This window comes from Cupressus sempervirens, chromosome 7 (genome assembly GCF_028749045.1).
Source record: "Cupressus sempervirens isolate cs-2001-9-10 chromosome 7, ASM2874904v1, whole genome shotgun sequence".
NCBI classification, from domain to species: Eukaryota; Viridiplantae; Streptophyta; class Pinopsida; order Cupressales; family Cupressaceae; genus Cupressus; species Cupressus sempervirens.
In genome coordinates, this window is record NC_143124.1 from 417,905,751 (window position 1) to 418,049,929 (window position 144,179).

The 144,179-nt window shown below is 34.1% G+C and overlaps 1 protein-coding gene across 2 annotated transcripts; it reads right to left on the bottom strand.

Moving 5' to 3' along the window:
* Positions 1 to 5,719: 5,719 nt before the first annotated feature.
* LOC149547322 (B3 domain-containing transcription repressor VAL2-like) lies at positions 5,720 to 90,154 on the bottom strand. Of its 2 annotated transcripts, XM_089791599.1 has the most exons (14): positions 89,910 to 90,152; positions 89,373 to 89,582; positions 85,087 to 85,168; positions 84,732 to 84,833; positions 81,686 to 82,578; positions 81,468 to 81,564; positions 53,889 to 54,063; positions 46,690 to 46,766; positions 45,903 to 46,328; positions 45,479 to 45,528; positions 14,383 to 14,496; positions 7,745 to 7,812; positions 6,642 to 7,513; positions 5,720 to 6,553 (listed from the first exon to the last, which is right to left on the bottom strand). In XM_089791599.1, the coding sequence occupies exons 1-13, from the start codon at positions 89,924 to 89,926 to the stop codon at positions 6,642 to 6,644; spliced, it is 3,183 nt and encodes a 1,060-aa protein (XP_089647725.1). In that variant the 5' UTR covers positions 89,927 to 90,152; the 3' UTR covers positions 5,720 to 6,553. The 2 variants fall into 2 exon arrangements, with proteins under 2 accessions (XP_089647725.1, XP_089647727.1); XM_089791601.1 differs by lacking the exon at positions 14,383 to 14,496 and having other exon boundaries at positions 89,910 to 90,154.
* Between the last annotated feature and the right edge of the window lie 54,025 nt (positions 90,155 to 144,179).

Genomic DNA, 144,179 nt, shown 5'->3' on the forward strand with positions numbered 1-144,179 from the left:
GGGTGAATAGAGAATCAGAATGAAACTAAGGATATTATAAAATCTTACAAATAATTTGATTTCTCTAAGTTTTCTTTTCTTAATAACATATTGTGTTGCTATCAATGCCAAAGAGGGAGATTGTTGATAACAATTATTTAATTGTATATTGTCATTGATGTTATACTCTAACCAAGCACTGCTAGTTGGAACTAAGTTCAGAAGATTATAGTATTCGCAGGGAAAAAGTTCAAAAGAAGAGAAGTTCAGGAATTCTTATGTAAACCGAGATAGGTTGGTTACCAAAGGAGTTCAAGTATAAACCGAGTTAGGTTGATTACCAAGGAACTCAGTGGTAACCAAGTGACCTAGTTTTAGCCAACCTTCAGCAGATTAGTTTTATCTATTAGTTAGTTTGTGCAAGCTGACTCAATGGATGTTATTTGTTTATTTGAAAGGATATTCAAGCTTACATGACATTGTGTTTCATATATATGAAAGGTCAAGTTGTGAATTATGAAAGGGCAAGAAGTGAAGAAGATAATATGTGAAAAGAGAAAGATATTTGATTATAACTAGTTGCATTGGTGGTTTACCCAAATTGGGTTTCCATGTTAGGTCTTGGTGTCTCATGTGTTCATGTTATTTTCTTACTGCTTTATCTTTCTGCAACTAAGTAACTAAAGGTTAATACACATTAATATATCAGATTGCTTTGTTAACCGAGTTACAGTATATATCTAGTTCTAACTGAACTATGCGTTTCAAGGAAGTTTATATTGACATCTATGAGATTTGGAATTGTTTTATGGTAACTAATTCAACCCTCCCATCTCAGTTACTCCTCTTATATTTCCAACATGTATGACCATAAGATATGATCTACTTGGTGAAAGGTATGTCATGTTAAATGCTTGAAAGACTATTAGGTCTTGCCTTGTTAGAGGGCTTGGCACTTACAATAAAGTAAGAACTCTATTAGGAGATTTACATAGGCCTGTGAGGACCACTTTATTAAGAGATGTCTCAATTACAAAATAATTGATTCAGTACCTGACCCTCAATATGCTCTGCAAGCTGATCTTGGGTCTCCTCTTTCCTCTATCTCTGATCTGATTCTCCTAATCTGTTCAGTCCTTCACTGCTCTGATTTCTCTCTGTTTGATCTATCACTTTAACTCCTTCACATGCGTGTATCCTTTCCACATCTTTGATCTGATTCTCCTAATTTGTTCAGTCCTTCATTGCTCTAATTTCTCTCTGTTCGATTTGTCACTTTAACTCCTTCACATGCGTGTATCCTTTCATTTCCTCTCTCTCTAATTGTAGGATTAGAATCCTCCTTAAATAGACTTCATGTGAAGCTTTTAAATCTTGATCAATGGTTAAAAATTCATCATCTTTTGTCATTTATATCCCTTTTTCTAATTGGTTGAATTATTTGCCTAAGGATCATCACCTTCCACCAATGACACATAATCAGAATCTGATTTGGCTCTATAGATATTAAATCTCATAGAAATGATGGCCAAAACGATTCACATGTGTTTTTATGCCATTACAAACTCACATATCAAAATTGCATTGCTTGGCTCTTGAGTGCTATGATGCTTGGTCATGTATGTTGTTGATAAGCTTCTATAAGTCTATGTGCTCAGCACTTGATAACTTCTCAATATGCTCGATCGTCATTATATTACTCAGCTCATACTATATTCTTCGGCTCACATATCTACTCGGTCTCTACTGAATGCTCGACAATCGTTGTTCTACTCAATCTAAGTGTTACTCAGCCTTTCCTAGAAACTCGGTCGTAGTGATGACCTTGTAATCTTGCATAATAAATGACTTGCTACTAACTAAGTGTTTGGTCACTAATCGACAACATAGGCTTAGAGATCAAAAGTATGCATACATACATAGACATAGACATGTGTGTGTGTATTTCATTACATATGAAAATACATACTACAATCAATATAATTTGCACTTGTAATTGTATTTCCTTCTCTTGATTTTTCTTTGTATGCCTATGTCAAATGAATTCTTCTTTTTCATATTTCCCACTGCGATGGAGAGGTTAGGCCTCTACATTATCTCTATCTTTTTCAAAAAGTTACAAATATTGACCCTTAATTATACTCTAATTATCTTCTATTCTAAGAAATTATAGTTTTTTTTTCCTTTTAATTTAATTATTAGTATTTCCTTAATTTACTAATAAATCACTTTCTTATTTAAATTCTTGTTATCTGTATAAGTCATCTATACATAATAGTTTAAATTTTGCAATCCAATGCAATTTTGTTGCTTCAACTTCTCATTTGGTGGAGACATGATAATCAACCCTTTCCGAAATTGCTTGTTCTCAAACAATGAAAGGAGATGATACTTTCTTTCTTTTAATTTAATGATTAGTATTTTACTTAATTTAATTATAACGACTTTCTTATTTAAATTGTTGTTATTTGTATAAGCCATCTATACACAATAGTTTAAAGGTTACAACGTAGTTCAATTAATATTGTTACAACTTCCCATTTGGGGGAGACATGATAATATGTGCTTTCCAATATTGCTTTCTCTTAAGCAATGGATGAAGATAGTGTTTAAAAGCATTCCCAACATTCCCAAAAATAGCTTTCAACACTCCCCGATTTTGAAATTTTATCTTAGAATTCAACTACCAATTTGCTAATTTGATATTCAATTGCATGTGTAACAACAATATGTTTTTCCTTACTTCAAAGGTATGGTAGGAAGAGGAACCTTCTATATTATGATGACAATAAGAAGCATGACACAAGTCTATTAGCTAAATTATGTTTCTTTCTATTGATGCATGTCTTCCTTCCGATTCACCCAAGATGCAAAACATAGGAACATTATGCTAATGCATTATAGTGATACCATCCACCTTAAAAATAATACTATTTTTTCCTAAAGAAAACTTTATTCTATAATGGAGTTGCTCATACTTAGGATGTAGGTATCCAATAAACTAATTTCCTTCTTTTATATGAACTTATATATATATATATCCCTTAAATGAAGATGAATTTGAACCTAGATCCCAATGTTTTCTATTATGGCATTATTGTGAATCTTCTTATTGTATATAATGATCCATGAGGATTAACATGATAACATGACAATAGATTGTATCCCTTCAAATTGATAGATTTTATTTCTTCATAAGATGTGATGTTTGGTGATTTTTGGTGATTGATGCTTTTTCAATATGATCATTGTTCATATTTCTTATATTGATCATTGTCATATGACATATTAATTATTGACAAAAACATAATTGTTTCCTTTATGATCTCTCTGTTTCGTTTTGACTTTCTAGATAAATGAGAGATAAGTTGGCCAGTATTTGTATTTTAAATCTATAAATTCAAAGATTTACGTGATCAAAGTATGAAAAAGCCGGTATCCTTATGCTACCTTAATATAAATTTACCTGGTCAAACAAGAAACTATAAACTTTCATCCTTGGATCAAGGTAAGTCGGCGTAATAATTAAATTTTTAATTCAACTTCGATATGATCACCTATACTCTTCATCGCTCATAGTACAGCAAGTTTCGACAGAGATCGGTTTCTTTTGTATTCAAGTTTTTATAACTAGTTGTAGAAAGTGGTCAACCTTATCATCTTTTGCATTCTAATCCTCTGTATTCTGTATTTTCTTACAGAATTTGCTTTTAATTTAGAAACTTTCGAGGTTTCCATTTTTATAAGCGAAAATAACTTAAAATGACAACAGAAAGAAGGGCTTACGCATTTTCTTTATAATGATTAAACCCTAGTGCAGAGATCCTGAATAAATTTGTAGCTTCGTACATGGCATCAATGCTGCTAAGGGCTTGCAAGGCATTCTCAAACCCAATCTCGATCCCAATGGAACATTATAGTGTATGATCAATTTTATTAAATCTTTGTTTTACCAAATCATGCCCCAATGCAGAGAGCCTGAATAAATTTGTAGCTTTGTACATGACATTAATGTTGCCAAGGGCTTGCAAGACATTCTTAAATCCAATCTCAACCCTAAGGGAATCATTGAAATGAATGATTCATCTAATTACATCTTTGTTTAACTAATTCATGTAATATAGTTAACAGACCGATTCATGTATAAGCCATTTCGGAGACTCGAGGTCCCACCAAATCTGGGCTAACCACAGCTGATGGAATTCAACATGACCACACAAAAATTTGGCAAACTTCACTAGTAATACCTAGCCTCGAAAAAACTATGAAAGGAGACAATAATCTTAAAGTTATCAGTGCAGATAAAATCATCTACTTTTTTATTCACGAAAATGTTTTAATTCATTTTCATGATCCAATGTAGACTCAAATGATGAGCTTTCAAACAACTGGCTTGGGCGCTCATCATTCCTTAATGTCTGATACTATTTTTTAGGACCTCAAACACACGAACCAACCAGCTCATCATTCCTTCATGTCTGATACTATTCTAGAGGTCCCCAAACACACAAACCAACCATCTCAAAATTGGTATGCAATTGTATAAAAAATCTAATTTATTTGTATTATTAAAAAAATCCACTTCAGTTGCCATAAATCTTGTGCTAACGTGTTAATTTATTATACAGTTTATTATAATAAATTAACTGAATTCTTATACTGAACACCTTAATATTAGCAGAATCAGATGTTCCTATAGCAAAATTCTCATGTTAGCTACCCAAGTTTTTGAGTTTCTACTCTTTAAGAAAAGGGTCTTTCCTGCTCAATGACAATAGTACCTGGCTCATGGAAACCTAAGATTCCAAATTCACCAACTTGAACTCATTCTAATGACAGTAGTACCTGGTTCATGGATAGCTAAAACTATTTGATTCCAGAGAGATCAATTGAAATTATCTTTATGCCTACCATAGATTAATGCATTTTTTCTAACTCCATAAGCTCAGATACGTCTTTCAATTTAGAGAATGCCAATATAGATTAGACGACTCAATTTAAGTTAATGAAGCTTTTAAATCAAACAGACTGAGTCTCTAGGTGTTCATGAACCAAAGTCAAACACCTTTGTCATGATACATATATACTGTTTGGCAGTTTGCCCAAACAATACCTGAATCCACCGATATGAGGTAGTTAATATGACAATCTGCTCATACTAACAAGAGGTGGTTATTAAACAAATTGCCAAACTGTTTTCTGGCATGGAGATAACAAAGTTAGCATTTTCAAAAGAATTAACATGAAGAAAAATCGAACGTTTTCATAATTCAGATAGATTGGCTTCAGTGAAACGTGATGACATAAAATGCAACTGTTTGATAGCTTACCATTCCAGAACTTCAAAATAGGAATCTTTGCTCCTAAATTTGTTTCAAGAAAAATGAACATTAACGTGGCCAATGTGAAGGAGTTTACTAATAGTCAAATCAAAACAGACAAAATTTGAAACCATCGGTGGATTTGTATTTTTTTTTCTTTTACATCAAATCCATGAAGCACTTACAACCATGTAATATAGTTTATTTTTTAAACAGTTATTAGTAGAAATTTTTTAGATACTCCGAGGAGATACTGTCATAGCCATCAAAGGGGTTGCCGATCAAACCTCTATTATTACATTTAGCTGTCGATACATGAGAACATTTTTGTCAGGTTGCTTTTATTTATTGTAGCTATATCAAATCACCATAATCCCTCTAAGCGAATCTTGCATATGTTTCCCAATGCAGGCCACGAATAGTAACTATCAGGTTAAAAAGGTCTTATTAACTTTTCAAAGTTAACAATAAAATAAAAAGAGGGTAACAAGGCATCAATGACTTTTAGGCTGTAATATGAGAGTAGATTACTTAAAAGAATCATTGCAACTGTATCTTCCTTGCTCCTCTCATAAGTGGCCAAGAATACAGGTTCCTAAATTCTGAAATCAAGAAACCAAATCTTGTATTACAAATAAACCATCTTTTTTCAGTCTATACACACATTTTTTCCTCCAAAATTTATGTGGGATGTTGTAAGCAACTTGGGACTGGTGATGAATAAAATAACTAATGCCAGCAACAGAAGAATTCTTTTCAGTGTGCTGGTGACCCATTTTCCCATGTAGAGTCATGTGGATTACGATGTCACAAAATGCAGCAATTTGAAGAGATCCTGACAAATGCTTCATGCCTGGAATCAAGAGGGATCTAAAGCAAACAATGGCATATAATCCCAAAAATTACCTGAATACATTTTTTAAATTACATCACAACAAAAGAATTACTTATTATACATTAGATTTTTATCAAATGGATGATTGCCACTGATCCATAGCTATTTCCTTCATCAACAATTTGATAACCAGTCAAAGGTTGACAAACGCAAACTTACTTCAGCTCTTCAGACTATGTGTTGATAAACCTCTGACGGGTAAAGATGAAGAAACTTTTGCAATCCAGTTTACTATGTAAACCTTGCTACAGGATCCAAATATCATCCACTGGAGCAATTTATCTCTGCCCTCGAGCATAGACAAATCTAAGCCATGATTGAAATTTGTTCTGGTAGAACTTTCTTTGAAGCATCAGCTCTGATTACAAACATAAGTCAAAAACAATCTTATCTGACTTGCATATATATAAAAAAAAGAAACAAAAGAGACCATATGTTCAACTCACTTAGGTAGAAGCTGATGTAACATCATTTTTCACACTGTTTGGAGTTAATAACTGCTCTTCCTGAACTTGATCCTGATTTTGGACAGTAGATGGAGTACAATTTTGCTCAACTCTTTGTTCACTTGCACTCATTTCAAACCCCATAGGAGACATGGCTACCTGCTGAGGACTTATTAAGCTAGTAAGTCCCTGTTGCTTCAGATACATATCAAGAGGTAAACTAGCATCTTGAAGAAGCCTCATCATACTAATGCGCCCAACTGCTCGTGACAGTTCCTCATCACGTGCTGGATGACTATTTAAATCAATCTGACCTTTACCCAATGTACTATTTTCTATGTTTATTCTAGGCCTTTTTTCATAACCTGGTAAATTTGGTTCTGAGGATGATTTCACCTCGTCTCCAGGAAAGTTATTGACCCTTGGCAACCCTTCCCTGAATGCTAATGTCGATTGCTCTAATCTTGAAAAGTTTTCAGGAAGTGAGCATAAATCAGATTGCCAGTTAGATCCACTGTTGACCTCTCCCTCTTCCTTTGTCCATGTGCGCTTTTTCTTTGCATTCTCTGCTTCTCTCTCTGATTGGCGCTTCTTTCTACGCATCATAAGTGTCTTAAATCTGCGCTTGACTGTCATACAGACATTGCAGGTACAAGTTGGCTTATGTTTAGGCCCCTTACCACTAGGAGGTTGAATACAAACAATACATGTACATCCTGGCCTATGTCTAGGGTGTTTTGTAGTTGCGGCAGCTAAGGGAGGAACAACCACAGCCCCACCTTCTCCCAGAGCTGCTACATTAGCTAGGGTATCCAGTCCTGATGAAACCTCAATGGTCTTCTGTCCCTCCGGAGGTTCCACTTTTCTCGTTTCTGCATCAAAATTAAATAATTCTCAATAACACCAAAATGATCATAGTCTAGATCAAATGCCAATTGGAAATTTTTATTTAGATTAATTTATCCAATAGAGATTACATCAATTCCCAACAAAAGTTCTGCAAATATGCCTTCAAATTCCTAACCTCAAACAGGTCACACATATAACATTATAGTCAATGCAAGCAACCAAGTCAAAAACTTGCATGTTTTAGTGAAACAGACCTGTTGTCAACTGAAGAAGATTTCCAAGTTCCTCTGAGCTTATTTCCTGAGGTGTTGAACAAAAAGACCTACAAAGTAGCATATAAATAAATTCACCATTACTGAGAAACTACAAAATTTCTCACCTTCAGGAAGCAAGTCAAAAGAGACACAGAAAAAAAATGCAAAATGTTTGTCAGAACAACTACCAATAAGAAACTAAGAATCATACATGAAATCCTACTCACCTACCGTTCATATTTTGGGACATGGCTTCAAGTCAAGGAAAAATTAGTTTCTTCTGTAAACACTTTTTTTATATTTTCTTAATTGTAAAATTATAATTTAAATGAAATCAAACAGTGCTATGCACTGGCTGTATACCATTTTCATTGTTTCCTCTTTTATGTGGCCAATCTGTTACAATAAACAGAGAAGCAGAATGGTCATTCTTTTCTGAAACAAATGGAAAATCAAATGTCAAACACTTGACAGATTAAAACTATCATATCCCAAAGACACAACGCCAGTCCTGGCTTAGATGAATTTTTAGCTGTTTTGGATGCATGTTTCAAATAATTTTTCTTAAAGTCGATTTACAGACTGCAAGGAAAGCAAAATAAAGCTGATACCTCAAAAAAATTCAAATAGGACAAGCTCGTGTAACAAAGCATTAGGGCTTTCATAATGGAGAGCCGTGTTTAAATCTCAAAAAGATATGCTACAAGCTTAAATATGCACAACTGTTAAAAGTTGAATTCGGTAAACTACCACATCCAGTTCTGAGAGTCAAGTACCCCAACAGACAAAGCCACATGCAAGTCCTGGATGAATTGGACACAAAATATGTTAATGTTTTAGTCCAGATACTAGATAAACAGAAACAAGGAAGAGTAAAAATAATACACAAAAGACTCAACAAATTTATCCTAGGAAAACCCTTCCACTTGAAAGGAAAAACCCAGCCACACCAGAAAAAATATCTTTTATTGATCATAAAATATACAAGTACATGGATTTCCACTTGATCCCCTTTACAATACACTGAGCAATCATATAAATAGATTGCATAAGACTCTTCATCTTACACACGAAGGTCTTTTGAGTCCCAAAAATAAGACCCTTCATATTTCCACATATACAACACTTCACATTTCCATACATTTGCCTCTTCACTTGACGTGTGACACATGTCCTTTTACATAACATAATCATAAATATCTCTTTCAGCTGAAGATGACCATAACGGTCATAACAAACAACTCTCTCGCTCATAAAATTAGAGATAGAGATCTCTATCACAGCTACAATCTTCAACACTCCCTCTTAGCAAGAGATAGATCTTTAGTAAGGCAAGCACACATAGCTTCAATCAAAGATGATAAATTCACATCACATAACACATGTTTTCTCAACATAACATAATTTACCATAGTTACTTCATAAGCACATAAAATTATAGTCATAAAGTCACACACGACTTGCAAAAGGTGATCCACCATACCTACTTGTGGAGGGTGGAACGAGGGTTTTCACCTCAAACATCTCCCTAAGAAGATTACATTTGCACCATACCTACTTGTAGAGGGTGGTCCACCATACCTACTTGCAAAAGGTGATCCACCATACCTACTTGCAGAGGGTGGAACAAGGGCTTTCACCTCAAACTTCTAGAGAAGAATGCATTAATAACTAAGATTTTCTCTTAATAGAGACTCCCTCTTGATAGGGACAGCTTTGGACACTATTAAAAGAAGTTGATTCCAAGTGTTTTATTGTCACACAAGTTTTGAGAAAGGTTGGACATCTCCCTCTGTCACATTACCTCCCTCTGAAGCTGAATATACTCTTTCTAAACATGATCTGCCTCTTTTATGAAGATAATGTGTCATCAATTTAGAATCAAGATTGCAAACAAAGTTTGCAAAATCTTTCATTGTCTCATTGCACCATGCAACCAAGAGTTTATAACAACTCATAAGATCCACTTATCATAGAGATCAAATCAAAGGTATTCTCTCTTTGCAGTTAGATACAAAAATCACAAAATTCTAATCTCTTTGAAGATTGATCTCAACACACATGCATAAAAATGCAGCCCAGCATCTTGCAATCGATATCATACAACATTGTTTGTCATAAGACAGTTGTCTAAATACTGTACTTGATCCCCTTAAATAATCGGACTCTTAGAAGCCTATATGAGTGAGCATGAATCTCACAACCATAACTCATACACTTGACACTCGGAGCACACAACAGATGATAAATCACACGTGAGAATATACATGACATACAGAAGGTGAGAGAGTATCATCGGCTAAATGTAGTTCCTTTCTCTTAGAAAGTATACAATCTAATGGAGTTAATGACTACAAGAAAAGGGAAGAACAATACCTCTTACTCCTTCAAAATGAATGCATAATTTACAGATATTGCTTGAATATTTGCTTCAGAATTTTGAACCCTCTGAATTTCTCCCCTGTACCAATCGAGCTCAGCTTTGATATTGTGATCCACCCAAATGAAAGATGAAGAATCTATTGTTGCCTTGATACATCAAGATGTTTGCAGACTTGTACTACTCCTAATACTTCAAGCTCCTCTTGCACTCCGAGAAAGATATTCCTTAAAATTTGCATATTACCGTGCAACATGCCTGATTGCAAATCAATGCTATGACTGGTTCTTTCATGAGAAGGCATTAGATTAGTGTTCCGAAAAACATTCGACTTGGACAATCCAAATCATTCTTGCTCTAGGCTAGTACCCGAGATAATGGACCTCTGCAAAAATCATCTATCTCAACTGAACTCTAATAAAATGGCATATGAACTCAGCAAGATTTTGTAATCTGTATCAAAATACAATAAACCCGACACCATGTGCTTTGAGAGAGGAAGACTACCTGACGAAAATTCTCATAACATGTGAATGCAAAAAGTTCCTCCATCTCTTTACTGCCACAAATGATCACCGCAAACACAGGATAACTGGTAATTCCATTTTGACGTTTCATAAGAAGCGACTACACCATATTACTAATGCGGAGAGGCAACTCCAATGCTCTAATGAATCCAAATCTTTTTTTAATCTCTAATAAAGGAACCACGCGTATAGGCGACTTCTCTCCAAGAAGACTCAGTGACCAAGAAATTGAAACGAAGGAGGTACAACTGATTGAAATGCAACCAAACAAGAATCAGGAAGGCCGATAGTAATAATAAAGAAATATCCGTCAAGAATAAATGGATAATGATATAAGCCACTTCCAACAACAGAAGAATAAGACACGGTATAAAACAATAACTCCACATAATGAAAATGAAAGAATAAACGAAGTCTCTTCAGGTATATCTACTATAGACATGAGAGAGAACTAGGAAGCACAAGTTGGAAGGAGAGTTCACAGAGACCATAACCGATACTGAGAAATATCGAGAGCAATAGTAGACGTAAGCTGGAGACATGCAGAACAAAATAAACTTCCCATGAACATAGCTTCTATACAATGACCCAATAAAAGAATAAGAGAACAGAATAATACACAGCTTGGAGATCTCGAAGCAGCATGAGATATCTTTAATTTCATAAGAAAAATTGCTTGGAGTGGCACACTAATCAAAAGATAAACAATTGAAATAACATCTTGCTATCTTCCGACTGAGAATAAGACAACATTACTAGATTATTTAATCACCTAAATTAATGAGCATAGCACAACTATGATCATGAATGAGATCACCCGATTTTCCCTGCCTTTTTCTCTGACATGCAATTCATGACAATAATCAAGTAAAACTGACACCACTTCCTAAGATTGCTATAATCTAACTAGGCTCTGATACCATGTTAATGTTTTAGTCCAGATACTAGATAAACAACAAGGAAGAGTAAAAATAATACACAAAAGACTCAACAAATTTATTCTAGGAAAACACTTCCACTCTAAGGGAAAAACCCAGCCACACCAACAAAAATATCTTTAATTGATCATAAAATATACAAGTACATGGATTTCCACTTGAACCCTTTTACAATATGCTAAGCAATCATATAAATAGATTGCATAAGACTTCATCTTACACAAGAAGGTCTTTTGAGTCCCAAAAATAAGAACCTTTATATTTCCACATATACAACACTTCACATTTCCATACATATGACTCTTTGCATGACGTGTGACACATGTCCTTTTACATAATGTAATCACAAACATCTCTTTCAGCTGAAGATGACCATAATGGTCATAACAAACAACTTTCTCACTCATAAAATTAGAAATAGAGATCTCTATCGCAGCTACAGTCTTCAACAAGATATAGCCCAGCAATGGCATCTAAGCCAAGGTCAGTCCACAAAAGGATACTAAATAATTGAACCCATCATAAGAAAAAAACTGGTATCTAAAAATTTGATTTTAATACTACAAGAATGAAAATGTGAAGTAATTGCACACGAAGTTGTGCAAAGCTTATTATTTCTAACTTCAAAAAAGCATTCTCATGGTTCTTATTTCCTTGGTGAATCAGACCCTTCAATGTTCAATACCATAGTTCAAAAAGATATCGGCAAATATTGGAGATTAGTCGGGAAACTCTCAGGAACTTTAAAAATTGCTTAAATTTAATTAGAGATGCATTCTTTTTGCAAAATTCAATAAGGAGATACATCTAATGAGTCAGTAAATGAGTAAAATTAACAAACCAAAAAAGTTGATCTAGATATATATATATGCAAATTGGATACAAACTCGCATCCTCATGTGAAATGTTGATGGCTCGTAGCCAGTCTACTAGACTAAACTCTGAAGCAACTTAAAAATAGCAAATTGTCTTTGTAAACCTGTATGCAAATACAAGTGTCAAGTACAATATCAATATAGTGTACATCTTCCTCTTCCCCTTCTGAGTGAGCTGAACAGATGACGTCTTTTCTAATATAATACTCTACAATATCAAAATAGTTCAAATTATAGCAGATATATCATCACTCTAGAAGGCTGCAAATGACCACCTTTCTCCTTCAAACCCTTTCTCTCCTCTCCAAATCTGCTCTTCCAAACAAAAAAATGACTTTTTCCCTTTTGCTGGGCCATCACAGTCAAATACCTGGGCGTGGGCGATATGATTTTTATTCATCACAATACATTCATGATTTATCATCAATAAATTAGACTTTCTCTGCGATCAGTTGATGTGTTTTACAGCCAAGCAGGGCATATTGCTATAAGCTCACTTTTTGCAGATATATCTGTAATAATTTGAATTATGTTCAACACCATTCCCTAAACTCAAAAGATTATTGATACGTCATTTTCCATACCATTATAATTTCCCTTTACTTCCTGTTTCTACCAATCAGAATATCTAAAAAACGAAAACAAAAACTATGACAGAAAACTGACATTCGGGACAAAATCAAAAAGAGGGTTACCAGATCTAGTTGTGTATGCTACAAGAACTTGGTGATGTGTTTTTTGTTTCAATCATTGCTTTCACAAAACAAAAAGTACAGTAGAACTCAGAATAGATAGGGTTCATTACAGGGCCCTAGTATATAGGTGAATTTTAGATATATGATCTGAATTTTCAAGACCACCTCTTTAGCAGTCTAAGCAGCTATTTTTGTTAATGTGAAGTTTCTAGTTGACGTAAAAGAATATATTACATTAACTAGACTATTATTTCAATGAACGAAATTCAATTTCCATGTCAATTTAAAAATAAACATTTTGGCTTGCAAAGTTTCCCAACATTATTTTTCCAATAGGAGATAATAATGAAATTCCAGTAATGCAGAATATGCAGCAGAAGAGAGTCAAATTTTTATTATCTCTCTATCCTCCAAGACTGATCTTAAAGATTGTAAAGCAATCATCCCACATTGATTTCTGCAGATCAAACATTGGTCTACCTTGCATTTTCTGCAGACAGATCCACACCTAATCACCAGCACTTGCTGAGCCCATTTTTTGGCTGATACTTGCCAATTTAGATGATTCCATGAACAATTGGTTATTGGCTTTAGCCTTTTAACTCTGATTCAATTCAAGAGCTCAAACAGAAGTTTCGAGAGGATGGTTTTTCCATTTGGCAAGTTCTCAAAAATAGTGCTCCACTTCTTCCTATTATTATTCATAATTGATAAAAACTTTGGCTTGAATAGCCATACTGCAAAATCAAGCATTATTGTCTTGATTCAATGACAGAAATCTGACTGCACAAGCTAAAATTCCAAGTACTACCTTTTTAATTTTTTTTAATTGCCTCCTATAACATTGTGTTTATGGACTCAGATGAATTAATTGACATCGGCGATTTGATATCATTCATGGATTGTGGGAGTTCATTTGCAGACATGATTATTCTCCACGGTACATATAAATTATTTTTTGGTTTCCGTGAGTAAAGCAGATGTTTATGTGACAATGCATGCAAAGCCTGTAATTGACGATTTCCTCAAATTTTGTGACAATTTCTGTTTAAGGTTTAAAAGTCTTATGTAACTACTTACAAACAAAAGTTCTTAACTGATATTCATATATAAAAGTAAAAAATAGTAGAGTTTGAATTTCATTACCAATAACAAATTCCAATATTTGACACTTCTCTTCAACTAAAAAAAAATGAAATGAGATAAAAAGAAGCAGAGTTCACCTCTTAGGATCCCATGCATTGTCAGCACAGGTCCACCTTGGAGGCAAAAAGGCATCCACAGGCAATCTACGCCAACTGGAGCACTCATCACACTGAGCCCACTGGTCCTTTTCTCTGGTAGATAAAATAACTTTAGATCAGTGAAAGACACAAGTCTGCTTGCACATCAACAATGGAATTCACTAGTTATATTCTCTTAAGTGTTTCAAAATGGAGTTCATATAAACCCATTTACTAAATAAAAAGATTGCAAAAATAAAAGTTGTTGCCTTTTATAAATTCTTTTGTTAAAATGTATTAAGTATAAATTATTTAGCAGTATAAGGTTCATGTCCATTAGGAATTAATCCCAGTTCATCATAATTCCATCCAAAGGCAAACCAGAGACTGGAAAGCCTTCAAGTTCAGGCACAGTAGGCTGCTATTATAGTACCATTTTTCTTACAGTGTGAACAGACAAGGACAATCAATCATGCATTGAAGTAGTTATAATTTTATAGGTATCAATATACTATTGCAACTGCTGTTTTTATCATATAGGACTACAGGATGAACTGAGAGAAGGCGTAGAACTGGATCCCAGTGTCTTCCTGCCAGAAACAGTTGTAGGGTAGCATTTATTTTGTTGCCAACGACAGACCAATGAAATTTTGAATTGAGGTTTCTACCAAATCTAATGTGTATTCTTGTGACAGTCAGTCAGGTGGTAATTACTATTCAGGGTTTGGGTGGTAGACAGGGCTGCTCATCATTTCAATTGATGTTGGCAACTCTGCATGCATGCATGGATGGTTTTATACTTATTATTTTGGCATGTGAAGACAAGTTCCTGTACCTGGAAAGTAGGATCAGTTGCAATTGCACATGCTCAGACCTAGAGCTTAGCCCCCCTCCCACCCCTTCAATATGATGTTTCTGACAATGTCAATTTGGTATTCCTGTTGCTGCATTTGGGCCCCTTTTTGATAGGCTACAATATGGTATGGTAACATTGCTATCAGTAGACTGCAAGGTTCAGAAGTTTTCTGTGAAGAGTTGGATGAGATGCTTTGGGGTCAATATAGGTGAGCTTCCAGCATTAGAGCTAATAGTCGGAGTGTCTAGCAGATGGAGAAGGCCTCACATGTAAAAATTTCTGGAACCAATTTTTGAAACCAACAAGCTGCTAGCTAGATAGTGTTTGAGAGCTGATGCCTGTCTTGTTGGAATAAGGTAGAGAGGAATTAGGAATGAATGGTATTTTACCATTTGGTGGTTAATATTTCGCAATCACCTACTCAATCTTGAAAGGCCCTTTACAATTGGCCAAGTTTTTGTTAATTTTCTGTGATTGTTAATTGGCCAAGTTTTTGTTAATTTTCTGAGATTGTTAATTGGCCAAGTTTTTGTTAATTTTCAATTAAAGTTTCTACCAAATCTAATGTGTATTCTTGTGACAGTCAGTCAGGTGGTAATTACTATTCAGGATTTGGATGGTAGACAGGGCTGCTCCTCATTTCAATTGATGTCAGTAACTCTGCATGCATGGATGGATGGTTTTATATTTATTATTTTGGCATGTGAAGGCAAGTTCCTGTACCTGGAAAGTAGGATCAGTTGCAATTGCACATGCTCAGACCTAGATCTTAGCCCCCCGGCGCCCCCCCCCCCCCCCTTCAATATAATGTTTCTGACAATGTCACTTTGGTATTCCTGTTGCTGCATTTGGGCCCCTTTTTTATTGGCTACAATATGTTATGGTAACCACTGCTATCAGTAGACTGCAAGGTGATATTTGTTGAAAGATACTCCATGTCAGGCTCAGAGGTTTTCTACGAAGAGTTGGATAAGATGCTTTGGGGTCAACATAGGTTGAGCTTCCAGCATTAGAGCTAATAGTCGATGTGTCTAGCAGATGGAGAAAGCCTCACATGTTAAAATTTCTGGACCAATTTTTGAAACCAACAAGCTGCTAGCTAGATAGTGTTTGAGAGCTGTGCCTGTCTTGTTGGAATAAGGTTGAGAGGAATTATGAATGAATAGTATGTTAACCGTTTGGTGGTTAATATTTTGCAATCAACTACTCAATCTTGAAAGGCCCTTTACAATTGGCCAATATTTTGCTAATTTACCAGGATCACTCCAAATGTACTGAGCACTGCCGTTATATTTGGTATGTGTGTTCCAAATGGTAGCAACCTCTTATTTATAATGAGAAAAGAATAAGAAGAGAGATGTACCATGAAGGGACATGTCTATTCGTTAATTTGATAATTAGTATAATAAATATTTAATCATTTTTATGTGTGTGTGTGTGGAGAGAGAGAGAGAGAGAGAGAGAGAGAGAGAGAGAGAGAGAGAGATTTTATTCTCTCAAATATAATTATATACATAAGTTTATCCGACATTACCTACCAAACAACATCGCTCCCTCTTAGCTAGGGAGGATAAACACACACATTACCTCAAAGTAATATCAAGTTAGCAAGATTACGGACATCTTTGATCAGAAGATATCCATCATTTTGATATCATATTTGATCTTAAGAGTATTGGTCTCCCAAAATGTCAACATATGATATACACCAAATACTCAGAGTAATGACCTGCAAAATATCAATATATGATATTCACCATGTACTCAATAAGGTTTGATATCACATCTGATATTATGAGTATTGGTCTCCTAGAATATCAACATATGATATTCACCGAGTACTCAAAAGGTTTGATATCACATCTGATATCATGAGTATTGGTCTCCCAGAATACATGATATTCACCAATTACTTAAAAGTGTTTGATATCATGAGTAATGGGCTCCCAAAAAATCAATGATTTTCACCAAATACTCTTTGAGTAATGGCCTTCTAGATTGTTGAAATGCAAGATATTCACCAATAACTGTGAGTAATGGCCTTCCAGAACATCAAGTCGCGTGCTATTCACCAAGTACTCTGTGAGTGATGGCCTTCCAGAACATCAAGACACATGATATTCACCAAGTACTCTATGTAATGGCCTTCCTAAATATCAATATGCATGACATTCACCATATACATAGGGTATGTGCACACGCATTCTCACAATGCTTACCATATAAACATCCACCATGCAAAGTATAATCTATTATGATCTGCATAGACATCGTAAGATGTCCATAAAAAAATTAAGTTATTGTAAGATCGTCATCTTTCAATAACTTCTGCAAATACGAGTAAAATTATTTGGAAGTAGTCAGTTCCTCATGATGTGCACAGGGGGATAGGCCCATTAAAATCACATAGATATGAGGTATATTCATCAATCATAGTCCTCTTGACTGCTACAATTTATTTATCATAGGAGAATTCATCTCAACATGGTTTACTCCCTTTGGGTCAATATGATTGAGATCACCAAAGATTGACTGAACTATATCCTCTATCTGCTCCCTCTCTTTCAAGGCTGCCTCTAATGAAATGTTAGGCTCCCTCTTCTTAGAAAAACATGGATCAATTTCTGCAAATGTAATTACACTGTCATTGTTATAGGTGTGTTCCAAATGTAGATCCCAATCTCTTATAAATATGAGTAGGAGACATGTCTCATGAAGAGACATGTCTCTATGATTAATTATTATTAGTTAACATATTTACAATATAAATCGCAATATAAAATATGTATTATATATATTATATATGTATAATATAATATATTATATCAACATTGTATGTTAAGATTAAATCAATCTAACTGTAGCTATAATCTTAACACTCCCTTTTAGTTACGGAGGATTGACATAGAACACATTATGCTCTTAAGTATATGAAGCGATATCATCTCAGTATGATATTCCTGGAAAAGTATATTTAATGATATCAACATAAATCCATCAACACACACGTGTATGTGTGTGTGTGTGTCTATTCTATGTCAATCCTCCGTAATTAAGAGGGAGTGTTAAGATTATAGCTACAATCGGATTGATTTAATCTTAACATACAATGTTGATATAATATATTATATTATACATATATACTATATATAATACATATGTTATATTGCTATTTATATTGTAAATATATTAACAAATAATAAAATAATAGCTACAGTCGGATTGATCTAAATTTCTCAACACTCCCTCTTTAGTAAAGAGAGAATTAAAGCAATTATAATACAAGATTTGAACACCACCTTAAGTGTGGTCTATGATAGATTTAAGTTATGGTGCCCGGCAAGATCTAGCCCGAAGAACTATAACAAATTGATTTTCATAGTGTCCAGCAAAATCCGGCCCAAAGAACCATGATGAATTGGTTATCAAGGTGTTCGAAAAAATCCGGCCCGAAGAACCATGATAACACCTTCTCCAACATATTTTGGTGTTAGGAGATAGATCAAATATTGATAAGGTCGTCACCTTAGAATAATTACATTCTAATTGGTACGTTCATTATCATGACTTCCAGCACTCTAGGACAACTTAATGAAGTCTGTCGTGATAACAGTGCTACCATTTATAAGATCATCACTTACAATGGGATACTTTCTGTTTATATATGTGAATGAAAGATTGTCACCTTTCATTACATATCATATGTGAAATAGTAACCACCATGAACCCAGTCAAAGGGTGGTATAGAGGCTTTCACCTTAATTTTCTCTCACAGAGAAAAATGCATTACAAGGAGTTCTACTTAGAACTTCTCCTCATAGAGAAGATATCATTCACAACAGATTGCACCTCAAAATTCTCCCTCTGAACAATGATCTTGGGAGGTCCAGTAGTTACTCCCTTAGATTTTCTAGTGATAAGTCAATACTTCCTCATGATGCACTCAAGAGTAGGCCCATCAAAATCATGCAGTCACACACATGTATTTCTAGACTCTCTTTGAGTATCAATCTTCTAGGCTCCTCCAATGCCTTCAAAGAACTGTCATACTCCCTCTTAATGTAGACGGATACTCATAATCTCAATCATCAAAGATATTCGCTTCTTGAGCCTCACTTTAACTAGCCAGATCATGAGATGACTTAATAAGATCACAACTTCTTTCAAGTTACTACCATAAGATTGAGTCTGCACAATATTTGATAACATGTGTAAAGTACCAACCTGCACATCAACATTTTTATAGAGTTTTCAATCAATATCAAGTCTAATGAGAGGAAATCATCTATGAATGATATCAACCTCTTTCTCTGACTTCTTCTTTCTAGTTTGGTCTTTTAGTCCAATGAAGATCCAAACATTCATTAAGCTTATTAATAGAGGCAAATGAGTATTGGAATTGCTTCCAACTCAACACCCACCCAAGAAAACCAAGATGGATCATTTATTTTGAATAGTTCTCTATATTCTAGCCATAACATAACCAATAGTAATTTCCAGAACAAACTCTATCTAGAGAATCTTGCAAGGGATTTTTGGAATTAAATCACACGATGATATGCACGACACCAAAATTTTACATGAAGTCAACACTCTCTAATTCTGCTCCTTCAAATGCATGTGTCAAACTCCCTCTAGAAATCACTCTTCCAAAATTATTGAAGGTTGACTAAATCACATCCTCTGCTCCCTCTCTTTCAAGACTTCCTCTAATGGAGTGTCAAACTCCCCCTGAATTTGAATCTCCCTCTTCCTACACTAACAATCTCAGAGGAAAAGATCAAGGCACATAGCTCTTATAGTACGTATAAAAATAAAAATAAGAGATTAACTATATAAGTAAAAGAAGGTAGTTCTCAAGATATAATAATCAGAAGATGCTTCTCTTGTGGTCAAAGGATAGTGCTCTCCACAAGACTTCCTTATTCATTACTAATTTTATTTCTCATTTCAATTTATTCAATAGCATATTATGTTAATTTATCATATCAATCATTTTTATAGATGTCATTCTTATTGAATTATTGTAAATTCATATATCTGCACACTTTACCATAATGGGGCCCATGTCTTGCCTAGTGCCTTTGACACCTTATAACCTTCCACTTTTATATTAACCAATGTGCTATTCAATAATTTGAGCATTGATATGAATTCCACACCATATAGGAGATTCCATGTAGCGTTGTCTCCTGTGACAAGATAGACAATAAGGAGCGTCGGTCCCATAGTTTTCCAAACTCATTTGGTGTGAATGGTAAACAAATATTGATCTATAGTTCCTCTCATGTTATAGTCAGCATGTTCCCGTATATTCATTTTCGTCCATGTCCCTTTTTGTGCTATGTGTGAAGATTATCCTCTCTTGCTGCAACTTGGCCTAACTTTATGCTTCTGCAATTATCAACACCTTTTGTTATGTCCCAAATTTTGCCTTAAAATTTTAAGTTGTTTATAGCCGTTGTTATATCATGTTAGTTCTAGTCGTTATTTAGTTTTCATGTTCATGTGAAATTGAATCAGTTAATTTTAGCCGTTACATCAATTTGATCGTGTTCATGTGAAATTGAATTATTAATTATAGCCGTTGCATCGATTTGATTATTAAATGAAACTAGTCAGTTAAATCTATACGTTGTGTTCATGTGAAATGGAATTAGTTAATTTTAGCCATTATTTAACGAGATTTCCTAACGATCATTTGATGATTTTGCTTAACAAATTATGAATCTTGAATTGATATTTTGGCAAGAATATTGTTTGAAAATGTTTACAGGATGAAGACTGGAGAAAGAGGGGAAGCATTACGAAACGAGGTCATCTGGAAATGGGATAATCATATGATCCATTTATTAGGAATAACAGGTTTGATCTAAAAAGTCACCATGGCAAGATTGTTAGGGCTTGACAATAAATTTCTAAGTGGAAAATCGCATGAGCTAAAAATTAAAAATTAAAAACAATATAATTATTAAAATAAAACAAAATTCTTACCTTTACTGTTTTTATTAAATAATAATATCATTTAATATTATATTACTCTCTTGATTAAAATCACAAATAAATATATGCAAAGTGGCACTATTATATTAGGATTAATAATACAATAATGTCACCTTGTAAATACTTAATTATATAATAGTATAACATTAAATAATATTAATAAAACTTTTCATCTTCACCTTCGTTCCAATGTTTCTTTCTTTCCAACCGATGGAATACAAAACGTATATGAGTCTTGTAATGGCAAGAAGCCGTAAAGCCATTTCAATATCTTTAAATATGATTTCCTTGTCATATTCAGGACACACCAAGAGATATCCGTCTATTTGTTACTCTGCCATAGTCTCAGAACTCTTACGACTATGCAACCCGAATTCATATGTCAGAGAGTTTATCCGCCTTGTTACCTAAGCAATACTTCCCTGTCTCATAAATCACTATTCCCGTGGAAGCAGGAAGAGGCGTTGAGCCCAGTATTAGTAACTTATCCGCAGGGCAGAAAGTCGCGTAAGAAGATGTTGTTTTCTTTTAAAAATTTGCTTATTTTCTTTCTATCTTGTGATCTTGTTAAGACTGAGTTGAATTTCCTTAAATTTATCCATGATTTACTAGTTGTCTTCTGTTTGAAATGGAACGCAAGTAATCTTGTCCACGTCCACATAATTCTGTAAGCATTGAGTCACATAAGGAAACATTTATAACATTTTCCTTATTTTAATACGCTGAGTCGGAAGTTAATCAATATATTCTCCAATCATTAACAAAACAAGTTGATATATATATACTTGTATCTGTATTTATGTCCAACTCATAAATTGTAAGTCATAAGAAACAACCGACTGTGAATGATGTACTGGTTTAATATAAACTTATCAGGATTAACTGATTGCCATAATTTAGAATCTCTTGAAAATAAGATTATTCCATCACCATTCCATACATATTAAAAACTCTGTAGATTTTCCTAAAAAGTATTCTTCTGATTTATATGTTTAACAATATGGATTAATGATTCAAATATGAGATAAGTACAAATCCCAAATATAAAGGAAACCCATAGGTTGTAAAACCAGAATCTTGTGAGTACGTGCATGTTGAAATTAATGGTTCAGGCACCAAAGATACACCGGCCTGATGGCCTATTAATGGTGAGGAAGTGTAGATGAACCTATTAAAAGAAAACAAGAATAAAAAGAATCAGTAACCATGCAATTTCAAATAAATCTAATAACTTTAGCTCATGCAAAATCCACTTTCAAAGTTAGTTGTCAAGTTTGAGTGGTGGAGATCGGGTTAAAAACCCACATCTTGAAATCCTTGGCCAAGCTGATAGAATGGCATACTTGCCATAGCAAATTGATCGTGTTGTTGTCCTGATGCTTTAGTTATTCTTTTGAATAGCTGTTGAGACCTCAACCCACTTGAATACTCCGATGGTTGGATCAATGAACGTCTCGTGTCTGATCTCGGGGTAGGGAGGGTCGTTCTATTAACTTAGAACTTGTGGGGATAAGTAAAAAGGTCCGCGGTTGGGAGGTTAAGCCTATGATAATGCTTCTCCTCTCACCAAAGTCAAAGCTTGGACAACCAATTAGAAAGATTTTCAACTAAAAACGTATGTTTCTTCTTACCTAAAAATATAGTAATTTTCATATCAAAATTGTAAGTTTATTTTACTTAAAGGATAAATATTATCTGAAAATCTAGTTGGATGTTTATTTTCATTTTCAATTATTTATAATTAATTTAGATTTATTTTCAGTTAATTATATTAATTAAATTGATATAGTTAAACTTGTTAGAATAAAAGAGCAATGTAGATTTAACTTTCAGATTTTCAAATAGTTTTTCTTGATTTCCATGTCTTGAGAATATGAAGTTTAAATCAGATAGATAACTGATGAAATTAGTTAGTAGAAAAACCTGTTGTTACACCTTCCCACTAAAAAAAATTCTCATTCATGTCCTTATTGTTACAAAATATCATCCAAACTAAGGTGGTGTTATATGTAAACTTAAGCTAATATTCTTCACTGATGGGATTGGGAACTTGAAGTCACCCCTAGATATGTCTTGGCGCTAAAGTGGCTTGTCTTAACTGTAGTATACAAACAAAGAGGTCACTCTTTTTTTTTTTTGTTGTATACTTCCTATTTCCCTTGTACCTTTCAATGCAACGGAGAGGTCACTCTTTTTTATTGTGAATCGAGTCTTCGCCTGTCACCTCTGATGCAACCTGTTGACTGGTAAATGTCTTGGTTGGCAAAGGGAATTATTTTAACGCTTCTAGTGTCCTTGCAATTATGTGAGCATGTAGTTAATATTCTTTTTAGACTCCAATCCTCCTCTACATTTAATGGTTACTACTTTTTAATATTTCTCCTCGTTCGTGGAAATCGCACACAAATAAGGTGCAAACATGGGACATGAAGTAGAAATATTCATGCAATAAGGCACATAAAGAGCAAGTAAGAAATTGAGGGCCAATGGAAAACTATGATCCCAACTCCTTGGAAACTCTCCTACTGAGCACAATGATGAGCAGGCTTCAAAATTGACCCTCATATCTGGACACTTACTCTATCATCTCTAACGCCTACGATCGCATCATTTCTAATGATACTAAAACCCCACTTCAGAGAGAAGAGGCCAAGTTAGAGAAAGCCATTCTGCAAATTATTCTCGGTGAAGAAGCCCCCCTAGAAACTCATCCCTAATATAGGTCAAGATGTCTCAATAGCCGACCACCAAGTCTGCGTAGGGTCGGGAGTCAATCCCTCAAATGCCCAAATTGTGAAGATTCAATCATGGCTTGATAAAGTTTTTAAGAACCACAATACCTGTTCTAATTTGCTTCAAGATTGGGGTAGTATAGTAATAGTTTTGCTACAGGAAAGATCTCATGATTTGTCCAACTCCATAACCAATGCTACGAACTTGCTCAATATCTCCTTTCTGGAAACCAACTAGGAAACCAATACATTTCCTGTGGTTACAATTCAAAGTTTGTAGATTTATTGTTTGTCCTTTTGATTTGAACCATCTTCTCCACACAGGTTGTTGACTCTGATTTCCTTTTATTCTTTAATTTATTCTATCTTTTTCTTATTTACTTATATATTTGCAATTCGGCTCTAATACCATGTTAGAAAAACATGGATCGGTTTCTACAAATATAATTACACTACCATTGTTATAGGTGTGTTCCAAATACAAATCCCAATCTCTTATAAATATAAGAGACAAGTTTCTTCATGGGACATGTCTCTATGATTAATCATTATTAGTTAATATATGAACAATATAAATCACAATATAACATATGTATTATATATAGTATATATGTATAATATAATATATATAGTATAATTATAATATTATATATATATAATATATTATATCAACATTGTATGTTAAGATTAAATCAATCCGACTATATCTCCCTCTTTATCCTGCAAGTACATTCTCGAAAAAGATCAAGGCAAATAGCTCTTATAGTATGTATTGAACAGATAATTATAACATAACATCACTCCCACTTATCTTACTTTAAGAATGATTCCCATTATTCCAATATAGATAGATATCTAGCTTAAATATATGTACATTGAACATAGATGCATATAGACATTCTATATTTTGAACATAATATTACCACTTATAAAACTCTAAAGTGACTAATTTCTAATTGATTTCATTATATATATATATATATATATATATATATATATATATATATATATATATATATATATATCACATTATATATAACACAAATAGAGTTTATATCTATATTCATTGTCTCATTAGCATAAAGAAAATTTAGATGAATGTTTATTACCTTATCTTATTGGTAGGGACTGATGTCACTTAATACTCATCACAACTCCTTTTAATATTAGTTGCCGGCTTCATTGTCGAAGTCTAATTATCAAATCCTTTGTTGCATATGTAGTAATCAAATTTGCGGTCCCATATAAGGAATTCTCCCAAAAAAGATTATTAAAACCTCATCTTTTCAGTCCCTATGACTTTTCTTGTAGTTTGCTATTATAATGTTCTATTCGTCCCACGTGCGGTCCACATTAGATTTGGAAGACTAGCAAATGTTTTAATGGTCTTGTATTTATGTGGTTGGTCCTATCTTCCTTACATGGAATAGAGGAGTTCTTTTATTGGCCATGCAATTAGTTACTTGATATATAAGTGCCCACCACCTTTGTCATGCATTCCATAAGTTATATTGATTTTGATCTTGTTACCATGTTGCTCACGTGGTCTAGAGTATGACGACAACCTGCTATGTGCTTTACATTGAGCTCGATCAGATTATAGAAAAGCACTAATTAACAACATGAAAATCCATTTCATGTTTTTTCTTCGATACATAAGGTGCCTTGAAATGTCAGAGCTCTGTAGATATCACTCGTCGAGTCAACAATGATTCGACATCATAATTAGGCAATTACTTGGCTACATCTAGCCCATATGCAGTGTTGTAGAGATTTTTGAGTCAGCAATTAGAATTTCCTCACACAGCTCGCTAATTCCAAAGACAACATAGGTCTACAATCCAAGATCATTTGTACCCTTCGATACCTTTGTAACCTTGCTCTAATACCATGTTGATTTTCCGGGATCGCTGCAAATGTACTGAGCATTGCCATTATATTTGGTATGTGTGTTCAAAATGGCATTGACCTCTTATTATAATGAGAAAAGAATAAGAAAAGACATGTCCCTTGTCTATTCATTAATTTGATAATTAATATAATAAATATTTAATCATTGATATATGTGTGTATATATATTAATTTCTCTCATAATAAGAATAAACTTATATATATAAATTATCTCATATATAATTATATGTAGGTCTATCCAACAGAAGCTACCAAACATCAACAATATTTGATAAGAGGTTTTCCCTTTTTATTTGGTGTACTATAGTCCAGAGCTCTTCCCTTGGGAGAGATTTTATATTGAGGATGCTATCTTCCTCCTGTTAGAGGTAGGGCTCCATATATGCTACATCTCACTGTTCTGGTCCATTTGTGTCTATTTTAAACTTATTAATGAGCTTGTCCAATTACACAGGGCTCTTCAATAATGATATATAGAATTACTTTAAGAATTAATCTATCACTTCTAATTGGTAATTAAATGTGACTTCTCGCTAGTTCTTTTCTAATTTTCCAGCTAAGAAAAGGTTCTCCTAATAGAGATAAACATCTGCATAAATTGAGATAAAATCAATGGAAATAACACACCTTGTTTTTCTTAAAACAAAAAGATTAGTACAATCTAGACGAATATTAAATCCAAGAGCATGAATTTACAAGTAGATGATCTATCCCATCTAGTCTCAAAATTCAAAAATGGAGGAAAAGGATGATATCTGATTACTAAATCAAGTTTTATGGCTCGAAGTCTTATCAGTGACCAACTAAACACACAACTACATAAATAGTTGATCCATAAATTTGGGATTGAAATATCCAATTCACTTCCAACAATATGTGAACTATAAATTTAGAGCCCTATACAAGTAGATGCACATGCATAAGCTTATGGCTTTTCAAATATTGTATTTAAGGTAAAAAACCCTATTTCAGGTTTCTAGTAAAACAATTGTCTAAGTAAAGGTATTTCCCATTAAGCAAATAAGCTTTTGGTTTGGAATAGCGTAGCAATAATAATCTAAGTTGCCAGTTCGGATGCGAGTTCGAAACTTGCTCAAAAATAATTTGGGTTCGGTTCAGGTTTGTTTTGGATTTGTCTGTACAAGAATTTTTTTTTAACATATATGTAAAAATAATGCAGCAAATAAGTTCATACACCACTATGCTTTTATAAAGCAGTTTGGCAAAATACACTACCACATATATTAACAATTTTGTTCGAATAGCATGACAAAATGTCAAAATACACCACCATATGAATGTTTCGGTTCAAAAACTTTAGAACAGCAATGTCAACATACTAATCAATAATCAGTAATTAGTCATAGACTCATATGTGATCAAATATCAATGTATCATCAAAAATCATCAAAGAATTCAACATCAGTAGGCACTTGCTGATTACAAGCACAATTAGTGCCACTACCATCAGCAGTCTCAATTGTAGTCTCAGTCGTAGCCTCATGACCAGTTCCATCATTACCATGTATCTCACAATCACCATCTTCAATCGCAAGTGCATCAAAGTGGACTTCCAACTCTGCAGCCTCTTGTTCAACATCCCATTGTTTTGCCTCCCCCATTTTGAAGGTATTATCTTTGTGAGTTGTGAGCCTCAAGTTTGAATGCACAAACACCAAGTTATCTGCCTTCTTGGAGTTTAGTTGGTTGCATTTTATCGAGTGGATGGAGTATGTGCTCCAATTCCTCTCACATGATGATGAACTAGCAACCTATCAAGATTTGCAAATTTAACAAGAAGAAACTAGAAATTAGAGTTTTGAATATTTTCCAACAAGAAACTAGAAATTAGAATCTTAAGATTGAAGAACTTACCTGTGATAAAATTTTGATGGAAATGGGTTGCAAGTGTTGGTATCTTTGTCCATGGAAGCACCACCATTTATAAGCATCAACATTGTTCTTGTCTTCAACAGCGTCAAGACCACAATCATCAATGCTTGCAAAACTCATAAATTCAGACCTCACTGCAGGTCGTAGGTACTCAAGAAAGAGTCTTCAAAGGGCTGCCTTGTACCCTTGAGCAACTTCAAGATCTCTGTATGGGGCAACTCTAGTGGTACTCCCTTTGAGGACCGATTGGCTATAGAACTTGGGGCTCAATGCAAAGGCAAGTAGATGCAAAGGGGTAGTTATTTTGTTCCATCTCTCTACCATGATTAGTTGTAGCTCCTTAAAGAACATTTCATCAAGATCTTGCTCTTCCTCATTTATGATATTTCTAATGTCTTCAATCATGAAGTCAATGCCATCATATACCTCACACAAGCAAGGCCTATCCATGTTAGTGTATCGGACTATGCTCAATTTAAGGCTCGGTGATCTTCAAAAGGTACTCAACACAATCCCACCAAGATTCATCTAGTATCAATCCCCTTATGGCAGCTGCCTTGGCACTATTAGATTGCCTCCATATGCTTTGATTAGCATTGGTTGCCATTCTATACAATGTGTCTTTAACCTTGACAAAATGTCTCAAAACAATAGTTTTGGATGCTGCAAAACGGGTCTCAGCAACCTATTTTAAAATCAAAACAATAATAGATTTAAAATTTGAAAACATAGAAACTTTACTAAAGTGGCTAGATTTCTAAAACATGTTAAAGTTTTAAACAATTCAACTTACCTTCAAGATCTTGAATTTTGAGAATTGTGTGAATATGGCTCGAGTCATATTGTGGTTTGTGACAAACATTTGGATCTCTTGTGCCACTTCATACCAAAAAAATTATCCACTCAACCTTACTGCCAATTTTTGCAAAATAAGGTTGAGTGAGTGCACAACACAAGGTGTCCAAAAAATGTGTTCATACCACTCCTCAACCAAATAAGCTAGCAGCCGTACAATTCTTCGCATTGTCAGTTATTACTTGAACAACATTTTGAGGGCCAACTTGCTTGATAGCTTGGATGAGAATATTTGCAATGAAAGGACCATCCTTTAGCTCTCCTTCACAATCCACAACTTTCAAAAACATTGCACCTCTTGTAGACAGTGCAATAACATTCACCAAAGGATGGTTCCTTGCATCTTTCCATCCATCTGATACTACTGTCACACTTGCTTCGACGCATAAATCCTTGGGAAACATGGCATTCTCTACACAGGCCACCTCATCATCCAATAAGGTGGTGAGCATCTTCTCATAACTAGGGCCCTTGAACCTGTTTGGAGTCTCATTAACTACCCTCACCATGTATTGCCAATATGGTGAGCGAACAACATTAAATGACAATCCATTTGCATAGACGCATCTCGTATGGCTTGATCAGCAACGTATCTAGCTTCATTTTGGAATGATGATTCCAAGGGTCCCATTGCTCTCTTACAATCTATTGTTGATGAGGACAAAAGAATGGATGGCCCTCTGCAAGTGGTTCACTAGGAGTGGTAGTTGAAGACATAGATGATGTTTTTCCTTTCTTTAAAGGCCTACCACTTTCCAACGGATGTGAAGAATTTGCCCTCCCAGTAGCTTCCTCTACTTGCTTTTGTTCTTGAATGTATTTGTTTACGATGTGATTTGGAAGGAAGGTTTAGGTAGCACTCTGTTTACTCTTGGCTTCCTGGTAAAAAATTTGATACCTTTTTGAGGAATAAAGCACAAACGTGCTTTTACTCTACTATACGAGCTACTAAATTCCTCTTTGCAATGGCTACAACACATAACCTCCTCCACCTAGCATTGGTCAAATCATTTGCACATGTTTCCAAAGTGGGGAACATCAGTCGATTTTGGAGTGGGGGTTATTGACAACAGAAGCACTTGCAGCCATGATAGAATCTACTAACAAACAAAACAAGTTACAACAATGAGAAAAGATAACAGCAAGCACTTCAAATAGATAATAGTGAACACTAATAGTTCAAAGACTAATACAGTAATACCTATACACAACAGTAATGGTCTAATAAATAGATAACATTGAACACTAATAGTTCATTGAGGTTTTAGCTATGAAATTCACGTCTTGCTTATTGTTTGTAGAGTGATTGCTTTCTAATTCTATATGTATCAAAAACATGATTATAATAAAATTTAAAAACAATTAAAAAACTAGCAAACTATTAAAATACCTATAGAGGCTCGCAACTTAGCGAATGACTTTTAATACATAAGAAATATGGTTTGGAAGAAGGTTCCACTGATTTGATATATGCTACACCAGCAATTGGACTCCCACAAATTGATCTCTTCTGTGGCAACTAATGCTAGTCGCAAAACATGATAAACTGAAAACCTTGCCTCCACCGAAGAAAAGAAAACTAAACACGCATCCAAACAATTACTAACACTTGAACTATACCATTCATAGCACTTTGATTCTGATAAGCATATCGGTGAAGAAAACGTCCACTGCAAAAAATACCAAATGTAGGATGTAATACGTATTGACAGCGTATTATTAGGTATTTCGCTGCATAAAAGGCCAAAACGGGGATATTTTAGGTTTGTCGCTGCTCAAAAGGCACTTTATTCCAAAGTTGAGAAGTCAACAAAATAATGTGTTTCCCAAATTTGCTATAAATTTAGTTCAAATTCTGTTCGGGCTCTACTAATGTCTAACAAAGTCACTACAAAACCCCCCAAAATCGACTAGGGTCCAAAATAGCGAATTCGCAAGGAATTTTGAAGGCATCAAGTGAATTTGAGCGGACTTCAAAACGACAACAAATCTCAAGGAATCGAATGTCGAATTTGAGGATCTTGGAGCAAATACGACAACTTAATGAAATATGTCGATGTAATTATTTTAATCGAGAAATGGCTTTTGCTAATATTCAATAGCATACACATTATTGCAAAAGAAAATACATCCCACCATTCCTTCATCACTATTGTAGAAACCCTTTCTGTAGGAACACCAAGAAAGAGGCCCAAATATCAACACTAATAATAAACAAAAAGCAAAATCCCTAGGTACCACTCCTTGATCCAAAATCATTGCGATTAAGTGGGTCATTTTCCCTCTATTTTGGGTAGTCCATACATCTGGCTTACAAAAATTTAGGCCTCTTAAACCAGCTATTGGTTGGATTGGAGGAGTAAGCCGTGAAAAGTAAGAAAGGACGAGGAGAGATTGGTCACTTATTCTGGATGAAACATTTTGACCGACCATGTTTTCTTGATGATGTGCATCGTATACCTACATTCATATCACGTAATAACCTAGAAAACACTACTGTTAGAGACAACTCATTTTGAATGGACTCTTTACTTTATAGATCCCATTGCTTCTCCTTTCCCATCGATGCCAATAGTTCCAACAATATGGGTTAAAAGGAGTACCTACTTCCAAGTACATAAACTTCCCTACATGCTTTAAGCCATCAACCATCAAGCTGTGGGAATAGGGACCATCTGGCAGATTCTCTCTCTTAATATTTTATTTTCCAAACGTACCTTGTCTATTCCATTTTGTTTCTTTCAGCCTGGATGGCTTTACCGTTCTTTAGGAATAATTTAAATTCAGCTGATTTGCTTCAAGCTTTGTCCTTCTCTAGGTTCCTCATCTTAAATTTTCTTTATGCCCTACAAATGTCTAGTACATGGCTCAGGATTGAATTTGAACAAAGCTTTATTATTGATGTAAATGGTTTTAAGTTTTCAAGATGAACACTCAGTTTCTCCAAGGGCCAACAATCTGATGGACATCTTATAAACTATAGATTTGACATCTATTCTGTCAAACTCTCATTTAACAAAGCTCCATAAATTGTGTGAACACAAAATGAAGAGGACATCCTCGAATAAACAGGCGTATTCTGCCACATGTTGATGTTTGATAGCTTCTATTGGACAAACATATGTATAATTATATAATTGAGATATAAATACATGAGAGAAATATATATATATATTATTACATTAATTATCTAATTAAGGAATAGACATGTCCCATGAAGGGTCATGTCTATTCATGGCTTCTACTCAATATAAATGTAAGTGATTGTTGTATTTGGAAAACACAGATTGTTGTATTTGGAAAACACATACCACATACAATAGCAGTGCTTAGTACATTTGCAGCGATCCTCAGAAGACGAAACATGGTATCAAAGCACCAAGCTGCAAATGTGAAAAATAGAGAGCAGATAAAACATTACAAACTCATGTCACACCTGCACGGCCATGAGAGGAACTGTTCCACCAAAATTTGCACATGGAATGTGTTGTGAGTTTTTCACACCATCGCCCCAAATTTTTTGGGGACACCCTTTTTCGGTTACCTTGGCAAGTTTTTCGGAGTTCTCCAAAGGTTTTCGATTTGAAATTGTTACACTTGGGACGCCTTCGGGCTAGGAGGGATGTGGTTGGATTTATTTTTCACCCGGTGCGAAACTTGATTTTCCGGAGCATGTAATTTTATCCTTAGGCCAAACAAATTTCAAAAGCAACATTTTTTTTTATGGTTACAACAATATTTGGCAGGATAAAATTGCAAATTTTGGACTTAGATGGATTTTTTTTAAAAATTTGAAATAATTGTATAAGCTTGAGCATTTTCAAAAAATGAATTTGTTCGATTTAGTCATTTTGGAAAATTTTGAATTTTTTGGTGAAAAGAGAATTTTTTTGATAGTGAAATTAAAATTGGAAAATCGATTTTGAAATGCCAGAAAAATGATTTATTTTGGTTAAAATATTAAAATTGCATTGCAAAATTGAAAGTGGATTAAATTGCAAAATCTCATTGAATTGGTTGAAATATTGCCTAGAAGATTTTAAAAATGTTGGAGGAAATTGGTAAATTAGAATTGAAAATTGATTTTGGCTTGCTAAATTCAATTTTAATAATATTTTAATTGCTAAAACATTTTTAAATGAAAATTTTGGCATCTACTAGGCTTTCCTTGTTTTATTTTGCAATCTTTGATCACAACCGGCAATTAAATGGGTTAATTTCACTTTGAGCTAAGTAATTTTAGCATGGCATTTAAATTTGGGCCATTAATAAAGATGCTAATTTAATTTTGTTCTCCTCCAGGGCAAGTCAGCCAGCTTGAAGAGATGGAAAAATTTGGTATAAGAGGGGCTCCCCCCTCTCTCATTCCCTCATTCCACCTTCCTCCTCATGTGTTGGGCGATTTTTTCTTGAAGAGGTGATTTCTAGCCTAGGCGATTTTCTTGTTGGAGTAGATGGAGTAGATTTTCCTTGCTTGGCATTTTTTTTCTTCTTCCAACGTGGCCGAATTTCTGCCCTGGACGATTTTTGGGGCAAATCTGAATTTTCTTGCTCAGGGCGATTTTTGTTAAGACAGATTTCTTCCATTTTCTTGGTAGCAAATTTCAAAATTGGGTGATTTTATTTGGTGAAGAGGCTATGTGATCCAAAGTCTGATATTTTTGGCAAATGTGGGCAATTTGAAGGAAGGCCAAACTCTGATTTTTGCTAGGCATCATTATTTGCAAGGAGGATTGAATTTTCAAAAATCTGATCCAAACTTGAAAAAGGGCCCGATTATTGGTAAAGACAAAATTAAGGTAAAGTTCTGTTCATTTTAGAGGTGAAAATTGGTTTATAGGTGGATTATATTTTCTGTTCTTGCTTGTTTCATTTCCCTTATATTCTTCTTGCATTCATCATCCACCACTTCATCATTCCATTGATAGGCTGAAGTTTGGAGAGATAAGTGTAGATTCTTGGCAAGGCAAAAATAAGCTAGACCACCCTAGGATTGAAGTTGGGAGATATAAGTGTAGTCCATCCTAAGGTAACAAAGAGGCAAAAATAAGTGGTAGTCCCACCCCTAGGTTGGAGATTGATAAGTGTAGAGATAGGACTTGGCGAGGCAAAAATAAGCTAGATTTCATCGATAGAAAGAATGTTGGAGATTATTAAGTGTAGTCCATATCATTTAGAACGAAGGGGCAGAAATAAGTGTTTAGGATGGTAAATGTTAGTGCAAGCAAGAACTCAAAAGGAACGATTACCAAAAAAGACAAGGAAGACATGATGCCTAAGACCACCTTCTTCTTGAAAGTGAGGTGAATAAGTGATACCAATATCAGTACAATGAACATGATGCAGTTAAAGGACAGATTGAAGGAAGGGCAATCCCCCATGACAAAGAAAATCTACAAAAGCGAAATTGTACACGCGGGGGCCTTCCCCCCTACCTTGCCTTGTCCAGAATTGGTAATGGAGTGTGCATCCCGGTTTGATATTGTTACCAAGTCCATCATTTTTTATGAAGGGAAGACAGTGTTAGCCAACATCGGCGAACAAGTGGTCGAAGAAACATTTAATATCCCCCAATACAAAGGCATGACAGTGGTAATGATGGATCAAGCAACCAAGTCATTTCAGGATAATCAGGAGGCTTTCTTCATTCACCTAAAGCAAAATTGGTTACATGAAGGCAAGAAGGGAATCACCAAGTCATCAAAGCTCACTAAGATTTCAAACCAGAGTACGGCAATCTTATTGTGCTTCTCAACCGAATCATGGGCATAGCTCAAGGTATGCAATTCGAGAACTAGATGTACTTCTTTATTGATGAAATTGAAAATGGAAAGAGATGTGATTGGGCTAGGATTATAAGCGAGAATTTAGAATTGCAACTTAGGACCATGCAAAATCAAAAGCAATTCTATATGGGATCCTATCTTTTCTATCCAATTGCGAGATTGTATGAAAATCCTGGACTTAAGGCCTTGGGAGTAATTGGCAATGGGCCGGGGCAATGTTTGGTGCATGAGTGCTATCCACAGCTTCATTTGCACAACACCAAGGATTATAAGATGTTTTATGACGCCTTTTCCATGAAGACGGTAAAGATATTGCAAGGGACACTTACTAAGAGGCTCTCAAAGGAAGCAAAAGCAAAAGTTAAGAAGTATGCAAGTTGGTTCATCCAATTTCCGCAATTTACTTATATTATAGTAGCAGGAAGCACAGTTTGTCCCAAGAGACTTCCAAGGTACCCACTCGACAAGGTAGTTTTGATGGAATTGGCTAGGCAACTTGAGCATTATGACAAAATGATGAAACTTAAAGGTGAGATAGGGATTATCTTCTTATTTGGAATTGGCAATGATAGTTGCCCCAATCCTATCGCCTTTGCAGCTGCGGAGAAAGAATTAGAATGGTATCATCTAGGATGGTATACAGCAAGGCAAGGATTTGATCCTAATGGTCTTATCAAGGCATCTCATAGAAATACATTTAAACATGTTCCTACTATAGAAGATTTTTGGGCCAATGCCCAGGATGACTTTCATGTGAAAAAGCTAGCTTTCTCAAGATTGTCAGTGAACATGATGAGAGCAATCAGATGGAGAGGCCTTGATGTTCCCGATCAACTAGAAGATGATGAAAATGCGCTAAGAGAAGATTATGAAACAGTGGATGGAACGGAGTTGAATCTAGTGGATTGGGATAATCATTAGGATCCTTCCTTAGAGGGAGTTACAAGGACAGTGGATTTGCACACCGAGTCGTGGTACAATGAAAAGTTAAGGAAATTACAAAGCCAGAGGGTACACCTTACTTATGAGAAGATGAAACCAAAGGAAGGTCCAGCAGAATCAGTCGGACAGAAAGGTGAGGGCAATAGCCAACAGCAAAGAACAGTTAAGAACAAGAAGAGAAGTTTGGAGGTTGAGAAAAGTAAAAAACATCAGGAACCTCCAGCAAAGAAACAGAATGTAGCACTGTCAAGAGAGAGCATAATTAAGGCTAGAAGAAAAGAAGATAATACAAGTGGACAAAGGGCCACGGTAGAGGTGAGCTCTAATTCAGAATTAAGTGGTTATAGTGACAGCACCGAGTACTCTCCTCTCTCAGAGAATCAACATGGAGATGACATGGCAGTTACTAGTGAACAAGAGGATAGCCAATTGATATTGAAAAAACGAGCCAGGCACCCGAGGCCGTTGGCGATGCTTTGCTAATCGAACCAAATCCAGATTTGGGGAGATGCACTGCACCACTATGGTTAAGGCAAATGCTTATGCCAAGAGGCGAGGTAGTGACTGCCCAAACAATTGAAGATAGCCAAGGATTACTGGAAAAGGGTGATAGCGAGAACCAAAAACAAATTGCAAAAACCATAGCAAAGGTAATCAAGAGTGACAATGGTCACCAAAAAGTTCAGATTGCTATACCAACGATTACCAAGGCATTGGATGAAATTGTAGCTCAGGAATATGACATAGTTGAGCATAACTTGGAAAGAATCACAGATGACATGGAATGTGAGGAGATCTAGGAAGGAATGGTTTCAATCAGAGAAAGGTTGAGGAAGGAAAACAAAAGGATTGTAAAGTTGGAAGACGAAAACAGGTATTGGAAAGATTGACAGCCTATCCAACAGTTGCATCAGGCAGCCCTTCCTCAAGACAGTGGGAGCAACATAGAAGAGATATAGGCTTAACTGCATGAAATCAAGGATTGGATCCATGATACAATCCAAGATGGGAGAAATTTCTTGCCTTTCTTTGTCTTGAAATTCAGGTCATTAGTGGTTATTAGATGTTACATCCCAAATTTTGCCCTAATTTTTAATTTGATCATAACTGTTGGTTTGATGAATTATTTCTTTTCCTGATCATGTGAAACGAGTTAGTTAATTACATACGTTGTATCAATTGTTAACAGATTATTTCTCTTCTTGATCATGTGAAACAAGTTAATTATATACAGTGTACCAACTGATAACGAATTATTTCTTTCATGATCATGTGAAATGAGTTAGTAGTTATAGACATTGATGAAATAACCAATAACCTATAATTGTTATTAGATGATTAGTAGTTGTTTGATTTGAATTAATGATCAATATATTTTTTAATTAATGTGTTGGCAAGAATGTTTTGCTTGGGTGATTGCAAGAGAAGACTGAAGAGAGGGGAAGCATTGCTAAACGGTATCATTGGAATAGGATGATCGTTTAGTTCAGTCATCGGGATAGGCAGGTATGACCTAGGACTCCCTTGGAAAGGATATGAAGACTTGACTATAGATTACATTATAGGACCGCATGAGCTATTTGGAAAACAATGTAATAAAAACATAAAATAATCTAAATTAAAATATAATTCGTACCTTTAGAGAATTAATTATTTTATCATTATAATAAACACTTAAATACAAACACAAATATAAAAATGAAATGGCACCAATAAATTATAATTATATAATCTAATGATGTCATCTCATCAATATATATATATGTAAATGTATATAAGACCATATAATAATAAAATAAAAGATTAAATCTCTTCATTTTCTCCTCATTTCTTCCCGCTTTAATTCTTTTCAAAAATCGAAATTCTTATTGCATTCAAATAGTCATCTTGAAAACGGATGGAAGCCAAGGAGTCTCGGCTAAGTTATTTAGGAGCCATGATCAAATTAGGCAGAGATACTTCTTCCATCTCTTGTTCTCTCCAAACCTATACATCTGTGTTTGAACTCTCTCTCAGCCAAATACCCTTTCTTTCTTACACCCCGAATCCCTGTGGTGCATCCAATACATTTATCCCTGTCGATATTCCAATTATATCAGTGCTGATGAATTGAAGACAGAATTAGCCTCAGATTTGCGGGAGGACTAGATGCAAACGAATCTCAAGTCATGAGTCTGATAATGTTATTTCTTGTTTTGTATTTCATGATAAACCAACTTGGAATGGTATTTTTAATGGCAAGATTAAATACATAGAAGCAGTGCAAAAGATAAATCGATCTCACTGAATTCAATACCCAACTCAGCCGATACAAAAAGATAGATAGAGAATAATTTGCATATGATTTTCCAATTTTTTTCTCTTTTTGGTTTGATATCCACCCACAGCCAGCTAAGCATGTTAAGTAGAGATCAATCCATAGTGCTAGTTGTTTGTAATCTGAGGTGTATATCAAATCAATCACCAAGTTTTTCCTGAGCTCACTTTATTTGTAAATCATTTGGAAGTTGTAATAAACTTGATTGTTTATATGAAATCACATCATTACACATGCTTTAATAAATTACCAAGCATATTCAGAACACTTTGACACCGAGGAATTCACTTGGCAAAGAAGCCATAAAAATGGTGAAGAGGTGTAAAACCAAAATCAGAATCATATAGACACCGAAGAATTCACCCGACAGGGAAGCCAATGAATGGTGAAGAGGTGTAAATAAACCTGCAAATACAATAATGAAATCAGATTGGAGTAATAAATAAATAATAGCTCATGCATGCCCTGGTAATGGAATCTATTGTCAAGTCGAGTGGTGGAGATCGGGTTCACGAACCCAACTAAAGTCCTTGGCCAAGGTAGTTATAGGCATATGTGCCAATCATGAGATCTTTTTGTTTGTCCATAGACATCACTTATATAGGTATAACTGATAGAGCACTCAAACCACTGGGTAGCTCGGATGGCTGGACTTAAGAACATCCCAAGCCTGATCGCAAGGTAAGGAGGGTCGTTCTATTAAATTAGGATGTGTGGGGGTAAGTATGGTCCGAAGTTGGGAGGTTAAGCCTATATGAATGCTTCTCCTCTCACCAATCTCGAGGCTTGAACATGATGAAGGGATTCTTCCATTATATCTGTAAGTTTTCTTTTTGCACTTTTACCTTTTAATCTATAGAAGAATAAATAGATAGTTTAGTTTTTTAGTAGCATAAATTAAATGAATTATATTAGTTGATATAGAAGATAGTCGTTACTTTATTTTCAGCTGAACATGTTATCAGTTAGTAATGGTTAAAATGTTAACAATGTATTCATTTATTTATTTTGTTATATCAACTGAAAAGAATTACAGTTAAAATAGAAAACAGTTACTTTATCCTAGTTAAATTTAGTTAGTGGAAGTCATTGTCATGTGAAATGGAATCAATTACTTATTAAATTAGATTATTAGGTGTTTTAAATTGGTTATGAAAATTCGTTTGTTACATTAGAGACAAATTATGAACATTTGAAGGCGAATGGAAGGATTTCCTTCCAGTCAAGGACTTAGCCATTCTCAGGCTACAGGCATTCATTGAGCAAACGGAGAAATATTTGGAAATAGCCAAGTTGATAAATGAGGGAGGATTGAGTACGGTGGAGTCTTGGTTTGTTGCCTTGACTATCAGATTGAGAATACTTGAAGAGGTACAGAACAAGATTGCACAACACAGCCCAGGTGTTGACACTTCCATTTCAACCATGACGAGCGATGTTTGGGCTGCGCTTGATTTTGAAGATATCAAAGAGAAGAACGTCAATGAGACAGAATTTGGATCAAGATTGGATGAGTTGGGGAAGGTTGCCATCAAGAAGAAACATTTGGGCACCCTTGCCTCCCTCAATGCCTTTATCGGATATGCAAAAGAATATGAGAAGGATCATGAGAAAACATTGCAAGCAGCAAGCAACATGATGAATTCAGCTGAGCTAGCACACGCTTTGCCCTCCCATGAAGGAAGTCAATGAAAAATTAGCCAAGTTCATTGCTTTGGCTAAAAAGATGAAAGAAAAGGGTGGAACTATATTAGAAGATCATTTGATGTAAGCCCAAGTGGCAAATTCTCCTCCTTCCTGGGTAAGATAGGTGTCTGATTCTGATTGGCTAACATTTTGGTGCCTTGTCATTGGTTGCCACTTTTTCTTTTTTTCATTGGTCCATTGATGAGGTGGCATCTTCTCATTGGCCGATGGGGTGGCAACCCTAATTAGGGTTTCTAGGATCCAATCTGGATTGTTGGTTTTACCTCTTAATCTCTACCGTCAGTTGTAATTTTGGCCTCTATAAGGCCATTTGCTCTCATTTGTAAAGGGTCGGAGAAAATTGTTGCTAAGATAATACCAAAATTGTCTCTCTTTATGATTGTTGTGACTTGCATGGTGATTAAGAACATTTGGTGTTATTGCATGGTTTCTACTTTCAATAGTTAGAATTAGATTTCCTTTGAAGTTGTTAAAGTAGATTCCAAGTGGATTCCACTTCAAGAAAGTGAGAGTAAGAGTAGATGGATGGTTGCATGGTGATATTAGTGGACGTTTGATAGGGATTATAACTAGCCCACTAGCATCCTAGCGGCTTGTTAGGAAGCCTTGTGTGGTAAACTAGTCATTTTCCCTTGAATCATTGCATCTATGGAGGTAGAGCCGCTAGTTAGCTTTCATTAGATTCGATCCCCGTCCATTTGCTAATCTTTCCATTCATAAGAGTAGGAGTAGAGCAGTGAGTACTTTAGTATTTGGAGCTTTGAGGAAATAAGGAGAAGCATCATTGCTAGACACACCCCCATCATCACCACCATCAACATTATCTGGCACTCGTATATTTTACAAACCCATCATCATTACCATCATCCCAAAACCTAAGTTATCCTTGAATGAACAACGTAAGGCCGCCTACGTGATTACCAACAAATCACATCAATATAACTGAGTTAGTATCCACAGGTGTAAGGAACATTGGAATTTTTCTCATGTCTTCATGAGTATTAACTTTTCAAGAGAGGAATTGAGTATTTGATATCCCATATCAAGTGTTCAATTGCTATATGTTATGTAGTGGTACAAAACTGACATCAACAGAATGCTCTGAAAGGCATAGTCACAATGGAACTACATAGAGTGTTCGGCCAAATGCTAAACTGGTAGAAGTCACTACTATTCATTCATCCAATCAAATTCCCCACTTCTCATCTTGATGCAAGAAGAGTTAAACAAGATTTTGACAATAAGACCGAATGAGAGTTCTTAACAAAAGAGAAACAGACAGATGAAAAGTTCTACGAGCTTTCCAAGTACTTCGAAAGCGGCAACAAACAAAGAAGGTAAAAGGAGAAAGCATATCGGGTTAAGAGCCCAATATTATTTATAACACCTAATAAAAGGCAGAAAAATAAAATGGAGAAGACCAATGTTTGCCAATATCAATAAGCACTTGTAGCAGGCGATACAATTTCATACTTTGACTTGGAAATGGTGAACATACTGCATTGTCTTGCAACGTACATCAACACACAACTGACAGGAAATCGCATTTTAGGTTGGCATTTTTAAGTAATGTTCATAATTTTGCAAATCAAAAAAGATTGAGGATAGGTGCACTCAATACAGCAATTCTTGCTACAGATGTGTTGATTTTTGGTCTTCTTTACTGAGTATCTTTGGTAATGAATGTATGTATAAGTATACTTAGATCCGTGAAAATCTCGACAGAATAGGCCAAATTCACAAGTATAGACATTCGTCTTATTTGGCTTTGGAAAGAGGAACTGTCAGATGATCTATTATTGTCTGGCATTGAATGTTGCTCAAAAGCCTATATTTAGATGAGGAGGTTTGTTGTTCAGGATAGATGGTCATGAGGATGGATGAAGTTGGAGGGCTTCTCACTATAGCATGAGAGTTCTTGATAGGTTGATTTCCTCTCACTGATTCTGAAGTTTATGAAAATGGTCGAATCCATTAGGGCTTTACTCTTCTCTACAAAGTCAAAAGTTCTTAGGCAAGAGCGGCCAATTTAGTTCTACTTTTGGAGGGTGTTAGAACTGTTAAAGAGTAGACAGCACAGAATGATTTTGAGTGTGTTGGATAATGAAAGACACAAGTCTTGCACTCGCTATTCTTTCATCGTCCAAGTACATAAGAGTCACACAACACTTCATGGATGGATTTGACCAATGGCAAGGGACGTAGACCAAATACATAGTTCTTGTGAGCTAAGGTAAGTATACATATGTATTATTTTGTTCTTATGAGCTCATTTCAATATGTTGAATATGAATTATTTTGAGTGATATAGACCAATGTGAATATATATTAAAGCTTCTTCTATATTATTAAGTCATTGAGTGTATGTGTGTGTGTATATATATATATAATATATATGGTGATTATAAATGAAGTCAAATATATTTTCTAAATAATTTGTAAAGAATATAAAGGAAATTGGCCACTATAGATTATTATATGTGGCATTAATAAGAAAACAACATGTTGAAAATATAAGTTTAAGTTAGTTCTATATTATATTGAAATGATCTTATTATGCAAAACTATTATCCTTTGGGTATTATAATAGTTTCCTTCTTATTTCTATACAGCCTATATGCCTTGATATTTTCCTGGGAGAATGTTCTTGTAGGAAAAAGAGGGAGATTGACATTCAGAGGGAGGGTGACATTTCATGCAACCTTGAAAGAGAGGGAGCTAATAAAGGATATGATTCAGTCAAGCTTCAATAATCACAATCATATTGATTCATAGGGAATCAAAAAATTGTAGCAGACAAGAGCACTGTGATTTATGAATATACCTCGTGACTATGTGATTTTCATGGGCCTACCCCTTATGTACATTATGAGGAAGTCACGACTTCCAAATGATGTCACTTGTAGCAGCAGAAGTTACTGTAAGGTGACGATCATACAATAACTTGTATTATGAGATCAAACAAATTGAGTATAAGGTGAATGTCTTGCATCTCAACATTCTGGGAGGTCATTCCTCAAAGAGTACTTGGTGAATATCATTAATATTTTGGGAGGCCAATACTCTTGATATCAGATGTGATATCAAACCAAATGTGATATCAAACCTTATTTTGAGTACTTGGTGGATATCAGTGATATTTTGGGAGGCCAATACTCTTGATATCAGATGTGATATCAAACATTTTTTAGTAATTGGTGAATGTCTGTATTCTGGGAGACCAATACTCATGATATCAGATGTGATGTCAAACCTTATTAAATATTTGGTGAATATCATATGTTGATATTTAGGGAGACCAATACTCTTGATATCAAATGTGATATCAAAATGATGGATATCTTCTGATCAAAGATATCCTTAATCTTGCTAACTTGATATTACTTTTAAGTAATACGTGTTTATCCTCCCTAGCTAAGAGGGAGTGTTGATGTTTGATAGTTTATGTTGGATAAACATATATATAATTATATAATTGAAATATAAAGATATAAGAGAAATTTATATATATATATATATGATTAAATATATGATTATATTAATTATCTGATTAACGAATAGACATGAGTATAAGGTGAATGTCTTGCATCTCAGCATTCTGGGAGGTCATTCCTCAAAGAGTACTTGGTAAATATCATTAATATTCTAGCAAGCCAATACTCTTGATATCAGATGTGATGTTGACATTATTTTGAGTACTTGGTGGATATTAGTGATATTTTGGGAGGCCAATACTCTTGATATCAGATGTGATATCAAACATTTTTTAGTAATTGGTGAATGTCTGTAATCTGGGAGACCAATACTCATGATATCAAATGTGATGTCAAACCTTATTAAGTATTTGGTGAATATCATATGTTGATATTCTAGGAGACCAATACTCTTGATATCAAATGTGATATCAAAATGATGGATATCTTCTGATCAAAGATATCCTTAATCTTGCTAACTTGATATTACTTTTAAGTAATACGTGTTCATCCTCCCTCGCTAAGAGGAAGTGTTGATGTTTGATAGCTTCTATCGGATAAACATATATATAATTATATAATTGAAATATAAATACATAAGAGAAATATATATATATATATATATATATATGATTAAATATATGATTATATTAATTATCTGATTAAATATATGATTTTATAAATTATCTGATTAACGAATAGACATGTCCAATGAAGGGACATGTCTATTCATGACTTCTACTTAATATATATGTAAGTCATTGTTGCATTTGGAAAACACATACCACATACAATGGTAGTGCTCAGTACATTTGTAGTGATCCTCATAAAACCAATACCACAAATGAATCCAACCACTCAGATGCAGAATTAAAAACATGTATTGGTAGTGAAGGAATATCTGGACAACATTAGAACTCTGTAAAGGATATTCGCAAAAGTTAAGGATTCAGGAATGATTCTCAAATATATTCCAAGATAATCCAATTTAGAAATATATATATTTTACATTCAATATATAGTTAAACAAGCTGGGAGAATTATTATAAGTTGGATTGTTTGTTGCAGTAAATGAGAGCAATAGATGAAAAAATTAAAATCAATTTCTCCCTATAAAGAGGAAAGTACCTCGTCATAAGTTTTACCAGCAAGGAAGAAGAGAAAAGGTATTCGTTAGTGTCCCATAATAATTAAACAAGGATGGATTATTGGTAGATATCCAGTTAGTTTTACCCAAAGTAACAAGAATCGGAATCGGATTGGAATTGGCAAGGCCGAATCAAATCGTGAATCGGCCATGAATCGGAATCGAATCGGCCATGAATCGGAAAATTTAAAAAACCCTTGAAATTTAGTGAGTAACTTATTTCATAAACCCTTTATCGCTGATTCGATTCACCGATTCACAAAAAATCGTTTGGCTTGAATTGAATCGCCGAATCGCGTGAATCGCATGAATCGCCGTGATTCTTGGAACTATGGTTTTACCCAATGCAAGATCCACCAAAAACTGATGGACCAGATCACCTCAACCATTGGATTGGAAGGATGAAAAAAATTATTTTAACAGGCGCTTGTTTTAGAATTGCCCAAGTCCCAGATCTTAGCCATATATAGTGAATCCCAGTATTGGTTACGATTGAGACCTAGAATTGCCATTCCAAAACTGATGTCAGAAACAATACACGCTATAGATTAATCTTGGCTTTTTGAATCAATACAGTATCTCACAGAATTGCCTCATGTAAAACATAAATGCCAAAAGAAATACAAGAAGAATTGTGACACATAAATACCAAAAAAATATCAGAATGTGAATGTCTTTCACAAAGCAAGAGTATTTTAAAGATCAAAAAAATAAACATCAACAAGAGTTTGGATGATCACATAAACGTTTAAGACAAATGCATATAGGTTTAACAGAACTGAACAGATAGAGGCGGGATGGAGAAAACAAAAGGGACAAAAGACACTAAGAAAATAAAGGTGAAATAGTGAACAGTACATGAAAGAAGAGTGTTGACTGAGACTACAAGGTGGAAAAAAAATTCATAATATAATCGATAGGAAGACCATATGCTATGGCCAGTTCCAATCAAAGAAATAAAGACATATTTCTGACTTATAGGTTGTTTCCTATTAATAGAAATTGACTTTTAGGCTTACGCAACTCAAAAGAATAGTTTGACAGACAAAATTTCATTCCAAAATGCATATTGTCTGTAGTTTACAGGTATTGATAACAACTAAACATTGCAGGTGATATGGAATAAAGGTAAGAGACTGAAACAATCGAATGAATGGACTTCATTTCATGAACTTATTTGCATTTAGGTATCACTTTGTAATTAGAAAATAGTGTCAAAATAGTAATAGAAAATTACAGATTGCCCTATCATGAGTTTAGACAATTCCTAGTTCATCAACTTGTGCAATAATCTAGTTCTATTTCCCAAAAACTGAAAAGAAAATCCCATGAAGAAATAATTTTAGCATTTTATCTTAATGTGAAGCGTATTAATCATAGCCATTATCAGATAATTCAGAAAAATATAAAGCTGAAAACATACTATAATTTAAATAGGAAATACCAAAAACTGAAGATTGCATAGAAGACTTACCCAGACTGGTTAGTAGTGAAATAAGTCTTTTTGCCAAATACTGGGGGCTCCTGCATAAATTGAAATGGCTCTTTCAGAACTTATCTCAAGAAAAATATCTTCATATCATCGAAAGGATACTCTTTTATATCTGGATTTAAGCCATAGGATCATCAGTAAAAGTGCAACATCTGGATATGTAATTAGTTCAAGCTATTTCTTACTTTTTGAGGGAAAGAATAAGAGCATGCTACAGTGAGACCACAATAATAATCTACAAGAATGGATCAACAGAAAGCATGAAAATCAATTCTATTCAGAAAAATTACTTCAACACATATCATTGTCATGCCAAGACTATCTTGAAGTGGATGAATAAGCATATTTTAATCCCATAGATATAATAGAAGAGATTAAAACTATGCAATCATAAATGGAACCGTACCTCGTATTCTTCAAATTCATGGCCTTCAATCATCACAACACTACGTTCAGCACTTGGGGGAGGGCAGAGCAAGTCTTGAGCTTCTTCCCATGTTAGCTTCAGCTCTAATGAATCTTCATTATCTATTCGTAATCGTTTGCTTTTTGAACCAAGGGTATAGCTTTTCCTTTTATCTGGTAACAACAAAGATTGAAAATTTGGGTTTTCTTTTGGTTTGTGTTCTCTATTAATTTTGTATGGACTAAATCCTGTATCAGGGACATTGAACTGCCCTGCAAATGCATTCATATTTGCTTCTGTGTCTCCCTTTATAGAATGTAAGGGAAACCCTGAAAAGTTTTCAAGGGCAGACACATTCTCAATACTTCCATTGGTTAGTCCTGCACCAGGTGAGGTCCCATTGCCCGTTATAGATGGTTGAGCTTCCTGGAAGTGAGCATAAAATAGCAAAGTAATGAATATGATAAATCAATAGCATAATATATCCACATGATATCTCAGACCAGACACCAACCATATTCCAAACAATGTTGTGACTAGCTATTCTTTTTGATTGCGTAACTATCACCTAGCCTATTTTGGACAAGTAAGTCATGTCTCATATGTAACATATTTAACACCAGATGGTGGATACATTTTGAATAGGTTGCAAAGCACCAAATAAATTAGAAGGCCTATTCTCTAAAGTAAAAGAAAATATTGGCACATCTCATTGCAAGAGATATTGCGCGTAGAAATTAACAATCCAAGAACTCTATATCAGCATAATTAGTTTATAATGGTGAACCTGGGGAGATGCAGAATTTGATGCCTTCCTGAAGCCCATAACAAGCTTTCCTTCAGGATCAATTCGACTGAATGTCACTGGATATCAATCACAAACATGATATTTAGAATCCCAATATGCATGTAAAATATACAATACATGTCAGACTAACCTAAGAAACCTGAAATTCTCAATTATTCTTTTGCAACCATAGGTATAGAGAATAAATAATAATAATAAAATGACTTTGTCAAAGAAATAGGGACAGGATTGTAATGTAATGCTAAAAAATTACATATTGATTAACTGTGCAGAATAGAGATAAAAATTTTGGAAGCTCAAAGCCCCTTACAATTAACTTCAGGTAGTGCAGTTGATGTTACCTCCAACTATTCCAATGTTAATTGCAAATCCCGTGAATATGTCCATAAGATTGGAGTAGAAGACAACCTGGGACATAAGATTGGTGTAGAAGACAACCTGCCCTTGGAGAAAAGGCAGGGAAACTATTGTAACATCACTTATAAAATTGACCTAACTAGAAAGCGGAATGGGAAGAAACTTCAAGAGCTTCATCCATTTTACACTTAATTTTAGGTGGTTCAGTAAGTGTATATCCAACTTCCTTGATGTTGACTGTCAGGCGCAAGATTACATAAATGAGAATGGTCCCGAAAATAGAAAAGAGGCAGCCACTATGTTGTATTGGACAAGAAATTACTTGTTCTGATGCAGTGACCTTTATTTATGTTGATACTGTAAATGTATTGGTAAACTTTATATCAGACTGTGATATTACCCCTTTAGATCACTGATCTATTGTATATTGTTTGCAAATGGATGCAATTCAGAATGTAGATGCATTGAAAAGATATTCAGAATTGAGAGATAAGTGTCGATGATTTTATTACTGGTGTAAGTCTGAAGTACGATTTGCAGAGAAAGAACTATTTATGTTTTCAATGGTTCTTATCTCTTGAGGTTTGTCAATATATATAGCCCTGCCGATGGCCATACAAAGGGCAGTCATGTCTGTTCGGTCTGAAGAGACACAATGATTAATTTATGATTGTTTCCAAAAGCCCTGATCCTAATCGAGTGATTATAACTTACCAATTAAACATTAAAACACTGATCTTAATTAGGTGTTGTTTGGATAAACATATCATCACTGATCTGCACTAAACAATGATCATACACTCGATCACTGCTTGATCAATTTGGCAAGGTAATAATACTTGATTTCAAGAGATAATGTACAGATATCATACTTAGCATGTTGTGTGCAGTCAGGTTGAATTCGCTGATGGTAAGGATAATAATTATTTTCATATATGTGTGTGTGTATGCATGTATATCAGTTCACATGGTGAACTTGTATACATGCATGCACACACAGTTATCAAGTTAATACTTCCATACTGGCTGATGCTACCATATCTTTAACACTCCCTCTTAGCTAAAGAAGATTACTAAGTATGAATTGGTTTAAACATCACCTAACTTGTGATATCAAGGAGTACATCAAGTTACGTGACATTTGTATATACTAGTTATGGTATGTCCACTAACATCAGGTCACATGATGTCTACCATAAAATATCATGGCTTGTTCACGGATATTACTTCACATAATATCCACCATAATTATCACATAAATAGCATATTGATACACAAACGATATCAAGTCAGCATGATATCAACAAGTCCAAGAGATTTTAACTATCAAGACATTTCCATGAATATCAAGTCAGCATCATAGTCGTCATGATAGTGAACATTCTAAAGTCGTCACCTTACAATGTTGTATACAAGTGTATATTATCAAAAAGATCGTCACCTTTCAATAATGTACATAGGAGCCCATAAAGTCATAGTCATACATATGACAAAAGATTTTACACATTAAACATCTTTTAAGTATATATATATATATATATATATATATAAGCACAAATAGAACAAATTTTGAGATTTAGTCTCAATAAATTACATTTCAACCATACCAAGTTTCTTTCTGAAGTACTCCACTTTAACTCTAAAGAGAGGCTTGGTGAGAATGTTCGTTGTTTGATCATTTGTACCAATATATTCCACCTGGATTGCTTTCCTTTCAACCATATCCTTCACATAGTGATAAGGGATTCTCTATATGCTTGAATTTGATTGTGGAAAATAGGGTTCACTGAGAGCTTGATGCAACTTTGATTGTCACAGTAGATAGTAGTAGGTTTCAAGGGCTCACCAATAATCCCACAATCAACTTCCAAAGCCATACTACTTCTCTAGCTCTCATGGCAGCTGCAATGTATTTTGCTTCTACAAAACCTTGTGCTACAGAAGACTCGAACTTGCTTATCCAAGAGATCATGGCTGATCCCAAACTGAAACAACACCCAAATGTGCTCTGTCTATCAGTCACATTTCCAACCCAATCTAAATCTGAGTATCCATGTAGGTCTAGATCAGCTTTCTTATATTTGAGCCCATATCCAATAGTACCCTGTATGTACCTCTATATATGTTTTCCAGCAACAAGGTGTATCTCCAATAGTTCACACATAAATTGACTCAAAGCATTCACTACATAGCAAATGTCAAGATGAGTGCTAAGCAAGTACATCAACGATCCAATAGTTTGTCTATAAAGAGTAGGATCTGCAAATCTAGATTATGTTGCTACCTCTTTTAACTTATGCAAGTTAGTTTCCATGGGTGTGGACATTGGTCTGCGATTTAACAACCCAAATCTTTTTAGAATATCAATAGTGTATTTTCCTTGAATACAATATCAATAGTCTATTTTCCTTGATTTAGAAGAATACCATCAGGTTTCTCCCAGACTTCCAAACCTAGGAAGTGGTGTAAAATACCCAAGTCCTTCATATCAAGCTCTGATGCTAAGTCCTTACAATGAACAACGAGGTGATCTTCTCTTGTTAACAAATCATCAACATAGAGAATTAAAATCAACATATCACCTTTGATGATTTTGAAGTAGAGATTTGGATCTACATTATTCTTAGAAAAAACTAGTCCCAATTCTTTCATACCAGGCTCGGAAGCCTATTTGAGTCCATACAAAGCTTTCTTTAATTTGCATACATGGGATGCTGCATTATGAATCACAAAACTGTCAAGTTGTTCGAAGTAGACTTCCTCTTCGATAGTCCCATTCAAGAATGTAGTTTTCACATCCATTTGGTGTATCTTCCAGCCTTTAGCTGCAACAACTATTATAACTACTCTAACAAAAGTATATCTGGCAACATATGCAAATGTCTCCTTGTAATCAATTCCTTCCTTTTGTGAGAATCCTCTTGCAACAAAGTGTGCCTTATGTTTCTCTATACCGCTATCTGTAGCATGTTTGATTTTGAAGAGCCATTTAGAGACAACAAATTTTCCTTTAGGTCTGGGTACTATATCCCATACATCATTTTTCAAGATAGATTGATACTCTTCTATCGTGGCATCTTTCCATAATTGGTGTTTAAGAGCTTTTGTTACACTTATAAGTTCTGAATTTATAATCTCACTCATTAGAGCCACATAGTTTGAAGATCTGCTCGGTCTTTTACTTTCTCTAAAAGTTCCTTTGGGTGCTGCAAAGTTTTCGACTTCCTCAATCATTTTCCTAGCCCAAAGAGGTAGTTTCTTCTCATTGTTTTGATTTTCCTCTTGATGCTCTCTCTGAGTTTCAACTTCAGTAGAGATTTCTTCTAAGTGCTCCCTCTGAAACTCAGAAGCGGGTTCTTCCTCCATAGGCGAATCCTAAATTTCTAACTCATCTATGTTCTTTGATCTTTTAAGGGCTATGTCTTCCTCAATGGTGACATCTCTACTAAACTCTACTTGACCTTGTTCAGGTATGTATATTCTATAGGCTTTTGAAGTTTTATTGTATCCTACAAAGATACCTTTTCTCCCAGAAGGTTCTAATTTTGTTGTTCTCTTTAAGTACAGGAATGTACACTAGATAGCCAAATATCCTTAGATGGCTTATGTCAGGTTTCATAATGGTAAAAGCTTCTTCAGGTGTTTTGTTATCAACATGTGAATGGGAGCATCTGTTTTGGATGTAAAAAACTGTTCTTGATGCTTCTACCCACAATGAGGTATCTAGGTTTTGGTCATGCATCATTGACTTTCCAGCCTCCACAATGGTTATGTTTTCCCTGTCAGCCACCCCATTTTGTTGAGGATTATAGGGTACTATAAACTCCCTCTTAATCCTGACATTAATACAAAATTCTTTAAAGATTTCTTAAGTGAATTCTTTCCTATGGTCAGTTCTTAGAGTTTTAAATTTCTTTCCAAATGAGTTCTTTGTTAGGGCTTCGAAATCTTTGAAACTCTTAAAAATCTCTTCTAACTCTTTACATCTTAGGAAGTAGATCCAAGTCTTTCAAGAGAAATCATCAACAAAAATTAGTTTGTATAGGTATCCGTGTTTTATACCTATGGTTTTAGCTTTCTTAAATGTAGCATTCGTTGGCCATGCAAAGACTTTTCCATCCATGAAAGTGACTATATCCACTATCTTCTAGGGAAGATATTGATTCTAGGTTTCTTTTAATTCCTGGTACAAATAGTGCATCTTGTAGTTCAATAGTGATGCCTGAATCTAATTTTATGTTACAGGTTCCCAGTCCTTTTACAGGATGTGCGGAATCATCTCCGATGGTTACCTCTTCCCCAATTTCTTCCACCATAGTATCTAGATGTTCTCGAAATCCGGTAAACTTGGCTTTGATACCATGTAAATATACTGGTAAACATTATATCAGACCGTGATAATACCCCTTTAGATCATTGATCTCGTGATCTAGTGTATATTGTTTGCAAATGGATGCAATTCAGATGCATCGAATAGATATTCAGAATTGAGAGTACTGGTAAACATTATATCAGACTGTGATATTACCCCTTTAGATCATTGATCAATTGTATATTGTTTGCAAATGGATACAATTCAGAATGTATATGCATCGAATAGATATTCAGAATTGAGAGATAAGTGTCGATGACTTTATTACTGATATAAGTCTGAAGTACGATTTGCAGAGAAAGATCTATTTATGTTTTCAATGGTTTTCATCTCGAGTTTTGTCCATACATATATATAGCCCTACCAATGGCCATACCAAGGGCGGTCATGTCTGTTCTTTCTGAAGAGACACAACAATTAAATTATGATTGTTTCCAAAAGCTCCAATCCTAATCAGGTGATTATAATTTACCAATTAAACATTAAAACGCTGATCTTAATTAGGTGTTCTTTGGATAAACAAATCATCACCGAGCTGCATTAAACAATGATCATATACTTGATCAATGCTTGATCGATTTGACAAGGTAATAATACTCAATTTCAAGAGATAATGTTAAGATAATCATAATATGCATGGTGTACACAGTCAGGTTGAATTCACTGATGGTAAGTATAATAATTATGTTCATATATGTGTGTGTGTACATGTATATCAGTTCACATGGTGAACTGGTATACATGCATGCACACACAGTTATCAGGTTAATCCTTCCATAATGACCAACGCTACCATATCTTTAACAGACACACAAGTGGTGTTGCATATGTTGGCTCGAAGGAAAGATTCAATTGATTGCAGTAAATCCTGATAAAGGAGTTGATAAGCCAATTGCAGCACTTGTATATCTGTGATTGGTTTAGTGTTTTCACCTGACTCCTTGATACATTGTGGTCTTAAGGTTGATTCCACTGTTACAGTTAAAGTCACTGTTATCCCTTCTTCACCTATGCCCAATAAGAAGACTTTTGATGTCAAAGATCTTGCTCCTGTATCTTGGGTTATATTTTTCTCAATTGTGTTGAATAGATATTAGATAGTGATGGCATAGCAGTTAAAAATGCTGGCTACTGGCTACAACATTGTTGAGATTAAGACTTTTATCAACATGGTACTTGATAAGCAGGATTTTACCAAGTAGATGATTCATAAGGTACTTTTGGATCAAATGTGTACTTTTCTTGCATTAACATTTTAGATCACTCTACATGCTCCATAACCAGGATGAAGCAGAAAATTATCAGACAATGATGGATCCCAAAAATATTGAAGCAAAAGCATTTAACACAACTGAATCCATGAGCACTATTTATCATATTTTGTAATTTAGTGAATTTATGATGTAAGTGCAACCATGGGGCATATACTGATATCTGTTTGGTATTCATCTAATTATGATTAGAAAAAGCTTAATCATAGAGAATGCTCCAGACATCCATGATAATTACAATTATTTAATTATAAAAAATCCCTCATCATAAGAATGTTATTCTATGTACTTACCAAGAGCAACACTAGTAAAGTATGTTTGACCACCATTTTAGGATTAGAACCCATCTCTTTGGTAAAACAATAAATCCCCTAAAGAATGTTAAGTAATGAAAATAAATGAGGATCAAAATAACAAAAAATAATAATAAGCAGGGAGTTTTAAAAAAAGTTCATACATTTATCAGAAAATACACAATCTTTTATCAGAATTTGACTTCATAGTTTTGAGTCAATCTTTATTGATCCATAGTGGTTCACAAGAACTCATCTCTCGTGAACATGAATGATCTTCTTCGCACACATTCTATCAAGGTGATGCTCCCAAGGATGAAGCATCAAGGCTTCTCTCGAGATTAACTACTCCATATTACAAAGTAATTGGAAAATATTTGCTTGTTATTAACAATGATCAACTAATCAATTTATACAAGAAACTGAACGATGTTTCCATAAGAAACAATTGTAAAGAATAGAAACATTCTATTCTAGAAACAAAAAAGTAAATATTAGAATATTCTAATATTTACAGTAGATTACAATAGATAACCATTAGATACTAAACAAAGATAATAGAAACTGTCTATTATCGTAATACTCAATTACTCTTCCAACTCCAACATACTTAACCATGGAGTTTCCCTCAAGCTCAAGCCCATCAGCTTGCTACCTAACTCATTGGGTTGATAATTGATTTAAAACTGAAATTGACTCCCAATAAAGCATCTAGTAATTATATACACTAGGGAAACACTGCCTGGTCAATCAGCAAATAGTCTAGACTCTACTCCAACAACAGATTGCCTTTCAGATTGAAAACAAACTTTAATGGGAAAAATAATGCTTCAAAAGTGTCATGTACCATTATTGTCTTTGAATTTGAGTCAAGGAATTTGATACCTGTGTCACCAGCTTGCAATTGCATTGACTGAATACAAGGCGTTACCCCTTCCAAAACATACATCCTGCTATTATTATTAGGCCAAAACCGAAACTGGAAGACCCAATCTTTGCCTTTGGCATCCTGAATTCTTATAGGTAAACCTTCCGGCTGTGATATTGGAGGAAAATATGCCTGCCCATGAATATCATAGTTAAAATAACAAATTGTCCTAGTTGACATAAAACAAGGATCTATTTCAGAAAATCCCAAAAATCTAGCACTTTCGAGTTTGAATATAAGAATCAAAAACAAAACAAAAAAAATATTATTAAATCTTTTGGAAAACAATATTTCGCAATTTGGATTCCAGTTATAACAATCTTGAAAGTTCATTTGATATAAATTTTTTTATTACAATTTGCATTCCAGTTTTCCATCAAAAGTAAAGAGATTTGATGCAGGATAATGTTCAAGAGCCTTTAAAAGTGACAAAATTGTATGTGCAATAACAAAAAACACCACATAGAATGATCGAGAAAGTTTTTTATTTATAAGATGTTTTCATATTTCTTTTATGATGGAATGACATCTGTGAGTTAGTTCCAATCCTCCCCGTCTCAGTGCTCCACTAAACCATGGTAAACATCAGTTCAAGTATGCATCACTTGAACAAAATTGCTAAACTGTGGCAAACACTGGAAAGCATGGTCAACTGAAGAAAATACCAAGTTGCAGAATATTACTAAATTGTGCTGAGCATCAGAGCATATGATGCTGGAAAAGCATAATTTGGATACTAGAGATGCAACAATGCTTTAAAACATAGGTCCTCTCGGAAATATCATAACCTTGAAAACCAAGCAGAGGAAGTCCTGAAAAACATCTCATCGCACAGAACATGTTAAAAGACACCTCACAAGTAATTGAAGACACCATAAGATATGCTACTTTGGAATATAAGGACAACTTGGAGGTTCCTTTTGTTGAAGATCTGGTAGCTGTGTGAGAAACCATTTATACCTTTGTCCTTTGTTGATACGCATTGATTTTCTCAGAAGTATATTTGTGATGATGGACTGTGATCATCATAGCTTTGGTTCATTCATTTGTTTGGATGCTCTACTATATTCTTGTTTCTCTGTTTTATTCAAAAGCTGCTTATTCTTCTGAAAAGATGATATCGTCTTTCCTTCATTGTTTCTTATTGGGAGAGGCTTGACATTCTTCTCTTATTGTTTCCATCCAGCTAAGAGATGGCTTACAACTCTCTTATCGTGTTCCAGCTGTTCCCTTATCGTGTTCGAGCTGTTCCTTTACAGTATTTGAGATATTCAAATGTGATTGGTTTCTTTCATTTATAATATTCTTGTTTACCACTGAGATAGTATTGCCTGGAAATCGTGAGTTGGTTCGTCATTATGACTTACATGTATACATTTGGCTGTTGATGGTTATTGCATTGATTTGTATCAGTTCTTATTGTAATGGAAGACTCTTTGTGTTCCTTGGTGGAGACTCTCCAGTTCTGGGAAGTCTAATTGATATGTGCTGTGGCAGGAAAAGAAAAGCATCTCAAGGCAGCATATGGTGTTGTTTCATCAGAATTGTCAAACTGGTCTTTTGTGAATTGTTCTCTGAGTTTTATGTCTGATTCATATGTTTCACAAGCTTTAATTTGCATGAGAGATAGTTATAATAGTAAGTGTATTCAATATGTGCATGATCGATATATTTTTGCAAGACATTGTAGAGTTAGAAGTATCCTTGAGATACTTGTGATTGTTGATTTATTCTATGTTGTATACTCAATGAGAGCTATTGGCGAATAAGGTGGATAAGTCTTAATGATTGAATGTTTAGTGTTTTCAATCATAAGAAACAAGTTTTTGTATTCATATTGAGAACTCAATAAAGGATCAATATTTTGTGGGCTGGGTTTTTCACCCTCAAGCGGAGGGTTTTCCCAGGATAAGTATTGTGCTCCTATTCAATTTGTGTTTTAAGTTACATCCCTTGCATTTTTTATGTGTTCCTTTCATAGAAGTGTGATAAAGAAAAGGATTTTCTGACAGAGAGATTAAGCTTGACATGGCAAAAAATGATATACACTTTGCATGAGAATGAGCCATCTGTTTTATAGATCTTTTTCCCTTCTATGGTGTTGTCATCCTTCACAACCAAAAAAGAATATAATGCAAGTGTCATATAACGTTAAGTGCCACCAATAATAGGCTGTTATATTCTATAAGTTATGATAATGTTGATATAATGTCAAGAATAGGATATGCGTTGCAACACATGATAAGAACAAATAAGTATAAAATATAAGGCACTTATCAAAATTTATGTCATTTGAATATCAAAGTAAGTTTCCTGATAATAGTGCTCCAATAAAGAAGTAAACTGGTTTATATACTAGGCAAAATACCCATTTGAACAGAATTCTACACATCTATGATTTGCTTTTAATCAGATTGTCATTGTGATTGACCCTGAATTGTTGAATTTTAGCCTTTTGTGGACATAATATATAATGTGTAAGGGAGATAACTAGCATAATAAAGACAATAAAAAAATTTAAGTTGGAGTTTGTATTTTATTCTGTCTCAATGATAAGTATTAAGCTTTTTTTTTGGACAAACTTCAGAAAGAAAGAGAATATATATGAGATGGTAATTTGGGGTTCGGCCACCACCTAAGATGAGCTTCTTTTTTACTTCAGCCTGCTCCAAAAATAAAATTTGGGAACTCAATCTGGTATCTGTGCATGTGAGATTTTTCAATTTGTCCTACAAAGCATGTGGCAAAATGCCATGATTCTTTAAAGCACTCATCAGAACTGGATAAAGGTCGGTCTGTGTCTATAATTGAGGCTGACTTGTATTTGTGACTGTAATGATTTAATAAACAATAAAGCATTGTGTGACTAAAATCTAGGTCAATTTAGGACAGAAGTCTTGCAAAATAATATCCTACACTTCATTTTTCCTCTTATTTGAGGGGTCTGGTATGTCTCCTAAAAAAAGTAGAAAAACAATTGAATAAGTTGTATTTCGGTTTTCTTGTCGACAATTGACAAACTGTTGTATTATATGCTTTTAAATGGAACATGTATCTCTGTGTAATATGAACTAAATGCCAAATTGAAATTGGAATTGTGCATGAGTATACCAGTGGTAGAAAGGGGGGAGGAGGCTAGAGGCAGGGGCGGGAGAGAAGGGGAGGTTCTGTTTGGTTATGTCTGTACAAAAAAAACATAAATAATTATCTATCCAATATTAACATCTAGTGTATATACTATTTATTGTATACAATATTAATAATGAATTATTACTTATAAAATTTTAAACAATTGGCAAGAACAAATGAAAAAACCTGTGTACTTTATCATTGGCTTCATTACTTTGGATGGCTTAGAAATGTAATGAGGCATAAATTAACCTAAGTTGTTTTATCACATTCTAAGTTTGCCATTTGTTGAGTGCCATCTTAGGTAATTCAACTATGTTGGCATGGACTGGGAACCAAACCCTAGCATGGGTTTCCTTGAATGTCTAAATGCCAGCACTAGCCCAAGATGATAGCATTGGATAAGGATGCCAACCCTAGCCCAGGACTATAGCACCCAATAATAACTCCAACCCCCCCGCCCCCACCGCCCTCTCTCTCTCTGCCTTCATTGCTGAAAATTTGATACAACCAAAAATTCAGGAAGATTAAAGTTGTTTATAAAGAGATGCAAGCGGCTTTGAAAATGGCATGCCCCCACCTAAAATATAGATCACAGCCTATATTTATAAAACACCTGCGCAATTAATTTAAGATGGCTGACTTGATTCAAAGAAATTAAATGCTAGCAATTTATTCAAGAGGACCGACTAGATTAAAGGACATATAATTACCAGCAATTATCTAGAAGACTACGAGCATTCAAAGGCAGTGATTAATTATGATGGCATGCATCTCTTGCAAAGGTAATAAATTATAATGTTAGTGAAAAAATGTAACTTTTCCCCACAACTGAAGATATTAAAGGAAAACCAATGCATTTGAGAAGGAAACAGCAATAAAAAATCCAGTTACATTATAGGAATCCATTCAGCAATTAATATCAATTCAGAATATGAATCTGAACAATAAGATCAGAAACCAGTTGGGAATTACCTACAGGAGATAAAATCAATTCAGATCATAACAATCAAGAGCAGAGATTTAAAATGATGCTCAGCAATAAGGAATCCAAAAGATTTCGAAAATAATTTATTATTGTTCAAAGGCACCAATGTTGGTGACTCAATTCTTGTAAAAGGTGGTGACTCTTTCACCAATAGAGTATAGAGAGATCATTCCAAGGATTCAATCATCACTCTATCAAATCAGACTTCATTCAATCATCACTCATCAATATCCAATATATCAAACCAGCATTATCACTCACCTATTCCCCAAATTATACAATAAAAGGAATTCATTCAATCAATCATTCAACAGCAATCCATCTGTCAATCAATTATACAAGTTGCAATCATTCTGATATCAACTATTCAAGAATCAATCTATTCCAACCTCATTTATGCATCCACTCAGTAATGCTTCAAAAAAATGATGATAAACAGAAATCAAGCAATCAGAAATAATCGAGAAAATTCCTTGAGAAATCATTTTTGAATCTGTGGAAGTGCCTTGCAAATAGGAAGGATGAAATTCTTTGCAAGTTCATGAGAGATGAAAGGGCAGCCCACCTTTGATGCTCTTCTCAAGTTGAACAAAAGATGGAATAGACAGCCAGCCTTCCTTGCTCTTGGACTTATCAAGGATGACAGCCAACCTCCAAGGTTGACTAAGAGGTGGAAAGGTGGCCCACCTTTCATGCTCACAGAAATTCACGTACAGCCGGCATTTTTATTGTCATTGGCAAGCTTTTCCAAGGAATTCAAGATGCAATTGACTGTGAAAAATATGCTATGATGTATTATGATGTATTGAAAAAATATAAGTATCCACCTTTCATAATTAATATCTATTAATGCACACGAGAAGATTGACCGTTTCAAATGCATAGAAATCACGGGCAGATTGACTGCATAAAATACTTGAAGAGTCCATACCAAATTACTGATGTGAATGAAGAATGGCTGCATATCTAGGTTTGATTCCCTTATATCAAATTTTATCCTTCATCAATGCCTCTTTGGTGAATAATTTGATTGATGTTGAATGATTGATTGACGGAATGAATTCTTTTGATCATATCATTTGAGGTATTGGTGAGCGATGATTAAGAGATTGTTGATGATGTAATGAGCACTGGTTTAATATATTGGTGAATTGAATAACTGCTGATTTGATAAAGTGGTTTGCTAATCAATTGTTTGCTTGATTTAATAATTTGATGATTTTTTGGTGGATTTAATAATTTTGTTAGTGATGGTTGACAAGTCCCTTGAATGCTTGAAATGATTTCTCCTTTAAACTTTATTGGTGAAAGAGTAGTCGTCTTTCATAAGAATTGAGTCATCAATTTTCATTGTTGTCTTTGAGGATAATGTATAATTCCTTGTGTAGTGTCACAAATTACATCCCTATGCAATTTCTTACTCTCCCAGGTCCTATTTTAGCATGTATGGCCTCTCATACTCATCCCGTTATTTCAGCTCAATTCTGACCAAAATTATGGCTTCCTCTTAGAATTTTGGAGTTCTTGTCCCAATTTAGGTCTTTACTGGAGAGCCTAGATTCCCAAAGCTCTCAGTTCGAACTCCCACCAACTGAGCTCCACATTCAAACCTTAAAATGATTAGCTTGTTGGAGCAGGAAATCAAAGCTCGTGTCAGCTTGCTCCAAAATTCACACCCCTTACTGCTATAGAGAGATATAAAAGCAAGGTTAATTCCTCTCATCTGTACACATGCAAATCCATTTTCAAGCATTCGAGGCACTCTTCATCAAATCTAGCATTGTGGCAAGCTTCAACATCTTTCATGCAAGCATATGGTCATGATTTTCCTTTTAGGTCTAGTGGAGTCATTTTATTGCATCAACACTTGTGACCGCATTCAAAAAGCATTTGCATAAACATGGTATAAGACATTTCAATTCTCAAATCTAGTCTTTGCTACCTAGTAGCACGCTTAATTCCATTTCAATTTCAAGGTTGATAAGGCAAACCCCTTTCAACCCAACATTTTATTTTTTAACTATGCGGGTAATGGTTGGCAAATGCACAAAGTTAGACACAAACTGAGCATCCAAAGAGCTAGACAACATCTATCCATAGCTCCAAAACAAGGAAGATCCAAATGTTCTACTCACATGTGTCCCTCAAATTCTGCTCCAAGTTTAAACCAAAAGTTAGTCGCTATATGTACTTTCCAATCTGCTGCCAAAATGTTTTCTATCTAGTTGTGCATGCTGAAAGTCATCATTTTGCAATATATTGCCCTAATCTTTCATTCATCTGCCTCAATCACATAATCAGTTTCAGCTAATCACAAAGAACCATTGTATTCACCTTGAGCCCAAAAATCTTGAGCCAAGTGGCTTCCAATGGAAGTAGGCAAGTAGGCCTAAGCTTCCTAGTTTGCACCTACAAGCTAGTAACTCCATTTTCCCAATATGACATCCCCAAATTGATCTCTCGTGGATCCTCCTCAAACAAAACCTTCTCCCCTTTATATCTTCCAATGTGAGGGAGAAGTCACACCTCTTCATCATGTCTACCCTTTGCAAGAGGTATGACATTTCACAATTACCACCCTTCAAAAAAGTCAAAAGCCCTCATCATTTGTGCCCTTTGAAAGAGTCACACCCTTTCACAATTACAGTCCTTTGAAAGAGTCACACCACTTTATCATTTCTACCCTTTGCAAAAGTCACAACCTTATTTTCTTCTCTATTAATTCTTCATTCAAACCTTCTCTACTCTCTTCTTTTGTCTCCCCTCCCTTTTATATCTCATGTTTGAGGGACTCACAACTTTTCATCTTGAGCCTTTTGACCATTCATTTAACTTAACCATAGTTACATGAACACTTGTCTCCCACCCCTTGAGAAAACTTCTAGTACCAAAGATGTCTTTGAAAACTTCTTGATACACAAGGTTCTTTTGGTTGTCGTCTCCCACCATCACTGAAGTCTCCCAACCAAAAAACTTAGGATAAAATGTGTTAAAAAGAAAAATAAGAAAGAAAATAAATTGAAAATGCCTACATAATGTTCCATGTAGATATTTTGGATGATACAAAAATCCATGCAAAGTTATAGTGATCAAATCTACTAATAGTGTAGGGTTTTCGAGAGGGATATAAAATTTGTATAACTGATTTCTTGCCACTGTAATAGTCTATGGAGAAATTGCCTTTATTATTTACTATTCTCATATGACTAATTCACCATTCTTGTTTTCAAAGTTCTACTATCATGATATTTTCTACAAATTATAAAATTATACTAATAAAGGCATCTCCAATCATCCCCATCTCCTATTTTGAAATTAGCTATACTGGTACCAACGCCAATCTCCAATGTCTCCAAAGTACCCCCGTCTCTTTAAAATATGAACTTACTGTAATTTAGTTATGCAATGTTTTGTTTTGTTTTTGTATAATTATTATTTAAAATATATTTTTATTCTTTATATTTTAATTTTATTATTATTGTTTATTATTAGATACTAGTTCAAGACGGGGCATTACATTATTCTAGAACCTCTCGTTATCTTCGAAGTCTCCTAACCAGATATAAAACCACAAAACTTAAGGGCATAAGGTGTTATAAAACTCTAATTCTTATCCTCTATCATCACCCTTGCAAAATCATTATTACTATATGTTAGTAATGATGATAATGATAGCCACTATAGTCTTTTGATCAGTATGCTCCATTGCCTCTCTAGAAAGACTTTTTGATGGTGTAGTGTCATGATTTACTAAATGGTGTTCATTTAAGAGCTCACTAGAATGGGGTTATAGGAGATCTTTGTGTAACATCAATTCAACTATTGGAAATAATGGAAGCCTCTATCACCAGCCTTCCCAAATATCTTATAGGGGCACACCCATGCAAACCTTCTCCATTCTCAGAAGAACAATACAAAATTCCTCATAACTAGGAATCTCGTATTATTTGGCATGTGTATCAGCATCAAACTATCAATATTTTTTAATATCTTATATGTAACGATAATCTAATATAAAATATGTAGTGATTTTTAAACTCTTTGGCACAATGACATTTGACATTTATATATTCAAAATTTAAAGTTAATATTTACCACTAATCTTGTTTTCAAAGTTCTATGTCATGATTTTTTGGAAAATTATTAAAAATTATATTGAAAAATGGGGTTTTTTGATAACTATTTGGCAACCTAAATTTAGTTACATAATATACACTGTTAAAGACAACATATAGAATCGTCTAAAGGTTTATGCATCAAAAAGATAAGTATGGAAAAAAAAATTACGTCAATAGGCATCATCATTGCCCTAGTAATCCTATCTAATATTCAACATGAACAGTAGTGTCTCTTCCTTGTGATGCACATTGCATCATGAAAACCTCTCCTCCCAGCTTTTAGAAAACATGGATCGGTTTCTGCAAATGTAATTATGCTGCCATTGCTATAGGTATTTCCCAAATGTAGATCCCAATCTCTTATAAATATAAGAGTAGGAGAAGAGACATGTCTCATAGATTAATCATCATTATTAGGTAGTATATATTAACAATATAAATCACAATATAACATATGTATTATATATAGTATATATGTATAATATATAATATAATATATTTATAATATTATATATATGTAGTATAATTATAATATTACATATATATGATATATATTATATCAACATTGTATCTTAAGATTAAATCAATCCGACCTGTGGCTATAATCTTAACACTCCCTCTTAGCTAGGGAGGATTTGTTATGGAACACATTATTCTCTCAAGCATATGGAGATATATCATCTCAATGTGATATTCCTGGAATGGCATATTTAAGGATATCAACATCACACACACACACACACACACACACACACACATTAACATATATTACATATGGAATTGGCTTCAATTCACTATGAGGCTAAATTTCTCAAAACTCCCTATTTAGTATAGAGAGAATTAAAGCAATTACAATACAAGATTTCAACACCACCTTAAGTATGGTCTATGATAGATTTAAGTTATGGTGTCCGGCAAGATCCAACCCGAAGAACCATAACAAATTGATTTTTATAGTGTCCGGCAAAACTCGGCCCAAAAAACCATAATGAGTTGATTATCAAGGTGTCCGGCGAAATTTGGCCCAAAGAACCATGATAAGTTGGTTATCAAGGTGTCCGACAAAATATGGCCCATAGAACCATGATAACACTTACTCCTAGACATCCAACACATTTAAGTGCTACAAATTAATGTAGCGTATCTAGGAGATAGATCAAACCATTGATAAGGTTGTCGCCTTACAATGGTTACCTTTTGGTTGATACGTTCGTTATCATGACTTCCAGCACTCTGGGACAACTTCTTGATGAAGTTTGCCACGACAACAGGTCTATCATTTATAAAATTATTACTTTACAATTGTTACCTTCTGTTTATATATGTCAATGAAAGATCATCACCTTTCATTACATATCAAATAGTAACCATCATGAACCAAGTCAGAGGGTGGTACAAGAGTTTTCGCCTTAATTTTATCTCAAAGAGAAAAATGCATTACAAGGAATTTCACTTCGAACTTTTCATAGAGAAGATATCGTTCACAAAGGATTGCACCTCAAAATTCTTCCTCTGAACATCGATCCTGAGAAGTTAGGTCCTCTAGTTACTTCCTCAGAAGCTCAAGTTATGGCTTCTTTGCTCTTCGTCCAAGAATGCCTATGATAAACTATCTAGTATCAATCTTCTAAGCTTCTATGTTGCCTTTGAAGAATTGTCAAGCTCCCTCTTCATGAAAGAATACTCATTATCTCAATCATCAAAGATATTTTCTTCAAGAGCCTCACTTTATCTAGCCTGATCATCAGATGATTCTAGATTACAGCTTCTTTGGAGCTACTATCATAAGATTGAGTCTATAGAATATTTGGTAGCATGTGTAAAGTACCAACCTTCTTTTCCTACAAGAACATCCTCAAACAAAGGAAAAGATCAAGGAAAATAACTCTTATTGTATGTATAGAATTATAAATAAGAAAGAGACTACAGTGAGTAAATAACTGTAATACTTTGAGGATAAGAATACTTATCAGCACATGTAGGACCATAGACATTTGAGAATGGAACATCTCCCTTCTAAAGATGGTTCAAGTGGGAATGGAACATTTGTTGTTATTCCCCCCTGTAATATAAATTCCCACTTATTCCATTCTTTATAGAGTTTTCAGTCAAGCCCAAATGAGAGATGATCATGCATGAATGATAACAACCTCTAACTCTGTTAGTCATCAACTTGAGTGATGATGCTTAGGGTCGAGTACATGCTTAGCTTGTAATGATATGTCTGAATTATCTCAAATGACTCCATTAACAGGCAAATCATCCTTCTTCGTTGTTGCTTCTAAGGGTGTATGAATTTCCTTCTTAATCTTATTCCAAATTAACGGATTCATCCTGTAGATACTTAATCAAAGAATTGGACTGAGGTCTAATCCATCATGATTCAAACTGTGTGTAGAACTGAGCATACTTCCTTCTGCAACAACTCTTCAATTTGAGTGACTAATTTTGTTTAAGAATGTATTAGATTGAAATCTATTGTAATAGGTCTCGTCATCGTAGGCACATGATTATTCATTCAATGATCACAATATTTTCTTGTGATGACCCCTTTTTCTAGGCGGATTTTTTAGAATGGTTTGTGAAATCATATTCAAATTAACTTACATGAGCCATTACTTCAAACCATTAGTAATTCTGGATAATAGCACTATTCCCCTTGTATCAAATCCTGTAAATTCGTATACTAAATTTGTCCTTATATAATAGGTTCTTCAATCCTTATCTTTGTCGAGGCTTCTCAATTATTCCCTCTAAACAACCTTCTCTAAAGTGTTATCTACCAAAAATACTTCTAAGATCTCCTTATATATCTTATACTCCCGAATGGTTGTATCCTAAAACCATGGCATATGCATCTTCATAATCATATGGTTTAACGAATAGTTAAATTAAGAATTTGTTATCACTTATCTGTTTGTTATTTTCCTGAATCATAATAATAGTTTGCTTCCACGGGTCTTCTAACTCCAGCAATAGTGAGATCATTGATGAGTCTTTCTTATTCCGGACCTTTGATATTTTCCTATATTTTAAAGAATGCATTTATAAACTCCCCTCACACCTTGAGGCTGATGACACTATATATATGATTTCTTGTTGTTATCTGTGATATTAGATACGATTGTACCATGGATAAAGTGCCATCCCTTTTTAATATATTTCACTTTGGTGGTAAGGATGATAAAGTCGCTACCTTTGAGGACTTATAAAGTAACGGGTATTTGCATTGCTGACTTAGTGTAAAGATTATGGGGCAGGTCAGCCCAATAAATGGCTCATTCTTTATAATATGCTCTCCAATTTTATGGCTTATCTTGTTCTATATTTTTCGGTGGTAGCTGTTATCTTAGCCTTCATTGCCCACTATCTCCTTTGAGGAGTATGTATTCTTTCTCGCTGAAGTACAGATGTATTCTTGAATAACCATTAGCACTTTTCTATATGTAATACAAAAAACCTATGAGGTATCTCTGTAGTATTTTTTGCTAATTTCTTTTTATATCTATCTTTTGTATGCCTGTGGTAACAATTCTTGGTCCATTATATGCTTTTGTTCTATGTCCTCTCTTAACAACTTCCGCTCCAGATGGAATAGCAATATCCAACCGTTCTCCTCCTCCTTCATAGATCCTCTTCAGATAATAAAATGATTTTATGTATATTGAGCCCTGCAATACTCGATGTTGTTCCAGGAAATTATATTTGAATATGTGGTCTGATATCTGTTGATGCAAGTTTTGTATCACTTACATAACATATTAGGATTTGAATATTCAATATGGGATATCAAACATGCAACTCCTCTCTTGAAAAGTTATTACTCATGAAGACATAAGCAATAGCTCCAATGTTCCTTAACCGTTGGATACTCGCTCAGTTTTGTCGATGTGATTTGCTGGTAATCACATAGGCGGCCTTACGCAAATTGTTGAGGAAGACTTGGACTTTGGTGGGATGAAGGCAATGGTGGCTTGGTTTGTGAAATATGCGGAGGCAGATAATGTTGATGGTGACGATGATGGAGGATGTGTCTACCAATGGTGATATTGATGGTAAAGTGATGGTGGTGGAAGGTGAGTGGATGTGTTCTAATACTCGACCTACTCTAACTTCCTTCTCTCTAAACTTCAACTACCCAGCTATTCACTATTCTACTCCTACTCCTATCAATGGAAAGTTAGCAAATGGATGGAGATCAAACCTAATGAGAGCTGACCAGCGGCCTCACTTCCATAGGTGCAATGATTCTAAGGAATAATAAACTAGTTTACCACACAAAGCCTCCCAACCAGCCACTAGGATGCTAGTGGCCTAGTATTGATCCCTATAAAACATTTACCAATGCTACCATACAACTATCCATCTACTTTAACTTTACTTAAACAACTTCAAATGCAACCAACTTTAACAACTTGAAAGGAAATCTAAGTGGAAGTAGAAAACATGCAATAACACCCAATGTTCTTAATCAACATGCAAATCGCAACAATGAAAAAGAGAACAATTTTGGTATTATCTTCGCAACAATTTCTCCAACACTTTACAAATGAGAGCAAATGGCCTTTTATAGGGGCCAAAAAAACAGCGGACGATGGAGATCAAAACAAGATCAATGATCCAGATTAGATCCTCAAAACCCTAATTAGGGTTGCCACCCCATCGGCCAATGAGAAGCCGCCACCTCATCAATGGACCAATGAAAAAAGTGCAAAAAGTGGCAACCAATGAGAAGGCACCAAAATGGTGGCCAATCAAAAATAGACACTTGTCCTATTCTAGAAGAAAGGGGAAATTTGGCACTTGGGCTTACATCAAATGATCTTCTAATATAAATCTTCCCTTTTCTTTCATCTTCTTAGCTAAGGCAATGAACTTAGCTAGCCTTTTGCTAACTTCTCCCATAGGAGGACAAGGTGTGTGCTTCGCCCTGAGTTCCGCTGACTTCGCCACGCTGCTTGCTGCTTGTAGTATCCTTTCGTGATCCTTCTCATATTCCTTCACAAATCCAATAAGAGTACTGAGAGAGGAAAGGGTGCCCAAATGCTTCTTCCTGATGGCAACCTTTCCCAACTCATCCAACCTCGATCCAAAATCTGTCTCATTGACATCCTCTTTGCCAAGAGGGATTGTCCTTCTTTTAGTCTATCCCTCATCCGTATCATGTCTACTGTACCGATACCGGTGTCGGTTATTCTCTTCATTTTCGAGAAGAAGGGAGTTTTGGGCATCATATCCTCTTTATCTTTCTTAGTGTTTGCCCGCTTGGGATTCTTACTTGCACTACCATCCTCTATGCTCGTCGCCCTATTACGGGATGGTAAAGTGGTGGACCAGAAGGCAAGAAGACCCAAGGAGAGCAATCCGTAGACTAGAACGAAAGATAGATGTCAACTTAAGGACCCCTTGCAACTCTAGATGATGAAAATTTACCTTAACCAATAATCTTGCAGCGACTTTTTGGAACCTAGGATATGACTTCAAGAATTTCAAATCCCTCTACAAATTAGAAATTTAAACTTCTAAAACTATCCAACACTTGCCCAACAAACAAAAATCAAACTTTCATATGCATCCCTTCTCCCAACAAAATTGCCAAGTCTGATATAAAAAAAAGCAGTCCTAAATAAGAAAAATCAGACCTTCACCATGAATTGTCCATGTCACAAAATCAGATCTGCCTCAAGAAAATGCCAAGAGTGGAAAGTTCTGCCCTTGTCTTAATTCGCCCAAGCATGGAAGTCCTCAATTTGCCCAAAAATGTTACCTAGGGCACAAATCGCAGCACATAGAAGGAGAACAAATCACCAAAAATCTGCAAAAATCTGCCCACAAGGAAAATCGCAAAGGCCTGAAATTTGCTCCTCAAGAGAAATTCGCTCAACAATGGGGAGGAATCTGCCTTAGAACAAAATCGCCTAAGCATCAAAATCTGCTCCCAAGGAAATTCGCCCCAGCATGGAGAGGAAGGAATGAATTGTGAAGAAGAAATGGGAAAGAGGTCTTCTTTATACCCAATTTCTTTTCCCTCTAAGCTGGCCGACCTGGTCCTAGAGGAGAAAAAAAAAACAAAAATTAACTCCAAGTCATGGCCCATAATTAAGTACTTAGCTCAAAAATTTAATTTTGCCCAAACAAAAATTGCATTTTTAAATTTCTCAATTAGCTCCAAATTGCAAAACAAAATTAAACGGTGCCTTGAGGGTGTTAAATATTTCCATTTAATGAGGGTTTAGTAATTAATACGTCATTAAATTTGGATTTTGGCTAACCAAAAGCCATTTTTTCAATATTAAATTACCAAATTCATTAAAAACTAAAAGCTTTCAAGGCAATTTTAATCTATTAAAGCGAATTTTTTGCAACTTTCTACCTAAATCGATTTTGCTATGCCAATAAAAATAAAATAAAATTGCATCTAGAACCAAAAATCGATTTTTTGCAATTTAGCCCTATTTCAACAAAATTAAAATTCACCAGAGAAAAATTTGAGATTTTCCAAAACTTAAGTCTAATTAAAATTTCCCTTTTGAAAATCATCCAAATTTACACAATTAAAACCAAATTTTCAAAAGAAATCGTCTAAGTACAAAATTCACAATTTTATCCTGCCAAGTTGAAATTAACTTAGAAAATTATTCAGCCTAGGGATAGAATTGATAGCTCTAGAAAATCAAGTTGAAATCGGGTGAAAATAAGCTAAGCCTCCCCACATTTGTCCTGAAGGTGCCAAGGTGGAAATTTTCAAAACTCAAAAATTTTGGGCAATCCAAAAATTTGCCGAGGCGATTAAAAAAGGGGGTCCCCAAGATTTGGGGCAATGTGTGAAAACCTCACAACAATATCACAGGATTTTTGCCAAAATTGATGAATAGCATTGTTTGATGTATAATCTCCATGCGTATCTATGTTACTCTATTCTATCTTCCCTATCGTTTTCTTCCTTTCTGCCCTATCAACTTTTGATGGTAGGTTACAAGCCTACCATGGTGGTGACGGGTGATGGAGACGTTTCATTCATATTTCTGCCTATGATGATTTAAGTTGCAGATTGTCGTGAAACCTCTTTAGGTTGAATATGCTGATTTGATCACCTTGTGTCTCTGGTGGTTGTAATGATTCAGACGTTGGCTCTTAACTGCACCATTCAATCTGTCCTTTTGTTCTCCCTCCTGCTGTGTATGCTCAGGCTGATTAAAGATAATTTATATATAAGAAATATGTGCTTCCAATATTATCTCGTGACTGTGGTTTGGCTGCTAGTATATATGAAGGCCTCTGCCCATTATTAAAATTTTCTTCATTCCAATTATCCATTGATGATTCAAGGCTTGTTTGGATAACGAATTATCGTTTCTATAGATTGATGGGCTCCAGGTAATTCTGCAAACGGTTGTCTACCATTGTATTGATCTCCAACTTTGAATGCCAGATAATCTTCTTCCAGCAATGCCAATACTGCACATTATAGAAGACTCCAAGGCATTATTATCTATATACGTCAAAATACAAATCCTTTTTCCATATGTAAAATCGAATGATTGCTGAATTTGTTTCTCTCAATTCTAACTGTAAATTCTCACATGCTAATCGTTTTTCCTTTATATGAATTTTTCTCCATATCATTTCTATTCCCTCTTACATTTGCAGTATATTCCCTCTTACATTTGCAGTCTAGCTCTGATACCATGTTAGAAACATGGATTGGTTCCTACAAATGTAATTATACTACCGTTGTTATAGGTATTTTCCAAATGCAAATCCCAATCTCTTATAAGAGTAGGAGACATGCCTCATGAAGAGACGTCTCTATGATTAATCATCATTATTAGTTAATATATATTAACAATATAAATCACAATATAACATATGTATTATATAAAATATATAAGTATAATATTTTATATATATATATATATAATATAATAATTAAATATAATTATTATATTATATTTATATATATATAATATAATTATAATATCACATATATATGATATATTATATCAACATTGTATATTATGATTAAATCAATCCGACTATAGCTATAATGTTAACACTCCCTCTTAGCTTGGGAGGATTTGTTATGGAACACATTTTGCTTTCAAGCATATGGAGATATATCATCTCAATGTGATATTTATGGAATGGCATATTTAAGAATATCAACATAAATCCATCAACACACACATATATATATTAACATATATTACATATGGAATTGGCTTCAATTCACTAAAAGCCTTCTCATTTTTGTAATGTCTCCTTTCTAAAATAGGTTTTAATAATAGATAATAATTAGTATAACAATATATAATAATAAAATATAATAACAACTTAAATAATTTTAATGAAAGGTCAAGAGGCGTGGCATGGGGAATTGTGAAGCCCTCAACATAAGATATAAAAAAGAGGAGTCCATTTGAAAGGGGATAGATGGAGCAAGGAAATTTGGAAAAAATAAAATTTATAATAATCAAGTTGGAATTGGAGAAGAATTCAAAAGTAGACATGAATCAAAAATAAAGAACAACAATTCAAATTAGTTAAGGAACAATCACAAAATGGAAGATACACAACTCTTTGGAAGATATATTGAGAAGTTGTAGAGTTAATTTGAGGGGAACAACATCATAAAAGAAAGGTTAAAGGCATAATTATAACAAGAGATTATAGAAGAATTGTAAGAACAGTATATGCAGATATGAAGAGGAATATGCCAATGCGGGTTGAGATGTAAAGAATATGCCGATGCAAATTGAGATGTAAAGTATATGCAGAAAAGGAAAAGTATTAAGAAAAGACATAGTTTGAAGACGTGAATCAAGAAAGATTTAATGAATTAAGTGTTGTAATGAAATTGCAAATGGGGACCCCCCTCTTTTCTCTTGGCAATTGGGTGTTTGTCCTTGGTAGTTTTAGTTCAGGGAAAAATTTCGAGTCTCCATGTCTTACAGATGAGTTTGGGCAACTTTGGCTTGTAGAATAGTCACGTCGGTCTAGGATATGAGTGAAAGTTGGGCCAAGCCAATCAAGGATGTGGAACTAGAATCAAGAGATTTGTGATGAATGGAATTAGAAACCTTGGAAAATCCTTGTTCCAGTATCAAATTTATCTTCGAAAGTCAAGGAAAGCTGTAGGATATAACACTGATGATGCGTACTAATTTTTGAAATTTGGCTAAGTCTGGATTTTTTTATAACTCCCAAAATCTAAAATCTTTATTATAACTCCTATGAATCTGAAACTACTCTCAGACATCCTGACTATATTTATATAAAATATAAATTAAAGTATAAGAACATATACTAAATGTTCTATTTTATATAAATTTTTCGCCATGTTGAGAGTGCTTAATTAGTTTGAAACCAGGACAAAGATGAATAGAGATAACTACAAAGGGAGAAATCAACTTCATGCAACTATGAGAAGTGAAAAACATGAGGTTCTAGGAGATTTGAATGAATGAAAAACCAAAAAACGAGAATGAAACTGGATGAAAATGGTGAAACTTCAAGCCTAGACCTTATGCTAAACTAGGACTTGGGGAACCCCATGTTCCAACTAGACCAAGGGGAGGTAGGATTCCGACCACCTTGTCCCAATTAGGACTTCCATCTCCAAATTTCCGCCCTTCTACTTTGATGCATTTTGGTTCTGAATGGCCCTATAGCTTGGAAATGAGAAAGATTAAAGGTGCAAATCAAAACTCTCCTATGTCAGGTTTGAGTGAGTAAGAGGAGATCAATCTTTCAATAAAACATGCAGATCAGATGATGCTGTGACTAATCTTTGAGGCACAAGAGAAAACTATTGCAATTTGATCATGGAGGAGGATTTGGAAAGAAAATTGCTAAGAAGGAGAATCGATTGGAGACAAGTTGAAACTTGAAAAAATTGATTCATGGGAAGCCAAGTGATATGAGAACTTGGGGAGGTCAGATCTCCACTATCCCATGTCCCAGCTGGAACATGAGCATCAATTCTGACCCTCTCATGTTCCCATCCATGGATGATAGCCCAAGTTTCCACCCTCATATTGAAGTGAAGTTACCATTTCATGGGGTTGGGATAAAATTTGAAACTGGTGGAATCAAGGTAAAAAAATCAGTCCTCTCCTCAACATGATCAAGATTCAAAGCAACTAAAACCAGCTTCTCAATAAAATATGAATATCAGACTTGAAAATTAGCCATGATCAGAATTGTAATCAAAATGAATCCATCAAAAAAGAAAAAATTTATGTGAGAACTAGAGCAAAACAAAAGGAAGCGCAAGGTCATTTAAAACTCATACTTCGACCATCCCATATTCCAGCTGGAACATGAGCAAATTGGATTCCGACCCTTTCATGTTCCCATTCATGAAACAACAGACCCCAAATCCTGACCTCTTCACCTAGATAAATCTCAGTCCCTTGGACATTTTGGCGGTTAGAAACAAGCTCTCCAAGGTGAAAATTAATTTCATTTCCCCACTCTAAATGAAGTCTGATTTGGATGTGCAGCTATGAAGATCCGAGCAGTGAAAGTGGTGAGTCCATGATTGAGACTTGTGGAAGGAAGAAAGATCATTACAATTTGATTGAGAAGAGGTGTTTGAAATAAAGATGAGAATGAAAATCTTAAAGAAAGGAAAACATCAGAGTTTTTCTAAAGAGAAAAGGAGGTCGAATATGGGAACATGTAGAGGTCAGAATCCAACCCTCTCATCTTCCCACTCCGGAGAAATAACCATCAGATCTTCATCGTTTCTTTGGAGATGAATATCTTGTCCATTTGGAACTTCATGATTCTGATTTCTGCCAGCTTGTAGAGTGGCAGTTCAAACCTAGAATTAAGCTGTCTCCTTTCAAAAGGATTTTGGGAGATGAAGATCTGAAAGCAGATGAATATGGGAACATGTAGATGTCAGAATCCAACCCTCTCATCTTCCCACTTGTGAGAAAAAACCATCAAATCTTCATCATTTCTTTGGAGATGAATTTCTTGTCCACTTGGAACTTCATGCATCTGATTTCCTCCAACTTGTAGAGTGGCAGCTCAAACCTGGAATTAAGCTGTCTCCTTTCGCATTTGAACTTTCTAGCACTTATGTGTTTAAAAAATTTGAAATGGGTTAAAAGAAAAAGGATTTTTAATTTAATAACAACTATCTAATCTCATAATTTGAAGGTGATAATGCTAAGTTTATAAGTAGTTCTAGATTTATTTCATTAGCCTAATGCAATTCCTCTTTTATTTTGCTAGGTGTAAGTAATGGTGGAAGGAGGTGTTTGGAGAACATGGCAAAACTTCAAGCAAGAACATACAAATGACCAGCCATCCATCAAAGAGGGTAAATGAGAAGATGGTTTGAATTTGAGAATTCAAGACAAGCAAGATAGCTTGATGAAAGCTAACATGAAGATCCCAATCCAAGATCAAAATCAAGATGGCGTTCAAAGAACAGAGAGCAAGTGAAAGAAATCATCACAAACTTGAATTTCTGGAGGAAATTCAAGTTCACTTTGAAAGATGCAGCTACGTGAAAGACTTCCTCACTCTGAGAAATTTGAGATTTCCAAAAACAACAAGTGCAATGAGAAGATTATGCCAGCACCATCAAGCTAAAGCTGGGAAATATTGAGTACAAGAGATATTTTCCCATCATCAAAGAATTGATCAAAGAGTATGCCAGCACCCACTTGTCTTCAACCAATCAGAAGGCTCCAGTTACATGTGTTCAAGCACATTCAATCATATCATGCCAAGTGTACATGTAAAATGCACCTATTGCCTCTACCTTATGTATTTTCTCATTGGTTCTCACAAGCATTGTAATTTTCTTGTTTACCCACAAGCTGGTGCCTTCATGCAATGGGATGAGCATTTCATGATTGTACCAGTTAGGTAGATTAGGAAAGTGTTGGCATAATCTTGGCCCTTGATTTTGAATTGATATTGGCTCTTCATTGTAATTGATCAACCATAAAAGGCCAAGGCCTTCTCATTTGTAGCTCGCTAGAGAGTAGGGTAAAAGAGGAGACTTGCTGAGATTGTTGCCATAATGATATCAAATTAATTGCTAATTCATTGTTGGTCTTCATGGTGGATTTCTTGGGTTGCTTTGGAGTATTGCATGGTTTCTACATCTCCTCAAAGTAGATTTTATGTCATTTTGATTAACAATATTGTTTAGTTGACTGTAAGATAGTTTGGATGCATTTGGTGAACTTGCTTATAGAGCAAACCACTAGCTGCTTGCCGATTGAAAGTTGTCTAGCATGGTCAAATGGCATATTTACTATGCTCCACGGAGTTTCCGGGATGGGGATGTTTTAGGGGACGGGAACGTGTTTCCGGTACAGGGACGGGTCAAAGCCAAAATTTGGGGGAAGGCAATTAAAAATATTGGGGTTTTTTTATATAGAGAGACAAAATTCAAGTATGCATATCATAACATTGATAAACCATTCACCATAGACATTTTAGAAGATCAATACATGGAAAATTATCAAATGACAAATATTAAGTACCTCCATTATAACATATCACATACATACGTAGTAAAATCAAAATGCCTAAAGTCTCCAAGTATTATGCACGAAATCAGAATGGAATAAAGAGAAGTGCAACTAAAATAGTAAGTAGTAAATAGATATACTAAATGCAATCTTTCCTCACTGCTGCTACTGTTGTTGCTCTATGTTTTCTTTTCCCTCTTAGCAAGTACATCATATCTTAAAATGAGTAAAGTGTTAGTGTTTTAGTGTTTTAATGGACAAATATGGTTTGCACATTTTTATTATGTCTTTAAGACAACTATGGACTCGCACAAAAAACAAAATTTATTGTTTTGCCTTTACCCGACTAGCTGGAAAAAAGGGGACAAATAGAAGTTTTAGGGACGGCTAGGGGACGACAAAGCCATCCCCGGTATTGCTGGCTGTCCCCAAGTTTCTTGCTGAGATTTTTTTGCCGTTTCGGAGACGTTTCCGAATTTCACAAGGGGACAGCTTTGGGGGCAGCAAAAATCCGTCCCTGTTTCGTCCCCAAGACGGGTACGAGCAAAAAAGCATAGGGGACGCATCCCCATAGAACACTACATATTTATGAACTTAACTTTGATTATTGCTTGTGTATTGATAAGCATCGATGGATTGTTTAAATGAAAAGGTGGTAGTTTGAACATCTTACATTTACCTAGGGAGATTCCACTATATTGGTTGATTTTGATGGAAAAACTAAGCCTAGTAGAGTAACAAAGACCTTCATATTTTCTAGAATTCTAGGATTAGATTAGCGTTTAAAACCATTTCCTTTGCAGTTTGTTTGGTTGGAAAAAGTTAAAGTCAAGCTGGTATCTATTGATTTAATAGCATAAGCCTCTTTGTAATAACCAACACATCACGTCATAAAACTGAGTGAATGACCATAGTAAGAAGGAACCTTGAGGTTGTCTAATTTGATAACACGAGTCATCTACATCATTAAGCATATAAGCATCCTTATTTACAACAGAGTTGGAGACTTGGTGTTCCATCTTGTAATACTAAGTATTCAATTATGTATGTTGTAGTGGAATAAAACTCGCATCAACAGGACGGAATAAAGAAAACAGCATGTGAATCAAGGAAAAATTAATAAAGGGAAGGAAGTAATCAAGGAAGAGACTTTCAAAAGGGCAGAAAAGATGAAAGGTTGTACTCTTCTAGAGAGTGCTACTTGTGAAAATTTGTGATTCTCTCAAAGGACAAGAATTATGAAGAGATGTGAACTCTACCTACATTGGAAGATATAAAGGAAAGAATGTTGCATTTGAGGACGAGACGGAAGGGACATCAACTAGCAAATAAATTTATTACTCTCGTAGGGCCACAAGGAGGGTGTTGACTCAAGTCTTATGAAAGATGATGACCATTTCACTAATGAATTTGCAAAGAAATCATCCCAATTATTCATGGATCACTTATGAATCATCACTCATGAAACCACAAGATCATCCAAAAAGAATAAAATACAATCAGGAGTCTTAGCATCCAGCAACTAGACACATACAGAAGAAAATTGCGTCAGCATTAAGCATTAATCCAAATATTTCTAGAAGAATAATAGAATTGGATATCACACAAGCATCAATCAGATCACATAACAAAAAGGTATAATACCAATAGTAGTAAGCATCAATCAAAGAGGAAATCGGTATCAGTTCGAGCATTTGAGTTACAAAAGAACTCTAGAAACCTCAGACTGTGTCATCAAACTCACACTATTGTTATATCTATTATAACATCCTCGTCCATCATGATTAGTAGATAAGCATATGTTGTGCATATATGTAATGAATAAGTCTACATAAGATTGTTGATTGTCATATACCAATATCAATTCTGATTAATATGTTGCCTATAATGACAAATATGTGAGAAATGCTTGATTGTCTAAAAACCATCTTGAAGGGAAGGGCCTGAGGCGTAAAGGGGTTCATCCTAGAGTTGACCATAATGGCTCCCACAACCAAAGGACCCTTACAAGGAAGAGTTGAGGAACCCACTTATGACCTCTGTCCAACTCTACAAGATGGTATGTATTTTTGGGCAAATGAGGTAAGATGGAGAAAGAAGGTAAAGTTGACAAAGTAAGAGGGTTGTAGTAGACATCCCACTTGGACTAGGTGTACATATGGCTTCCAACGGACCCATGATTCCTAGGGTTGTGCATATATGTCATGAATAAATCTATATAAGATATGTTGATTGTCATATACCAATATCAATGTTGATGAATGTGTTGCCTATAACGACAAATGTGTGAAAAATGACTGATTGTCTGAAAACCATCTTGAGGGGAAGGGCCTGAGGAGTAAGCAAAAAAGGGTTTAAAAGGGCCAAGTAAGTAGGCCATACTAGAGTTGCCCATAATGGCTCCTACGACCAAAGGACCCTTACAAAGAAGAGCTAAGGAATCCACTTACAACCTTCGTCCAACTCTAGAAGATGGTATGTGTTTTTTGGAAGATGAGGTAGGATGGAGAAAGAAAGTACAAGTTGACAAAGTAAAGAGTGTTGTGGTAGACATCCCTCATGGACTACGAGTAGAAATGTCTTCCGATGGACCCATCATGTCTCTTCCTCCAAAACCTGATATGTTTGTGTGGCATTATTTATAATCTATAAATATGATGTGATTTTCCTAACCCTGGTAGAATATATATGTATAAGGGCATATTTGTATATGTTGTTTATGATTGCAAGGTTCAAGTCACAAGATACATTACTACAAAGATGTTTATGTTGGAGTCATTTGTTGTTGTGCTAAAAGCTCAAACTATCAACCTCTGATACAAACGCCAAGTTTAACCTTAGCCACGCAAAGCAGTTAAGCCAGGGCATGAGTCCCCGTAGAGATGTTGACCACCAAGTCAACAATCTCCCCCTTTGCACCCACTTAGCCTTCAAAACTCACTGAAGGGAGAAACCCAACGCTCTTATACCAATTGTTGGAATCATTTGCCATTGTGCCAAAAGACCAAACTATCAATGCCCAACACAAATGCCAAAGGCGGTTAAGCCATGTCACGAGTCCCCAAGGAGGTGTTGATTACCAACTCAACAATTTAATCGGTATAATGTAACCCTAACCCTAATTTGTTGCAATAATGATTTTTGGGAAAATTCTATGGCAAATTAGGAAGGGAACATTACATTTTTCAAAATGTTCTCAAAAAGTGAAACATCCGTTTCTCCCGCCCATCCCAATGAAATGGAATATCCAATAAACAAGTGCATCAAGGAGCATGTAGATGGAGTGAACCAAGCATTGGATATAGTCAATTTTGGCCCAATCGTCCCAATCTCTAATGACTAACTTCAAAATTTGATAAAGATAAAATGCATTATGATAATGGGCTTGTGATGTGATAATGTGTAGAGAGAGAAAGGAACCCTGAAAATCATGTGTGCAAAATGAAATAGTCAAGATTCAGTTCAGAACTGCCATGCCGTTGCTAGAGTTGACCAGATTCAAGAGACAAAAACATTTTAAGCAGGAAAAATGTATACACCTAATTCAAATCCATTGGATTCAAACCAAGATCCAATTCCAAGGCACCATTTCATACCCAAAATCACCCTATATATGTGCTAATTTGATAACATAGATTATGAACCCATAATAAGAAAAATGACAATGGTTTAATTCAAGGTTGCACAGGGATGGGGGTACTTGGTGTACCGGTACGGGTATGGGTACAGCTATTCTTCATAATAGAGGACAGGGGTACTTGGGTATGTCAAACTTTATTTTTAATTATACTTTTAGTTTTATAGAAAATCTGAAATTACAAGTCATGCTAATGGTTTTTGAAAACAAGAACAGTGATAAAGTTTGCAAATGTAATGTATTGTTTTCAGTTTCAGATTTAATATTTGTAATAATAGCAAATGATAAATGTTTAGTGCATAATAGAGAAGACAGACTTCAATCATGAACAAGAAGATCATAAATCATATGACAATGACATTTGCAAATGATAAACTTCCGACTTGAACAGTGATGAAGTTTATTGTTAATCAATATTGTATCAAAGTTTCAAACTGATTAGGTATAGAATATGCAAAAAACAAATCAGAAATCTTAATCAAGGTCCTTAGCTATGATGCTCTCCACAAGTACCCGGTACTTGAGTACATGGGTATGAGTACCAAGGGTGTGGGTACAAGTACCCATCTAACCTTGGTTTAATTTATTATGTGCATGCTTTTACCATAATGAAACAATACTCAAAGGCAAACACATTTTCGGTGTCCAATATTTTTTTAATTTCTATTATTTTGTTCCTTGTAGTCAAGGATTAAATGAGTTTATTTATTCTCAAAGTAATATTTACAAACACTAATCTCTCAATTTTGGGATTCTCTTTTACTGTGGGTTGTCATCTTGTCTTACATTGAATAATTCAATAATTACAACAGAAAACAATCAAGAATATATAATCTCTATCTATAAGACAAAAGAAAGACAACATATGATCTTGGCTTCCAATTGACAAGAAGTCGACATTGTTTATTCACTTATTCTACTTTACAGGATTACAGAGTATACAGAGTTATGAAGTTCTAGAACATAGGAATATTATTAACTTGCATCATATTCAAAACAACTTTATTAGCAATTCTTGGATACACAATAAGTACAGTATCATCAAAGTAGTCCTCAACCATGAACAACAAGTACATACAGATAGTACACCATAGTTGGTTAAGGGTACCGTTGGTAAGTACAAACCAACAACTAACAACTTGGCCATACCACAGTTACAAAATACAATTATTTATTAACCACCCACAGCATATTTTCTTAATTCTTTTCCGACTACAAACATCTTTACGAGACCATGAAAATCTGGCGAAGACAAGTCCTGCTTGAAAAGCTTAAATTGAACCCAAGTCTACAATTAACATTCTTCATCTCCTGGCACTCATTTACATCCTGACGATGGATCACGAAGGGTGATCCAAAACGTTGATGAAAAAAATTAACACGATCAAATCCAGAGGTAATATCAATGTTAAACTATGGATTGCGGAAATCTTATATCCTTGAAGCTTAAACTTGTCTTATATTGGGAAGAAAAGCATACAACAGATAGGTTGTCTTATATCTTGAGTTCCAAAAGAGGTTAACAGCAGCCAGCTATAGCATGTCAACTTTCAAGTTGTCCCAAGTCATCCAAGCGTCTACTATGAGAAAAACTAACCACGACATAGAGGCCATGTACACCTAATTGGATTCAACCTGTAAGCATAACCAAAAAGTCCTGGATGCAGAACGATTCCTTAAGTCGTTCTCCTCTCTACCATAAATAAAACAAGAAGAATTAAAATATCAGCCTTGTGCAGCTTTATCAGCACTGCCAAGCCTTAATGAAACACTAGCTACCACGGAACTTTATGCTACAAAGAAAGCTCAATTTTCAAAAAGGCGAAAGTTGTCTTTACTACCCTCGTTAAAATTTAATTACAGAACACCTATTCCAAGCTTGGGGCAATAGCAGCAGAGTTTCGTAAGGGACATCATCCCCTCCAATAGGGCTTTGGCTCTGTTCAACTTTGCTCCATGGCAAATGTTTTCTTAACTTTTCCTCTTCTTCATTTTCCTCTTCTTCATAGTATGGGTCCTCTTATGAGCAGAGGCAAATTAGTTGTTCAATGAGAAAAAGCCTTGTTTCATATCTTGCAATGATGCCTCTCTTCTCCCATAATACGCACTTGAAATTGAAAGCAAGAAGTCTTCAAATAAGCATAACAACAAGCCCTTCCAGTTAGGTTAATTTTTCCCTTCTCTATTTTAAATCTCCATCTACAGAAAAAGGAATTGCGGAATTAAAGGTTCAAATTCCAACACAGATACCAGTGAAAACAAGAATATGTCTATGTTTACATAATTTGCATGTTTCAACAACCCCCATTTCCATATTTATTTTTAGAACCTTCATATTACAACATCAAGTTTTCTATAAGAAATCTATTCACATCTGGATATTTTGAATAAAATTTGTAATACTGGAATGCTTCAGTGGCCGAAGGCCTGAATTATTTTTCAAAGAAAGTATTAGAGAAAAATGTCTTATATTTATTATTATAACGATAAAATTTAATGTAGCTTACCCTTGTTTTAAAAATGGAAAAATCCATTTTCCTTTTCCCATAGATAGATACTATATCTATATGGCCAGCCGCCCATTATTCCATTCAGAAGTGCAGCACCTCTGTTTTGTCTGAATGAAACATGCCTATTAAATTGACTAGTGACTGTATTTATTGCACAGTATTATAAAACAAAATAAATGAAATCTACAGGCACTAAAATTCATTTAGCACTTTTATCGTGTGTAAGCCACCACTTTCATCAATATGGTACAGAAGCCTGTGTATTGTTTCCCCAATCTATCATGTGAGTTTCCAGTATTAAATGCCATAGTTACATACGTTCTGTTTTTCCCCTTCTACATAAAATGCCGGATAACACGTCCCCTATTTGGTCTGGACCTGATTGTATGGAATCTACATTAAGTAGCCACAATAAACAGATTTTTGAATCCCAGATATAAAATCCAACTGATACAAGTATGTGACTCATATTATATCTAGCAAATCCTAATTACAAAACATTGGACAAAATTTGATTTTGAAAAGCAAGGCAAATATAAGATTCAATATTAAGTTTTGACAAACTTCAACTATAGAATATCATAAATTAAATTAAATTAACTAAAGAACGATACTCTGGGGTCATCTTCCTTCCTAATATTGATGACTCACCTCAGCACAAGCTTTTGGGAGCACTAAACGTCCTATGCGACCTGCATCACTTAAACTCAGCATTTTCTCAAACAAAGGGGTAATAACAGAGTTTGAGCTGAGAAAAGTCAAGATAACAAAAAGATTGGTAGAAACTCAACAGAAAAATATCTCTAACTAGAAGAAATGTTCAGGTGCATAGAAACACAATTAACTTGTAACAGTCTGATGAAGGATACTCTCCAGATATCTGTTGTAGTTCTTGATCAGTGCTACGTGGCCAATATCGAGGCAGTAACTGATTTCTACCCCTTCCCTCTACTGGTGGTCGTGCAACACGTATTTGAGGATGTATATCTTTTGACGAGTCTGAACCAGTGCTAGGGCTTGCATGAAGTGGTTTGGGCAAGATCTGGCGTCGATGGCGCTGCGGCTGAGTAGCAGAAATTTTACCCAATTCTTTCACTTCATCTGGAGATCCAGAAGAGATTCCCAACCCCAAGAATGCAGTTGGTGGATCGTCCTTTGAAAGTAGAGATCCTAATGAAATATTCAAGCGAGAACTAGCTGGTTCTTCCAAACTGTTGTCAACTTTTAAAATCCTACCAATACTGGGCAGAGAATTCAGTCCAACTTTAATATTTTCAACAGAACTCGCTGCTCCAGTCAAAATGTCCGACTCTAGTTTGCTTTCCACAATCCCTTCTTCCTTGGCATGTTTTACTTGGAGCGATTCCATCCCATTATAACCAGAGACATTAACATCTTTTACTGCCTCAAGACCACTCTGACAAGAACTTTTGAAAATACCTAGCTTCAAGTCCTTATTCCTGATCCTCTCAGACAGGTCAACATCCATCTTGTTCAAAATACCAACAGAGGATAGTTCACCCATATTATTTGCAAGAGATTGATTAATTTCATTTGATCTGTCCACTTCAGACATTCGCTGCAAGGATGATAGATCTGACTGACCATTTGTAGACTGCCACAGATTAGGAACTTGTAACCACTGTCTAGTGTCAGGGTGTTGAGAAATTCTGCTTCCAAAAGGCTCACTCCAACTATTTACAGCCACATCTTGAGGTTGCTTAGATGTTAAAAAAAATGGATGCTGTGTGCTGTTTGACACCTAAAAGTCAAAATAAAAGATAGGTCAATGCCGAATAGATGTAAATCAGGACAGCTGTGTCACAAATAAAATTCTACTGTAATTGACAAGTAATGCAAAAACAGATGCACAATGAGAGTCCACAGCTATTCAAGTATTTGTCAATGATTAAAACCAGAAAATAAATTTCAAATCTAGAAGCAATAAACAAATAAAGATGAAAAAAAGGGGAATTTATTCAGACTGAATAATCACTGTTGGCTCTTAAAGAGTTCATCAAAAAACAATGTTACGATCTCACTCACTGACACAATATACTAAATCTCAGTTGTCAAGAAGCAATCATATTATAGAATACAGATTCTGATATGATAATGTTATGGCTTAAAAACTTTGTGTTGGAATGCTTTATAGGAACTAGAAAAAACACGAATGAAATTAAAGCAAATCCAGTTACAACAAGCCATATCCAATACAGACAAAACACTGTAATTATGTGAGCAGAGTGGATTTCAAATTCAATAGAGATATCCAGAATATTTACGTGGACTCTCCAGAAAAACTTATTAAGTCCAAAGCAATATTAAAGTATAATATTTCATTGAATAAAACCAGGCATTCAAACAGATTTCTCTCCCCCTATGCCCACATCCTACTTACAGAATTCACCATTTAAGTACAAAGTACAAAATTTTCTAAACCAGCAGGCAGGAAACTCCATAGAAAACTATGTACAGAGCTTAGTTAACTCCATAGAACAACAAATGCATTGCCATTCTTACATCCCTCTTTCTCTGTTGTACTCTTATTTATAAATCTACATATTATTGTTACTTAGATGACATGACGAGCATTCCGGACAAAATATATTCCATATGGAGACAAATTCATATTGGAATAAAAATAATTACAAGCAGATGAAAGGCACCAGTAAAAGCCATTTAACTTAAAAGTTGCTTTGTGAGACGCAAATGAAAGAAAAGAAAACTTAGATCACAACCTCTGCCTAATACTGCTATATCAATTAACACAGTGATAACACATGCCAGAAATTCAAATTAAGATGTAAGATTATAAATTGAGGAAATGAGGACATCCTGCATCAAATAAGCACTAAAACTTGGTAATCAGCACAAGAGCGGGATTGTAAAAAGTAAGAGAATGAGCAGTTTTTTTACAGATAGTAATTAAACTGAGAAAACATATTTTTCTCTGGTCTCAGAAGCACAAACAAGGATAACAAGGAAACAAGAATAGCTTGGTAATCAGCAGAACTGGATTAACAGTACTATTAGAGAAAAGGAAATGTCTTTGTACAGTCTGATTGAAATGAGAAAACAGTTTTTATACAGAATTATGTGGTATACCACTAACTTGCACTCAGACTATTTGTTAATTTTCAGCATGGCTACTGCCTCTAATTGTCTTGTGTGAGTTAATATCTTTATGCACAAAAGAGATTAACTCATAGAAGACAAGGAAAGGCAGTAGCTATGCTAAAAATTAACAAAAAGTCTGAGTGCAAGTTAGTGGTATGCAAAAAAATAGTCCAAGTGAGTGCAAAATGGCGGTATCTACTTAAACAGTGAATCTGAAAGCATACATTTCACATTAACTATGGAGCAGCATAGCAAGAAGTGAATAATCCATACAATAAAGAACTGAGAATTCTATTTACTACAAGGTTATAGGAGTATCTTTTGTAAATTGCTAATGGCTAAATATTTCAATGGTATAAATCCTTTATTTCTATCTCCATGAAAATCAACCTTTATATCCAAACATTCTCAAAAAAAACTATCGCTAGCATTGCATTTTAGTAATAATACTGTGAGTATAAGCAAGTCCTATCTATGATACAAAATGGAGTGCGTGTGAAATGGACACTCTAGCAGGTATCGGATCATATTCTAGATTGTATGAAGATGAATCCAAAAGATGCAGAAATAAAAAACAAACGGTATTCATTTTCCCTGGACTATAGCATCTTCGTTACAATTTGGTAGGTAACAGGAAGTTTTGTTTATTGCTTATTTATCTACTGAAATAGTACATTAAATTGCATGCCGACAAAATAAAATTTTATAACCTTAAGTTTTAACAATATAATAATTATCAAAGGAAATAGAAAATAAATTGCCTAAGAAAATTCAGATATAGGAATGTGAGCTTACTGAATTAGCATTGTTCTTACTGGCGCAGTTGACGCATTCAATTCCTCCAGTGTCAACTAGTGAAAAAAAATAAGCAGAGGCAATACATCCACAATGGATACGCTGCAAAACAACTCTTCATTAGATCTATCCACATTTCAAGGACAGAAAGCAAGCGTTACTAAAAGTACTTTTCATTTGAGAACTAATGATTTTGGGTCCTATAAATTCAGAGATGTCTTAATGAAACTGTAATTGCTGTGGTGAAAAACAGACCCTGAAGAAAAATAATTCTCAGCTGTCTACAACAAAAAATGTATTGTTCTACCATGTAAATTTAATGATGAATGAGAAGTACAAACTTGTGTCTTCTCACCTTATTACACACATTACAAGTCCTCCAGCCTTCATCTTCTAAGTGAAATGTATCGCAGAATCTCTTTTGATCATATATGGAACTGAACTCAACATGAAAAAAAATAGCTTGAGAACACATCAAGTCATTCAACTTGAAAACGCATGAAGTCATTTAATTACAAACATCCATGATATCAGTGAAGAACGAGAGACAGATTTATAACAAGAAGAATACAAACTATCTTTTCCTTGATTACCATCAGTCTGTAGGAAAATAAAATAAGAATGTTATTGATATGCCATAATCATTCAGTACTGATTTATGAATCTTTGACCATCTCCTAAAACCATAGAGAACAATTAATGATGAAATGTTATCTTTTAACCTCTGAAATGGATTAAAATGTACAAGTGCTACAAATAACATATGAAAGTTGAAGAGGATATTCAAATTGTTAAAGAAAAGAAAACACGGTGAATTACCCTCTCTAAAACAATAAAGATGCAGGAACCAATGCAGAAGCCTAGTTCATATTCTGTTGCAGTTGCTCTTGCTTAGCATCTTACTACAGCAGCTTAATAAGCCATCAAGCAGGACTAGAAGAAAGAATGCACTAAGTGCAATTGCAATGGATTCACAAGATTATTCTTGTGCAGGTGTACCCCAAGTGATCTGCTTCCTAAGCATTGATTTAAAATGCCTTTGTAAATTAACACCAGAACCGTTGTGTGTCGCAATAGGCTATGGCTATAAAAACAGTTGCAAACACAGACCAAAAAGAACATCTTTCTGATATGCATCAGTTAACAATTTATTTACATACTACGAGACTCCATCCACTAACACAAGCTATTATTTAACCTTTCACAATCACAAAGCCACCCCACAGCTGAAGGTTTGACATAAAAATTACACCATGTTATCACTTTATACGATATGGTGCGTGAAATAATCTAGGGTAACAGGATTTCTCCCGTGTCAGTAGTAGTGCTTTATTTAGATGTTGGCAAAAACTTTGGCTGAGAAAAAATGCATCACTCAGTGAGGTTTACTCCTCTTGTACCTTGTAGGACTGAATTTATACTAGTCTTTAATTGTTGTGTTTCCTCTGAAGTGTAAGTTGAAGATGAGGTTTGGCACTAAAAATGATGTACATAGCTTGGAGATAAGAAGTAATCACCATAACTGACAAGCTCTGCTACTTATGATCTTTTATATCAGTTTATTCACCATTTACTTAGATCTCTTCTTGATTATTTCATGTTCTCAACCATTTGTGCCTGCATATTTTTTTTACACCGTCACTATGCCACACTGACTGCTTGGAAAAATTACCTATTGGACAATATATCTGTGATTCAAAACCCACCAGTACACCTCATTGAAGTGCCAGGGGACAAAAATTGGTTGCTATGTGGTTCTCATTTGCAAACAGTATTGCACCAGGACCTGAATCTTTCCTTTGACGTTTTATCATTAGTTAGTGCAGACTTCACATGATGAGTCTATTTTGTGATCTTATTCCTTTTAGCATTTACTGGCACAAAGTTCCCCATGTTGTGCTATATTTGAAATCTCTTTTATACTCAATGACAGTTGTGAAGTAGTCAAGCTGTGTCCAAACAATGAACATCCACATTACGACCTAATCCCTTCATGGATGCCACATTTATGTTTCTAAACATTCTATAGAAGAAGGATTATGCTTCCATCACAAATAAGTTAATAACCCTTAAAGGTATGAACCAATATTACTTTCACTGTTTTAGCGTATTGTGATTTAAAAACAAATATTGCAAGTTTGTCTTTGGTGTGCATTTTACCCCAATGAATCTTGATTATGCAAATTGAATTTGCAAACTCACTTTTACACCCCAAAGTGCAATAACTTGGCAACCTTATTGTAGATTGCCAAGAGAAAAGGGTAACTGAAAGAAACTAGTGTAAGCTTGTAGTAGCATTGTATCTATCTGGAACACCTGCTCCTTTTATTGTGGCATGGGCGTTATGGTCATAGGAGGCATGGTGTAACATTACACTGCTATCACATGATGTGAGATGCCAGAAGACAACAAAGGGTGTCCACCCTAACAATGTTAACACTGTATTTCAACAGTACTTTTGTTTTGTTCAATGGCCAGTCATCAAGTTCAGTGCAGAAAAGGATTTGAGCTAAACTGTTTCCCATGGTCATGTATTGATGTGGTGGCTCTCTTTAAAAACTATGGACAGATAAAAACAGCTGCACATGATGGTGGTCTCTGTTTCTCATCATCTATATTCCATGGACCACAATGCACATATTCAACAAATCTTCACTTCTTGTTTTATTACATTTATGATTAAATGGGTCAGAATGCAGCACATTTTCCTTTATCTGGAAAGATCTTTCATTAAAGTGCAAAATTTCAGTGGACCTTATCTTGATCAAGACAGTAGACTGCTTTAATTTCAAGTTAATGTTGAGCAAAAAGAGCCACTTTGTCTGTGAAATATATGCAGAACTACAGAGCAAGTGCTTGTAAGGAAGAAAAATCTCCCTCATGGTTGTTTTGGGGCACTATTAAAATTTTACAAGAAACTTTATGGAATAAGTTTTCAACTGTAAACTGACGAAAATTTTTGAGAATTTTTGGATGTTTAGCTCACCCTCAATCACACAACACTAGTTTTGCTAGCACAAGCAACTATTAACTAATGACTCCTCACTCCTCAGAGACTACATATACTGCTTGATCCATTCAAGTTTTGCTTGTGTGCAGCCATCAAGATTTCTTTTGTCTGATACTTACTTGACATTGGATTTTGTATAACTAGTATCTGCAGAACAACATACTGTCCAGGACCTGGATTATGTTTAATACAGACTTCTGAGAATCATTTGACAGGTTTTCATTTTTGAGACATATGGCTGCATATAAATGTCTTCAATCTATTGTAGTTTACCAAGATTTTGCTTGTTATCTTTAGACTGTGCTCTTTAGAGACAAAATTTGAAGTTTAATGTAATTGAATTTTAACTTGACTATTACTATCCACAATCGACCAAGAATGGCCAATGAGAGAAGTAAGTATTCCTTTATGAAATTTAAACTACTTTACCTTACGCTTTCTCCTGACCAATCCTGAAAGTTAGCTGAACCTTTATAAAGAATTTTTTCATACCACATAATCTTCCCCCATGAGTATAGTATCAAATCTTTGCATGGCTTGGAAATTTGACTAGATTTTTTTTCCCCTTTCAGTCCACAATCAAGACCAGAAAACTCGCATAGAACTACAAATACTTAATTTTACGTAAGGCAAATCTCAGGGTATCTTCTTTGCTACTGAATTTTGGGTTGGCCGTCAAGTTGCTTTCCTAAGTAAATGGTACTACTCTTAATATACTTCCTAGGGTTGAAATGCATTTTTTGTTCTATTATTAACCTGCACATGATCCGATAGTAAAACACAATAAAAACAAATTGATTGTAAAACTGGAGGGCTATTTACTATTTTTGCACGTGAATGAGGTGAGATAAGGATTAGCAGAGTTTTCTTCTAGAAAGCAGGTGACTCCAGGTTCAAGTCTCATTTTGCCACTTTCCAAAATGGTCATTGACCATTGAACAGGATGTGTATTAAGTAAAATCTGCTGTTTCAAGATAGGAATTTGAGGCATCCAAAAAAGGAATTTAAGAGCATAAAGATAGATTTTGAACAACATGAAGATGATCTCCTTTCAGTTACACCATGCATAACTAATACAGTCCGAATGGGTGGCCAGGTATCCAAAGAATACAAGGCAAAAATATCCAATATGAGTCCAATAAATGCAAATTGCCTTCATTTCAATAGCAGCATGGATAAACGCCATGCCAAATTGGTTAGCAGGGTTTCAAAAGAATCCGGGGCAAAAATATCTAACGTATATAGCATACACAAAGTACCTTCATTTTAGGAATAAAACAACCCTATCTGATTTGGGTGACAGGGTTTCCCAAAACAACAAGATAAATATATCACACAAATAGCGATGTATGCTAAAAAAATTGCTAAATAAAAATCACAAAAACAAAAAATTAGAAACCATTTAAGCAGCAGGAACACTGCCAAAACAGCCTCAAAACTTGAAAATTTAAAGCTACTATGTCTTCTGTTAACTAAAGTTGCCATCTTGGTTTGCAAGAACCTGCCGTTACAACTTTTCCATCTAAGATTTACCAAGACTAAGTTCTTCAATTTAATTAAAAATAAATTAAAAAGTAACAAAAAAATAATAATCATTTCACGTCAGGTGGACAAGGTCACAGGTTGGATACCCGCAATCGTCACAGAGGTCTGCAAACTTTCCGGAGCGAAGCGGCCATCCGCTCTTCCTTCTCACCGACAGAGTTACGCCACATTTTTCATTGAAGCATGCGTTCGATCCCTCCCCCATTTCAGATCCCCCAAATAAAAATTCCCACAGCCAATAACACCACCCACAACAAAAATCTTCATCAAAATTCCATCCTCTCCCACACCAAACTCTGATAAAACAAAAAAAGAAGACGTGGGTTTTAATTTGTGAATTGCATGGCCGCGCACGTCATGCAGGCACGTAACTAATTTATCCTCCTCTATCTTAAACTTTCTGTCAAACCCATCAATTCTTTTACTACAATCCTTTAAAAAAAAAAACCTAATGTTGGGTAATCAAATCATCATTAAAGGAGGTAATTGGGAGTAGTAGGCAGGCCCTTGTCCTGATCCAAAAATACCAACTATACATTTCATTTCTTCCCAATCTTAAAATCTTAATCGTTGGTTAACGTATTCCAGTATTATTATTATTATTATTATGGGATTTCGCCCACCTTTCCCACGCGTGCATGCATTAGCATTTGGGATTTGGATTGCTTTCTCCACACAATTATTATTGTGGGTGGAGGCGCATCGTCACCACTACATCATGGCGAACTACATATAATTTCATGAATCCCATACAACACTTATGTGAACATCTCGTCACGTGGATTTTCTTTGTAACAGCCGGGCATATTGATTACGAGGAGACAACGTTAAATTTAGCAATTTTCCTCACTTTTAGGCTGCTAGGGCACCACATGAGAATTAAATTTAGCAAAAGTTTTCCCAACCTTAGGTTTTTGACACCTTGGGAAGCGACATATGCCCGCTCTTTCGGTCAATAGAAGGCTGAGAACAAAATCAACGTGAGATGTTTTTTCATTTGGCTATTGTTGGTGGTGATTTGAAAGCTCCTAAACTAATAACTGAATTATATATATGGGGATTTATTGAGGATGGGTTTTGTCATTATTGGATTTCTTTTATCAAAATATATTATTGTTGTGTACATTGTCCAAGGCAAAAAGACTCAATATCATTGTGTTGTGTTTCAATGGCTATGATTAATATCTACATTTGTTGACCTAATATTTATATTTATTGATTTAATATTCATTTTTTTAATAACATTGTATTAATATCTGTGACTTTAAAGTTGTTATTGTTCGAAAGACTATTCATAATTCAATGAAATGTACCTTTCATTGCAAAAGTGAATCAATCATGTAATGTCACATATGTTGTAGAAGTATGAGTATCTGTTTTGCACGATTGTTGGTCCCACCATTTCTAGGGGTTGTTTTGGACACCTAACAAAATGGATGTTGATGCAGCATCACATTTGATGTTGTGATGCTAAAATCTTAGTTGTAAGTAGGGGACTTGGCAATTTGTTATAAATAATTGGAAGTAATTTGAAATTTCCGCATAGGATTTTGAGAAGCACAAAATTAGAGTGTTCAATATTGACATGGTGTGATGTTAAGTATTTCATATCCCTTATATACCTTATTAAATTTTGTTGTCAACCATTAGTTCATTGATAATTTGGCCTAGGGTGGATATTATGATTAAACTTCTCATTGATAATTTGGCCTAGGGTGGATATTATGATTAAACTTCTCATTGATAATTTGGCCTAGGGTAGATATTATGATTAAACTATGTTAAATGAACATGTGTTTGTGTGTGTGTGATCCCTATAAACTTTTAATACCATTATTAGTCAATGTTGTTAATATTATCATGATTTTGTTTTTTAGATTAACATAGCTAAAATAAGGGACTTGGCCGAAAAAAACAATAAGAGGCAAACCCTCAAACACCATAGTTACCTCACATTAACAACCACCATAGAGAAGCATAAATAATAAATAGTCATCTAATCACTTACCTTAATATCAAAAACCCTTCCCACCATCTAAACAAAAACTTTAAAAGCATGCACCCCTTGCTTTCCAAAATCACTCTATACAACCAGTGAAGCATATATAACCTACAAACTAACCAATTTTTTTTGAGATTGTTAAAACTCCTATAGCCATTATGGTTGTATAAAGAGTTCTATAGTAAAATTTAAAAACCAAGATAAAGTACCACACACAACTAGTTTAGGATAATTGATCCCTAAGGATCCAACTAAAACTAAAGAACAAAAACAAATATAGAACTAGTATCACCATACCCATTAAGCGTTATTTTTTCCCTCCTTGGGCTTGGAAAGTAGCAGCCACATCTAATCATCGATTAGGTAACTAAGTAGTTCCTGGCAGTGCCTTCATCAACATCCGCTTCCTGATTCTCCTTATCTTGCTAGAGCAAACATAAAGTGATGGCAAAAGAGTGCATGATCTTCACAATGAAATTGGCCAGCCTAGTGAAGCTCTTATTGATAATTTCCTGCTCCTTTTTAATTTTATAAATTTCTTCAATGTTTGCCACACACACCCACGTACAAAACAACCTATGTCTTTCCACCTACATCAACAACACAGTGTGTACCTTTAATCTTTCTCCTAGAGTCTTTAGCAATATGTTTTCTCTTATCCTTGGTATGGAAAGGGGAAGTAGCAGTCATGGGAAGGTATTATTATTGCCTTCCTCCTACTTGGAAACTGTGAGATCAACAATGTACATCTTGAGACTATCAAAGACATCATACTAGTACTATTATTGGTAACCTCCTTATTTATCTTAGTTTTGTCACTATCCTTTGAACTAAAAGCATCTCCATCCTCATCAACATATATTTCCCTCATCACTTTCTCCTTCATCTATGGTTTAGCAACAATCTTATTGGACCTACAAGGAGTGTCACTAGCCTTTGCTTCAAAGTCCATCAGGTGAATTTTAGGCTCAATTTTAGGCTTCTTGGAGGCAATAAAGGGTCTCACCAAAGCAATTTTATTTAAATTTCATCCATATTTGGAAGAGGAATCATATGGGGGCGACTTGGGGGTTTGATAGGGAGTTTGGGGGTTTTTAGATTTCCTCTTTCTCCCTTTGTTATCAATAGGGGGTGCACCAAAGGGCTAGGGGAGGTGGGGGTGCTTTGGACATAAATGGTTATGGAAGGGCATAGTGCCAAGTGGAAATTATAAAGGTATAACATGAGGCCTTGGTGAAGGATGTTGTAGTTTCTACCTAGCTATGATGACAATGCAGTTTCTATTTTGTTAATTTAATGCATTGATTAGAATTTTATGGCTAACCCAAACAGAAAAATGTGTGAGTTGTGTTAGAATCATGTTTATTGTCAGGAACATGAGGTGCAAAGTGAAGTGGATAATGTGATCTAGTGATGAGAGATAAATTGTTGCTAAGGCCATTTAGTATGATAACTTTTTAGTCTATCTCTCAAAGATTTTCCTACCCTATAATTCTATTTGTTTATTTAGTTATTAAAATTATTGATTCTAACTACATGAAGGACTTTGTAAATAAGGTGAACTCATCCTTGACTAATAGACCCCTTCTAAACATTTATAGTTTAAATTAGATTAATTCTAGTATATAGATGTTTATACATGATAGGAAATAATAATAATAAATATAAATAATGTAGCAAATAAATGAAAATAGCAAAAAAGGTTGAAAGAAGCAACACAAGGTAAGTAAATAAATATCTTTTGAGAAGAGAACACAAAAAAGGAGGCAGTGAATTGTATAATGTTTGTCTTTGTCCATTTTCTACATAAATGACAATTTGCCTTTAATGGTTATGACTCAAAGCATTAGGGGAAAAGGCGACCATACCTAAGTGAGAAATGACCATGTTAGAATGATAGAATGTCTTGTGGATTTTAGCAAAACCAAGGTACCATATAACTTGGATAAAAGCCCTATCAGCCTTGGTGACACACAAATTTTTACTATATCAGGTTCTCTTTTATTTGTTTTTCTCATTTTTCGTGTGTATAAGTATGTAGGAATTGTAAATATGGTAAAATAATTTAAAATTCCTCATCTTAGATGTTGACTATCGTAGGAGTTATAAATCAACTTAAAAACCATCTTAGATGTTGACTACTATAGGAATCTAGTAAAATAATTTATTTTAAACTATCTCGGATGTTGATCATTGTAGGAGTTGTATAATTTGGTAAACTATTTTCAAAACCCCTATCATAGTTATGGTTGTATCATGTACATGTTTATTGTAAAAAAAAAAAAAAAGAGGAAACAAAAGAAAATAGTGCCTAGTTGGTATTTCCTACCTATCTAAACTCAAATTGTATTTCTAGTTCAGGTTAGATGACAATGACTAAGTATAACTTTGTTATCATCATTCGTTCACTAATAGAAAGTTTATTTTCCTAAAAAAATTCTTAGAATTTATTGACAATGTTGTTCCAATAGTTGTGACTTTAAAGTTTTGATTGTTCCAAGGGTTGCTCATAATTGATTGAAAAGTACCTTTAGTTGCAAAAGGTAACCAAACATGTGATGTCACATTAGTTGTAGAAGTATGAGTATCCTTTTTGCATAGCTATTGGTCTCACCTTTTTTGAGGCTATTCTGGATGCCTTGGGAAAAAGTAATGGGGCTATGAAATAGTATAGTTTTATGGCTTTTATAGTAATTTGAAGGATCTTTTCCTTTAAAGTTCAAAAGATTTTTTATTCTATGCTCTATATAAACCTATAATTATTGTGCTTTGTTATAGTTGTAAAGACATCATATAGTTTTACAAATATCATGCTATAGTTAGAACTTATGTGTGATAAATGAGATTGTGTGTGTAAATATGTTGGTAGTTATATTACTTTCTCCCTTCAAATTTTTATGGGGTAGGTTATTGTAACCATATGGCATGAGAAAGGATTTGTCTATGTGTGAACTTAATGCTTTCTATGAGTTATTGAGATGAATGTATGTTTCAATATTTGGCATGTGTAGTAATCTCTTGTAGGAACAAGTCAACAAGAACTAGAAAGAGTATGATCAAGGGAAGTAATGATAGATTCATGTGACAACCATATACTAATGGATTAACAAGAGATTAGGTCAATGCAACTATCAACCACTCATATGCAAATCTAGAGTTATGGTAAACTGCATTTGATGAAGACTTGTTCAACTAGGAAAAATGTGTTCCACATTGATGTGTTTCATTAATGTTGTCACTAAATCCTTGTTGTTGAAGGATCCTAGATTTAGGGAAGTTAATTTTCCTTTGATGTTATAAATAAGCTATTGAGTTAGTTCATAAGTGATTGTAGTTCATAACAACACTCAATATATATTCTATTATTTTCAGTTACTTAAGTTCAGTATTTCTATTTCCATTAAGGTTTAGTATTTCCATTCCCATATATTAGTAATGACAACTAGGAGGGTTTAGAGCATATACTTAAATGCCAATACCATTTCAAGTCTTTGTCCTTGGTTGATAAATTAAATAAGTCTAATGGAGTATCTGGATGCCATGTAAGGATGTCCAATCTATAAGTCATGAGTATAGAGCTTTAGTTTCCAAATCAATCATTTGACCAAGCATTTTTTGTGTCATTGTTGGGGATCAAACTTGGGTCCTCCGCATGATGAGTGAATACTCACCACTATCAATAGTGCCTCATAACTCTAGATTTATGCATGAGTTGTTGACAATTGCATCAACCTAATCTCATGTTGATCCGTTAGTATAGGGTCGCCACATGAATCTATCATTACTTCCACTAATCGTGCTCCTTCTAGTTCTCTTTGACTTTTTCCTAAAAGAGATTAGTACACATGCCAAATATCAAAATGTACATTCATCTCAATAACTCATAGAAAGCATTAATTACACAAATAGAAAAATCCTTTCTCATGACATATGGCTTCAGGAACCTACCGCATAAAAGTTTCAAGGAAGAAAGTAATCTATCTACCAATATATACACACATCATCTTATTTATCACACATAAGTTCTAACTATAGCATGATATTTATAAAACCATATGATGTTTTTAGAACCATAACAAAGCACAGTAATTATAATTATATACATAGCATTTAATAAAAGGGCTTTTGAATTTTAAAGGAAAAGACCCTTCAAATAACCATAAAACCCATAAAGCTATACTTTTTTTATATCCTCATCATTCCCCCCAACTTAAGGTATTGATGGTCCTCTAGCAAGCATAGGGTTCCTGACTTCGACTCTCATTCTAAAGTATGCTACAATACTCTCTCCTACTCCTCCTTTGCACCATCTCCAATAATATCCCTTATAATCTCTCAATTGCTCCCACTTCAACAGCCATATCATGTTCATTTGCATCTTCATGGACACTTAAGAGTGGATGCATAAGAAAAAGGGGCTGAAATCTGAGTAGAATCCAAAAAAATTGTCCATCCCTTCCCAACAATACATACCATGGATCCTATCTTCTTTCCATAACAAAGTTTTGAGGATAATGTGGCTCTCAAAACTGTAAGTCGTGGGGAAGTCTTATCCACCTTTAGATACTTGATCTTTCTTCCTCCTATAGTTGTCTTGCTCATAAGTCTTCAAATTATACATAAGCATTATTTTTGAGAGGCTTAATATGTTTCTTCCCTGCTTTACTAATTGCTATCTTCAACCAATCATAATAATAAGTCCTTGGGTCCCTTTCTTCAGGCCTAAGATATAATGGTGTTGTCATTTCTTCTTCCTTGTATGGCATGGATTAATTTTATTTGGTAATTTCATTTGGAACCCAAGACATGAATGCTCTAAGTTGAATGTCTCCTACAAACATCAAGGGATTTCAATCCCTATCATCTATAACTAATTGATTATGCATGTATACTTCACACAACAAATTCTTAATTACTACAAGAGATTATTGGAATGCATTGTAAAATTCATGTGGTGTATTTAAAGAAGGATTGAGACCCTAAACAATTCTAGTCATTTTATAATTCAACATATGTTCCTTAAGGAACAAAGTATACACCTATGTTGGAGGCCTACATTGAATTAGTTCAGGTATCAATGTAGTGATTAGATTGACCTTATCCTCAAGAATTATGATCTCATCTTCTTTGTCCAACAATTCCCTTTATTGATTTTTAATGATCTATTGCAATTTCTTTTTCTCTTCCAACCACATGGCCTTTTTTCCATCAAAATTTGTTGGTATAAACTCAATCCTGCTGCCAATGGTGTGGAGAGACCTAAAGGAGGCATTGGACCTTGATTATCAATATCGATCCATCCAAGTCCCATAACATCTTGTGGTTCATCCTTTTTAGGCTCATCCACAAGATTCCTATTCCATAAAATAAGTTATCTCTCAGGGTTATCATTTACTAGCTATGGTGGAGGATTTTCTACCTCCATTTATTGGGATGCTTGTACCAAAGTATCTAACCCTTCATTAGCCATCTTCTCCATCTAACCCATTTTTTGGGATGCTTGTACCAAAGTTTCTAACCCTTCATTAGCCATCTTCTCCATAACTTGATCAACAATATTCACATCAAATGTAGGATCATCCTCACTAAGATCTTGTAAATTATTATTTGTGGCTATAGGTCCTCCTTCTTGTTCATTTCTAGAAACAAAAAATGGTTTTATTATTCAAAACTCCCTGTTCATCATCAAATTTATGCACAACATGGGGATCCTTCCCTTTCCTATGAAACACATAGTTATGGGGTCCAAATCCATCACTATTACTATCATCTTCAATGAGAACAATATCCTCATCTTCATGAAACTAACTATAATTATGTTGATCATTATGTCAAACATTTTCTAAACTCCCTCATGTCATCTCAATTTGTTTAACAGATTCAAGAATTTATTTTTTAGCTTCAAGAAATATAGGATTCTCAACAAGGGCATCAATTATGCTAGGGTTTCTAGCAATCTATTCGCTCCTCCTCATAGGTGTTTCAAACAATGTTTTTGAAACCTTTTTATTCTTCCTTGAAGACTCTCCTTCAGTTGATGTTGCAAGAGTTTCTTTTTGGACTTTCTTCCTCTTAATAGGAGGTGAGGAGGTGACATTAATATATTTTACATCCCCTGATTCCTTTGGTCGCTCTATATTTTATCCTACTGGTTTCTGGACTACTTCTTTCCAAACTCTTTTTGCAGAAGACCTGGTTGTAACATCGGTTTGGGGTTGAGGAGTAGTAGGATTTTCTTCATAAACAAATTTTTCCTTACTCTTCCCTAAGGTGGAAATAAAAGGGGATTTTTCTACTTTCTTCTTTTGTTTACATGACCTAGGGTTTTTAGAAGAACCAGAGGGTGAGGGTTCAAATTGTTCCACTATTTTCATAGTACCTATTATTGTAGAAAACCTTCTCCCTACTCCTTAACCTATAGGCCCTACTAGTGTGGGTGTATATGCATTCATTAAGAGGAAATCATCCCATGAAATAGTATAAATTTGTCTCAAAGCCCTTTTTACTAGTAATTGAATCAAATATTGGTTAGACACAAAGTTGGGCTTACCTTCTTGGATAGAAATTGTGTTAGAATATATAGTCCACCAATATAATTGTGGGGGAGGGGGGGTTTGAATCTATTATCCAACTAATATCACAATTATCAATCTTATTAAACTTTAACCATGTGAGCAATATAATCAAAAACCACAACAAGATACTCATACACAATAACACCATATATGTTAACGAGGGAAACCCTTGATTAGAGGGAAAACCCCGATGGGGATGGTACCCATAAGATGATGTACTAATATAAATATTCCTTGTTAGAGGATGGATCCTATTAGGGGTCTTTGAATACATTCAGTACATATGAGTTCCTATTAGGAGACTTTGAATTCATGTTAGGAGATTCCAACCCTGTTATGAGTTTTGGAAGATAGTTGGACCCACTGCCCAAATAGCTTCAAGGATAAGACCAATGAACCTATTGTCCAAATGATCTCTATATTATTTCTTATAGAATAATAGAAATGAAATATACTTTCTTCCTCCTCCTCTGTCCCGTTAACCAAACCTCTGCTCCTGATCTTGTAACCAGATCACACAACTTGCATCCAATAATCCCTTGGATTGCTTACATGCATTCACCACACACTCTACTCCTTTTCTCACTTTGCACTTTATACATTGATCACAACACACTACAATCAAGGAAAACATCTTTCCTTTATACTATATCTTCAAAATAATTCGTTGATTCAGCCTTGAGGTTTTCCTAATTAATTATAATAAGATAACTAATTAATTACAATTACAATAGCACTATTAGCTCACAGTCCATACAAAATTTCATATGTGTGATACTAGGGCTTGCACACTTGCTAACATCACTAATAGACTATCCTATATCACTAGTTGATTGCACATCTCTTCATTACATTTCAGATGTAAGATAGCGAACAAACATTAGGAACTACTTTCCAAATGCTCTGTCTCTGAATTGGTCTTAGTAAATAGGTACAACTTCTATAAGTCTTCAAATTAGACTCTACATACTGAACTACATCATTAGGACATAGTGCTAAACATGCCCATAATCACACATCACCAGACAATCAAACCATTGTCCATACAACTAAGATCTTTGTTTGCTACTTAGCCAGCCTTTACATAAACCATACTATGATGACATCAATGAAAAACATAGTCATGAATGCAACATGTCAATACTCTCCAATGCTTTGGATACTCCACCAAAGTAGTATCATCAGCATTCGTGCTACAAATTATTCTCTTCTTAAAAAGATTGAATAGAAAATGCGAAAGGTTTACAAGCCTATTGTCTTTGACGAAGGCAGCTAAGAAGCTTAAAATGCAAGCCATGCAAGAATTGATGCCTACCCTCATTGTTAATTTATTGCATGATGTAGAGAGCACATTCACCATAGGGTTCTTGCAAATATATTCTTCTTGTGCCTTTCTTTCTATCAATCTCTAGCTACCTATTTGTGTGTAGGGTAAATTGAGCCCTAACTAATCTTGGGTCAAAATCTTCTTTGAAAATTTCCCCTTCATGTGGCAAACCAGAGACTTCAGCAATTATGTTTTTGTTGCATTCCACTCTTAGCCCTTTAACTATGACAATGCCATTATGAAGAGAATTCAAAAATTGGAATGCTACTTCATCACCCATGTTGGAAGTTTTAAGAAATATCATAGCAACCCTTGACCTTCAAACAAAGGACGACATACATTTTGTTGTAGAAGAGCATCATGAATTGTTGGTTCATGGTGTATCAGTTCTCCTCCAATGACTGTTATCCTTAAACTTCACCCAATTAATCTAAAGCCCAAAACAAGAAACAACACAAGCTAGCAATGAAATTGGTTTTGGAAATTTACAAAGTAGAGATTTTTGAATTTTTGTTTGAAAGCAAGTGATGAAACAAAAAAAAAAGAATGGGTTCTAAAAAATGCAGCCATCTTAGATCATGTCATATCATCATTAAAGTTTAACTCACCCATGTCCTTCTATTCAATAAATGCATTCATTCTTACTTTTTACTCGTATGAGTAAGTGTCACATCAAACTGATTGTAAATCTCTTTAAAAATACGACGTATCCTTTTAAATATAATACCAAGATCAACTCAACATGTGAAAATGAAATAATATATACATAATTAATCAGAAATGTCACCCAATCCTCTCCCCTCCCCAACTTAAATAAGAGTGTGGGTCCCACCATGAAAATGTGAGCAAAGATGACTATGTACAACATAACACTAAGCTATAAAATCAAAGAAAATAATGATATGTACGAAGGTATGATACTGACTTGGCAAAGTAGTTGATGAAAATTTGTTGTTCCATACCTTAGTGTTCAAGTGGGGATGAGGCGGGAAAGTGGAAAAGAGAGAAGGTGGAATGAATTTATTATGGAGAAAGCGAGGTGATTATTATGTGTCTTTGAACGAGTCAAAGAGATATTGCAAATTCGGAAGAAGACTCAGATGTTGTTGCTGCAAGAGGAGTATTTAGCTCTTCAAATTCAAACTACTGTAGGAAATCCTCCCTACTTTGTGGCTTATGATAGAGCTTAGGCCTGTGACTGTTTACTAACAATTTGAAATGAATAGGATCAACTGTGAAAATTTTTACAACACAATTGCTAAAGATTGAGATTATTTCATATGGCTCCAATCATCATGTTTGAAACTTTCCTAGTATGTTGATTACAAGAATCATATAGTAGTACCCAATAACCAACGAAAAATTGTTTATCATTGATAACCTTATCATGCCATTTCTTCCTTTGCTGATGGATAACTTCAACAATGTGTAGAGAGAATTCTCTATACTCATCTAGACCATTGAGTCGTAGAATTCTTTCTCTTTGTGCCTCAATAAGATCAATATTGAGTTCTAAGGTTGTACTTAGCATCTTATGCTCAAATCTACAAGCATGACAACTTCTTTACCATAGACCAATTCAAAGGAAGTGAAGCCAGTTATAGTCTTCCATGTTGTCTTGTAAGCTCAAATTTCTTTAGGTAGATAGTATGTCCAATATTTTTTATGGATAGCTACTCTTTTGGTCAAAATGGATTTAATTTCCCTATTGGTAATTTCTTTTTGGCTATTGTCTTGAGGATGATAAGTCAAAGATGTGCCATGGTTAATGATATATTCATTTATGAGGGTAGTAATCAAATTAGAAGTAAACTATGCACCCTGATCAGTTATTATTTAGATCTAGGGGCACCAAATCTAGTGAATATCGATTCATACAAAAACTCTACAACATTGTTGTCCCTAACATGTTTCATAGGTTTAGCTTCTACCCATTTAGTAACATAATCAGTATAGACTAAAATGTATGATTTCCCATTTGATGAAGGTTCTCTAGGTCCAAAAATCCCCATTTATCAAAAGGTGTAACAATTACTTGTGGTTGTAGGGGCATTTCATCAGACTTAGTAGGCCTTCCCATTCTTTGGAATTTGTCACACTTTTTAGTATATCTTACTCCATCCTTATGTAGAGTGAGCCAACAATATTTGGTTGTCATAATTTTGAATGTTACTCTTTTGGCTGCAAATTGTCCTCCACATGGCTCATCATGAAATGCTATCAAGATATCATATATTTCATCTTACCTAACACATATTTGCATCACTTGATCAAGTCTAGTGTAAAACATACAACCAACAATCCAAGAGAAATTGAAACTCTTCTCTGCTAATAATCTGTGCTCCTTAGGAGAGAAATGGGTTGGTGTCCTTCCTATGGTAAGGTAATTTGCAATGTCAACATACCATGGGTTTTGTGCTGATATAGAGAACATATGTTCATCTGGAAAGCTATCATCAATTGTTGTAGGATCCCCTGGAACATGTAAGCATGAAAGAAATTCAAACACTACATTAGCTTTCCCCAACTTGTCTATGATGGTAAAATCAAATTCTTGTATGAGAAAAAACCAATGATCTAATGTACTAGAAATAGCAGGCCTATTAATCAAGTACTTGATAGCAGAGTGATCTAGATGCAAAAATATTTCATAACTAGTTGTGTAGTGTTTGAACTTGTGAAGTGCATAGATCACTACAAGTAGCTCCTTTTTAGTGGAACTATAATTGAACTCTACTCCATTCAAATTCTTACTAATATAAAAGATTACATGTTCAACAATACCTTCTTTCTATCCCAAAATAACCACTATAGCATTATTAGAAGTATTAGTATGGATATGAAATGGTATGCTCCAATTAGGACCATGTAACATAGGTGCTATAGTCAACACTTCCTTTAACTGGTTAAATTATTTGTCACACTCTGAAGTCCAATAAAAATCAACATCCTTTTCCAAAAGATTATATAATGGAGTTGCAAGTTGAGCGAAGTCTTTGATGAATCTCCTATAGTAAAAAAGATGCCCAAGGAAGCTTCTAACATTTTTTCATTTTAGGAGTTGGGAGTGTGTTGATTACCTTAATCTTAGTTGGATAAACTTGGATACCAAAAGAGGAGATAAAGTGTCCCAAAACAATTCCTTCCATCATCATGTAGTACTTTTCATTGTTTAAAGAGAGATCATAATATTGACATCTTTTGAGAACCTTTTACAAGTTATATTGTGCCTCCTCAAAGGTAGAAGCATACACAATAATGTCATCCATACACACTTCCATGCAATTAGTGGATATGTCAAAGAATATAATAATTAAAACTCTCTAAAAAGTGGTAGGTGCATTGTATAGACCAAAAGGTAGAATTGAATAAGAAAAGGCTTCCCAAGGGTAGGTGAAGGTGGTCTTATCTTGATCCTTAGATGCTATCTTTATCTAATTATAACCACTAAACCCATCTAAGAAGGGAAAATATTTCTTACCAAGAAAGGTATCAAGGACTTGATCAATGAAAGGTAAGGAAAAATGGTCCTTCTTAGTTGCTAAGTTGAGATCCCTATAATCCACACAAACTTTCCATTTACCTCCCTTTTTAGGCACTATAACTAGAGGAGAAACCCATTTACTATTAGAGATTGGATAAATGAAGCCGATGTTTAACAACTTTTGTAGTTCAATTTTCACTATCTCTCAAGACTGGATTAATTCTTCATTGAGGTTTTCTAATTATTTTACATTTTGGACTGATAAAAATCTCTATGGTTATAAAGTTTAGGATCAAGGCCCTTCATGTTAGTGTAGTCCCATGCAAACTCTTGTGGGTTTTCCTATAGAAACTTGAGAAGAATTTTGTAATGGGTTATATAGAAGCTTTTATTAACATTCAATTCTTTTCCTAGATTGACTTCAACTTTGGATATCTTGTCCAACATAGATACTTCAAGAAAAATAGGTGAGTGAATCTCATGAGGTAGTAATGTACGAAGGTACTGAGATGTCTCAGAAAAGTTAGGTGCATGAGGAGGTAGAAAAATTATTTTTGAGTAACAATGTTTGTATTGACATAGAGAGAAGTCAATACCATACTTATTTGCCAAAATAAGTGTAATGATATTATGCTCCTCCTGTGATACCAGGAATGGATTTCTTTCAATTACCATTAGTTGAATGACTAAGTTAACTTCCAATTCATTGTCTCCTAAATTAGGCCATACAACTTTATCATCTTGTAGAAGTGGTTGAGTATGGAACACAAAGTTAATTTCTTTGTGTTCATTCCATTGGAGATTGTCATTTTACCAGACCAACATGCTATAAAGGCATCAACAATAGTGAGCCAAGGTCTTTCCAGGATAATAAGATAGCCACCCAAAGTAGCTTTAGGAGATAAAATGACAAAGTCCACAAAGTGTTCTTAGGAATCTAAGGTAACCATTACATCTTCAACCATTCCATCAGGTTTCATAGTAGAGCTATCATCAAGTTGAAGGATAGTGAGGGTTTCTCTGAGGCTAATAAAATTAATATGAGACAAAAATTCCCTTGCAATGTCATTGATTGATGATCCTTGGTCAAATAATGCATTTTGAACTTGAGCCCCATTAATAAAAATAGTAACCACATGGCTTCTAGGATTTGAATATTTGGATATGGATAACTTATCCAACATCAAGTTTGACAATTGACCCATAACATGTAATGTTTGAGGATCCTTTTTCTTCCTACCAGTTGTTTAACGCAAGCTTCCCTAATGGCCAATGTGTATGTTGGAACCTCTTTAATAGCATCAATTAATAGAATTGTAATTTAGTTATCCGTCTTAACTGATTAATCAACTCTACTATAACCAAATTTTCAACATGAATAACAAGATTAGAAAGCCTTTGAGGAAAGGGTGGAGATGCATGAGAGGATGATGGAGAAAATGTATCATCATTTTCAATAGATGAGTCATCAGTAGTCACCTTAGTAATGACAAGACCCTTTGGTGCAGGAAGAGAAGTCCTTCACTACAAGTGTATGTCATTAAGAGTGATGGAATATGTTTTTTGTTGATTGTGTTGCTTACCATTAGGATTGAGATTAGGTTGAGCAAGAAGTTGGGTTTGATTTGGATAATTTGTATTGGTTATAGGAGGAGGAGGCAATATAACTTGTTGTTGAGGTGGTGGCAGTATGACTCACTGATTAGGGTGATTAGGTCCCTGCTGAGGTGACTATTTTAAGTTTCCTTGCAAAGGTTGCCATTGATTAGATTGCTGACAAGATTGTTGAGGTTGTTTCCATTGGTTATTTTGCCAATTTTGATAAGGTTGATTTCATTTCTAATTAGGTTGTTTCCATTTATTGGATGAGGGTTGTTGCCACTAGTTATTCCATTAAGGTTAGGACTTACTAGACCAGCTATTATTCTAGTTAGGACCTTGAGCTCCAGGATTTAGGAAATATTAGTTTTGTCATTGATTACTACTATAACTAGAATTATGAAAAGGGTCTTGAGGCATACCTTGTCTTTGTGCCGAAGGCCTACATTGAGAAATGTAGAGGACATCCCCATTCTCATCTATGGATTTAAATTTAGTTAGTACTAAATGGGCCTCTAGATTGGCCACTGTCTAACACTTACAAGTCCTCTTCTTTTCTCTATAGTCTGGAAAAATTCAATGAGCATTACTTTACCTTCATCACACTTCCTTTTTTCTTGAACCATGTCCAGTTATGTAGCAACATTATTTATAATGACATGCTTCAAATAGATAACATATTAGAAAGATCCACCTTTGATACTCCAAAACCATCGATTTCACTAGGTGTAGTCCTAACTCCTCTTCCTTTCTTCATGATTTCCCTTGAGCAATTAAGGCATATTTTCATGATATCTTGCCAACTTATTTGAGTAATATCACCCCCTATTATGAGGTCCAATGCTTCAATTATTTCATCATTAACACCTATAAGGAAAAAATATTTTTGTGATTCTTCATTCAATTGATGTTGAGTATTCCTTTGTAGACTGAACATGAAACTAGAAACAAAGTCTTCTAATGTCTTGTCCTCTTTCTATGACATTTTAAAAATGTCATCCCCTTTCATATCATAACCTCAACAATACTCCTTATACTTTGTAAGAAAAAAGTTCTTCATTCCATCCTAGTCAACTACAACATTTGTACCCAACCCCATAAACCATCTTAAAGATGCATCCTTTAGAGTAGATGGAAACGATTTCATCTTGTGGGCATTTGTTGTGTAGTCAAGGATATCAAACTCAAACAAGAAGGTTTCATGGTCTTCAATAATAAGGCCATATAATTTTGGTAATGCAGAAGAAGGAATGTTCTTTAGGTTAGTGTTAACATGTAGGTCATGTATAGGAAAGAAAAAAGTAAGGTAAGCTTGTCGAGCCATCATTGGTGGTGAAGGTGGTACTGCTTGTCCTGTTTGGTAGGTTACAAGAGCTAGATGATTGTCCCAATATTCAAGTTCAAAAAAAAGGTCATTCAAGTGCAATCATGCTTTGGATGATGGTGCTGAAGGCAACTCTTCTTGGACATCAACAAATGGATTTTTAAATGGTGGTTCTTCAATAGGCTAGTATTCTTCTTCTTGGTTTACAAATTGGGGATCTTTTTGTTCAGGGTATACAATTTATTCTATATCCAAGGGGTCACTCTAACAAAGGAATCTCCTGAGATGGTCTCTTCTTCTATGCATACAAAACAAATGAAAGAAGAACTTCTATCCTATGGAACTTGGGAAAATGACCCTTGAGAAGGTTTAGATTGACACCATCCCTAGAAAGGATGCCAAAAATGCTTGGTCAAATGATTTATCTGGAAACTAGAGATTTATACTCATGACTATAGATTGGACATCCTTGAGTAGAATCAAAATACTCCACTAGACTCATTGAATTTACCAACCAAGGACATACTTGAAATGGTTTCTACAAAGTATATGCTCTAAACCCTCCTAGTTGTCATTACTAATCTATGAGAATGGAAATTTTAAACTTGATGGATATGGAAATATTGAACTTAAGTGAGGAATTGAGAAACTAATCTAGAGTGGAGGAATTAAAATACAAACATGATTGTACATTGTTTGCCTTTGCTATAGGAACAACCGGTAGTTCTGTTACCAATTGTTGTAGGATCAATATAGTTCTATCTATTCTAAAAATAAATAAAATATTACTCCTACTAATTAGATTCACTCACCAAGTGACACCCCATGGATGAGAAAATGATTATGAACTTGAGATAAAATGTTAAAAAGTAGCATTGTCATCTTTATTGATATTGAACCATAACTTCTTATTTTTGAAGGATCCTAGATTTAGGGAATTTAGTTTTCCTTTGATGTTATAAATAAGCTATTGGTTTGAACCACTTGATTTAGTTTATAAGTGATTTTTATTTATGACATCATTCAATATATAGTTTGTTATTTTCAAGTTGTACTATTGATGGTTCAATATCAATAAAGATGACAATGTTACTTTTTAGCATTTTATCTTGAGTTCATAATCATTTTCTCATCCAAGGAGGTCTACTTGGTGAGTGAATCTATTTAGTAGGAGTAGTATTTCATTGCTTTTTAGAATAGATAGAACTATGTTGCTCTTACATCCATTGGTAATAGAACTACTGGTTGTTCTTGTAGCAAAGGCAAATAATGTAGAATCATGTTTTTATTTCAATTCCTACACTCTAGATTAGTTACTCAATTCCTCACTTAGATTCAATATTTCCATTTCCATTAAGTTTAGCATTTCCATTCTCATAGATTAGTAATGGAAACTAGGAGGGGTAGAGCATATACTTTGTAGATACCATTTCAAGTCTACGTCCCTAGTTGATAAATTAAATGAGTCTACTGGAGTATTTGGATGCTACTTAAGGGGGTCCAATCTATAAGTCATGAGTATAAAGCTCTAGTTTCTAGATCAATCATTTGATCAAGGGGTAGAGCATATACTTTGTAGATACCATTTCAAGTCTACGTCCCTAGCTAATAAATTAAATGAGTCTATTGGAGTATTTGGATGCTACTTAAGGAGTTCCAATCTATAAGTCATGAGGATAAAGTTCTAGTTTCTAGATCAATCATTTGACCAAGAAAAAAGCATGTTGTTGTGGCATCATATTTAATGATGTGATGCTAAAGTTTTTGTTATAAGCATGAGATTGTTGGAAATTTTGCTAAGGTGACGTGTTAAGGTTGTCATTTATGGAAACATATAAATTACTTTGAGAAGGAAAAATGAAAGGATAAGTCTAAAGGCATAAACATTTAAAAAAATTTCTAAGTACATATCAGCAAAGCAATATACAATTGGCTTATTTTTCTTAGAACAGTTCATTGGAGGCACTTGGGAATGTGCACACTTAAAAGAAGGAAGAACATAGTGTATATGAAACATGGGTAAAAGTGATCAAGGTTTGGCTATATACAAACAAAGTTATTGTAGATTTACTAGGAACCACCAGGATAGAACAGAGATAAAGGAAAAATAAAGGCATTTTGGTTAAGGAATTATTTTGGATTACCAAAAAAATTACTTGACAATGTTGGTATGAATTCATATATGTTAACCTACATGTGGAAAAAGTGAATTCAAAATATTTAGTAAAGTACCAAGCAGTAAGGCCGACAGAACAAAGAATTTGGCATAAAATTAAAAAAGCATTTGGTTTAGCAAAGTGTGGCATTGTGCTATAATGATATAATGTTTTAAATGCACACTTTTAATGATCTATATAGATGTGAATTTGATGCTTTTATAGAGAAGAACTATTGTATAATCAGTTTTGAAGAAGGAACTAAAAGGAAAGATAAGATATTGAAGATGTCAGCACTATGTAAATGTTTTGTATCTATCTCTATTGATAGCATTGTAAAGTTTCATTTGCATGTTTGAGTAGTGGACTCTTCTTGCATACTATTGTATTGTAATACCAACTCCTAATAAGGTTGAGGCTCCTAACAAGGCCTAGTCCTCTAACAAGGACATATACACTATACATATGTAATAGATTCCTAACATGGTCAATATCTTTCACATGACACTTTTGATGAGTGGATCATTTTGTGGGTACCATCCCCACTAGGGTTTTCCCTTGACTAGGGTTTCCCTAGTTAAGAAATAGTGGTGTTATGAGTTGCATTGTGTAATGGTTATATTTACTTTTTAGTTTGATCATATATACAAGTTTAAAGATTGTTTATAATATCCATAGTTGGGGAAATGTTTGTGGAACATTGATTCACCCCCCTCTCAATATTACCTATTTCTAACAATTGGTATCATAATCCTGAAAAAATCTATTTATGTAGTGAGGAATCATCATAGCCTATTTTTTTGACTTGGCCACATGATAATGTACAATCTCTAGTACCCATTACTGAGAGTGCGAACACTAGTTTATAAAGAAAATGGAAAGACATGGTTAAATAGATCACAACAATAAAAGACACATCAATGCACACTAAGTTAAAAGATAAAGATAAAGAGGAAAAGAAAGTAGAAGAGAAGATTGGGGATATACCAAAGGAAAAAGATCAATCAACATTTTAGCCACAAGAAGAGTAGAGATCATAGAAAACTAGTGGAGAAACTCAAACACAATTGATAACACTCATCAAAGAGGTAGGTTAACCTAATTCTATGACCTCTCCATCACTATTTGAGAGTTTATTAGCAAGCTTGAAGATGGAAGAAGACAGGGAGGTTGAGGAGTTATGTCAAGTTGCGATATAATCCATGAGTAAGATTGCAAAAATGACTAATAAACTAAGAAAGAGTGCACAAGGATCCTTAGAAAAGATAACAAATAGACTACATAGCACCATACTTGTATAGATTACTAAACAAGATGTGAAGAAAAGAGTAGAGATGGTAGTTGAAGCATTTGATAAATATTTTTCTACTCTTGAGGATGCAACCTCTCTAAGAGCACAAACAAATACATGATGCAAACCTATTAAGTACAATATGTGGTAATATTAGAAATGATTTGACTACACTAGATATTCGCATTAAGGAATTAGGGAGCAATATATCTGAAGGAAAAGACTCGTATGGAAAATTTTCTTTGGCACATAAATTCACTCAAGACATCTCTACAAAAATAAAAGAATAAGAAAAATTAATTGGAGAATATGGTGAATGAGCTGAAGAATCCTAAGGCCAAATTAATAGAAATTGAGCAAATAATAAGCACAATATATTATGAGTTAAGGACTTTTGAATTGAACAAAGAAAGAATCTTGAAGAGATTCACATTATTGAAAGAGCACTTGACTTTGAAAATTGATATTGTTCAGTAGTATCTTGACACATGTCTAGAGGTAAAGGAATCTTATGCAAAATTTTCCTATTCTAATATTAATACAACAAAAGTTGCAGCTTATGAGTTGTGTGCCTTAACCAATGCGGTGTGTCTTAACCAATGTGGCAGATGCAGTCAAAGACTCTTGGGATAAAGAGTTTGGCATCCCGAAAAAGCATTTTGATTACTGCATGACACTTATCAACATCTACCCAACTTGATGAAGCAAAGGTAGAACCACAATTTTGACATGTACATATATTTTTGTACTCACCTTTGTCATTGAAATCAAAGGGAGATAGTAATAGTATGAAAAATTGTAAAATGATAGTATAAGTAAGGGGAGACATAAGTTAGATTATAATCTCAGGGGGAGCATCTATGTAAAAGATGATAAAATAAATAGAGATGACCCACAAATTTTGAATTTTGATGGCCATGTGAAACACTTCACAAAATTTTGTAATTTTGGACACTCAACCAATTTTTCCCATATGTTGCCATCAATGCCAAAGGGGGAGATTGTTGGAAATTTGGCTAAGGTGATATGTTAGGTTTTTCATTTATGGAAACATATAGCTTACTTTGAGAAGACAAAATGAAAGAATAATTTTGAAGGCATAATAATTCAGAAAATTGTTTAAGTACATATCATTAGAATAGTATAATATTAGTTTTTTTTTTTAGCGCAATTCATTGGAGGCACTTGGGAATGTGCATACATATAGGAAGGAAGAACATAGTGTATATGACATGTGGGTAGAAGCGCTAAAGGTTTGGCTATGCACACACATAGTTATTGTAGATTTACTGTAACAGTTTACTAGGACGAAACATATATATTTTTCCTTAGTTCTTAATTTGTAGAGGCCTTATGGAACACATCATGGATTAGCCTTGTTGAGCCAAAAAGTGGAGGTTATTTTACATACTCTCAAGTATTGATCCTGTCACAAGCTAGGATTGTCGTTGCACAAAAAAAATCAACATGTCAATGCCCGATACAACCACTAGACTTATAGAACATAGAAGGTAGCTCAACCATGCCATGAATCCTTAAGGGGAACATTGGTGATTAGTCCAACAATTCCCCTCAATGTTACCCAAGGAGATTTGAACCTATGACCAAGCTCTGATACCACTTGTTACAAGTTAGGATCGTCGTTGCACCAAAAGATCAACCTATCAATGCCCGACACAACCACTAGAATAATAGAACACAAGAGGTGGTTAAACCATGTCACGAATCTTGAAGGGGAACATTGGCGATTAGTCCAACAAAGATTGTTAGCATGAATGCTAATGGTATTCCTTTAGGGGAGTATCCTAAGCATTGGAGAGCATGTGGCAGTATTGACATGTTACATTCATGACTATGTTTACCATTGATGCCAACATAGCAGTAATTATGTAAAGATTGGAAGAGTAGAAGATAGAGATCAAGGTAGTATAGAAAAAGGTTTGACAATCAAATTATATGAAGTTAAGGATGCGTTCCCCATAGTTTCCTCCTAGTGAGGTTAAGTGCATGTAACCTAACTTGAAGAAATAAAAAAGTTATATGTGATTTATAGTGAGCAGTATAGAAACAAAGCACTTGAGAATCAATTTCTGATTATTGTAATATAGCTTCTAATAGAAATATAATCTCGATACACAAAGTTACATAATGGAAGAAGACAATCTAATGATGACATATGTAAGTGTGCAAGCCCTGAAGTCACACGTGTGAAGAGTTGCATAGACTGTGAGCCGACAGTGCTATCGTGATTGTAATTAATTATCTTATTATGGTCCTTATAATTAATTGGGAAAGCCTTAAGGCCTATTGAAGGAATTGTTTTAAGGATTTGGTACAAAGGAAAGTATTTTCCTTTATTGTAAATTGTGCAAGTGTGCAAGGAAGTGTGAACAAGAGCAGAGTATGTGGTAAATGTGAGTTAGTGATCTAAGGGATTATTGGATGCAAAGTTTTTGATTAGATATTGACATCAAAAGGAGCAGAAGTCTAGTTGACAGGACAAAGAAAAAGAAAGGAGTAGTATAATACAATTCTATTATTATGCAACGAATAATACAAAGATCATTTGGATAGTAGATTCATTGGTCTTGACCCTGAACCTATTTGGATAGTGGGTTCATCTACCTTCTACAACTCCTAACAGGTTTGGCACAACTCCTAATAGGGTCGGAGTCTCCGAATAGGGATTCAAAGTCTCCTATGTATTTCATAGACTCTTAATAGGATCCATCCTCTAATAAGGAATATTCATATTAGTACATCATCTTGTGGGTAACATCCCCACCATGGTTTTCCCTCTTATCAAGGGTTTTCCTAGTTAACTTATCTAGTGTTATTGTGCATGAGTAACTTCTTGTGATTTTTTATTATATTGTTCATATGGTTACATTTTAATAAGGTTGATAATTGTGATAATAGTTGTATGACTGATTCACCCCCCCTCCCCGCCCCAACTCTCAAAAGTATATTGGTGGATGATATATTCTAATAGATCCATCAATAACACTTTCTAATAATAAATCCAACCCTTACCACCTTTTGACATTTAATAGCTTTAGGTTTTGGTTTGAGTCTTTAGGATTTGGGAAGATACATCTTTGATAATAAACACATGGCCTACCATAGTCAAAGTGATCAATGTTACACACAACCTTTGAAACTGAGGAAAATAATTATATTCAAGGCTTTATATATGATTTATAAGCTTGCCTGTCTATTTTTCTTGTGAGAGTTAATATAATCAACTTAGGTATATATTAAAAAAAACACTTTCACAGAGAATCATTAAAATGGTTCTTCCTAGATAGATTATGTTATAGGTTAGCCCCATCAAAATTAGTTCGTATTTAGTTACTTTTGATCTTTTTTTAACATTATAAATTATTCAAAACATTAAAAATAGAAATAAGGATTCATACCAACATGATTAGAAAGTATATCAAACAATATTTTTTCAATTTCAACATGTAATAACTCATAATTGCAAAGAACTCAAATTAATATTGAGATACAATTCAGAGATGATTTGTAATTTTAATGATGATCTATATTTAAGCTACACAAGGACTATATTACTAGAAGCACACAAATTCAAATTCAGTTTGTGTTTTGATAACTCAAATTGAATAATCATGCATACATATTATGTATTTTTAATGGTGTAAATATATATAATATAATATAATATAATATTTTTATTTTAATGAATGATAAATAAAATTGATGTAAAATTTGTATAATATATATACTTTTTTTTTAAAGTAAAGGTAAATTTTTTTTAAAGGGGTACTAAAGCTATTTATAAAAAAGGCTACTAAAAAAGAAAATATTAGAGATCTATCAACAAACTGGTAACACACCAACATCAAACTCATAGGTAACATACTATAAACAAGGAAATTGCTAAAACTCCTTTATAATATAAGAAAACTAGAAATCTTTATAGATTAGGTGGTTGCACAAAGATCAACCACCTCCTAAATGATCTTAAATTGATCTTTCATTAGTTTGGATTGGCTACGAGTCCTAGTGGAAGGACCTTGTTGCTAGGAAGTAGCATTGTTCCTTTCTTCAATAACTTATAGAGAATTAATAAATCCTTTGGACCACTATAAAATTAGCAAAAAAGAAGGAAGCCATTGACACTCTTTCAAAATAAAATATAAGCCTACATATATTTGTGGATCAGGTAGCTACAGAGATGAACCATCTTGTTAATCATCTTAGACTATTCTTCCATCAATTTAGATTGACTACGACTCATAGTAGAAGGAATTTGCAATGGGAAATAACATTTTCTAGAGGTTTCTTGGACAACATCCAAAGAATTATCTTTTGGACCTTTGCCCATATTAACATTATCATCTCCACTAGTAGAACCTCCTTTTACACAAGAAACTACCTTAAGGTTCTTGATTTTGTTCTTTACAACCTTGATCCCCTCATAGTTGTTCAAATTGAAGTTTGGATTACTTAAATGACATGAATGGTGTCCCATCTCTAGTGGACATTGTGGATAGTATCTTTTAGTTTCTTAACCATGGTTTCCTAGATGTTTCTCAACATCTTGATTTCTATGACCATCTTCTTCAAGATGGACGATATCTTAGAGTTGTATGCCTTGTTCTTTCAAGAATAATCCTTGCTTCAACCTTTTCCAATATACCTTGCAAGTCTTATATTTCTCACAAACGTGATTGATCTAAAAAAGAAACCAACTAGAAGTATTTCCTCTCTTAATACTCCATACATAGCTAGTTGAATAATATTCTTAATGTGGTCATCAAAACTGTTTCAACTAGAAACATCATAATCCTCATGATCACAATGCACCTTCTCCACTTGAACTTCAAATAGCAATCCTATAAGAGGGAGTTGATTTCAAAAATATTGTTATCCTTACCAAACTCCACCTAGTCATCCTTCACAATCCTATTTTCTTCCTTCTCCTATTCCTTGATCATAATACCTTTCTATTTCTCCTTAGCTTCATTTTCCTCCTTAAATCCACCCTTTTCAATGCATATAGGGTCTCCCCTCTCAATTTTAGAATCCTCCTCATCCTGAGTGAAAGAGCCATTTGAAACACTCTTAATGGGGTCTTTTTTTGGAGGATTTGTCCTCATTGTCCCCCAAACTTGAATCTTCTTCACCCCCTAGTCTTTGTCCTTGCAATCTATTATATTTATAATATGTATTGTTTTCTTCTCTGTGGCATTTCAATATAGCATCATTTTATCATTACATTTTTAATAACATCAACTCCTATGTTATTTATCGCAAAGAGATGGGAAGAAAATATTTACTTAAAAATGAACCTTTTTAAAGTAAAGCTAAGCAAGAAACAAGGGTTCCAACCCCGTACAAATGTAGGTATATGGCTAAATGAAACCACACCCAATAGGCCATAAATAGTAGAGAAGCAATACAAACAAGAAAAATAGGAACAATTACAACCAAATTGTCAAACCAAACAACTACCAACATAGACAACACACATTTGAAAATGAAAAAAGAAAAAGAAAATTAATTATCAAATGTGACATAAATAACTTTTTTCCAACAAATGATAATAAAGATAACCATATCAAAATATTAAACTCTCCCTAAAATAGTTTCTTACCATTTTGACAATCCCTTCACCAATTCTAAACAAAACCATATAAGTTGGTTCCTTCATAATTTTCTAGTTGCTAGTAATACTATATTACATTTTATCTTTCCCCTCCCTAAATTCCCATAGACATTCATTCCGTTGATTTTATTGCCCATGAAATCCTCCTGTAACAGTTTTTTAAAGGGTGATTATAAAACAGACCATTCATAAGCCAACAATAAAATAAAAAATTGCTTTCTTTTTCTACATGGAATACTTTATGATACATAGTTGGGCAGCAACTTTGACATGGTACTTTCCATGTCTTTGGCATGATAATAGTTTACACCACCTTGATTTTATAAGCACTAAATGGACCTCGTAATAGAGAGAACTACAATCAATGGTTAAATAAACAGATCAATGCATTTCTCATGGACACACCAAAACAATACTTTATTTTACTGAAAAACATGTTCTAATGAATATAGCTACTTATTATATTGAGATTGCAGCTGGCTAGGTATGGAGGAATATATTATATATTGCATGATGTAAGGTAGTTGTATTTTATTTTATTTTAATTAAATATCCCATGCAGCCTTTTTCATCGTTGGACTTAGCTGGCTTTCAGTTCTATCACAATGGAATAATATTATTAGAAACACAGCATGGCAGTCAGAAAATGGAGATGTGTCATATTACTTGTGAGAATCTCTACATATCGTGAATTATGCCCAACCTCGTATTCCACACAACACATTTATTTATTCCTTATCTTTTTCCTTACATCATCATTATCTTCACTCATGCTTCATTCTCTTTTTATGTCTTCATCAGATTCTAAAGCATTCTCTGTCATATGCTTTCAACAATTGGGAGTTACAGTCAATTATGGAATTATGAAAATAGGCGCTTCGAGAAGGATACCTCTCGACTTATTTTATATATAATATATATAAACTAGTTACATTTTATTTTAAGAATATAAAATAGAAATATAGGTTATGTAGTTTCTTAAAATAAGAATATCATTTTATTAATTGAAGAGTCTCCATTCTATAAAATAGAATTCAAAGGTCATTCATTATAATATCAGATTTTCATATACAATAGTCAGCCATAATTGATTTTTGATAAATTCTTTAATGAATCAAATATTTCTACTAATAAATTTATCAACTACTTTGACATGAAGTGCCTATTATAAAAGTGTGCATCAGTTTCTTTATATTATTATATAGCTTTTGTTTTGTCAAACTTGTTATTTTCTTACAGCAATGCTGATACATGATACTTCTACTGCTTATAATATTCACTTTGGTACTGAATGTTTTCTTTATGGGACCAGCTGAACGTGGGTAACACTTCTCATTATTTGCTCTTTCTTTCCACTTTATCGAATTTAAAAGTAAAAAGCATCAAGAGACTTATATAGTTAAATATGAGAACATTACAAGCATGAAGAGCAATTTAACCCAAGGCACTTATAAAAGGTTTGAATGAGCAGATTCTTATATGTTGAAAAATCAAAGTACTGCAAGCTACTCCCCTTTTATTCGAGTAACCTATATCTTTCCTGCGCCAAAATGAAATAAAAATAATAAATATGAAGAAGCTTTTGGTGCAGTTCATTGCATAAGTATTTATTGATTGCCAACTAGGCATTTTCATGTTCTAGAGATTTATTAATGAGAGACTGATTAATCAACAGATTCTCCATGCTTAAGAAATTCATGAAAGCCAACTTGGCTCCGAACACTAGTCAAGAAGGCGGAAGGTTGTGAGTTGTCATCTTATTTTACTCTTTCATAAGAATATGATGTAATAATTTATAAATAGGTTAACAATTTATTGAAATATAACAAGATCTTAACCTCATAGGGCAACCCAATCTTCCAAGGTATCTATGAGTGGAACATGACTCAATTTGTAAATGGACAATTTGATTGTATTTTTTTAATAATTTTTTTTTCTTATTTTAAATTTTAATAGCTTACAACCATTTTATGGTATCATTATTTTTTTTGATTCTATGAAGATCAAAAACTTCAAACCAATTAATAAAGATATATATTAATTATAAAGTCTTTCATATTGGTGCTTAACCATTTTAGCAATCATGATTGTATTTTCCTTCCTTTTTTCTCTCAAATTCTTTGGAATGTTAAGTGAAAGAAGTTGTTGAGAATTACTGAGAGTCTACCGAAAAAACTCATCCTTCTCCTCTAAGGCCTTACTTACTATCTCTACCATTTTTACCTTGCCTTTTGGCCCCAAAGCAAAATTGTTGTGCAAGAAGCCTCAAAATATGCTAATTCTCCCTTAGCCAACATTATTAATACACTTGGCCCTAGAAAGAAAAAGTGCATTTGACATCTAAGTGTCACTAAAATTATCCCCTGACACGAAACTTCCGAAACCCCCACACCACCACTGATTGAAAATGAGCCTAGGGACCTTAAAAACAAAGTCTTGCTTCTCAATATAGTAGCAAGAAAAAATGGGTGAAAGACTTTCCTTCTCTACTAAAAAGGCCAAATTGAGCATCCACAAGATTGTAAGTGAAGAGCAAGGAGAAAGTAGGGGAGGAAATTAGTAGAAATGAAAGTAACCCAAGACAAGCACATAAATTGGCTACCCGCTCTACTAAAAAAGGAAAATTGAAGAACTTGGTGGACTATGGTATATACAAAGATGATGAGAAAGGTAGTGAGATTAATGAGGAGGAAAGAGAAAGTAAGAAATCCAACAAAAGGGTAGGAGAGATAAAGCTTTTGAAGACAACTCCACTCATATTTCAAAGAGTATAAAAACATGGCCAATTAATCTCACATGTGATATAATGCTCTAGAAAAAAATGAGATGAATAAACCTAGGATAAAGGGACATGTAAAGTTCCCAAAATGTTAATACAAAACCATTGCTAATGAACTCTTAAAAATGTTAAAGCTAGGGTCACTTTTCTCGAAAGAAAAAATGAGAATTTATCTTGATTTAAAGTCTAAGGGTAATGCACAATTTTTCCACCTCCTTGTGCCTGTTGCAAAAAAAGATCCTAGGAACTAATAAAAAGATGACGAAAATTACAAGGAGTTGTTGAATTTCCTCATTGTAGATTGGTCCAATGCCTTCCACTAAGCTAGCTATAAATTCAAGGACTTTTTCTAGGGATAAACTCCTATATTTTTCTATTAATGTTGTTTGAGACTTCTTATAGTTTAGATATAGTTTATGTTTATAGGTGCCCTTATGATAAAACTTTAATTAGTTTATTTATAACTTGTTGGACAATGATTTTAGAGGTAAAACTTTACTTTTTGTTATGAACTATTGATGGATGGTTATTTATGTTAGTATGTTGATAATGTGTTGTAATTATGTTTATAGGGACACCATCCTTGTTTTTTTCTTATTAATATTGTTACCAATTTTTATCTCCTAGTGCAAATTGGTGGAATTTTTGACATTTGTTCCATAGCTAGGTGCCTGTGAAGGGAGGTAATGTAAACATGAGTTTCACTTCTGAGGTGTTGACCAATCTTATATAGAACCTAAGGTGGTGGTTGTGCTTACATTCTTCGAATTATTCACAATAGCCATACATGCATGAGAGGGATACACAAAACCTTGTTCATACTCTTTACATCCCTAAGCCTTCAAATCTTTTATATTGCATGATACATCCTTAAAATATTTCAAGTCACAACTACCTTCCATTGCTTTTTCGCTCCTGTTTATGCCTTAACCACAGGATAGGTTGCAAAGGTGCAAACAATTAGGATTACAACTAGTCATGTGATCACAGGCAACTTCAAGTTTAAATAGATTCAAGCTATGATGAAGTGAAGTTGACTACAACAATCTATCTCATGCCTTTTTCACACAATCGCAGGTGGTCAAGCCTAACCCAGGGTTAGAATGGTGACTCAATGAAATTTCGTGTTCGCTCCTTCTCAGGGCTAACAGTTGGGTTAGCATCTCAAGTGGCGAAGTTGCAAAAAGGTTTTTTTTGCACTATCACATGGTTAAGCAGTAGCTAGGCCTTAACCATTGTGAGGTTGTGAGGTAGTTCATTTTATGACTTCACATGGTCGCAGTGGTTAATGGAAGGAAACAAGATGCGGTCACAACAGTGTGATTGGTAGTCAAAAGTTGGTCTTCACATGATCGTAGGTCAAGTTATACCTTCAGAAAGACCAACAAGGAGCCCACGATTTTTTTTCATGACAATCAAATCTTCCAAGATTGATAGCTAGTGTATTCGCACTTTCCATAGTTGCTCAAGCTTTAATCAAAGCATGGAAGTCAACATTTTGCATGTGAACAAGGTGGGACCACACTCAACAGTGTGCCACAAAATGAAGGATGTGTCAGAAAAGTGACAGAGGGGGTAGTATCTAATTGGTCAAGGTTGCTAACTATGCCAAAGGTTTTTAGTTTTACAACTGCCATCAGATGTAAGGAGGATCTATGTCTGTCGTTATGTCACTAGTGGGAGCTGATCAACCTTTAATCATTGTGACATAATGACATGATGCCATGTGTCATGGTAGACCAGATACATAAGGATATCCTTTGGTCACAATGTCACATGGGTAATTTTTGAAGGAGTATTTCATTAGATGTAGAAAATGAGTTGAATCATTTTAACTCCATCAATGCACCTCAAAAGTTTAAGTTGTGACCATGTGAAAGTCAAACAACTTAGTCAAATCCAATGCTTTCGCACAGTCATAGGTGATCAAGGTTAACCCTAGGCCAGGGTAGCAAAGTGGTGATCTTCTTTGTTCACAACGTCACATGGAGTTAGGGCTAACCAAAGGTTAGGGTGGTGATGATGCAATTGCCTTGGCTGCTTGCTAGTAGGGTTAAATATCAAAGTTAAAAGTTAAGCTGCAATAATGGTTAGCCTGATGGTTTCGTAGGGTCACAACAGATGATCCATAGTTAAGTGAAATGGTCTCAACTGAGAAATCATGGTTAAAGGTTATCTTCACATGGTTGCATGGGTCTGAGTTGCAGTCAACATTGAAGTCACAACCTTGTGAAAAGTATGCTAGCAGTCAAGTTCTCAATGATTGCAAGGTCGCAAACATTTCATGCCAGCCAAGATTTAAGTTATGACAGGGTAATAAAGGCAGGATAAGTAGTTTTGTATTGTTGTACGATTAGAAGATTGTTAAGTCTAAACCACGTCGATGGTGTGAAGGGCCAATTTTTATCAATCGCAGGGTCACAACAGTTAGAAGGATAAAGCAAAAACAAGATAAACATGAAATATAAGATGATCATAGTTTCACAAGGTCAGATAGTTAATGAAAGAAATAAGTTGTGAAGTCACAAATAAGGACAATTAGTGGTCAACAAGGAGATAGAAAGATGGACGAGATGGTAGAATGCTGAAAGAACATTGGTCCATGTGGAAAGTTAGATGGTTGACTCCATTTGACTTGATGACACAACTTACTTGGCACGGTTGTAGACACAACATGAAGCAACTCTTTGATGGCGAACAGGTCCTTGATTGCGTATAGTTGCTTTTTGAGTGTCCTTCATGCTTATTCAATGCATTTTCATTACTCCTACTACTTGGTTCATCCGTCTACCCAATCATAATGGTGATGGCCACTGCTTCTATCTCTTTAGGATAGATTTGCATGTAAAGGTTAGGTTTTCAGTATGGGGATGTGCATCTGGTCATGATTTCCTCTACTTAGCAATTATTGCTCTCCTCTACAATCTCAACTCCAATTGGTTGGAGTTTGAACTCAATGGAATATCATAGTTATGCCTAAAATCTATAAAAGACAATTGTAAATCTGTACTAGGGGTTGGGAGTTTTTTGCCAAAAGTAATCTTGTCATGATCTCATAGGAGTCCTTCATAATTTTCTACATATTACTTGTAATCACTAGATGGAATGTTGTTGAATGACCTTAGAAGCTTAAATAGAAGAACAATTCAAGGCCCTTATTGTGTTTATTTTGTAGTGTAATCTACTAATCTCATATACTCTTGTGATTTATTTTCAAGTCCTTGGGTTTGCTTCTCAGTCTTTATCTACAAGTAAGGTTTGGATTCTTCATACAAGTTGCAAGTTGTGACAATTATGCTTTCTTTCACGTTATCAACAAATTGTGAATGCTACCATTCACTTTAACATCTTGTCTAAAGTTTGTCCTTCTTGTGAAATATTTACGTGTGGATGTCTTCTAAGATCAATATTGTGCCAACCCTTAACTGTCAAGAAAGCACCCCTATGTCTTCTCAACAACATTTTCATCTTAATGTTTGGTGCATCACTTTAGCCTTAGGTTTTAATTTCAAGTACTCCTTCCATCCCTTTCCCTCTCAAGTTTAATTTCATGTTCGAAGAGCGAATAGGTGAAGCATCATAAGGAATCAGCCTATAACCAAACATTCACTCCTACCTTTGGTACACCCACTGCCTCAGGAGTGTTTCCATGTTACTCAAAGTGACTAAACCTTAGGATCCAGTCAAGGCATGAATTTTAGAGATAACAATTCTGGCACACCTGGTGGGACAATTTGGGCTATTTTAGTCCAAAAATATTCATTATATTGTTGTTGTTAAATGTGTATAGCAATAATTTCTACCTTTGGAGGCAACAAATACACATCTAGTGAATCTATGGAAGCAAACTAGTTGATTTCATAAGATCAAGTGTTGGTATGTTGAAAATGTATTTACATTCTGACTTCCATCTTTTCAAATGAATAAAATTGTCAAATTTCTAAGGACAATATGTATATCTAGATGGATAGTTTGCATGTTGCCGATAATTTTGTGAGGATACTATTCAAGAAATTCTTTTTTAGCCCTATCAAAACCAACTATTACAATATGCCTACAATAAACCCGTACTTGCTCAAGCTCTTATAGAGCCCTGCAATGATCTCACATAAAAATTAGGAAAGATCCAAGATCAATTGGATAGTTTAGGATCTAGTTTTCCTCACCTTGCTAAGATTTTTAATCATATTGAAATTCCATACCCAAAAATAGATCGTGGGAATTTTTCTTTTTTTATACTCCTTATGACTTCTTGGATTAAGGGGTTGCATGATGAAAGGGAGATGTGGGAGCATGATCCATATGTTTGCAACATGGTATCTGAGGCATGTAATATTTTCAATTATTCTCATTAGGCCATACTTGAGTTCTAGCAAGAGGGAGAATTAATACAAAAAAAATCTAAAGAAAAGTTATGACTCAAGCTTGCTCAAATGCAAGTAGCTATAATATAAGGGCCTTAAAAAAGAAAGGTTGTTAGTTTCAGGCAGAGTGGTTTTCACCAGATTCCCCTTCACGAGCCTCTAAATGAGAAAAGTCAGCCAAGTCACTACCTTAATCCTCAATTAGAACCTGAACATTATAATTGAAATGTCAAGCAACCATGGCAGCCTACTTGGACCAAATATCCGGGTTATGAAATGCCCAACCTTGTCAAGGTTATCCCATGTATACCTGTTCAAGACCAGAAGGCTGAAAATGAAGTTAATATTGATGGTTCAAAGCTAGTAGAATGAATGGAGGATTTTAAAGGGAAGAGCCAAGTGCTACAAGAGATACCAAACTTTATTGTTGAGTTGCCTATGTTTTTCAAATAGGATGTTGAGCAATCAAAATTGGTTGAAAGAGAGCTACCTACTATAAGGGAAGAGGCCATGATTTGGTTTGATGAGCTACCCTCTTTTATTGAGCTAAATGAAGAAGACATGGTCACAAGTGCGTCAACAACAAGCTTTCCATAGCCAGTGGATATGGATTATGGTGATGATTTTCTGGTTGAAGATGCCGCAGATGAGGAAATATCTTCCCAAGACATGGAAGTTGACAAAGGTTTCGGAGAAGACCTTTTTGATAACATTATTAATGATTTCTGTGAAAGTATTGATTTTCATATGTTGAATGCTCGCTTCATGGAAAAAAGAACAAATACAACATGCTAAATTAATCCAAGAGGCTATTTTGTTCTTTCATCTTGCTGAAGTATTGAAAATTTTGTACTTCATGAAGTATTGCACCAGATGGTCAAATATTGGCTATTTTTCCATCTTTTCATATTTGCTAATATGCATGTTTACCATTGCAAACTAAGAAGGAAAGAAAAATATTTTAGTCAACTTGTAAATGGTTTTGTTTAGCATTTCTTGTTGCTAGTTAGTCTAGGATAGGTTAGATTTTCCAGTTTTCCCTAAGTGTTGTCGAAACACAATAGAATAGTCTTAGTTTTAGTTTTCCTATTTTCAATAAAAATTTCCCAAGCTTCTGGAGGTCAAGCAAAATGATTACTCATATTCCACAACCCTAAATCGACTCTGTGCCCAATGGATAGTTGAGGCTACTGGTTTGATGTCTAGCAGGTAGCCATATCATAGAAGTTGCCACAGATGTTACCAATTTTTATCTCCCTATGCAAATTGGTGGAACTGTTGACATTTGTTCCATAGCTAGGTGCATGTGAAGGGAAGTAGTGTAAGCATGAGTTTCACTTCTAAGGTGTTGACTAATCTTATATAGAACCTAGGATGGTGGTTGTTCCTACATTCTTTGAATTACTCACAATAGTCATGCATGAATAAGAGGGATATGTAAAACCTTAGTCATATCCTTTACATCGCTAAACCTTCAAATATTTTATATTGCATGATACATCCTTAAAAGATTTCAAGTTGTGACCATGTGACTACCTTCCATCATTTTGTCACTTTGGTTTATGCCTCGATAGGTTGCGAAGGTGTGAACAGTCAAGATTATAGCTAGTCATGTGATCGCAGCCAACTTCAAGTTTAAACAGATTCAAGCTATGACCAAGTGAAGTTGACTATGACGGTCTATCTCATGCCTTGTTTGCACAATCATAGGTGGTCAAGCCTAACCCAAGGTCAAAATGGCGACAGTAGAAAAATGCCTTGTTCGCTTGTTTGTAGGGTTAATAGTTGGGTTAGCATCTTAGGTGGTGAAGCTATGAAAAGGTCTTGTTCACACTATCACACAGTTAAGCAGCAATTAGGCCCTAACCATTGCGAGGTTGTGAGGCATTTCATTTTATGACTTTGCATGGTCACAATGGTTAATGGAAGGAAACAATATGCGGTCATGACAATGCAATTGACGATCAAAAGTTGGTCTTCACATGGTCATAGGTCAAGTTATACCTTCAGAAAGACTAGCAGGGAGCCCACAATTTTTTTCATGATCGTCAAATCTTCCAAGATTGACGATTGGTGTATTTGCACTTTTTGAAGTTTCTCAAGCTTTAATCAAAGTGGGGAAGCGAGAATTTTCCACATGGACAAGGTGGGACTAGACTCAACAGTGGGCCACAAAAATGAGGGATGTGTCAGAAAATTGATAGAGGGGTAGTGTTTGATTGGTCGAGGTTGCTGACTATGCCAAAGGTTTTCAGTTTTATAGCTTTGTCAGATGTAAGGAGGATCTACATTTGTCGTTATGTCGCTAGCAAGAGTTTCTCGACCTTTAATCATGGCAACATAATGACATGACACTGTAGGTCGTGGTGGGCTAAGTACATGAAGATATCCTTTGATCACAGTGTCACAAGGGTCATTTTTGAAATATTATTTCATCGAATGAAGCAGACAAGTTGGATCAATTTAACTCCATCGATTTTCTTAAAAAGTTTAAGTTGCGACCATGTGAAAGTCAAAAAGCTTAGTCAAATCCAATGCTTTCACATAGTCATAGGTGATTAAGGTTAATCCTGGGCCAGGGCAACGAAGTGGCGATCTTCTTTGTGTAGACACCTAAAAATCCTTTAGAAAATAAAGTATTTTTATTTTCTGAAAAAGTCCTGATGACATCATCATTTATTAATTAATTATTAATTAATTAATTAATTAATTTTTATGCCATTAAATCTCTTTATCTTAATTAAAAATATTTAATTAAGGAATCCCTCCCAAAAATGTTTAAGTCTTATTTAAACATTATTTCCTTATTTATTAATTATTTAATTAATAAATTGACCAAAAATCCTTTAGAAAATAAAGTATTTTTATTTTCTGAAAAAATCCTGATGACATCATCATTTATTAATTAATTATTTATTTAATTAATTAATTTATTTTTATGCCATTAAATCCCTTTATCTTAATTAAAAATATTTAATTAAGGAATCCCTCCCAAAACTTTTTAAATCTTATTTAAACATTATTTCCTTATTTATTAATTATTTAATTAATAAATTGACCAAAAATCCCAAAATAAATAATTAATTTATTTTTTTCCCAAAAGTTGGCCAATTTCCTTAAGACCAATAACCTCTTCCAAAATCTTCTAATCCTTCTTTAATTTTGATTAAAGGCTAATCTCATCATTTCCTACCCCTAATCCCAACTCAAAATATTTAATCAAGATTAAATATTAATGCTCACGTTTATTAAAAATATTTTAATAAATATCTCCTCAACCCAAACCCTTGAAATAAATAAAACTTTATTTATTTCATAAAATCTTATCCTAGGAAGTTCTAGACTCTTCTAGAAAGTCTTCATCCTCATCCAAAGCCTAGACTCTTCTAGAAGATGTCTTTAACCCTAATCCTAATCCCCTCCTAACCTTGTCACATTCCCTAAACATGGGTTAAGACTTGCTAACTCAAGCCAAAGTTAACAAATATCTCCTCCTTCACCCACCCTCATTAATTGCAATTCACTTGCCATCCACTTGCCTAGTCCTAAGCCATCTCTAACCCTTCCTCTAATCATTTTTACAACCCTAAGCAAGCTTAAAACCCCCCTAAACCCTCAAATTCGAATTTCATGGTATCTCTCACAAATATCTTCAACCACAAAACTTTATAAAGCCCACAAAGTCATAAATGTTCTTACAAAGCACTTATGAAGGGTCTTTATGAAGATTTTATCCCTTGAGCCTCCTTTGTTGACTCATCCTTCCCCTTTCCTCCATCCTCTCACCATGTGACATGTGTCACTCCTTGATTGGTTGGAAGGAAGCACAATCCATGTGCTCTCCTCTTATGCAATCTAAGCCCTCCATGAGCTTTTTCCCATCCTTGCATCTTAGCCCTCAATCCCTCAAGCCTCTTGCCTATAAATTGGATCCTTCCCCTTTGCAAAATAACACAATCCATGAAGTAAAGTCATAATGCCATTTTGAGAAGCCATTTTACATCAAAACCATACACTCACACCCAAATTCCAACTCCATTTGAAGCCCTTTTTGAAGCATAAGCTTGAGCATACATCCTATCTATTTGGACAAAGCTACTCAACAAGAGAGCTTCTCATTGAGAGAGCCCATTAATGGCTCATATTCTCAATTGAGAGTTCATCTTAGTCTATCTTGAAGTTTATGAATTTTGTTTAGTTTGTAGAAGCTTTATTTAAATTTGGTTTCTATTAGCATATTAACATTGCTCATATACACTTTGTTTGTAGCATCGTATAGAGTTAGGGCTAACTTGAGGTCAAGGTGGTGATGGTGTGATTGCCTTGGTCACTCACTCGTAGGGTTAAACATCAAAGTTAAAAGTTAAGCTACAATAACATGATGGTGGTTAACTTGATGGTTTTGTAGGGTCGCAACAGATGATCCACAGTTAAGTGAAATGGTCTCAACTGAGTGATCATGGTTAAAGGTTATCTTTGCATGATTGCAGGGATCTGAGCTACAGTCAACATTGAAGTCACAACCATGCAAAGGGTATGCTAGCTGTCAAGTTCTCAATGATCGTAGGGTCATGAACATTTCATGCCAACCAACATTGAAGTTGCGACAGGGCGATAAAGGTAGGACAAGCAGCTTCACATCATCGCACAGTTAGATGACTATTAAGTCTAAACCATAGTGATGGTGGGAAGGGCTAATTTTCATCGATTTCAGGGTCACAACAGTTAGAAGGATAGAGCAGAAACAAGTTGTGATGTAGTGATAGGCATGAAATATAAGGTGATCACGATTTTGAGAGGTCAGACAGTTAATGAAAAAAATAAATTGCAAAGCTATGAACAAGGGTAGTCAGTGGTCAAAAAAAAGATAGAAAGTTGGGTGAGATGGAAAAATGCTGAAAGGACATTGGTCCATTTGGCAAGTTAGATGGTTGAATCCATCTGACTTGATGAAACAACTTACTTGGCATGGTTGCAAACACGACAAGAAGAAACTCTTTGATGGCGAACAAGTCCTTCATTGCATATAGTTGCATTTGAGTGTTCTCCATGCTTATTCATTGTAGTTTCATTCCTCCTGCTGCTTGGTTCATCCATATACCCAATAAGAATGGTGATGACTGTCGCTTCTGTCTCTTCAGGCTAGATTTCCACATAAAGGTTAGATTTTTAGTATGGGGATCTGCATCTGGTCATGATTTCCTCTGCTTAGTAGTTATTTCTCTCCTCCACAATCTCAACTCCACTTGGATGGAGTTCAAACTCAATGAAATATTAGAGTTATGCCTGAACTCTATAAAAGGCAATTGTAAATTCATGGTAGGGGTTGGGAGTTTTTTGCAAAAAGTAATCCTATCGTGATCTCTTAGGAGTCCTTAATAATTTTTCTGCATATTACTTGTAACCACTAGATGGAATATTGTTGAATGACCTTAGAAGCTTGAATAGAGGAACAGTTCAAGGCCCTTATTATGTTTATTTTGTAGTGTAAGCTACTGATCTGATATACTTATGTGATTTATTTTCGAGTCCCTAGGTTTGTGTCTCAGTCTTTATCTACAAGTGAGGTTTGGAATCTTCATACAGGTTGCCAGTTGTGACACTTATGCGTTCTTTCAAGTTTTCAAATTGTGAATTCTATAATCCCCTTTAGCATCTTGTCTAAAGTATGTCCTTCTTGTGAAATATTTATGTGTGGAGGTCTTTTGAGATCAATATTGTGCCAACCCTTAACTATTTAGGAAAGCTCCCTCGTGTCTTCTCAACAATATTTTCATCTTAATTTTTAGTGGATCACCTTAGCCTTAGGTTTTAATTTCAAGTACTCCTTCTATTTGTTTCCCTCTCAAGTTTAATATCATGTTTGAAGAGCGAATAGGTGAAGCATCATAAGGAACTAACCTATAACCCAGTGATTTACTCCTACCTTTGGTACACCCACTACCTTAGGAGTGTTTCCATGTTACTCGAAGTGACTACATCTTAGGATCCAATCGAGGTACAACTTTTAGAGATAACAAATATAAAAAAGATACTCTAAAATGAAAACTATGTAACTCTCGTACCTCATTATTTCTTTTACCTTGTTTCTTGAGGGCCATCAGTATCCAATTGGAAAAATTTCCTTCAAAGGGCCATATTTTTGGCACTTGCATTTTAATTCCATTTTAATCCTTTTTGATAGCCTAGATCCAAAAAAATAAGGTTGAAAGACTCTAGGGTCAATATAATTAAGCCTAAATAGAATGTCTAGGCATGAAAGTAAGTTATTGTGCAAAATCCTCGTTTACCTCTACTTCTCACATTCCTATATTTCCCTCTCTCTCTACATATGGAGTTTAAAATATTTAATTTATGTTCACACTTCATGGAAAATGTGTTTCAACCTTTACTTTCCATCCACTTTGATGACTCTTGCATACTTTTGCAGATTGCTCGCACTTTTGCACTTCTAGAGGACTTCCCCATTAGTTATGCTCTTTGGAATTGTCTAAACAAAAAGAAAAGAAAACTAAGTTTCCCCTTGGTAGTGCATGTCATTTAGTTTATGTTTAACCAATTCCTTGCTCTTTCACCTCTTCCAACTTTTATGATCTTTTAGAATTTTTCTATTGGTTTTTGTTCTTTCACCTTTCTCCCTTTATAGTGATACTTGTAAAATGTTAGATGCAAAAACCATCTATGTACTTTGGCTCAGTGATTCTCTTGCTCCACCTATCCATATTCCCTAGATTCTCAAGTTTCACTAAACTTTCCTTCCTTGAGGAGATTCAAATTTTGTAGAGCCATTTTCTTCCTTTTAAATTTTGTATATGTTCTTTCCTCTATCTTAGCAAGTGAAAAACTTCAAAAGAATTAATAAAGCACGTTTATACAATTTCACCCATGCTCTTAAACCTTGAAATTTTGTATTTTTACAAATTGATCTTTCCCTATTCCTTTGCAAACTATTGGCCATTTCTTACACATTTTCACATCTCACAAAATGCATCTTGAGCCCCACCTTCTACTAACCCTTCTCTTATGGACTTTTCCTCCAATTTACTTTCAAATCTAAATGATTCTCCACATATCTATAGTTCTACCATAAATATTGATATTAAATTTCAAATCATTAGATTGCAAGTTACAATATGTTCATTAAAACCCAATCCTCAAAACTACATTTTTCTCTTTGGATTTTTCAAGTTCCCTTGTGCATGTGCAAATCCTTCATGGAATTTATTTTGAACTCATATAAAAGCCTTGCCTATCTCTCTAGATGATTAAGAGAACAATTAAAAATTTCAAATAAATTTGATCTAAGATATGGAATGACCTTAAAACACTTGCAACATATATAAACTCCTTAATGACATGATTTTTGTAGAAATGCATGTATAATTTTTATCAAAGAGGGCCTAGTTTAAGGTACTTGGCCATTTGGAGATGTACATAGGCATGGATGACCTAAAAATCTTGTTGGTCACTCTTTTCTTTCTTTCCGAAGAAACACAAGGGTATTATACTACTCTATATGTATGCATAACCAAGTTTCCATTGAGGTTAGATTACGAAAAAAATTGAATAGAAAAGAAGAAGAAAAGTTGTAGACATATGTTTTAGATATATGTTTCCATGAACATTGTCTAAGAAAGTTGGATGATCTTGTTGGTTCTTCTAATCAAATTTGTTGGTTCAAATATTACTCTTAACTAGTTTGTTAGTTGGAAGTTTGTAAAAAACCCATTCAAATAAGTTATTAGGCATCTTATTACAATTAATAAACATAGTTTATGTGTTTTTTCATCATGTACATGTTCAAAAATTATGATTCAAATTTAAATGCTTTTCACTTTACATGCATAATGCACAATATATGTGTTACATTATGAGTCATATACTTCTTGGCTCGTCATCTTTGTTAAGTTGTCAACACTTGGATCACATATATGTTACCTAGTAATTTTGAATTTAGACAACTACTTGGTACAAGATAAAGGCATCCATTTGGCATCTTTCAATCTTTCGTCAGACCATCACAACTAAGCAACAAAATATTTTAATTTTAATTTTATAAATATAACATTTTTCTTCTTGTATCTATGCATGAAAATAGATTCGAGAGAGATTGTGTTGATGAGATAAAGAAGGATACCTCTAAATTATTTACATGGTTTATATATCTACTCATATAGGTATGATTTTTTTTCCTATGGTAGACAAATGGACATAAAGATACTTAGTGACAATTAAGGAGGATTTTTCTTGTACATTAGGTACAATTCATCATAATATTATCTAGTTTATAATATATATTTTTCCTTTAAACAAAAAACCTTTAGAAACCTCCCCTAGGCCTATTAGATCCCAAAGTATAAGAAATGACCGCTGATCCTTATCAATTGGTTCATCATTGTCTAAGCTTTATCAAAGTTATATACTCTTAAGTTTGATTCTTTTATCACTTAAAAGTATAACTTTTCTTGAAGAATTTGGGAGCCCAAAACTCTAAGCACCAACAAAAGGGTGTCATTATCGAGGATTAAAACAACCTTGGTTCATATATTACAAACCTTTGCAACTCAATTATTAAAAAAATTCTTATATCAATGCTATTTTTTTTCTTATGTATATAATGTTAGTCCTAATAAATTTCACCAACAAAGTTCATCCTATTTGTGTGATAGTTCAAGACTATGACATGGGCAAGGGCAAGTTCCTATTTTTTTGGTTTAAAAGTTTCTATTTTCTTTATTGTGTTGGCTTGACATTTTTTCATACATTCTGCTTTAGATTTCACCTCTAACTTCAAATATTTTTTGTGTCTAGTTAAAACTGTCTTGATGGTTATGATTGTTTTGTTATTACAAACTATATTTTTATTAAAAGCACATAAGAAATATAGTAAAATCTTGTCTAATAAAATAAAAAAATTATAACAAATTTTTATCAAAATAAATATGTGTTAACTAAGATATTTAAACTAATACAAAAGGTTATCTTCACATTAATAAAAAACGGAGAGAATCCATCTTTACAAATTTTACTACTAATATCTTCCCTTTAATTTGCCATTATAAGGAACCTAAATAAGGATTAACCCAAATGCCAACCTTACTCGTTGAATAATTATTTTATAATAGTTATTTTTCAACATTATCATTTGTATTTGAGAATAGATTATATAGGTAAAAGATGGAAACATCAAATACTTAATTTATATACCTAATAATATTGAAGAGCATTCATAATGTGATCCAAGACATGCCAATTAAGATTTGAGTAAAATGCAAGTTTTCAATAATGGAGGAATGGTTTCACCTTTTTGTTATTCTTATTTATGTTTAATGATTGGTTGTTCATATGCTCATTATTCTTAGTTTGTATTTGTTATTTTTATATTAACTTGATAATTATGATAGTTTACTTTCAGTAATGATATCTAAATTAATAGGTTCATTTAATTAATTTATTTGATTATAAAAAATAAATAACTTAAAATAAAAATTTGATGCTATACTTAAAATTCCATCTTTTATTTTATAATATCTTAATTTTTTATTTCATTATTTAAAAATAACAAAATAATAAAAATGTAATATAATAATAAAAAAAAAATCTTTTTCATAGGCAAAAGTCTACAATACAACGCGATAACTTGTGAGCCTCTCATGTGGAAGGTCTTGGGTTCAAATTCACTTAACACATAAAAATAACTAGCAGTCACATGCTTTTGTACATGCAATGAGTGTGTCGATAGGAGATGAGATTTAAGAGAAAAATATAGAATAAACACTAAATAATATAAATATAATTTTAAAAAAAATGAAAATACAAAAATAAAAAAGTTGAAGATTAAAACATAGATATAAAATTTACAATATTTAAAAAATTTGTATATTATTTAAGAAATGTGTTCAATAATTTCAATATTTTATAATTAAATTCAATTTATCAAATATGAAAAAAAAAATCTAAAATAAAATCCATCAAAAAAATTATTATGAAAAATTAATAAGAGAAATGCAAAAAAAATAATATGAAAAATAGCGACATCTCTAACAAATATTCTATTGACTAAATAAATTATAGAAACTGAAAAACAATATTTAAAGGAAAAACTAAACTAATATAATTTTTTTTAAAGTAATTTAAAAACTAAAACCTAAATCAATTTAAAAATCAAATGTTTAATAAATAGAGATCACAACATAATTAATATGGAGATCACAAGTTTTTTTTTTTTTTTAAAATAAGAAAAGAAAAATAATAGTTAAAAGTGAATATTTAAATTATAATCTTATGTGAACAAATTAGATTATTAATAATTTTTAATTTAAATAACATAATATTTATTAAAATATTTTAAATAAATTAATAAATATTATTTATTTAAATTAAATTTATCAAATATGAAAAAAAATCATTTAAAAAAACCTATCAAAAATTGTATTATGAAAAATTAATAAGAGAAATACAAAAAAAAAATGTCTAATAAATATTCTATTGACTAAATAAATTATAGAGAGTAAAAAAGTAATATTAAAAAAAAAAATTTAATATTAAAAAAATTAAAATAATTTAAAAACTAAAATCTAAATCAATTTTAAAAATCAAAAGTTAACTAATAGATCACAACATGAGCTAATGTGGAGAGCACAACTAATAAATAGAAAAAGAAAAATAATAGTTAAAAGTGGAGATAACAACTAATAAATATCAAAACAAGAGTTAAAAGTGGAGGGAGATAAAAACCGGCTGGTAAATAATTAACGGGAAGGATTTTCAATTTTCTGGCCAAACTCTTGCAATTTTTTTGTCAAAAATTTAATTTCCAGGAACAAAGTTCCCACAAGTAGCCTATAGGCTCAATTAATTACAATAAATAACAATAATTAGTCTAGGCTTCGACCTTTTCTATTAGATATGAGAGTTTCAGAAAATACAAAGCAACCAAAGTACCACCACGAAAATCAACGAGGAGGCCAAACCTCACTAAGAAAAAACAGAATCAGTTGTACAACATAACAAAAAGAGGAGAAGAAGGACTATCTAACTAAGAACATCATAGTAATTGACCACCCAAGCAGTCCAACCTAAGGGACCCTCCATCCAAACAACGCTTTTACATTCTTAAATCTGAATCAACCTGAATAAATCTTCTTTTCTAGCATTCACTTTCATACTGATTTTGTTCAGCCTAATGCAAGCTTGTTCAAAAGCTTGCAGATCATCTAGAGTTCTACGCCATTGGTATCCATGCTTCAACTCATAGTAGAAAAAAATAAAAATTTAATATATATAAAATTTAATCTTATATAAAAAATAAAAATTAAGTTTTATTATTTATGTTTTTTGTCATTTATAAATAAATGTTTTAACTAATTGCACTTTCAATTTTCTAGGAATACCATTTTTAAATAATGAAACTTAATAATATCATCATACATAGAAATTGATGGTCAAATTTATAATAAACCATCAAATTTTAGTATAAGCAAGTACAATAAATTATTTAATAATAAAATGTATATGTATGATATATATTTTATTTGATGATCTTATATATATATTTTAAATATTATTTATAACAATTTAGAATATTTTTATGTGAGATCTATGAGATTTCCATAATCTATGAATATGAGTTTTAGTTTCTGGATTCGATTGTGTGTAGTTTTTTATCATCAACGTTTCGGATCATACTACATGATCCATCATTAGGATGCTAAAGAACATGAAGAACAAAAAATGTAATATATCATTAAAATGTATCATTAAAAAACTAAATAAAATGTAATATATCATGAAAATTTGTTATCCCTAAACTTAATTACTAATTTTAGCATTTATATTTCACAAGTCTTCAAACCAACTCAAATAAAATTATATATATATATATATATATATATGGAGAAACTTATATATATATATGGAGAAACTTATATATATATATATATATATATATATATATATATATATATATATATATATATATATATATATATATGGAGAAACTTATATATATATATATAATTAATGGTTACATGCAAAGTTGGCAAATAGCTTTACTTAGAACGTGGAGAAACTTATGCAACAAATTAGTAGGTGACTTGACTTTGTGGGGACAATATAATGATGTATAGATAGCCAATAATCTTGGGCATATGAGACTTTGTACTAAGTTGACAATCTATAAAGTTTATATTCTCATTGTAGTCATAAGAGCTATTATTATTTTTGCATGAGACTCCCATGCGCTTGTCATAAACACAACACACTTCTTTTATTTTTTTATTAAAAATTATATAGCAATCAATAAAAGATTCCACAATTATATTTATTATTAATTTATCAATATTTAAAGGCAACCATGTAGTGGAGTTTAATTATATTTATGTATTTCTTTCTTCACGCCTAGGCATGCTCGTTTTTTTAATATAAACTATTAGGCATGCTTCTTATCTTTCGGACTGAGCTGGCCTTGGCATGGTTACTTTAACGTTTGTATATTACTTGCTTTAGATTATTATAATCTCCCATATATTTAAATTTGATAGCCTTCAAGGTTTCTTATTATTATTTTAAAGAGATATCTATGAAGTATATTTAGGTTGTTTTATTAATTTATATTCAAAGATTATAGGACGTCTTATGAAGTTATAATTGCATAATTTACGAGTCAATTTTTCTATTGAAAAAAACATTGTTTAGAGTTTATAAAAAATAAAAAATTATTATTATTATAAAATCTAAATCTATTATGAATATTTTATTTTATTATTATTGATAAATATTAGTTTTATTTAGTTTTATTGCGGACATTTATATGATATATATGTTTAAGTGAGAGCTATCAGATTTCCACAATCCATAAATAATGTCATATTTGACTTTTGGGTATGATTGTGTGAGTTTTTTTGTCATCTCCGAAAATCACACAATCATACCCAGAAATCAAATATGACATTATGTTTAAGTGGTTCAAATTTTTAAACATGTAAGATGTAAACTTGTATAAGCTTCTATTTAATGGAATTTGGAGTAAATGTATATCAAGTATGTTGGTAAAGATAGAGTTATTTTAGAGAATTATTTTAATAGATTCAAAATTTCAATAACTTAATCAAATTAAAGAATTTTAATTCAAATTGGTAAGTGTGTTCCTTAAGTATGCCATCCATTTAGATTGAATATTTCTAAAACTAGTCAATGAACCTCTCTTTGCTCCTAAGTTAAAAAGATCTTAAAGAATCCAATAAGAATCAACTCTAATTGAATACAAGACTCCAACATTATAATGTTAAAAAATCAAATTATTTAATTTGCAAATAACTTTGAAAAATAGATCTCTTACTCATAATAAGTATACATATAATAATATATTTAAAAACAAAGATACTAATGAATATTTAGACTAATTGTTTGATTGGATACTTCAAATTCTAGATAAACATGTGAGGCTATAAAAAGTATGAGTGGAAGTAAGACCTAAACTTAAAGGAAAAGGAAAGATTCGTGTGTACCAAGTGAAAAGGAACTCCAAGCCCCACAAGCTAAGATTTCTTTGCTTGCAAATCAATTAAAAACTTATCTCTTTCACCTTTGTAGATACTCAATAGTCAACGAATATATTTAGAAGGTCCTTTCTTTGCTTTTTATTTTTATTTTATGTGGAACAAAGCGTTAAACTTCTCTAAAGGTCCTTTTAATTGGATGTGTATATTATGGTGGGCTCAAGCGCATAAAGAATTTTTGTTACTTTTCACCCCTTGTTTTTCATGTGTTGAAATAAATTAGTAGGAACATCATTGCTTTTCACACTTGTCAATGGGATAACCCTTGGGCGCTTAATTTTATTTTACTAAAAGTCCTCTTTGGGGACTTAGTCTTCGCCACTTACCTAAAAAGTCCAAAGCTAAGGTCTTTACATGATGAGATTGAGAAAGAAAGTTATCATTAAAAGCTATGCATGTTTTTATTATTATTTTATTCTCTATTTTATAATTAATTAAATAATGTGAGATTGTAAATCTTGTCTTCTGATAGTTTCCATTATGTGAATGAGAAACTAAAGATAATTATAATATATTATAAATATAAAATTAAAGCAAGGAAATTAAGAAATTAAAAAATATATATAAAAATAAAAATATTATTTCATAATATAAAATATATCTCTTTTTTATGTGGTTTAAGTTAAAATTTGATGTTGTTTGCATGTTTTGATAATTTTATTGTAAAATTGATATAATATTTTCTTTACTAATGTTTATAACAATGTAATAAAAGTTAATTTACAAAAAAAAATCATTAATTTTTTTTCTTAATAGTCTTGCATAACTTTGAAGTTTTTTGAAATGTCATAATTTTTATATCTTAATATTTTTCTTTTATTTATGTCATACCAAAATTGAGAACATATGTCTTCCCTCTTCTATCAAGGCTTCTGTTAGGTCTCATTCATTAAGGTACCTACAACCTATAGATTTATTCTACAATGATAAGTTGTGCGAGTCTCATATTCTATAATCATCTCCAACTTATGTTTTGTTTTTACTCTTATTTTGTTATGTGGCAAGTTCTTCTTTTTGTTGGCAGAGTCCTATCTTATTGGCAATCTTTCCTTTTCATTGGAATTTCAATGTGCCACTTGGGCCCATAAAATTGTGCTTTTTTATTTTGCTCTTCCCAAGAATACCTATAATGATCAAGTGACAACTCTTCTTTTTCCTTGGTTTTCTTGTGGTTCTCTATTTCCCTCTTAGAGGATTTTTTTAATGGTTTCTCCATGTGTACTTTAAATTTCCTTATGATATTTGTGGAGGTCATTTTCTCGATGATTGGTGGGTCGAGAATATGGCAATGTTTATATATGTTTTTATAGTATGTTTTAAGACTTTGTTGCTAAGTATGGTGTCTCAGGGTAGCCACTAGAAACTCTTTTTCGTGCATTAGGTTCAATACTTTTGACTATGGTAGCACTGTATGATGGCTTATACTTATTTTGATGATAAGCTTGGTTTAATAGAACTATAGCTACCTTTATGAAATTCATTATAAATGGATAAAGTGTGATATAGGTTCGTACAACCAAGCAATTCATTTTTCTACAACCATGTCATATATGCATGATTAATTAAGGCTAGTGTAATGAATGAATGGATGTGAAATAAATGAACTATATATTGTGATGCTAACCTCTCAGTGTAGGAACGAGTCAATAGACAAGAAGGAGTGAACTCAATAGATCTATGGCTATTATGTTAGGCCCAACTGATGATATAACTAAGAATGCTATGTTCAATGTATGTGAAAGAGTCATGTATCAATTTTTATGTTGTCATTGATGTCAAAGTATTAGTTGGATAGAAATTATGCTAATTTAGTAGAGTGCCATACCATTTGATTGATGAAGAGGATTTGAAGAAAGTATGATGGTGACATAATTGATAAGTATGGTATTCAATGGGCACTTGAATGAGTTGGACAATAACAATGTAATATTGGATTGATTATGAAATGTCCCTTTTCTGATTTTGTATGATATTTCCAACCTTTAATCAGATCTTTAAGATCAAACAACTGATATCACAAAGATCCACCAAATTTCTTAAGAAACCCCAAATCGGGTATGTCGAAAATAGTGCCAAAAAGCTTCACAGCTTCACCTGTTATTAATAAATCTGAAAGTAGAAATTTTTACAGAAATTTGAGCAGCATAACAGCCTATAAAATGTCATTTCTAGATCTATATAGCCTTTACAAAACAACTCACAAATGTAGGACAAAAACTATGCTCATCGGGCTCCCGAAATTAACACAAAAATGCTCGGAAACACCACAAAAACACTAATAAACTATCTCAGAAGTTTAATCACGTCCCAATACAAATATTCAGCTCTATTTTAACAGCTTAAAGTCTGAAATACAGCAGCAACCAAAACTGATATGAAATGCTCAACTGAAAACACCAAACTCATGCAAAAAACCACACCCAAAAACCCACAAATCTACACTGTTCAGCACAAAGGCAAACTCTGTATGAGCATGCACATGGAATGGATTCAAACTCCCGTCCTTAGCCTTCCTGGAAACCTGCAAACTCCCGTTCTTGGGTCTCCCTGGAAACCTGCAAACTCCCGTTCTTGGGTCTCCTTCTCCACAGGTTTGGCAGCCTCTGAAGAATCACAAAGAATGAGCAAAAATCAAGTTCTGGAATGAGCCCAAAATGCCTCCAAACCCCTTAAAAGAGGGCATAACTGTAACTCACGTCCAAGAGAGGTTAATGAAACTTATTTTAATAATAATTTTCATTTATTAGTCCAACGGTTTCCAAAGATTAACCCCCTTTTTCCGAAACTTCACTTTCTTGGGCCTGCCTGCCTTAGCAAAGATTTTCTTTTTTAATTATTTGAAAAGGGGACATGAAAAGTCCTCCCCTCCCAATCATTGCTTGTCCTCAAGCAATGGCTGAACAATAAACCAATCAATCCACCTGGATCCCAAATGTAGTCATGAACTATACTACTACCAATTAACACAGGCTCCTGCAATATCCTCTGCAATATGACCAAGAGGAATCCATAATCAAATTGACAATTATAGCTCAACCAAACTCTGAAATCACCACTACCACAATCAAAAACCCCTGAGGCACACTCTTAGAACATCAGAACCCAAGTAAAGTGGACAAATCAAACTACCAACACAGTAAATACCATCAATGCATCCCACTGGCCTATATGGAATGTACAATCCAACTCTGCAACAATGGTGAACCCTCTCGAATGAAACTGTACCAAGTATGGAGAATCCACACACTGTACAACTCCTGCAGTCAACACAACTCTGCAAATCATCGACCACTATCTCATAACCATAACTCCCATACACTGCTGATGGTGAAAAGACATTACAAGATAAAGAGTAAGAAATGGAATCCAAACCAAATTTGTCTGCCATCAACTCCTCAGCACAAGGATCAAATGCTAACTGATGTACATACCCTGCAATATAATGTTGATAAAAAAAACCAACCTTAGTCAACAGCTCACCATGAAGAAGTGATACAACCCACTGTGACTGATCACCAGCTAAGTCAAGAGATGTCATAGCCAAAGGAGTAGAATCAATAACAACACCTGCTAAAGCATCACTCCAAAGCTCCTGCTCTAAGTCATGTATTATCAACCTGTCAATTGCAGGACCTATCACCATGTCATGCCCATCACAACTCTCATCCCGAGGCATCAAACTATCCCATAACTGATGATAAGCACTAGGAACCAAAGTACATCTCTGTATTATCATCTCATCAACATGGTCATCAAAGGTAGATAGATGAGCATATCTCATAGTGTAATGCCGATAGAATGCACCAATCTCAGTTATTGGCTTAGACTGCAATCCAGATGTAACTAACTACAATCGATCATTAACCAAGTTGGAACTAACTACTACCTCTGAAGACATTGCGAAGGGAGTAGTATTACTAGTAGGAACCATGCCAACTATCAGCTCACCAATGTCACACATGGTCTTTGATACAACATCTCTAGTCTTCGTGCCATTAGTACTAGAGGTCACCACCATGTCAGGCACACCACAAAAATCTACTACAGCACCCAACTCAATTGAACCTGACTCTAGTGGGAATGAACCTAATATGCCAATGTTAGTATCAAGGATGGATGCATCCCCATCTCCACTGTCTCTAACAATCTCGGCCATGGACATCCTCGGATCACCAAACACCACAGCTTGTGACTGTATAGAATTAGGTAAAGACTGTAGTCACTCTAACTCCATGGTCACCTTAGCCAAATGAAACTATGATTCCTTGAGAGCCAACTGTGTACTCTCAAGAATCTCAGAAGTCACCTCAAGCTGCTCAGTAAGCTCACTCGCCTCATCTTCCTTGGCCAACAATGCATCATATGCTGTACTGCCCCACTCCATAAGATAATCTCTGTCGGCTACCAACTGCATATAATTTTGTTTCAAAATCTGAATAGCCTCCCATAAAGAGTGGATCTCTGTCAAGGAAAGATAACTTCCTCCCTGCTCATCACTAGTAGGAGAACCCCATCCATAAACTGCTAACAACTGACGAGCAGCATCGAAATGTTGGCAAGTGATAGCAATGTCTTGGTCACTAACTCTCAATTGATTAGACACATGATGGCACTGGCTTGACTGTCTCCTACAAACCTCCTCTGATGCACTGTCTGAAGGAGTGTCCTCAAAGTTACTAGTCTCTAGAGTATTACCATCCATATCCTGTGAATCAAATCTAAAGCTCATATCAATATATGGAGTATCGAAAACATTAGCATTGCTGTCCAACTCCTCTGTACCCAAGGAAACTAAGTCTTCAAAACTGCCCACTGCATCCTCCTGGATGTCATCAATGCCAATATGATCCTGGGACTCATCTATACACACTGCCAAATATGAAATATCATCAACACATTCCAGCAAGTATGGTCGACTAGATATATGAACAAAGCCCAAAATTGGTGTATAAAAACTAATACCAACATCAAACAAGATACTGGCACAAGAAAAGAAAACACCGTGTAATCTGCTAATCAAATCCATGATAGCACCCAAACAAACACTGCTACCAAAAAGTGTTAAAGATCTCCAGTCAACTGAATCCCAAATGCCAATATAACAATCTCGAGTCCATATCCGTAAACTAGAATCAACTGGTAACTCAAGAAAACTCCTCACCTGAGTAATATGACCAATACCAACTAACTCAACATACCTGTCATGATGAGATAATGAAGTCACAATACTATCTTGGTTCACCTTCAGCTGGCTAGACAAATCATGTGAAGGACTACCAGCCTCAACCTCATGTGATGAAGCATCTAACTGTGCCTGGTACTCTTTCTCAGCAAAGTCATGAATGCTCAATGTCTGCTCATCTCTACCAGGTATCTCACCATCCTGCACAACAACATCCTCATAATCATCATCTGAACCCACTACACTGTAGTCACTGCCTGTTGTAACTATACCATCTTGAATACCTGTGGCATCACCCTTTGACAACCTGTAAACAATTGTCTCAATTTGAGTATCAAGTTGACTGTTACTATCAATCTGTGTGATATCCTTTCCCACCACCTCCTGTGGCAGAGTAGAATCTGAGACCTCTACCTAGCTATCAGCTAGTTTCTCAAACTCCTCATGCAAGTTCTTGGGAATTGTGTCATCTGTCCTGTGAGAAAATCTGCAAAATAGAAATCCAGTCAACTTATCCACCTTAGCTGGGTTAGATAACATGTCATTTATACGGTGGTGCTCAACCAACTGTTTAGACATGTCATGGCTTATTTTCATAAGTTTATCTCGAATGTCTAAATAACCATCCTTTCCACTATTTTGACTCTGGCTATCAATTGTCCAAGATCGTTCCCTCTGAGACTCTGTACTATACCTGTCCATTCTGGATAAAGTAGAGTGTAACCCCAATAGGATATAACTTCTTCAAGCACCAAGAACTAACATGCTAATGATTAGAAGTAGCATGCAACCATAGATTTGGACATGCAACTGATTAGAAGCAACATGCAACCACCAAATTATGACATGCAAGATCTGGGTAGTTGTCAAAACTGACATGCAAGATCTGGGTAGTTGTCAAAACTAACATGCAAACTTCTACAACCACAAAATTCACCAAGAACTAACATGCAAATGATTAGAAGTAGCATGAAACCATAGATTTGGACATGCAACTGATTAGAAGCAACATGCAACCACCAAATTATGACATGCAAGATCTGGGTAGTTGTCAAAACTGAAATGCAAACTTCTACAACCACCAAATTCACCAAGAACTAACATGAAAATGATTAGAAGTAGAATGTAACCATAAATTTTAACATGCATCTGATTAGAAGAAACATGCAACCATAAATTATGACATGCAAAATCTACGTAGTTGTCAAAACTGACATGCAAGATCTGGGTAGTTGTCAAAACTGACCTGCAACTTCTACAAACCCTCAGGCTAGCAAGATCATGGCTCTGATACCATTGAAATGTCCCTTTTCTGATTTTGTATGATATTTCCAACCTTTAATCAGATCTTTAAGATCAAACAACTGATATCACAAAGATCCACCAAATTTCTTAAGAAACCCCAAATCGGGTATGTTGAAAATAGTGCCAAAAAGCTTCACAGCTTCACCTGTTATTAATAAATCTGAAAGTAGAAATTTTTACAGAAATTTGAGCAGCATAACAGCCTATAAAATTTCATTTCTAGATCTATATAGCCTTTACAAAACAGCTCACAAATGTAGGACAAAAACTATGCTCATCGGGCTCCCGAAATTAACACAAAAATGCCCGGAAACACCACAAAAACACTAATAAACTATCTCAGAAGTTTAATCAAATTCCAATACATATATTCAGCTCTATTTTAACAGCTTAAAGTCTGAAATACAGCAGCAACCAAAACTGATATGAAATGCTCAACTGAAAACACCAAACTCATGCAAAAAACCACACCCAAAAACCCACAAATCTACACTGTTCAACACAAAGGCAAACTCTGTATGAGCATGCACATGGAATGGCTTCAAACTCCCATCCTTAGCCTTCTTGGAAACCTGCAAACTCTCATTCTTGGGTCTCCCTGGAAACCTACAAACTCCCATTCTTGGGTCTCCTTCTCCACAGGTTTGGCAGCCTCAGAAGAATAACAAAGAATGAGCAAAAATCAAGTTCTGGAATGAGCCCAAAATGCCTCCAAACCCCTTAAAAGAAGGCATAACTGTAACTCATGTCCAAGAGAGGTTAATGAAACTTATTTTAATAATAATTTTCATTTATTAGTCCAACGGTTTCCAAAGATTAACCCCCTTTTTCCGAAACTTCACTTTCTTGGGCCTGCCTGCCTTAGCAAAGATTTTCTTTTTTAATTATTTGAAAAGGGGACATGACAGATTATTTTACAATCATGTAATTATGTAATGATGAAGTCTATATATTTACTGAGCTATACAAGCTACACTAAGTGATCAAGTGAAAGAACAAGTATAGTGTTGACTGAGCAATTGATAAAGAGAATGTAAATTCCAGCGTTAACTGAGAAATCCATATGTTAACCGAGTGATGCATTTCTTGGGAAAAATGTAATGTTCACCAAGTATGAGCTAGTAGAACAAGTTAAAAAAGATGGAATCTAAGGCCGACTTATGGTGAAAACAAAGAATGTTTGAGAAGTTCAAAGGCTAATGTCAAAGTTTTTTACAAGATCTATGACTGAAAAAATACAATATAGATCTGATGATGGAGATTTAAAAAAGCTAACGATGAGCACAAAGTTCAATGAAAGTTATATTTTCTAAGTGACTAAATACATTGAATTTGAGATCAATGGATGTGGTTAAACAAAAAAGCCTCAAAGAGTCTGTAAGAAAGAGAGTTTAATATTTAAGGAGACATTGGAACAAGTTTTTGGTTACTGATTGTGAAGTGAATCGACAAATGAAATATCAGAGAGGAAGATGAAAGAACATAACTAAGATCTAAACAAGCAAGGTAGTATTAATCTTTTAGATTAGTTGACTATTGCTTTCTTGCCTTCATAGTAGAAAAATATCTTAACAGAGTGGACCTAACAAGTCAGTGAAATCCTCAATTAATGGTTTTTGTAAGCCTTTTAGAGTAGGCCACTCTTTAGATAAGATCATGCAATGATAAGGTCTAGATATATTTATGTTAAAACCCTCTAACCATGTCACACTAATAATGTGCATGTAAAACTTTAACAAGGTTGGCTCCTAGTAGAGCTCACTTTAGAAGAGTGAAATTATTTGGGTTGCCAGTCCCAGGTGGTTTTTCCCTTTACAAGGTTTCTACATTAAATCATGGTGTCAAATGTGTGAATATTTTTATGTCACAAGTTTATTTTCATGGTATTTACTTAATAGTGCAAATGGCTAACAATCAAGTAAAAGCTAGGTAATAGTAGGGTAAAATTCAAGTTATATAAATGATACTTGATAATAATTGGAACAATGAGATAAAAATTTGAAGAAAATTGATTACAATATTGAATTGTGAAGTTTAATGTGATCATCGAGTTGTTGTTATTGAAGTTGATGAAAGATTAACCTCACAGCTCCCAAGAATCACATGCATGCAAACAACTATCACAAAAGGAGAGAAGAAAAAGCTATGAAGGCTAAAATTCCCAAATCCACAGATGAGACATTCTTGATGAGTAAAAAGAGAAATTGCTATAATCAAAAGTGAATGGATAAATTACAAAGAGATCAATCCTTATAAAAGGAGATCAAAACCCTTATAGGTAAAACTTAGGTTGCATGATAATAATTAATAA

Coding starts and splice junctions, on each gene's coding strand:
- LOC149547322 (XM_089791599.1), bottom strand. Junction 85,169..89,372: donor GACCTCTGTGACGATTGCGG/GTATCCAACCTG, acceptor TGTTGAGTTCAG/TTCCATATATGATCAAAAGA. Junction 7,813..14,382: donor AATGCATGGGATCCTAAGAG/GTGAACTCTGCT, acceptor GCTACTTTGTAG/GTCTTTTTGTTCAACACCTC.